At 39.2% G+C, this 144,179-nt stretch overlaps 1 protein-coding gene and 2 long non-coding RNA genes across 4 annotated transcripts; 2 read left to right on the top strand and 1 right to left on the bottom strand.

Moving 5' to 3' along the window:
* The first annotated feature begins 62,111 nt into the window (after nt 1–62,111).
* On the top strand, nt 62,112–81,339 carry LOC140250096 (uncharacterized). Of its 2 annotated transcripts, XR_011903106.1 has the most exons (4): nt 62,112–62,588; nt 63,784–63,884; nt 78,709–78,794; nt 80,099–81,339. It is a non-coding gene; the product is annotated as an uncharacterized lncRNA (long non-coding RNA). The 2 variants fall into 2 exon arrangements; XR_011903107.1 differs by lacking the exons at nt 62,112–62,588; nt 63,784–63,884 and adding an exon at nt 72,771–72,923.
* Nucleotides 81,340–92,593: 11,254 nt separating this feature from the next.
* LOC140249407 (uncharacterized) lies at nt 92,594–102,097 on the top strand. The gene is made up of 3 exons (XR_011903005.1): nt 92,594–92,635; nt 99,222–99,321; nt 102,021–102,097. It is a non-coding gene; the product is annotated as an uncharacterized lncRNA (long non-coding RNA).
* A 19,573-nt stretch (nt 102,098–121,670) lies between these two features.
* LOC140250664 (uncharacterized) lies at nt 121,671–123,633 on the bottom strand. Its single transcript, XM_072333532.1, has one exon. It carries the CDS (start codon nt 123,441–123,443, stop codon nt 121,959–121,961), a length of 1,485 nt encoding a protein of 494 aa, XP_072189633.1. The 5' UTR covers nt 123,444–123,633; the 3' UTR covers nt 121,671–121,958.
* Between the last annotated feature and the right edge of the window lie 20,546 nt (nt 123,634–144,179).

Genomic DNA, 144,179 nt, shown 5'->3' on the forward strand with positions numbered 1-144,179 from the left:
GCAGTATGACACATCAAAAAACCCCAACAAAACTCTCCAACAAATATTTGTTCACAGTAGGTGCATGATTCATGAAGCGTTGTTCTGCCAACATATGGACATGCTGTTTTACCCTGTTTATTATTAACTACTTGGAATCTTACAAACTTCTCTAATATTGCTCTACTTCAGTGTTTATTTTGGAAACTACATATTTTCCTTTGTTTGTGATGCTATAAACAATATAATTTCGTGAATCACCATGCCATAGGGACTGTTATATTTAATATTCTTAATAGAAGGCACTGGCATTGATAAGTTGTTTCTTACTTGTGGGTGGAGACTTAGTGGGGGTTTTCTCACCATGGCCTAGGAAAGTCCATGGTGTAGTATAAGGTAGCCTGATCCAAAGTGGATGCCTGTCAGTAAAGGTAAAATTCGTTTTACCATGTCTTAATGGTCTAAATTTGGCTTTAGATGTACATGAGTCATTTACTTCTTTTTTAAAACCGTTAATAGAAAACAGCCTGTGTCCAGAGTGATTCATCTGAGCTATGTAAGAGACCTAAACTTGGGATGAGATGATTGCTCTCTGATAGTCCCTAATTTTCCCTCTTGAATAATGTGGATAAGTCCTTGATAAGGTTTTGGGGGAAATGGAGGATAAACAACTTTTATGTGGGTAAAAGTAGATAAGGTGAGTCTTTCCTACAAAGACACCCATATCATTCAAAGAAATTTAAATTCCACTATTCTTTCTCACACTCTTAAATGGAGTAATATTCAAAGAGGAGGGAACTGATAGACACCAGTGAAATTATTTTTGGCACAAATTTCTGAGGAATGCAGAAGGACTTCAGTATTGTCCTGAATGAGAAAGGGGACTTCTCTAATTAATGTGCATACAAATACAACAGTACATTAGAATTTATTGAATAGCTACATGAAATTAAACTGATTATCTTGCAGTATAAATTGTGTCAGAGTTTGTAATAATTCTCTATTGCACCTTTCTCAGTTTGCAAAAGCTTCAGTTTAGAAGAAGGCATGATAGTGAAATTCTTCTTTTTCAGAAAGTAGGACTGAAACTTTATCAGGGATGACACTTAGTCTATGTTCTGTTGTGATGAAAATTCTTGTAGTGAGCCTTAACATGTTAGTGGCTCTGTTAGTGGTTAGTGAAATACTGGGTGGAACAAACTTGTGATAAAAACTTGTGATAAAAAGCTATTTTCACTATTGACACCAAGGTTTCTTAAATTATTTGTGTACTAGGTTGCTCTGAAAGTAGTGCCTTCTATTTATTTCCATGAAAATCACAATAGCTATGAAAAGCATAATGCCATTTGATACAGCACATTCTCAGCTACAAAACGCTACTCTTTTTCAACAGTCACCACCGTTAGCTATGGAGTTTTGCCATCAATAAACAAGAGCCTGCATGCTGTGCTAGTAAATATCTGCTCAGGTGGAGATGACCCACTGTTTCACAGCTGCTATGATGGCATTGTTGCTAGGAAAATATTGCCCATGTGGTCCATCTTTCATCAGACCAAACTGGATTATAGAGTCATAACTACCTTTCTTACTCATGTCAGCATCTAGTTTTGTTAATTTCTGTTTTCTACGACGGTATTTCATTTTTTTCTTCTCACTCCAGTTTGACAATGAAGTCACCTGTGTTTGGTAGTACTGTCAATATCACTAGGCTGTTACTATGTACCTATTTAAATTCAGGATAATTCAAGAGAACCAGGCAAGTTTTCAAGTCTTAGCTAACATTGTATTGGAATTCTTTCAGTTAATCAAGAATTTGTTCAAAATATATTCCAGAATTAGCACTTAGTACTGGCAGAATATGCTAGTGCTTTCCAGCACATGAATTAGCACTGTTTGTATGTTTTTCTGTCTTCCAAAACCAACAAAATCTTCAGCAAATTGCTCTTTTACATAGATTCATACACAATTGGCATTATTTAGCAACACATGTGCAACATGAATGGCACATTAATATTTTGAAGTTTAATATGCTGGAGGGAGAAAAGAAATCCAATTACACAAACCCTTGTAGAAATAAATATTTTATTTTGCTTATGTTGTGAAGTTCATTGACTGTAAGCCACAAAGATCAGAATTTCTATTCTTTGCTTATCCAGCTGCTGCTTTTACTTGTTTCATTCAAAGCGCTTTTGCATGGAGCAGCAAGCTGACACTTGCCATGTTTTCTATTCATTTTTCTCGGAGCACTAGATTGGGATGACATAGTTTATGAACCATGTTTAAATCTATGAACTATGTTTGATTTTTGTAGGCAGAGATCCAGAAGCAGTACATCTTTGTAACTGTTCTGATCTGAAAAATTGTAGGCATTTTAAAAAGAGATTAGTATGGTTAGCCTTATTTCATAGTTACAGAAATTGAAGCAGATCTTGCTTAGCCCTGTGTCCCTAGGTCACTTAAGCAGCGTTTTCACCCATAACTCACAGAAATAAGCCTGGAAAATTTTAATTGCTTGTATGATCTGAGGCCTGAGTGACTGTGGGCACTTTTGGTTGTTGTGGTTTTCTTCATTTCTAAGGTATTTCTTGAAGCTAGGAACTTGAACCTGGAGCACTTCAGTTCTGACACTGATTCTCACTTTAACTGGAAAGATAATCAATCTTTCTGTGCTTCAGACAGGCATAAATTCATCAGTTAGTTTCATTGCAAGAATAACTCACATTTGGAGTTGTTCAAGTTAAGTGAAAAGAAACTTAACTAAAGTCTATCCTCCCATGTTCAATAGTAGTTTTATATATTCCCTTCACTGAAATAGGTGTTTTTCCTCCATGTATATGGCTTGAGGCTTTTCAGACCAGAAGATAATGGAACGACAGTTCTTGCGATCTAGGACTAATGAGAGTTGAAGACTGTATTTGAGATAAACAGGGTCTGATGACTTTCCATACACTTCTTTCTAAGGCTCACTTTTAACTCTAAAGGAAACTAAATAGTAGGAACAAATAAAACCCCTGGAATTTAAGGTAGTATAGTTGAATAAAAATGATTTTAAAACAATTAAGCTCTTTAAAAATCACCTGTGTGAAAGAATAACAAAACTGCCCGTTGTTTTAGAAGTAACTTTCATATTCTTCCCCTTTCATCTCCTTTATTTCAAAATACATGATGAAATCTGCAGAGATTTACATACAGATATTTTATCTGTAAATCTATCTAATTGTGCTTTGAAGATTTCTATCAGTACTCTTTTCCAGTACCTTGTAAATCATTACTTTAAACATATCTTTCCCAGATATCCTTGCTCCAAACATCTGCGTGGAAGTCTGTTGAAAGAAATGGGAATCCTTTGACTGGCTGTCATGGATCAGATCTCCCAAAGATACTTTGGCCTAAGTTTCATGTTTGCTTAGGCACAATGATATGAATCACATTTCACTCTTCTTTAAAGAATGAGCTTCTTGTTAAATATAGTCACAACTATGCTGGAGACAGAATAGTGAGGAAAGTATAGCTTAATAGTAGTTGAAGTTTAAACCTGAATTTTGATGAGAAAAGTAATACACACAGTTTATACTAATTCTGAGTCATAGCGCAATGTGATTCTTAGAAGTTTTTCAATTTTGTATACTTAAATTTCACCATGAAAGAAAACTGCTGTTATTTATGTGTATATTGAGTAATATTTCTTCATGTTCACACACTGGCATAAAAACATTGAATACACATTGAAAGAGAGCGCTGTCCTACCTGTTTTCCACTTTATGTTCTGTAATTAAGATACCTTAAATGATTACATGCTCTCATCTGTGCCTGATTGATTTTAATGATATCAGAGTGACTGCAAATGAAATTCTGTACTCTACAAGTCATCCAGTAATTATTTCTCTGAGAAATTTCCTGAAAAGTACCTCAAATGTTTCCATCAGAGGTGACTGTTTCTGGGAGACAGGTTGCTGTGAAGTCTAAGTTTTTGCTCTGAAAATTTGGTCAGAAAACCTACTCTGTCAGTACAATGGCAATGTGATGACTATATCTTTAATTGTAAATCTAGCATTTATTTTGCTCATAAAAAACATGAGAATTTTTTTAATGATAAGTGAGGAAAAACAGGCTGTTTTGGACGTACAGGGAAGGAAAAAGCTGCATGTCCTCCTTTATTTTTCTCTGGCAAAAGTCAGTGAAGGGATTTAAGGGAGCAAATGATGTTATTAAGAAATGAGCAGAGATCAGTGTGGGTGGAGAGAGAGGGGAGAGAAGTCTGGGGGAAAGCACAAAGTGCTGCTGTTGGAGTGGGCTGAGGCAGTGGAATCAGGGTGATACAGACTTTTCATTATCAGGAACAATTATTCCAGCAAGAACAGCATGAGACTTCATGAAATGTTTTTAAACTCAGTCTCCTGATAGGAGAGCATTACATAACTTGTGCTTTGTGAACACTGGCAACCTGCAACCTACAGAAAGACACATTCAGAAGCAATGCGCTCAGCTGCTTGGTTAAAAAAAATCAAATAAAATAAAATCTGAGTCAAGCGTTCAACAGGCAAGCTTATCTTTACCCTTCCCCCATTCTCTCCATCAACAGAAGCCTGGTTTTCATCACAGATTAATAAGTGAAACCTTTTATCATTTTACCATGCTTCTCACAGCCTTTGGGTAGAAATTAACTATGCTCCAAGTCAACACTGCCACAGTGCTTAAGATGTCTTTGCATGTTTATTCACTTGAAAGAGTAGTGATGATGGGGTTAGGGAAACTGCCTGCGAATATAACCTCAGTAACTTTGGGGTGTTCTTGATTGCACCTAGTTTGACAAATATCTGTCGGAGAGCTCTTGCTGTTGCTTTTGTCTTTCAGTTTTAGAATGACTAACTACGATTTTTTAAAAAAGAGTCCTTGTTATATTTTCTGTTGTCTCCTGAAGTGACTATTTGTATCAATAGCTGTTAAGGAAATATGTGTAAGTGCTCAGGAATTCTAATTAAGCAGACTCAGCTGGAGCAAATAGCTGGAGGATTTCACAAGACTGTTTTGAAATTATAGGCAGGCCAAAAAACCAGGAAATTCTCGAACTTTGGAGTTCTACCACGGTGGACTTAGCCACTAAATCTTATTTATTTGCTTTCAAATCAATGGGTTTGTACACCATATTATTTCATAATCCCTGCTGGTAGTTGTTCCTCTTTATTACTTGCTCTTCCATCTGCCCTAGAAAAGATGCAGTTTAGCCAAGCAAGCAGAACCAGTTTTATATTTCTCAGAGAAGAGTTTGTGGGACTAAATACTGTAGTCACCAAATTTATGAAACTTCAATAGTTAATGTTAAAGTCTGCTGTAATATGTTTTCTATGTAATATACTCATTTAAAAAAAAAAAAAAAAAGTTTAAAACTTTTCTGTGTTATGTAACTCTTTATATCTCTGTTTATATGGTAAACACTTCTCTGTTTTGTTTTCCAAGGGCCATCACTCCCTGTCTAATCTGCTCTTGCTAACAAAAATGACAGTAACAAGCCAGAGAGCAAGAGCATTCTCTGTCCCTTTGTTTTCACCCTGCTGGATGAACATATGTTTTTCCCTTTGCCTTTTTTCCTTTTCTTGTCAGGTAAGGGAAGCCACTTATATGTTGCACTAAGGAAAAGTGATTGAAAAATGGAAGACCATACTTTTCTCTTCAGCAAGCAGAGATCTGTTTTCAGTCTGATGTTTGGTGAAAGGAAGCTTCAGAGCTGTGGGCAAGCTGCCAGGAATGTCTGATTTCCTTTCCACCCACTCCTATGATCCTCCCTTTTGGCAGTGATTACCGATGACCACAGCTGTCATGCTAGGTCATGGTAAGCTGTCAAGCAAGGTAGTACATGAGTTGTACAAGGCCCAGACCTTGATCTCTGCTGAAGAACAGAATCTTAAACTGAATCTAGTATCAGGCGGTATTCTAGTATGCCACAGCAAGCAGTACTGGACTGATGTCAGCTTATTCTGATGTCTTGAGAAGGTAGACAAACAGAAGTTGCTTTTCTGGCAAACAGAGCTTCTTCCCAATGTTTTTATAGCTAGTGATATCACAATGCAAAAAAGCAGTGTCAGTAATGGCAAAATTGGTTAAGTCCTCCCAGCCAGCTGAAACTATAAATAGTACTTTGGCTTGCTCTTGCTCATAAAAATGTAATAACACAGGAGAACTCCATAATCATAAGTCAGTAATCAGAACAATAGTGTTCAGATGGCTGTGCTGCATGCAGCACTCTGAAGGGGTAACCAATGGGTGACCAGATGTCAGTGCGGTGGATGTGGCTGAAAATCACAACAGAATTGCAGGCTTTGGTTCAGAAAATGATGAATGCTGTTGTCAGAGACATAATTTCTATAAAGACGACTTTTGTTCTATGAAAGGTAGTATTTTGTTAAGCTTCACATGTTCAGTGCCAAGTGCAAAAATGTCTACTGAAGAGGTAGTGCTTTGCTATGTTTTATACTGTACTGGCTTGACTTCATAATGAGCTTTTTGCTGTAACATCTGTTCTTCTTCTAACAGTGCATTAAATAGCATGACTAAAATCCATTAGGTGTTTGTTCCATATATATCTCTCAAAAGGTAGTGGCATTTGTATCATAGAATCATAGAATTACCCAGGTTGGAAAAGACCTTGAAGATCATCAAGTATATGAGCATTTGGTTTAAAAACATACAAGAACAGGTTGCTTTCTGTTTTCCAGGGGAAGGAAGGGGAAGGTTAACCCTTGTGGGGCAGGAGGTCATAAGTGTTGAGGTTGTCCATTGTTAAACCTCCCCTAAAAATAGCCTTGGGGTATATGAGATGTAGTTGATGTTGTTTTCCTCCATTTCTCTTCTTAGAAGACAAGATTTGCTCCTCAGAGTCTTACTGCAGTTGCAGAGATGATCCACCTTAGCAAGTCCCATCTTAACCTCATCTGGGTTTGATTTACTTAGGTGACTCTGAAAGTAATGTTTTGTTTTTAGTTCTGTGGAAGCCACAACAGCTACAAAGAGCACAATAACACTATTTGATGGAGCAAATAGTTACCACCGCTAGCTGTGCAAGATCCTGCATGCTGTGCTTGTGGAAGTCTGTAACAGCAGAGGTGACCCAGTGTTTCACAGCTGCTATGATGGTGTTGTTACTAGAAAAACGTTTCCCCTGTAGTCCATCTTTCATTCAAACAAATGGGAGTTAGAAGGTGCTAAATGTGGTCTATATGGTAGATATGTCAGGGTGTTCCAACCAATACTGGAAGTGTGCTCCACAGTCTTCAAACTGGCACGGGGCCTGATGGTACAGTGTTGCAATAGAAAGATTGTCTTCTCTGATCTGACTCTGAAAGTCCAAGCCTTCAGTTTAGTCAGCATCATGACGTAGTGGTCAAAGTTGATTTGTCGGGGTTCCAGGAAATCCAGTAGGATCATCCCTTTTCTATCCCATAAGACAGTGTGCATCACTTTACCTGCTGGGGGCTGCGACTTGAACTTTTTTCTTTGATGGAGTTGCAGCTTGTAAACTCCCCATGGTCTGCTGTTTTGACTCTGGCTCATAGTGGTGACACTGCATCTCATCAATAATAATGATGTGATGCAGGAAGCTGTTGCCTTCAGCCTCATATTGGTTCAACAGGTCCTGACAGACTTGCATACAGTGTTCTTTTGGTTCTTGTGTGAGTTTCGTGGAACCTACCTGGTGCAAATTTTGTGATATTTCAGTATTTCCACCATCATTTACAATGTGTTGATGTCAGTATTTAGCTCCTTACACAGTTCCCTGGTGTTAATCCACCAATCTGCACAGGTGAGCGGATTGAGATGCTCTTCATTTCCTGGTGTGACAGCTGTATGGCCATCCACAACATGGTTTGTCCTTCATATTGCTGTCACTACTGCAGAAACATACCACACACTGCCCCACTGTGTGCACACCCAGTGTTGCTCTCCATAAATTTTCAGCGTCAATGAATATCAATAGGTACCAATTTTAATTTATTTTATTTTATTTTATTTTGCATGGACGAGTTCAGTGACAGACCTCTGCTTTATCCACATTTCCATGTCAGACACCATTCTGTCAGACTGCCCCTCTGCTGCCATCTGTTGTACAATGGCAAAGCATAACAGAATATTGGTGGGAAGGTTCAGCCTTTACTGCCATGCCACCAACACCCACCTCTAATGTCATGGGCCAACATAATAAACTGACATTCAGATCAGCCATTGTACTTTGGAACAATAAGCACCGTTTCACTGCTTCTGCCTTCTGTTTTAGAAAAATAAATACCTATGGCCTAGTAACAGATCATACATTAAATTAAATTACATTTGATTTTACTAAGCTCTTACACAAAGTTAGGAGAAAATTCCAGGAACTCTCTGGACAAGTGCCAGTTTCTTTATATTTCTCCTGGCCAAATAAGGCGACTAATGACTGCTTTCACAAGGCTGGGGAATCCACAGCTACAGTTAAGAGGGGTAAAATAATAATAATAATAATAAAAAGCTGTAATAAATAAACTAGTCTGTTCACAAACCCTTCCTCAGGAAGCCAGCATGGGAAGCACAGGCATTTAGAATGACAATCCAGCATGTTCTGCCAAAGTGCAACTTTCCAAAACAGCTGTAGAAATGGTTACAGTTTCCTTGAATGTTGATTTTAATAGCATTAATAAGCTCAACTGTTTATATGTTAATCTAATTGTTTTCATGCTATTAACTGTATATATAGGAATTCTATGAAGTTTTAAACTTGCAGAAGTAACCCTCAAGAGACAGCGACAAACGAGTAGATGCCACAGTCTGTGAACTCAGCTACCTTCCAGTCTCTGCTCATTCAGGTGCAGTTGGTTTTGAGACTGTGACAGGAGCTGTTGTTTGGTCTCCCTGTGGGATGCCACGTTTGCTTCATTTGTGCAGAAAGCTTTTCATAACTGTCCCATGTCTGGAGCACTCAGGAATGAATATGCTTCCTCTCTTTGAATAATGGCTGAACTCCCAGTGGAAGAGGATGTATTTAAATAACCACGTTGCCATGTGGAGTATCTCATGACTTCAATCCTCAGAGTCCCTGAGCTATCTGAATGTGTATTTATAATCAGCCTGGTGAGTACTCTCTCTGGCTATTTATCAGCTGTGAGGCTGTGTTTCCATTTCACAAGTGTAATTCTATAACATAAGAAGATTGTATGTTTTGTCATTAGCAAATTTATTTATGCATTTTTCTCCGAGAATGGAAAGTTCCCAATGTAGGACAAACAGCCTCCTTTGTGTAATATTATATTTTTTCCTCTTTCCTTTGCTGTCTTGAAGAATGGTGGAAGATAATATGCTAAGGCATTAAAGAATTTCTGTATCCAGAGCTTGCTTCCATGTTAGTGAATTAAGCTTTCTGCAAGTACTGGCAACTGGAATCATCTGTGCCCACACTGCAGAACTCTCCTACACTCAAATCAGATAAACCCATGACTTCTGGGAGCAGTCTCTGGCATATACTAACTCTTGGGCTGTGGTGAGGAATTAGCTGTAACCTAGCACTCTCCTGAATGCTAACTGGCACATACTAAAACTGTGTCAGTGACGTTCCGCCGTTTGAACGGGAAAGGCATTTGGTATTGTTTAATCTACCCGTACAGGTGCAGATCTTGGCTACAGTCAGACTTGTCTGTCTTGGTCAAAACAAATGGATCAAGTTTCTAAAGTGAGATTCAGATGCTAACACTTCAGTTTAGGTTAGGAGCCCCTAAGGCCATCTTTAACCTTGATGGTTTCTGAAAGCCCAGAGAGGCATACAGTTTTGGCAATAAGTTCCTTACATTGCAGTGTCTTTATTCGGAAGTGATACCATTTCAGCAAGACAGAGTGTCCTGGCACTAAAGCATCATTAGAAGTCACAAAATGGCTTTCTTAGTTGACATTTCCTGAAGGTAGGTCTGTCTGTTGGAGGTCTGGGTTTGGTAGGTCTGTTTGTGGGTGCACAGAAGCCAGCATCTACAGCTACTTTTCTTCAGAATCCTGGGTTGTGATGATAGTGAAACCGTTAGCTGTGTTGGAGTTCTGAAATGATCAGAGCCACATCTTTCACCTCAGATAAGAACTTCCAAAGCTGGTTGTTGCCTGTTTCCTGCAGAAGCTTTCTGTATTCTGGGCTGAAGATAAGGTGAATGGTAATATTAGTACTGGCGGTGTTTAAGAAGCTTTAAAGAACTTTAAAGAAAGGAGGGATTCCAGGTGTGTTTCTCTATTTGGCATTTTGTTCAGCAGATGTGTACTTTCTGAGGCCTCTGGCTTTTGGAGATCCTATTGCTAGGGATGTAGCTGCTTCTATATGACACAGGAGTTGCTACCTGGGCTGAGACTATATGGTTCCCTCTTAGAGCAGGTTCCCTGTAGCATAATGTTCACATACAATGGTTCCACTGAAGATGCAAGTATAATTGAGGAAATTGAAGGCAGGTATCCTCAGGTAATGGTTTACCATTTGATTGTCTTCTCCATAGTAAATTACATGGGTGTAAATAGAAGTGGATTTTTGAAGCTAGGATGTCCTTGTCTGTCTCAGCAGAAATTGTGCTAGGAGGAGAAGGAAAGATACATTCTCCACTGATCGGCTCTGCATGAGAACTGTCTACTGCTGCAGCAGTTGTCTGCATTTCACTTGTCTTGTCAACCAGTGTTGTTCTTACATTTGAGAAATATTTATACCTCATGCCTTCCACAGGGGTGCCTCAAAAGGTTCTTTAATTGTGTACTCAGTAGTACAGACATATGCTGTATCTCAGGCTTTCCTTTTTATCACAAATGGACAGTTAAATTTCTTGAACTTCAGGAATCCTAAGAGGCATGAGATTTCTGTGTCCTGAGTATCCTGGGTAGAGCTTTCAGGCTGAATACCTGCCACTACCCTACTATTTCTCTTTAATTTTTACTGAGGACAGCTGAAGCAACTAGTATCTCTCTGCCTGATAATGAGGGTGTACTTTGTCTTGCGGGGCATTTTTTTTTAAATCTAATCTGGGATGTGGAGTAAGTTATAAAATAGAAAAAAAATAAATCACAATGAACAAATAAAAGTCTTTTAAAAACAGCTCCAGGAAATGCAGAAATAAAAAGTTTCAGGGTGGATTTTGTACTCAGAATGTTCCATTGATCAAATCTTGTTTACTATTGATGCAATAACTCTATAGGATATCAGAGAACTGAATGCCCTCTTTTTGGAAGCTGTAAACTGGCTTGTATTGGATAATCAGAACCCAGAATCAACGCTCAGTTTTGAAAGCTTAGATTTACAATTGTAAAATAAATCTTCCCACTTCTAGTGCAGTATTTTATTTGTATGGTAAGGAGGGAATGCTAATTTTAAACTGTGTAAGATTGACATATTTTGATAACAGGAACTATTTTGAAAAGTGGGTCAACCCAAACTTGTTTAGAAAGATGATCAAGCAAAAAACATTAAAGCAAAAAAACTTATTAAATGAATGTAAAATTGTATTTTGATTGCGGTCTGGATTGACGTTCAACTAAGGTTAGGCTTATGAACATTTGTGTATAGTAACTTCAATAGTTTGACAGAAACTCGGGTTAAGATTTGAAGCAGATCTGCCAGAATAGTGCTTAATGCTCTGTGAAGAAGTGTATTCTGCTAGAGTTAAGAACTGGACTGGAAGTTACTGGACTTCTCTGGAAGGAGACAGCAGGCATGAAGCTGTATTCCCCAGGGTGCTGGGGAGCTGGGGCACTGAGGCTCATGAGGAGCGCTGCTGACTCAGGCTCTGCGGGAAGGCACTGAGGAAATCTCTGCCCTTCACATTGCTGCTGAGCATCACATGGGTTTTCCTGACTGGAAAGGAGATGGGGGGGCTGAGGTCATTAGGGAGGAAACAGAACCCAGGACCATTGACCTCAATCTAAACACAATGTAGAGAAAGACAATAAACTCCAGGAGGAAAAACACTGAAGTGATTTACCTAGGAGGAAGTGAGAATATTAAATTCTTTCAAGTAACTTCAGGAGGTGTAGTAGAGGAAATCTATTAAAAACACACAGGGAAAGCAGCTGTCTGTAGCCAGAGAGCCATGTGACATGCTGAAGTGGTGGTTGCCTGCTACATAACTCATACTTTACAAATGATTGAATCTGTGAACACTGTGGGATTATTGAAATGGTGCATTCACGCTGCTTTTCTGTGTCTAGAAAAGTAGAAAGGTTAGAAACTGTCATAAATTCATCCTCATTTATCTCTTCATCTCAATGTACATTCCACATAACGAAACTGTAAACCCATTTCTCCAGCACTGACAAAGATGTGGGTCAGTAGTGACACGTGATGATTATCATTTCCTCAAAGGTCTGCTTTGTCCATTTCAGCTGCTACTACCTTTCTTTCTCTTTTCCATATATCCAAAAATATGCTGTGTTTAAAATGCAGACTAGAACTGTAATGATGAGAGTTGCCAAAGAATTTGCTCTTTTCCTTTTCTGGACAGTTTCCATAAGTTTGTCACCATGGCTGGAGGCATTTGCATGACTTCTGTTCTTGCTGCTTTTCCTTACCAGGGTGTGAGAAGATTGTTGTGTGATAAATAAATGAGAAATTGGCTGGAAAGTCAGTTTGAACCTCTGAACAAGTTATAAATAGAAACTTACAGTATATCTCCCTCTAAATAGAAATTCCTTGATTTTATTCATTGCAGTATTATGTTACATCGACTCTGGTTTCCATATACCAGAAGTGTACATCATATCCTTAACACATCCTTAAGTTCTTGCGCACAGAGATCGATTAACATACATCAAGAGTAATTCTTATATTCTAACCGTGCCTGGCTGACTGACAGCACCTTTGCATACTGAGGAGATGGAACACCAGAATTTAGGTCTCTTAAAGGAAGAATGTCCCACCTGCTGCTGCTAATCAAATAATGAAAAGTACTCTCTCTCCAGTCTCTTAAATTTGGTAATTTTATAGGGTGTACCCCAGACTAAAACTTAACATGTTTTGAACTTGAAAAAAACACGTGACATTCTCTATTTTATATAATACGTTCACTAGAAAGGCGACTAGAAAACCATGGATTTACATCTTTGGAGTGTTTCCTTATGTAAGAAAGTGACAAAAAAGCAGCTAAACCCTTCCAATTCCCCTAGCTCAAGTCAAACTCTAACAACAAAGCAGGTGCAATTCTATAGTGAAGTGAAAATAATTTTTACTCCCTCCTCTGAGCCATACTGCCTGGTAATTGCAGTCTCTTTTGTACATGTACTTAGGACATTGTGCTCACATTCAATGTAATGAAAGAAAATCCAGTAAAAATTCATTTTGCAATATTGAAAGCAGTTGTTTTAAGGAAAATAACAACTTCTATCAAGTTGACAGTTATGACTAAGTATGCCCAAGCAGAAGACATATTGAGTAAGATGGCACAGTTGAAAGCATCTTTATTTTCTGCCTGTTACCCCAAGTACCAGAGAAAGTGTTCCTCAGAAGCTATCACTTAGCATATTGCTAAAGAAGGACCATTCCAGCTTCTTACTCTCAACATATTTCATCATTACATGTTTGGGTACAACTTTCTTTTTCTTTTCTTTTTTTTTTTTTTTTTTTTTTTTTTTTTTTTAATTCCCTGTACTAATATTGTAAGTGACTGAACATATGAAAAGATATCTGACCATACCAATATTTCCTTGACATTAATGATCTCAAGCAATCGTATCAGAAATATATATATATATATATATATATATATCAGAAAATAAGGAACTGAGAAAAGCTTTGAAAAAGAATCTTTCTTGCTTTAATGCTGTTGAACCAACCAGCAATGAGAGTGGTTACACATTTTGTTGAACACTTGTTCATCCTGCAGGTTCAGGGCACCTAGTTCTTATTGTTGTAACTAAAAGAATTCCTGAGTGTAGGAGTGATTCTGGGAAAGCAGCAATCACTAACAGTAAAAGAGATTGATTTATGTGGACAATTGTTTCTCTTATATTTTGTTTCCAATCCTTTTAATTTAGGAAGATCTAGATATCAAATGCATAGGAATTTTGTGACAAGGGGTTTGGATTCAGTCTTACTGTGGATTTAATTTCAGTAATCTGTTTACTGCCCTTCAAATGTCCTTGGAATTGAGATTGTCTGCTGGTGTGCAACAGGTTGGTGGAGTCCGGTAAGTGACTAAACCTGACTTTCATAAAGCCATTATGTGAAGTGTGAAGGTATTACTGATTTAAATGTCTTTTAAAAGTTCCTTAATTATTCTTCAGAGAATATAGTTGTTTTTCACCTCTCTAAGTGATGTTGACTCTGAACCCTCATCCAAATGAATGATAACTACTAGGAATACTGTTGTAATTGTAGGGTGACATAATAAATAGGGTTGAGAAATTTCTACAGCTGTTTGCATTCAGGTTCATAGACCTGTAGTTTCACATTTTTCTGGTGTGCTCTGGCAGCACTTGCTATCTAATGAGTCTGCATCAGCTAACAACAGAATTCTCTGAAGCAGACAGCAGGCCTGTGACTACATGCTGTAGCTAACGGACCATGGACCCAAACCCAATAGAAGACCCAGTGACTTACGGCATCTTGGTGAAGTGAGCTTGAGCAGGAGAAGGGTGTGATGAGGATAAATGAGGTTACCTTTGGGAAGCTTATGTTGCATCAGGCCAGGTGCCCTACAGTAGGATCCGGGTAGATACAGGGGGAACATTTGACCGGAAGACTGAAAAAGCAAATCAGTGTATGCAGGGCAACTTTGCATGCTATCAGTTGGTTAGCTTCTTTTATTAAGAAAGCAAGAGGAGCTATATGCCAAGTCTCCTACTCCCTTTACCATTCATGTATGCTGGCATTTCTAGTTGTATGTGTAGAAATATATAACCCTAATCTGTAACCCATGACTCTCAATTTGCTCTCTGTTTCAACTGGTGAAAGAAGAGCAATGTTGGAGGTAAACTGTGGAGAAGATAAAAGCAAAACAAACAAGTCTTAGACAAAAAGCAAGCTGAGAAATTTGTTTGGTGGGGATGATAAGCAGAGCCACAGTGGTGATCTAGGTAGTGTGCTTCCCAGTTTTGTTTCATCCTGGCACAGTTGAATAGACAGTGTGTAGAGCACATGCAGCTTTACTTTTGATTTGTGCAACTTTCTCCCTTTGGATAGTCTAAAATTAAGTAGTCTGGTCTCAACTGAAGATGTTCAAATTTTAAATCAATCCTAGCTACGCATGTATAATAAATGTCCTGCCGCCATGGAGCAGCATGGTGGCACTGGCACTTGCAGCAGGTTGTTTGGTCTGTTAGTAGACAGGAGAAGGGTGGGAAGTACATGGGGAATTATTAGAATGTATCAGAAGAGTAATGGCTTATAAAGACTTGCAATAAATAATAATTCCACAGGGTGATATTCATTTTAATGAATGCTTTACTGGTTTCTTTTCCCTGGTGGGAAGAAAGTCCCTCAGACTTCTTAATATAGGCACAGAATGAGCTCATTGTGCTGCGGCTGTCTCTCTGTCACTTTGTATTCTCAGCTATCCCTTGTTGCTGGCTACCAGTTCTTCACTCTGCCTCCAGCTATGAGGACAGTTTAGAGTGTCTTCAAAACCTGTTGTTTGTTTTCCTTGGTTGGGACAAGGCTTTGCAAGGCACAGAGTGAAGTGTGTCTGTCCCCTACCAACTGGATTGCTCCAGGCAGCAGGGAGAATGCTCCTGCAGCTTATCCCTGGTGCAAACAAAGACTGGGAGTAGAAGACTCAAAGTTGTGTCTGCAGCAAGGCAGTACTACAAGTTATCTTGGTAGTACAATGAAGATTAGCTGGATAACTTTTAAAACTCTCATCAAAGACAGGCTTCAGACAAGTTTGCAGGGAAGCAATGTATCTACAAGTTGTACGTTATCAGGCTCTCTCTGTGGCTTATCTTTGTCTATAGATTCTTTGCTAGATGCAAGTTTCCATTTCTTTCTTCCTATTTTTTTTTTTCCTTCTAAATTTTCTGATGGTACCTTTCCTGATGGAAAACAACTTCATGTTCTGCACTACACATCTAACAAATTCCACAATATCACAAAACCAAAATAGTGGTTCTCTATCAAAGCACTTTGTGTTCAAGTTCCATCTTACTGAGAGATTATGCCTAAGCACCTTAAAGTTGTTAAGAGCTGTATTTTTAACTGGAGTTAGAATATTTCCTAAAGAAACTTAGAATCTGGGATGGAGTCCAGATGTACATTTGAGATGACTAAAATGGAAAGTCCTGGCTGTTTTATTAGGCATGCCATTCAGAGTGCAAAACGAAGTGTGAGCAAAGAAAGGATGTTGGCATGGCAACGGCAAGTATAATTTAATGTAACAGGTTTTGATTCTGATCTGAGAAGGGAGCCATTTGTCCTAAGAGTCAGCTTGTAGCCCATAAAAGTTTTAAAACAGAGCAACTCATCTTCACTAAAGGCCAGCAACTGGAGAGATGGATAACTCCAAGCTCTTTGGCCAACAAAAGAATCTAATCATTCTAGTGGTTGTTGTTCTGGCATAGATGTGTAAAAAGTAATTGCTTCAATTGCAAGTAATCTCTTATGCACAGATGCTCTCTGTTATTTTCAATAAGATATGTGATATTTGTTTGGAAAAAAAAAAAAAAAAAAAAAAAAAAAAAAAAGAAGAAGAAGAAATGAAAAAAGAAAATGAAAGAAAAAAAAGACATAAGAACTTTGCGGAAAACGCTCTAGGTGTTAATGACTATGTAACTAAAATCCCAAATCTGCAATTAATCTACTGGATCTTATTGTAGCTCAGAAATGTGTCTGCATGTGCCCACTACTCGTTACAGCTACCCAACTGAAAAGACTAAGAGAAGAAATGAGCATGTGAAAGAACGCTGTTTTCTAGATTAGTTTACTGAAACTTGAACCGATGGCGGATAGTTTAAACTGCACATGTGACACCAGGTATTTGGATTTGAATGACGTGTTCATTTTCCTTTCAAGATTAGCTGCTCTGGATTTATGAGAGAGGAGCTGGCTGCACAAGCCTCAAAAACACTTGACTTTCATTCCATCTACCACCACCTCATCTCTCATCTGTCTCTGTCTCCATGGGAAGAAGTAAATTTATAGGAGTTAATGGAGTAATTAACCACTTTTTTTTTTTTTTTTTAATCTTGCTATAATGGCGATTCATGTTCGGGGCTAAAGCTACTTAAGAAGTTTGGCTAAGGGTAAGGTACAGTGATCCAGGAGGAATGAAAAGTGACTGAGGGACTTGGGGCGTTCCACTGGAAGGCAGGCAAAGCTTAGGCACCTGTGTGTGCTAATAGCCTGAGGAGCCTTATATTGTTCTTACCTCATTGTTTGCAGGTGTCTTCACAGAACAGCAGGCAAAGAGATTTGTGTTAATAATCCTTGTATTCACTGAAGGCCATAAAATCTTCCACTGTGTAGATACCTGTGAAGTAGAACTTTCCCCCTTTTCTGACACACCATGCCATGCTCTTATTCTAGACAGATTTTAACAGCTGAACGTATAGTAGCCTTTATCACTGCAGTGTGATTTGCTACTTAAAACCAGTATGACCCAGTTGCATTGCTCTTTCTACAGTGGAAAAAAAAAATCATTAAAAAACATGCAAGACTTGAGCTTCATGCAGTTTTACATTATATTTGGAATCTTTGTTCTGCCAAATACAGTCCTATAATAATAATAATCTACCTATTTAATATTTTCTTTCATTTAAAAAGAAAGGTATTTACAATGTTTTCACTGTGGTAAAAGCCATCTATAAATTTGTGCTTAAAATACATGTTATTTGGTTGGCATTCCACTGACATTAGAAAGCACTGGAAGAAGGTTATAGGCTCTGTATTTCCATGTCATTTGTTGAAACGTAGGTCCAGAACAAGTTGAGACCTGAAATGATTAGTAGGTTTTTTTTTTACATTGTTCTTCCTTTTCTACTGTTGGTAAACCTGTTGAAATGTTCATCAATAATGATGGAATTTTGCTGTTCAGTAATGTTGCCTGGAGCCTGTCTTACTGCACGCTGAAATCAATGGCAACCAATGCATCAATCTTACAGAAATTTCTTTGCAGTTCTGATAATTCTCACCGCTGTGTTCTTTCTTGTTAGGTGTATTTGGAATATAGCAGGAACTTGTGATATCTGTGCTGTGATAAATTCCTCTAAGCATGTGCACTGTTAAGTGCTGCCCACTTAGATACTACCTTGGGCTTCATCACAGTGGAATGGAGCACAGGAATGCAGTGGCATAACAGTGCATGATGAAAACACTTAAAACATAGCATTCTTTTATTTCTATTTAGAGTTTACCATATAGTTCCTCCTTTGGAGGAACAGTATAGTAATTATCATCTCGCCACTATTTCCTCAGAGTGACTAGATTAACAATAGCTTATGGGGTATCCTGACCTAGGGAATTTAAATGTTGTTACCATTTATAGTCTCCCTCTCTGTCCTATAACGTACCTTCCCATTAGGTAAAAGTGCCACTGCAGGAAATTGCCTGCAAGTTTATGTTTTGATGTGGGAAAGAAAGAAAGCTGTTGCTTTATTCCACTGTAACAGTATCAGATACTTACAAAGAAGTAGGTATGTCTTTCCTTTATCTGTCAATTCTTTTCCATTTATCATTCAGTGACATAACATCTTCAGAAAGTTCATGCAGGCCACTGCATCTCATCATTTTACAGGAAGTCCGTAATGAGGTAATAGGGAGAGGGAAGGGATGGCAATAAATTGCCTAGTGCTGCTATTTGCTAAATTTTATTAGACAGATGCTGGAATATTAGCCATATTAATTAATCATGGGTAAGTGGAAAGACATTTGCCTGCTATCCTCAGGGCTAGTATTTGTACTAAGATTTTTTTATTTTGTGCCATTTCTTTTCCTGACTGGATAACTCCTTCTGCTCTGGAAAAGAAGAGTTAACAGTCCTGAAGGCCGTGTCTACTGCAAACATCCCTAAAAGGCCTCAGTAGTTTTGATTCATGGTTTGAGAGCTTTACTTGCTTCTGTTCCATGTTTGCTGAATTTAGAAATTCATATATGTTTAGTAAAAAGTAGATGGGTTTGATCTCAGTCTCCAGTATATTTTCTCTTATTCTGTATTTTTCACCTTTTTCTTCTGTGAATTCAGGAAGAAAAATGTTGTATTTTTACATAAAGTACTTTTAGTCCAGAATGAATGAGATTCTTGGGGGGAAGAAATCTGGCAGTTGTAGCTCTGGGTAAATCTGGAAGAGGACGACACTACTGATGAACAGTTTCTTGCAGAGAGAGCATAAAATAGCACCAGAAGTGGAGTTATTTTAGAGTAGGAACAGAGGAGGTGAAAGGATGATCATCACCACTCCTGTGAAGAGAGGTTGAGAGAGCTGGGCTTGTTTAGCCTACAGAAGAGAAAGCTCCAGGGAGACCTTACAGTGACTTCCAGTATCTAAATGCAGCTCTTAAACAAGATGGAAACCCATGCATTATGTGGTCCAATAGTTAAAGGGCAAGGGGGAACATTTTTAAACTAAAAGAGGGGTGATGAGGAGAAAATTCTTCAGTGTGAGGGTGGTGAACCAGTGGAACATGATGCCCAGAGAAGCTGTGGATTCCTCATCCCTGCAAGTGTTCATGGCTGGGTTAGATGGGGCCCCGGAGAAGCTGACCTGGGGAGTAGCAATCCTGCCTGTAGAGAAGGAGTGGAACTTGATCATGGGTGTCCAATTTTTTGACTTGCTTGGGTCCCACTGCATGAACAGGATTTGTCTTGATTAATTCTTGTTATTCTTATTCTTTATTGATTCATATTAATTGAAAAACTGATCTACAAATTGATTTTTATTCTCATGTGGCTTATTATCAACAGTTCACTTTTTCTCTTTTTTCACCTATCAAAAGCAGAGAAATCCCACACTTGGGCACAGAGTTTCTCCAGTGATTGTTAGGATTAATGGGGTTTTGGAGAGTGGAAATCAGTTGTCCTGTTCTAAAGTGTCTTTGTTTTTCATTTTGCATAGTCTAACAATTCCACATCTTTATTTTAAAGGGTAATTCTGTTGGGTGCCTCCTAGTCTTCCACATGACTTTACTTCAGATAAAAAATAGATCACATATCTTAGTAAAAAATCTGGTCAGAGATGTTACGCTACTTCACTTTTAACTAGATTTTAATTTGATAGATGTATATTTAGATAGGCTGTATCATCTGACTGATGCACAAAACATATTCCTCTGTAGAGACCACATATCTGCTGTACCCTTTCTATCCCATTTATGCACTTCTACAGATTCTGCTGGCTATCCAAAAGATATCTATATGAAAATGATGACAACAGATTTTTTTTCTTTTTATTTTTTTTCTTTTTTTTTTTTTATAACCAGAACATGGCATGACTGGAGCAAATCAAGAATGCTTCAAAGCCTGTGTGCCAGATCTCCTTGACAAGAGCAGGTGGTTGAAGAGTCAACAATATGACATAAGTGCTTTGAGTGTGATCTGAATAAGCATAATTGATTCACTACCTCATGATATCCATACACTTTATGGGGGCCTTTATTTCAGTGAATGACACATTGAGACATAAATCAACAGCACAGGGAGATGTTTCTACTAGTGCTGATCAATGAGATACACCATTTATGCACGAGATATGCAGTTCCGTACTCACTCAAGACTTGTTACAAATGCTGCCTTCTTTAATGGTGATATTTAGGAATATGTTTTGATGCAAAAGGATTCAAAAGTACTTTTTTCTGTTTGCATAAAATTGAATTGTACCTCGAGAGTCCTGATTTTCAGTTGCATACTGTATGATAAAATCACCAAAATGCATCAGAAAAATGGTGACATGAATTCCCTGTATATTTATAGGCAGCAAGAACACAGCAGAGAGGGAATAGCAAATAATTTTACAGGAGGAAATTATGACAAAGTGAACTTCCTGCTATGACAAGGTAACAAGTTCAGAAATACAGGGGACGCACTGCTCCAATATTACTTATGACTTGGCACTCTCTTGAATGATATTCTCATAAGAAAGCTGAAGAAGCAATCTTTCTCAGTCTTCAGAGCAAATGCAAAGCTAAATGAAAAGTGCATCTCAGAATGTTTGCCTAATATTATTGTTTAATTGAAATGCATTGCAAATTTTCTGTGGTGAGCTGGTCTTGATTAAATGCTTTTAAATATTTTCATGAATTATCTGGATGAGAGAATAATATGATATGCAGTAAATTTGCATATGACAGAAGATGGGGAATTCTGAACATGTGGGAAGCAGAATTAAAATCCCAAATGGTCTTGACAAATTGAAGAGATCATCTGAAAAAAAAAAAAAACAGGATTACGTCCAATAGGGACAAATGCAAAGTGGTAGGCAGAAATAATTGATTGCACAAATACAGGATAGGGTAACACATGGATGTCCAGCCTTTTGGCTTGCTTGGGCCCCACTGCATGAACAGGATTTGTCTTGGTCTGCTTATATATAGGGCACTCCTAAAATAATGCCTCTTAACTATTTCCGTAGAAGCTACAACAGATACTGTGAGCACAGTGTCTCTGTGTGCCATAACAAATTCTAAGCTACCAAACATGTTTCAGCATAGTCACCACCACTAGCTATACATTTTTTCCTACTACAAACAAGAGCCCACGTGCCATCCATACTCGTCTAAACCTGCACCACTGAAGGTGACCCACACTCACTTTCATCACTGCTGAAATGTGCTGCCCATGGCCTCACTGTGCTAACATCCACCGTTTGGTGTCCATAGAAGTTCACCAAGCATCAGCAAATGTCAGGGGGTTCAATTTTTTTCTGCATGGAACAGTTCAATGTCACACCTTTTCTTCATACATGCTTCCATGTCAGATGCCATTTTGTCAGACTGCCCCTCTGCTGCCATTTGTCACATGGCAACAAAATATAATGTAATATTGTCAGGAAGGTTCAGCCTCTACTTCTGTATGACCAGCATCCACATCTGATATCATGGGCCAACATAATGAAATAGGAGACATTACTTTTGGAGCAGTCCTCATAAAATATATATTATAGCTGATGTATATAAGTAATGAAACTTATTTTAACTGGTAATATTTTAACAAAAACATTTCAACAAAAAGAGAGCAACAAAAACCATAAAGCTAATGGGATATTAGACCTTGTTTTTGTGAAGTTCATCAGTCAGGTCCAATGGCAGTGGCTGCAATTCTTAGTGAGCTCTCAAGGAGTTCATCAGAGATATTATGATGAAATTTTACTCTTTGCTTCATCCTTCAAAATAGTTGTTCACAAATGTACACACTGCAAGAAAGCAATCACAAGAATAAGGCATGACTGTGAAGCAAGGGATGCTTTTCTCTGGTAAGAGAAGTCTCATGAAAGTCTGGTAAAGAGACATGATCAAACTTGCTTAGGGTTGTTGATCGCAATGTAATACACTCCTTTTGAAAATCTGCAGGATAGTTATGTCAACTGAAAATAAAACCACAAATATTAAAAAAAAAAAAAAAAAAAAAGAAAAAAAAATTAAAAAAATGTCCAGCAATCCTGAAACCTAACCTCAAATTCCTTTATCTGAATGGAAATCCTGGCTGCATATTTTTTGTTATTCACTGGACTGTGTTTAGCCAGTGCATAAAATGCATACAATCGTTTGCGTAACTTGAGTTAGCACTGCACTGAGCTCTCCCTGTGTTTGTTTTTTTTTTCAGCCCAGACAGTGTTAATAGCACACTGATTTACTGAATGATGAGCTTATGCCCAGGGCCAGGCTAGGCTGCTTGGTGGGAAGGAGCCTCTCCCTTTACAATGCAGAGTAGGGGGTAGTTGCAATGTGGGCTCTGCCAGGCCACAGGTTGGACATGCCTGGGGTAACACTGTAGATGGAAGTTTTCTTTGGAAAAGATCAAGAAATGAAAGCGAAACAAATTAAACACAAGTTGATGAATTATTAAAACACTAAGTGACCAACTAGTATGAACACAAAAACCAGAATGCAGCCTGCAGAAGTAATCTTCTAGCGGTTTTGTTGAGTAAGGACTCAGCTTGGAGCATGTGGTCAAGCACTTTGGCTGGAGTAGTTGGTAAGGAGAACATGTCAAAATTTGAGTTATTATGCTCTCAAAAGAAGATGGAAGGGTCAAGGCAGTAGTTAAGATGTAAAAAACAAAACCCACTGTGTTGTAAAGAGGGAGTAATATATCCTCTGCTGTCATGGCAGACATGTTAAGAAACAACAAGCTGAATTTTGCTAGAGAGTCAGAATAGTTATTAGAAAACCTTTCTAAACATAAACACAGTGAAACCTGGGGATGCGGTGAAGTCACTGTCATTAAGAATGTACATCTGTCACAAGGGATACAAATATTGATTCTGTCTGAGTGCAAACCAGGTGACCTTTTCACATCTCTTGCCAGCCCTACTCTACATAGTTTTATTTCAAGACAGGAATATGTTTTGCAACCTTTGCTTATCTTGAATAGCACCTAATTCCATGAGGAGAGTTACTGTGTTACAGGAGAAATTCTTAGTCAGCAAGAACAATGCTTACCTGCATATAAGGACTACATTAGGGGAAATTGTTTGACATTCTTGCTGTGTGAATTCTTTTGCCAAAGTTAAATTGACTTGTACCTGGAAGTATTTTAACATCAGTATTTCAGGTTAGAACAAGTATAATAAAAGAAATAACAACTTCTGAAATGAGTTGAACGTTAATATTCAATAAAATCAGTACTTGCTCAGTGGCCCATGGAAAATTTTGGGAAAAAAAGATGACTGACACTTGTCACATTAATACATACTCTTGCTGTGTCTGGTCACATCAGCCTCAGAAGCTGGTGGCAATAAGAGATGCTTGCAGAGCACTGCATGCTTTGGCATTGTGCACTGTGCCCATGACCTGAAGCTCAGCATCCTTCCCAGCGGAATGGTAGAAGTTAGTTGCACAGAGCTGTGCACCTGCTTTTTACCATCCAGGCTATGTCATACATTATCATCTCAGGACATGTGCAATGTAAATGGAGAGACCAAGTGGCCAAGGAGCAGATTGTACAAATTTGAATCCTGTGCCTACCCAGAATTCTCTCTTTTGGTAGGAACTTGACATTCTGAAATGTTACGTGTGAACCGCTCTCATTTTCTCATCTGTTTACACCAGAAATTATATGCTTCAAGAAAGCAGTGGGACAGAAATATTTACCTTATACAGAAATAAAAATATTTCTGAATATGTAGCATTTAGGAGAATGCTTCAGACCTCTCTGCCTCTTGGTGTCTGTGGTAAATCTTTTGTATGCTGCTTCCTTCCAGCTTTATGTACCACATGGTACCAAATTACTGTAGCAGAGATTGGGAAACCTCTGTTTAGCAGGTCTGGTTTATGGTTATGCTAAAAATAGAGTTGAAATGTGTAACTCATTTCAAGAACAGTTTCTTCACTGAGATCACAGGATCATTTGAAGCTGTCCAAACACTTAAGGTGAGTGTCCAGATAGTCTGGATTTTTTTTCAAGAAGTTTGGAAGTGGGACAGCTTACTCACTGTAGATGATTCATATCTTTATGTCCTAGTTTGAAGTGGTTCACCACACAGCGATCATGACTCCAGAGGTGCCAGGTGATCATCAGACAGTACTTATAAGATGATTTGACCTTTTCCAGCTCTCTAGTATTTTTTTATAATTTACTGGCATCTCCCCCAAGCACAAACAATTTAGTTTCAAGAACAAGCATAAGGAAACTCTTTACAAAGCAATTAATATTTTGAGTTTCTCAATAGACAGAGCTCTTAAAGCCAAAGCTCTGAAGACTAAAGTGTAGAGATTCTACCCCTCTCATGGACTCTTTAAGCACTTTTCCATATTCTTTCGTAAAGGTTTTTATCTTTTGCAGTTTTAAATCTTATTGTCTAGACAGCAGTAAGTAGCTGGCATACCTTTTGGTCAAGAATGGTGTGGTTAAATCTTTCAGATAAATATAGCTGGATATTTAAATACAAAAATAAATGTCTAAAGCTCTACTTATTAGTAGCATCTGTCTCGTGCTTGATGTGTACTTCTCAGAAATATTCTAATACCTACAGAGGCTATATTTAAGCAACCTTGCTTCTGCTTTGGTGATCACATGTCATGCCATGCCTATATTGTTGATTTTGTTGCTAAGCCCCACTGTGAGTTCTGGTTTCCAGTGTTTCAGGTTACATGTTTAAATCTGGCCTTCCAACTGTTTCACACTATCCTGCATGTCCTTGTCTACCGAAGCTGATACTCTGGAGGCCCTCTCTTTCCACACTGGTCCACACTGGCATGAAAAATCGAGTGGAAGGAGGAGTTAGGATTACAGATTTTTTGTTTATGATGGTTATTGACTTTCCACTTCGGAAATGTCACTAAGGGGAAGCCTTAGGAATTACATATTGGGAGTATGTGGTCAGCAGATCGGCCTTTGCCGCTTTCCCCCATTCCTGGAGAATTTCATGTGCTCAGAAGGCAAAAAAAAGGAAAAAAGAAATATGGAAAATATGAACCTGACAGACATCAAAGCTGAGAAACTGAAGAAGACTTTATAGTTATTTTCTTTAAGCATTCTATTTGATATTTTTCTTTAGGACAGATAAAGAAAACATCGATCTTATTCACTCTTCTCTGGAGGATTACATTTAGGTCCATTTGCGTTGTTGGAAGAGAGCTCTGTACACCTGTGAGGTTTCAAGTAACTAACAATATAAAGCGGTCAGTGACATACATGGGACTTGGGCTATCCCAGTTAAATTTTGTGCATGATGACACATCAGTCAGCATGTGGGGGCTTAATTTCTGCAAGTAGAAACCCCTTGTGTGCTGTGTTATGGAAATTACAGTTCTGTGCCAAGAAATTTTATGTTACTCCATCAGGCACAACTCCATTTCTCTGACTCTCTCTGAATGTTTTCTGCATGTGCTATGTAGTAGTTGGTGTTTCATCACTAAAATAACTCTAGGCTCTGTGTAAGTGTCTTGATGCACTGTACGTTTTTTGGACAACATGTAATTACTCCTTTGATTAGAGCAGCCACTGTTGTTTGTTTGCTTTTATATTTAGAGCAAAGAAACGCAAACATCCTTACCATCAAGAAGGCAAGGCGGGGCAGTACTGAAGGTAGGTTGTTTCTAATCTCTGTACTGCCTGTATGCTTATGTTCACATGTGCCTATTTTACCCTCTGGTTCAGAAAAAGTTGCTGTTTTTCAGGATGGAATAGCTTTTGGGGATGAGAGAAAGAATCCAAGTTGAACAAATCCATATGCTAAGGTTTATTTCTCCTTAGAAAAGTGATTTTGATTTTCAACCATGGTTGGTTTTGATTTACAGATTCTACATTGTTTAGGAGATTATAGTCTAATTCTGCTGCTGCTGTGGCTAGTCAGGGCATGAACTGCAGTCATAATGATAGGCACTTTGTTCCTGGATTTTAGCATGCCAGGCAAGGAAGTCACTTCAAAGAAAAGCTGAAACACGTGGAAGATGGGATTGCAGGGGAGAGCTCTAGGAGGTGGAAATTAGATTGGCTTATTAAAGAGTATCACACTCTGATGAATCAATGAATTTAGGCAAAAAATAAATGGATAAGGTAGGGTAAAAGTGATCTAAATGGCTCTTGTTGCTAGAGTTGGTGTGAATAAACAAATATAAGAAAAAGATAACTGGAAAATTGATACATTTTTATGGGAAAATATTTTATTGCCAGTGGTTGCTTATTGTTTGTATTAGTACTGTGTTCACTGTCTGATGTGAGGTGAGAGGACAGGGTGGAGTCCCTCTGCAGTTCTCACTGTGCATGTGTCTAATAAAAGATTTCTGTTTTCAATGGATCACAGCTTCCACAGAAGTGGGATAAAGAGAGTTCCCACTTACAGAGAGAATTGACAGCAGGAGCTTGACTAGTAGACTTTGAAAATGCCATTGAAATGGCTTGATAAAATGTAGTTTATGAATGTGTAAAGCTGCTTGAGGCATTGTGGTTTCATTCAGATTTTTCTGGTTTTTTTTTTTTTTTTTTTTTTTTTTTTTTTTTTTTTTTTTTTTTTGTTGTTGTTGTTTTTTCCATTCTTTTTCTTCCCCACCCACCTCCCCCTTTCTTCCTCTAGGCTGGCCTGAGATCTTAAGTGTAGTTTTTCTTCCATTTTAAACCTTTCTATTTTATTAAATGTGTTTCTTTCTGATTTGTTACCTTCAGATCACGTCATGTACCATTGCAACACACATGAAGTACAAGAAGCAATCCCTTGGTTAGGACTCTGGTTATTTCTTTGAAACAAACAATTTATTTGCTACATTTTGCCTCTTTCCAGCCAAACACAGTCCTCTTCCCTTTGATATTTGAAATTATTTCCTCAGTCATTTCTGGGACTAATTTTTGGGTTGCTGCTTGCTCAAGAGTAGTCTATTGTGTGGTCTACTGACAAAATTTCAGCCGATTAGGCTTGCTAGTTCTTGTTTCTATCTAAAATAGAGAAGTGTCAGTGTGAAGGATCTGTTTCTGACATAATATTTACAATTCTGAACTTAAAGAGTTGTTTTCTATGCATTTTCTTCAATAGTCAATTAGGGTTCTTTGTTCTGGTTTCAGTCAGTAAATTTGCTCATTAGAGCATTTTTATGCAAGTGCCTTTTGATTGAGACATCTGTGGAAAAGAGACAGTGAAAAAGTGATAACTAAAGGAAAGGTTAACAAGTTAAACCAGACACTTAACTTTAAAAGATTTCAATTTGTGAAGCATTAAAACTGTCTTAAATGTAAAATAATTTAGATCTTGGCTCACTCATTCATCTTCCTCCTGCAAACAATTCAGGCTGGAGACTACACAGAGATTTTAATTTAGTTGTGTGTTTCTGCCCTGTTGGATCAGCCCAAGGTTATTTTGCTCACCTGGAGATCTACATCCTATAATAGACTGAGGCCAAGATTGTTTTACAACTGGAATATTAATGTGTATTGAGAAAGCCAGATTTCTTAGAGGAAGTGTGATTTAATCTGGAAGCCCAAACACTTCAAAATGGATATATTTACGCTGTGGCTGCACACATGTGCATTCTTTGCCTTCAGACAGTGAGGAACAAGCCATGAAGCAAAGGTTGCTATGACGTTGACATGGCAGTCCACCCTTTCTCCTCTCCTCTCCTCTCCTCTCCTCTCCTCTCCTCTCCTCTCCTCTCCTCTCCTCTCCTCTCCTCTCCTCTCCTCTCCTCTCCTCTCCTCTCCTCTCCTCTCCTCTCCTCTCCTCTCCTCTCCTCTCCTCTCCTCTCCTCTCCTCTCCTCTCCTCTCCTCTCCTCTCCTCTCCCCTACACTGCAGTTTTGGATTCAGGGGTCAGAGGGGTTCAGTGTGGGGACTGAATTACAACATTGTTACTATCTTGGAAAGGAAAATGCTTGAATGAAACCTTTCTTTCTCCCATTTTTGCACAGTAGATATCCCCACAAGTGAAGTATACACATACAACTGTGATACCTGTACCATTGTAGAAGCGTGTGAAAGACTTTAATCTTTTACCTGTTATATGTGATACAATGACATGTTGAGCAGCCATTTGGGATTTTATTTATCAGAGTCTCTGAGTATTTTGAAATTTAATCCTTGTGAAATATTTGACATCCTGAATGTGATAATTGACACAGGGATGCTAATTAGGGGGTTGTAATTCAGAAGGTTGTGATCATGTACTTTATACTGACATGTATATTGTCCTCTTGGTAACAGTGTTATTGGTGCCTAGAGATGTGCGTCATGAGAAGGCAGCATACCCCTAGGAGTTCTGGACATCAATCTCCTATGTAATACCATTCTTATAATGCTCTAGAAGGACAGGATTTACACATTTTTCCATTTACTAAGCTGATTGTGCATAAAATATCCTGGCTTTGGAATAGCTTGACTCAGTTCATGTGTGTGTGTTTTTTTTTTTTTTTAAAACTCTACAACAAATAATTTCTTTCCCTGAAACTGAGCTTTTCCCCTGAAATGCTTTGCAGTTCTCAGTGTTCCCTTAAAATCTTATATTCTATTATGTTCAGTGTAACAGAGTTTCATTTACCTTCTGCAGGGATTATTCTAGCAACTCCTGAAATGCAAAACCTTCAGTGGCAAGAGAGAAGAGGCAGTCTTATGACTACAGCTCTGACCTGAAGGACATGCTCTCTCCAAGTATGACTTCATTCAGGTAGTAAGACCAAGAACTGCATTGAAAAACAGGAAGACTGGCCGTAGGCATACAGGTGAGCTCATTTTCTGCTCTCTTTTCCTCCTGGCTTTGAGATCATACTACATGTGTAATCAAACTTTCTGCCTCCCTCAAACAGATCATTTCTTTAATGGAATTTCAAGAAATCCTACAGCTTGATTTTTTCATATTTATCTGGCTTTTCAAATTTTCTGCATGATAATAAAGCTCAAGTCAGGAAATAAAGCATTAATTTCTATATTGTAAATGAATACAGGGAATTTTTGGTTAATAGTGCTTAAGGTGCAGTACTATGGAAGTACTGCTTCCACTGTGGAAGACAGAAAAGTGAAGAATGGGCTAAAATCCAATTAAAATTGCTGGAGTCTAACAAAATGTAATTACCAAATTTAAAACCACCCCAGGGATATTGATCTCATTCCTGAAATACGCATAGAAGGATTCTTAATTTCTTTGGAACTGAACATTTCTTAGGTCTCCGTGTGTGCAGCTTATCCAGGAGCTGGCTCTTTTTGCAGTACAGTGTGTCCTGTGATACTTGTGTTTGAATATTGCTTTAGCAGTGATTCAGAGTTCCAGCCATTGTTTTACAAACACCAGTTCCTGCCGGGCTAGGGGTTTCCCCTGTCATCCCTTTCCCAAATTATCAGCCAGACCCAGCCCTCTTCAGTTCATAATATTGAACAGAAGGCTCCATATTGTGCTAGGATGGCTACAATATACTAATTATGCAATTCCAGAGTTGCAGCTACACTGCAGGATAAATAATGGTTATTCATCTTCATATCTGAACCCAAGTGAGGCATCAGTGAGAGGAACACTTATTGTGACACAGTGCAGATGGTGGCACTTTGTTAAAGGCTGTGCTTTGGTACAAGTACTTCCTTTCATAATTGCTGCATCATGCAGTTCTGTAGAGACCCTCCCCAGAAGAGTCGCACTGTCATTTCTATATTTTACTTGGGAAAATATGCAGATAGTCTTAAAACTGAAATGATGTACAAAGATCAGGTGAAGACTTTTTGTTGTTTAAACACAGATGGACGGTATAGATGGACAGAGACAATGTGTCGTAGGAACAAGACATCAAGTGGATTGCTCTATTGCAGCTATAAATTCAGGTAGTACAGAGGACCAGAAAGGGCTGAGGATGTCAGTGTTGGATGTCTGGAAGCACAAATGGGTAAAAAGTAAAAATGGGCGTGTGACATACAGTCTGTGCCGGTGCTTTCACATCTCACACCACAGCCACCTAATGGGGCTGAAACCTGCTGTCCGATCTAACATTAAGAAGCCTTTCTCCAAATTGAATTTCATCTTATGTCAGCTCTTATCTGTGCAACATATATGCCACTGTTACAGGAATGCTAACATGTTTCACTTCTGATAGACTTCATCTCATCAAGGCTAATGTCAGAAGTGTCCTTGACTTAATGGCAATGCCATCTCATATGGTTGCAATCTTCCTTGCATATGGATATATCCAAAAGACTTTTAAATTTTTATTTATTTATTTATTTATTTAACCTTTCATTTACATCTCTTATGGTAGACAGAAGAAGTTATTCATTTACACCATGTACATGCATTTCTCTGAATTAACATTTATACATATTCCTCTTCTCTCTATGTTTTTTCTCTTGTCTCCACGTACAGTTATTTAATCACTTGCAAATACGGATTATAACTTCTTTTGAGAAGAGGCTACATGCCCTTTGCCAGCCCTGAAAAGCACAGGGCACTCTGAAGTGTTGTAAAATAACAGTACTCATCTTAATATACCCATATAATTGCATCTGTTTCATATGCCCTTAACCTCACATCTTATCATTAGTGTAAATTCAATTAATTTACTATTTTAGTTCTATTCTCAGATGTGGGTTAAGAAGTAGAATGTTCAGTCTCTTAGTCTCTCTTGGTATTTTGCTTTATTTGTGATGCTTCAGCATAAGAAATACAGATTTCCAGTTCTGACAGTAAATCTTTATCTTTCCAAGGGCTTTTCTTTTTTTTTTTTTTCTTTTTTTTTTTTCCTGCTTACTGTGCATGGACCCTTAATATAACATAGAACAATGCTTTATTAGAACAAGCTGCTGTATTAAATGTGTGCTTACTCAGCTGGAAGCTCGTTGACCATTTCTGCTGCTGCTCTCAAGTTCCCAACTGCAGATGGAGTTGGGTTAATGTAACATAACTTTCCCAAGGGCCTATAGTAGAATTTGACATGTTCTCTGCTACATATCCTCATCTTCCAAATTAACTTGAGGACAAATGGGAATTGTTTATTTGATACTTCTCTGAGACACAATGTGTGTTTCTCACAGAAGTTTCTGCCTTATATTTTGAATAAACCTAATTCCCTAAGAAGCTGATTAACACAGACAAAAGAATAACCTATGTGCAAAAAGGTCAAGGACACACTTCAGTATGCAACAAAATAAGGAAAAATTTTATTTTATTTTATTTTATTTTTCAATTTTAGTATTTCAGCAAAAAAAAAAGAAGACTATGAGAGGCAGTATGTATGCTTGATCTTTGGTTCAATATCATCCCAGCCTTCTCTGGGCATTTGGCATTCAGTTATAGGTACAGAATCACAGAAAGCCTGAACAACGATAGCAGCAGTGTGGAAATCAACCCATGTACCTGTATTACTGAGTAGTTCCAGAAGACATAGGAAAGCCTGCTAATGGAAAAATTGATTCATACATTTCTCCCTACCCAAAAGTGTGTATGGGAAATTAGTAATCACAGCCTGAACCTTTGATTAATCAGCTGAGGCAAGTGTCATGTCACCTGTGGGAGCACAGGTGAGATTAATTTAGCTGTGCTCCCGGAAGGGGTGGAGCTTGACTCCACCTCCTCCAGACCTCATTTAAGGGTTGATCACCACTAAGGCAGCATCTCTTGGAGATTGCTCCCTGGTGGAGTTTGCCTCAGGATTTCCCAGTGAAGGCATCCATATTGGTGAGTTTTACTTCATAAATAACCTTTTGAATATCTGTCATCATCTTTGTTAGTATCTTAGTATCATTCCACCTTACAAAAAGACACAAGAAAGCATCTCCTGTACCCAAGCACACTTTGAATCTGATCACTCAGTGTGCTAGGTCCTAATGAACAATATTCTTGAGAATATTTTTATTGGGAAAACAAATGCAGCATTTGAGACTAAGGCTCACAAAAAATGCAAAGCTAATAACACTACGCAAGTAGATCAGTCTTTAACAGAGATGACTGACAATAGATAACCTTTCTCTCCATTTGTCCCTGCAGATAGACAAAGATGCAGCTGGGCACAGGGATAGTTAAGCGTAAGAAGTCATTTTGCACTGTGTATACCAATGTGATACAGTACTGACTCTTAGAAATAAATGGGTTGGCTTGATGAAGGTTGAAGTTTAACAGGGGCCTTTGGTTGACTCTGTCAGAAGCTGTGCTGGTTCTTGGGCTTCATGTTCTTCATAGGTGAAGGGAGAAGGTGGCAGTATCAGTAGTAGTATCTTTCCTAGCATAAAATTGGGTTAAAGCAAAATAATTTAAGGTAATTCAAAAACCAGAAACAGTAGAAAAAGACTACAGGTAGTGTTGTGTCCACAAGAGCAAGTTTTCTCTTCCGTGCGCTTGAACATTGATCAATAAGCTGCTTTCTTTAATCAGTGATGGTGATATTGATGAAGTGATGGTCACTTTTTTGACTTCCCTTCTTTAATGATAAACTCAAAGCACTATTACAAGCGGTGAAAGGTGTCAGTAACAGCAACATCAAGGGTGATAGAAACCAGCAACGCTGTATGATTTTAGTAATGTGGGGAGCAGATGTAACTTTCAAGTTCCTAGAAAAGATATTAGACATAGTAGCAATAATAATTATAAAGCAGTGGAACCCTTACTATTCACTGAGATAAAAACGCAGCTATGGGTGCCATGGTTTGGTCTGGATTACAGAAGGAAGTTGAAGAATGTGCCTTCAACTCCAGGATCTAACAGGCTGTGAAAGAACAAGATGTGAAAGATATGCACAAACAACACATGTGACAAATTCCTCTGAGAATGTTATTATTCCCTCTTTTCCATTTCATTTGGAATGAAAAGAGAGTCAAACAGCCTATTCCACTGCATTCACATTTGCTAACTGTTTACACTTTCTGGTTAATTGCTTTCTATAGTTTAATGGAAAGAAAACCTCAAATACCTTGTCTTAAAAGCTTACATTTGCTGCACCAAAGAACTCACAAAGTTCATGCTCAATTGTCCCTTTCAATGCAAATAAGATCTTTCAGAGATTTGAAGAAAGAAGAGCAAACACCTAAACAGACTCAAAAATGCTACTCATGCTGAGACAACGTAAGAGAGGAAATGAAAGTTTAACAGTTCAAATACAGAATATTTCTTCACTTTCTGGGGCAAGACAGACTTGCTCAGGAAGTGTGGCAGTTTGCCAGAGCAGGGAGCCTCCAGGAACTGAAACAGAACAGTACTGGTGACCCTTCACTGCTTTAGACCAGCTGTTGCAGAGAAGGCGAGTACTGGTGTATGCATTGCTACGTGAAAGGGAAGAAACCAGAGTACATGGAAATTGTCACATCAGCATTAGTCTGGGAATGTGTATCTTTGTTGGTGGGAACGTAATGTTTTCAGGGTTTTTTTCATAATATTTTTTTTATGAGGTACATCTGCAGTGATACATTTTTGTTCTGAAATGCTGCCTATATTTGTGCAGTTGGGGGAGTTGGTTTCACCGTATGTACTCTAAGAGAATATAGACTGAAGAATAATCACAGATAGCAGCTGCAAAATTCTGGAGACCAAAACAGTGTCCAGCCAGGCAAGGCAATTTCTCATTCCCAACTGGATCAGCTTGGGAGCATCTATGCTACAGCACACATTGGTGTGAGCTAAGTAGCAGGTACCAAGTGCACAGTGATTCAGCTGGCTATTGGATATCTGCTCTCTGTACTGGTTGAGGAGAGAAGGCATCTGGGCTGCCCCTGCCTGTATTATGCATGGTCAGGGGGCTGGAGGAAGTGATGTTGGCTTGTTGGACAGACCAGAGTTGTGCTGGGATGTTTGACACCAATGTATTTTTGCCTCTCTATTGATGGGCTGTCCAGGAAAAAAATAAATCAGATGTAGCTAAGAGGAACTTCGTGACATGCACATTATGGATAGATTCACAGGGCACATGAGGATGGGGATATTTCAGTCAGAGAAGAAAAGGAAGAGACAAATATTCAGTGGAGCACATGCATTTAAGTTGTGCAGTGCTGATACACAGAGGGCTCCATGGTACCCTGTTCAAAACTCACTTCAGTTTCCAGTATGAAAGGAAAGCAGTATTTGAGTACAGAAGAGGCACTCAGCAAGCCTAGAAGGAGCAGCAGCTGTTGAATCAGCTATGGAGAAGGAAAACCAGAAACACTGTAAGCTGAGCTCAAGCATATGAATGCAGAACAAAGAAACAGCAGAAGACAAAGCAAAAAGATGCAGCCCCATGGGCTGTCTTGACCTCAGTTCTCTCCTAATCCAGAGTGGCCTGAGGCTGGTTCTACAATGGAGTGGGAGGTTTTCCTAAAATTTTGTTAGCCTTGAATGAGTATCCGATTCCATCGGTAACTGTTTTAATTTTCACTGAAGTACTCCTATTTCTACCGAGGGATTCTGTTTTCAACACACTTTTATAACTAGAAAGTAATAAATATGCAGTCTTCTGTATCATTATATTGTTAGAGACGAAGAGGCAGATGTACTGCAAGTAATTTTTAAGCATTCCTATCCATGTTGTCTGGATGAGAATGACAAAACTTGGCCTTTCCTGAAACTCCTCTCTTCTTGTCTATATGGACATAATGCTGGTAGCTTGGACACTTTTCCTCCTGTTTTGAAATACATCACATGGGTAGATACTCCCAATGTTCTTGTCCAAATTGATAGAGCTCTATCCTACCCTGGCAGTCACAAGAGCTTGCTGTATTCTTCTCAGATATGTATTTGCAATTAGTCATCCATACAAGGGGACTGTTTAGGACAAGCCTTTCCCCCAAAGCAGTTAATTCTTCAAAATGAAAATAATCAGATAATGAGTTCATTTCCGATTTCACATTTAATGCCAAACATTTTTGGGTAAACAAGATATGCTGGCAGAGCTCTCTCCTCATTGTATGTTTTTTATTAACTGGGAAACAGACAGTTGATTCTTATCCTCTCTATCAGCTCAAATAAATTACACATATTTTAGAATGGGAGACTTGTGCAAACTGGCTGACTGGTTTCAGTGTGGGAGCCCAGCAGCCAGGCTGTGCACACTGCGCTGAGGTCAGCTGCAGCAGGCCCTGCTAGCAAGAACTGAGAGCCTCCAAAAGCCCAGCCTGGGAATCTCTCACTTCTGACGGAAATTTTAACCAGAGTAACTCATATTTTTGCAGTGTGAAAATAAGTGAGGCAGCAGACGGCCTGTCTTTGGCAACTTTATCATATAAGACAAGTCCAATATCTGAGCTGCTGTATTATTTCTGCTGACAGCCCCTTGGTAGTGAGAGGGTGCACCTGAGCAGCATGTGTGTTCCTTCATGGCTCCATGCTATTGAGCTGACGTGGCCTTCAGCTGCTAGTGATGCATAGGGTAACAGACACTGCTAAGTTTTTGGAGCAAGTTGTTTTAGAAAGTTTGTGCAGGGAGGCAAGAATATAACAGAACACGGGATGAATAAGTGTTAAATACCGTTTTTCCTCCCATGAGCTCCACTTTGACTTGCTGTAGCTTTGCAGACCTGCCAAGGAGAACAGAATCTGGGGCCCCTGAAGATTTTATAATTAATACCTCTTCTCAGGGAGGAGAAATTGAGAAGAGAGAAATAGGGAAGATGTATTTGGAAATGGTATTTATGTCATGTCATACTTTTAAAACATTTAAAGAAGCTTAAAAAAGATATCCCAAATTTCAGTTAAGAAGCTGAAGCTTTTGAAATCATTCTTAATTTTGAACACTGTAGATTAAAATTCAGACTGTTGTCTCATCTCTCTTGTACAGACAACATTCCTCCTATCTGAGTGTAACAAGAGCTAAAATCGTCACGAAGAGAGCAGTCATTCATAAACAAAGGAAAGCTGTCTTCCCTGTTCTTGCTCTATACTGGGGAAACACTGAAGCTTATCGTGCTAACTTCTGTCCAAAACGAGAACATAGAAGCAATCTCTGAGGTAAAGAGCTCACAGTCTAAACATAATGGGTGAGAAGATGGAGACAGAAAAGAAGGGAGTACAGATGGCAGTGATATCCATCAACAGAGCCTCAGTTCAGCGCTAATCATGCTGCCATTAATGTCTTAAATGGTTATTGCAGGAAAGGAGCATTTCAAGGTAGGATCTGAAAGGAAGTAATGTGGTTGTTTTTATTGAACTTTATTAAAAAAAAGTTAGTGAGAAGCACTGTCAGAAGAGTGTTTATGAACCCAGGTTGTTTTCAGGAAGTCATAATTTCACACCAGAAGTCTCAGATAAAGATGTTGAATAAAAACAATAAGAAGAGATTATTAAGATCATTTTTTTGATGTACAAAACCATACCCATGACAGTGGAGGCTGTAACAGAGGTACATGGGTGCAGCTAGAAAAATGCTTTGACTCTGCAAGTTCTGTACAAATCCTGGCTCTGGCAGTCCCACTGCTCAGCTTGTAGGGATCCACTGAATAAAAGTTGCCTGGATTTTTGCAGGGGTATAGAGGACAGGGAATCTGGTGCCCACAAAATAAAGCCAACAAACGCTGTGATTTCTGGGAAAAACAATATTTGCAGCTTGGGCTCTAGACAGGAGAAGCTGGGGTATTAGTAACGTGTGACTGGAGACAGTCTCAGCAATGTGGTGCTTGCTGTCAAAAGGATAAAGGAATGTCTTGAGAGAAATGCTCCCTTCCAGCCCTCTACTTAGAGGGGAAAAAAGTGCAAATATTTTTCTTTCTGCTGTCATTCTGATGATGAAGCCACCATTTGGATTTTCCTAACCCAGTGTTTAACTTTCAGATGACAGAAATACAACAGCACACAAGAGCCCAGTCTCAGCCCTCACACATATGCTAGTTAACACTTTGATGGCTGAGTTACATTCTAAGCAAATCTAAGCTGCTTAAATAAAAAGTATTTGGCAAATTATAGCTTCCCCACATCCCTAAAAGGGAAAAAGACCAAATATATGTGCCTACGCTTTTTCTTTTTTAAAGTCCTTCTCAGAATGTTTTCTTTCTTAGTAAAAGCCTGATTTGGAAAGTTATTGTCTGGAGAATGTATTTGCCTAACAGCAAATAGAGTCAACCTATGCTGTTCAGTGTTGAGGGAAAAATAACCTTCGGAGAAAAGGAAGGCAATTTGCCCTGTTATGAGTCATCAGGCTCTGCTGTGCTGAAGGAAGAAGACATTTTTGAGGAAAAGGTGGCTGGCATATGTCTACTGCAGGGGAGAAGAAACATATAGTGTGGGAATGGTCATACTAAGAGAGCTGTCAATGAATTGGGTATGTGCTCTACTTTTCTGGTTCTAACAAGTTGGTCCCTGGTAGATTGTTAGGGACAGTTGTCTGTTGCAATGCTTTAAGGTTATTTCAGCCATTTCAAACCATATGCCTAGTGTCTAGATTTCCTCAACTTTGAATTCAGTTAAATATCAACCAGTTTTCCATACAGGCAGTGATAGGGTCTGGGCCTAATATCTCCTTGATCAAAAGATGCCTTCTCAATCCTCTGAAATTTCAGGTTCACATTTGTTTTGGATCTTTTTTTTTATTTATTTTTCCTTCTATTTGTCTCACATTTACAACAGCTTTTGTGCTGTGTTTTTCAGGGAAAAATCCTGTGGTGAAGGGATATTCAGAAAATCATCATGATTCTCTGCAAGATCCTTTGAGGAACTCCACTACAAGAAAACAAAAATGATACACTATAACAGGGTGATATTTTTGTAATGGATTGGTGCTTCATCATTTGGTTTGCCAGCCCATTTCAGCCACAAGAGTATATTTATTATGAGCACCTCATTTCATCAGTTAGGAAGTAACCTGTTGTTGACTTCTACACCCTGGTTCCTCTGGAAAATATGAAATGAAGCTGTTGTTCCTGATATTTCTTGAGTATGGAATTTCCCTTAGGAATACTGAATTTAGACCAGCCTCCTGACCACTCTGAGGTTTGTCAGAGCAGACATCTCCCTTGCCCAAGCAAGATGGCTCCCATCTCCCGCAGAAATGGCTCATGAGGAACACTACAGTCTCTAACTAAAACGTAACTCAAGTTTGTCCTTCACGTGTGAAGCCAATAAGGATTCTCTACCACAGTTTTTAAACATATTTCCAAGTATGGCAGGGCTCAGTGGCAGGCACATAATAGGACTTTTGGCATGTATTAGACTGTGCTCAACAACTCTGCTCTCTGATCCAAACATGCCCACCAAAAATAACTTCAGTGAACAGCTTTTATTTTAATTATTCCAGCGTGGGACTCATGAAGTTTTGCCAACAGTCTGGTTTGTAAAGCTTTTTGTGTCTAAGCACAGAAACCCATAGTGTGTAGTTAACTCCCCACTGGGATTTTCCTGATCCAGGCATGGGTCTGTTCTGCAACCTCATCTTTCTTTACCTATCTCTTGCTTTTAATGCTGTTTACCTCATTGACTCCTTGAAATCTCACCTTCTTTGCTTTTGTGACTGTTCATTACCAACTTTCTCTTCTAACTTTCTGTTTTTTCATTCAGCTTCACTTTTAGTGGCTGTTGGTGGATGCTTGGCGGCTCCCTCATAGTTCTGATCTCTGCAGGGCTCTTGGTGAGCTCTGTGTGTGGTTCCCCTCTTCCCCTTCTCTGCTCTCTGCCCAGCCTACTGAGAGTATAACAACCAAACAACTACATTTTTGCCAGTGACTTGGAAATCTGCCTTTTCCTAACTGATCTGTTTCTTTTTGTCACTGAATCTTTCTGAGTTCTTCCCTATTTGTCTCCCTCTTCCTGTCTCCTTCCCTTCTCACTCATGTCATAAACCTTAAAAAAACATAAGAAAAAACATCCCTATGGTTTTGTGGTATAAACTTCTCTGTTCTGCAGAGCACTTCCATGGCCCTGAGTTGACTGTGAACATTATTCTGTCTTTGACTATTTGTTTAACCCTTTCTTTTATCCAACTCTAATTTGTTTTGCAAGGAAGCATATGCAGTTTGGGGCATAGCAATGGTGCAGTATTTAAGTGGTTTCTATTACCTTGTAAATAACTTCAGATAGGCAATAAATTGCCACTTTCAAAAAGAGTAGATGTGAAAGGAAAAAAAATATGGAGTCACTACGATGTTCAGTTTAGATTAGGTTTATTTCCTTTGGTTCATTTCTTAAACATGCCAAAAGAAACAGCCTTGGGAGGAAAGAGTGAGAACTTCACAGATCAGAATAACCTATAGCCTGGCAATTCTTAGCACAGATGTGGGTAATACAGATTCCTTCATACCTAGAGGGAATGGAGTCCAGAGCTCCTGCAGTGGGAGTACCCCAGCTGTAGTCCTATTGCGCAAAGCTGCCAGCAACAGCAGCACCTCCTTCTTTCTTTGTTTTTCTGGAGGAGGGTGGAGATCCTTGACTTGAGATAGGCAACAAAATTCCAAAGAGGCTTAAGATAATTCCAATTTCCTCAGCATTTCCTAATGGCTAATTTGGATAGCTGCTGTTTGGGATGTTTGCATTCTTCAGTGCCCAAGCTCTGGATCACACCAGGCAGGTACACACACCTAGGAGTCAGGAGCAGCAATTTTTTTGGCACTGTGGAGCCAAAATTCTGCTTGTGTCCAGGCCAGAATATTTATCTGTATGTCAGTGAATGCTTAGCACTACCATGCCTTCTTCTTTCTTGCCTTGATACGTACTATTAATATTAAGAATGTAGATGACATGATATTTATTTTTAGTATTTGCATAACTTTTTACATGCTGCATGTTACAACATCTATAACACAGTACTTAAATGCATGGAGCAAAACCAGAGGAATGACTTTAGAACAGCTAAATTCACACACTAGTGCCACTGAACAAGATTATCTCTTAAGATTCCTAACAACTGAACTATTCTATTCTGTTCTGTTATCAGATGATCACATTGATGCTAATAAACAAAATTCTACAAGTTTCAAAATGTCAGGGTATTGTCCTGCCACATATGCCGTCCATCCCTAATAAGATGTAATGTTTTGTGAGAATCTCTTCTCATTCAAGATATTTTCAAACTACTGGATATTCGTGTGCTGCTCTGTATTTGACTCAGTCTGAAATGCAATATCCACCTTTGGTCTGTACCCTGGTTCTGCTACCTTCCTTTCTGTGAATATGCAGTGGGGAGTATGTAGTGGGAGACTGTCAAAAGTCTGGAGGTCCTTCAGTCTCAAATTGCTTTTGAAATTCTACTTTAGCATTTCCATAAGGCCCATAGATATTCTTGGCAATTTCCAGTAGTCCTTACCCAAAAGCATTTAGAGTGTAATTCAGATGTAGAATAATAAAACTAAAAACAGAGAGAACAAAGGAGTGAAGTAACACTGGATATAGTTAGAAGATCAATGACTATTAGGTATAAAGGATGGGATAGAAGGACACAATTATTTTTCTTGATTCAATGTGACAGTGTAAGAAATATTTCTAGAAGTCAGGACTGAATTAGAGGAGGGTTTTATATGAAGTCTGAATGCTTGTTAGAGAAAGAGCTACAAACACTAGACTTTGTTATCTAGCATAAATGATGGGGGAAAATGGTTTGCAGATCTTGTTCTCATCAGTTTGTTTTCTTCCAAGGTACTGGTGCATTTTCCTATCTGTGATTAAAAAAGATAGATAACGAAGAAACTATTGCCTTACTTTAAGTACAAAGAAAACAGAACCAGAAGCTGTGCTTTATAGGAAGCAGGGGGATGCTGCAATATTTAAGTATTAGACAGCAGCTTAAAAAAAAATAATAATAATCAGATTGTCTGAATTAATGGAAAAGCTATTACTTTAAAAATTTTCAGCTTTTAAAAAACAACAACCTCAGATTTTGTCAGTTTGGTGCCTACTCCCTGGAAAGTCACCAAATCTCGCTTGTTTTGCTTGGGCCTCACTCAAACATAACTGGCCTCAAGCTAGTAAGCAAGCCAGCAAATGTCCTGGCTTGTAAAGAAATCTGATCCAACTCTGTAAACTGAACCCAGCCTAAGAGCGGTGGTGAGGGGAACATATGGAAAATTAATGACAGATAATAGAATGGTGGGACAGCCTTAAATGAAAAAAAGATTGTTATTAAGTTTATGCAACAATTCCAGCTAATGGTCTTTTGGCTGGAGGGTCTTTTGAGCTAAGAAATTTACAGAATAGCTAAGCACTCCTTTTCACTTCGCCAGCAACAAAGCTCCAGAAATGGCTGCTGCTGCACTGACCTTACCACTTCTGCCTGTTCTTAATTGATACCTGTAGGAGAATTACTTTATAAGCTGGTTCAGCTGCAGCAGCACTTTAGGAAGTACAGTAGTTCTGGTCCCACCTGTTTAAATAAATGGGAGCCTCAGGAAAAGGAGTGGACTGGAATTTGCTTGGGCTCAAACAGTGTATGACAGCAAAAGCTAGGCTGAGCACTACAAGCCTGGCCAAGCACTAGCATGAGGTGGTAAGGGCGGAATGGGTGTTTTCTTTTTTTTCCTCCACAAACCTCCAGGCATTTTACAAAGATAAGCTGCTCATGGTATGGTGTCATGAATGGGGAAACTGTCCCAGGGAGCTTATAGTCACACAGCCCATCTCTGGTGAGGGGAATGAGTTTCACAGTGAAAAGGGAAGGATAAGGGATCACTTTGAGGAAAGAGTGTGTATTTCTGGAATACTTGTATTCCCTGTTTATTTGGCTGTTGGCCTGGGGTGCTCATCTAACATAGACATGAAACAATGGTACCACATGGTAGGTTTTTTGTTTTGTTTTGTTTTCTAAAAATTGATTTTATTTTCTTTTATTTGTCCAGACTTGAATTACTGCAGACCAGCTAAAATGCCCTTCTTCCTTCCCTTTCTCCTCACAGTGGAGGACCATGAAGCTGCCTTTACTTGCTGAGTAACTCAGGTGTGTCCCCATTCCTTATCCCCATGTCCAGCTGATGATCTAGCTGATCCCTCACCTTGGAGAAGGTTTTATGTGTGTCTGAGGAAAAACTGCAAGAGCTGTGCTGTGGTAAAATGACAGTGGTGGTCTCCATCTCTTTGTTGCTGTTGACAGGCTGCTAGATTACTGGATTACTGGCTTTGTTTCTTGGTGAGTAATTTAGCAGGAGGACCAGAGTTTGTGCTCCTTCAGTTGTAGCCTCTCTACAGGAGAAAAATTGTTATTTAGTTTTAAGTTTGTCTCTGTTCCTTTCTTAAGGTGTTTTTCTTTTATAACCTGAAGACTGCATGCTGTGATCCTTGCAAAACCATTCCCCTTTCTCAGGAATATACCATAACATTAGCTCGGTGTTTATAGTATTTCCCATTCCTTGCTCAAGCTTGCAGTACGGAGTATGACACACCCTATTATCTAGTAAAAAGTAAAGTGTCAGCTGAAATGGAGTGGCAGCTGAAAGTGTTTTATACATGGCTGTGATAGAGGAGTAGATTCTCACCCAGCTCAACAACATCATTACCAAATGCATTTCTGGCTTAATTTGCCCTGCTGTGCACCAGTAAATGATGAGCTTGATGTTGATTTGCCCACTCAGAGACTCTTTAGGGCCAGAAGTGGAATAACTCACCTGGCTGTTAGGATTTAAAAATAAATAAACATTTTGTTATACCATTTACCATAACTTTCTTTTTCTTTCTGAAACTTTTCTTTTTTTGCCAAGAGAACATACCAACATTTAGTCCTAGAAGACTAAATCCACAGTGGTCCTTCCTACAAGAGCCTTGGGAAGGCTCTGGAGAGGTCTCTGACATCTCTGCCTTACTGCTCCACTGAGAGAACATGCATTTTTCAAGCAAAAGGTTTTTATTTGTTTTTCCTCTCTGCAACTTCAGTGCAGGTTAAAGATGCAATATGGGATCAAGATCCCAACAAAAAGGTGTATTTTGTGGCTTATATTATATAGACAACATGATTAGATCTTCACAAGGTTTCATATTATCCTTAAAAATGGATATCTATAAAATAAAAGATTTACATTTAAAAAACAACCCACAAACATATAAATATACCTTTATTTAATATTACATACGCACGGAGTGGCTGCACTAGTAACAACAGTAAAGCAGAAGTGTTCAAGAGGAAGGGGGAGTGACTTAGCAGCAGGCAGTTGGTTTTGTTTTTTGTTTTTTTTCCTGAGAAGTAACTTTTAAACTACTTCACATGGCTCAGCAATTGGGAATCAGTGTCAATGGGGAGGGAAAGAAATAAGAAATGTTTAGAAATACCGATGTATCCAAACATAAATATTGCCATTTCTGTTTTGATAAATCTGTTTAAATCCCTTCAGATTCCTGTGGAGGAGTAAAACAGCCTAAAGGTAAGACTTATGATGTAAAAGAGTGTTCTCTGTGACCTTGGCGAACCTATGAACCGACCAAGAAAGGTGATGGCTCCAGAGGGCACAGTGCATGTTTTGCTTTTCTAAAGTCCAGAAGATTCAATACATCTGAAATATAAGGAAAAAATTTCCTGCAGGGCAGTAGAGATATCCTACTGACAAGAGGGAGCTGTATTCTTTTCTCATCACCTCATAAACAGTGGGGTTCTGACTAAGGATGTTAGGTAATGTGTGCCATATACAGAACTCAAAGGGGGTATTACTTTCATTGTATAACCCTTTAAGATCTGAGGCAGTATTGTTTAACAAAGCATATTGTTTTTCTCTCTTGCTTTTACTGAGCTTTGATGCTGATTTTAGAACTTGACAGCTGTGTTTAGACTTGTCTTACATCTCCCATACAGAGGAGTGGGGGAAATATAGATGTTCAGGGCAGCAGGCAAAATAAACTGCATAAAAAGGCAGGATTTGCCACGGGGAATTGTGGGATATGTCCGCAAAGCTACACATCTAGCCAGCCTCCTTTGGGGAGGAGTTCTCAGACCTGTACTAGATGCTACTCCCTGATACACTAGTTGAGAGTGCCTTGTGTCTCAAAAGGGGACTTGTTGCCAGTTAATAACACCATAGAAAGGTGTGAAGTCTGGTTAGGCACCATTCTTTGTACAGGTATTTGTTTGGGATTGTGATCCAGAAGACCTTAAGAGACCCTTAGAGCGGTTTGACTTTCCTTGTTGCATTCTTCTTTGTGATGGTTCTTAGGTATGAGTATCTTGTGTGTCAAAATAATTATGGTGGAAAAAACATCCATTATTAATGGATTCCAGAATGGAGAAAGAGGCTGCAGGAGCTGTCAAATGAAATGAAAATGTGTCTTTTTTTTCATTACATTCAAATCCCTAACATTAAATTTAAAATAATACTAACCTGATAAACTGCTGAAGATCATCTTTTATAGCTTTTGAAGAGTTCAAGAGTATCAGAAACAAGAGTAACTTAATATTTGCCACCATTAACCATTTCACAACTGATCAGTTTACCAGAAATGTCAAATCAGTATACTTTTAAGCCAATAGAGTACTGTCTGCTTATGGTTGGTATCACTTCTGTCCCTCTATAAATGGAAATCAGCATTTTACAGGTCTTAGGCACTGAACACAGAATCTGTAATTATTCTCAGAGACCAAAATATACAACAGAATTCTCACTACCGATATGAGATGTTACACAAATATCCACTTTGCTCAGCCCCCAAATTTGGGCCAACTTATAGACAGACAATCTGAAAAGTTCTCTTAAGTTTTTGTGGTAATTTAGATCCAGACCCAAACTTCATTGCTTGCAGTGGTCTTCAGTTCCAAACCACTGTGTCTGGTAGAAATGTCTGGAATGTGGAGTACTGTATTTAAAAACAAAGCAAAAGAATCCTTAATAGCCGCTCCATCACTTAGCTGAACAAAATCCCTTATCCACATTATCCTGGAAGAAGGGAATGGTAATGATGGCAGAAATGATGGAAAAAAAATGATTGAAATAAACCTGTATATAGTGACCAGAATTAATCATTTGAGGCTTGGAACAAAGGTGAAAGAAATAATTAAATAAGTAAAATAAAACCCCTGCCTTTATCCCATAAAACTCCTAAAAAGCTAGTAACAAAATTCAGAGGGCCCAGTGTACAATTCCAAAGAAAACTCCATGAAAGGCCAGGAAGCCATTTCTGCTTGGTTACCCTTAAGTTAAGGATCAAAGCAGAAAGGTATCTCATTTCCATATATAACTTTGAAATATTTTAAGAAGAAAGTCAGAAAATGGATCTTAAGAATAGTTATTCTTAGGCTAACTTGCATCAGAGGAATGATTAAGGAAACTATAATATCTCATTTCTGAGAGATGTGCCTGTACCGTATTGTACAGCAAACTTCTTCATCTGTCTCTTGTAATTTTTGGTCTGTAAAAAAACAAGAAAGAGTGGGACAGGTTTTTTATTGCCCTCTCTCATAAGCTTTCCATATGCTTCTACGTCCATGTTTTGTTTTCAATTTTAGTGAAGGTTTTTATTTGGAGGCTCATAAAATTCTAATTTATTACAGCTTCTTTTTATAAAATGGAGGGGGTAGGAGGGAAATATTGAGATAGCATGTGCGAGGCAACCTCAAGGAATGAATTTGTGAATTTAAAGCATAATTCAGCTTATCAGCCCCTGCTTAAGTTATGGGCAAATACCCTTCCTCATTCTTTAACCTATGAGTATGTATTCACACTGTATATATAGAAAGTCTAAGTGACTTTACAGGCATATGTATACATTCTTTTTTGAGGGGCATGGAATTCAAGTGCTGGACCGCTAAAAATCTTAAATAGGTCATTCTGATGCATAATAGTTGTACTCAGAAATGGCGAAGAGAACTGCCTCCTGAAAAATATCTCTAAAAATTACATAATCTTGTTAAAATTTTACAACCTTGTGGGGCTACATTACTTGCTGTCCAAGGCCTAATGCAGCCTATGGACAACAGATTGGACAGGCCTAGGCTAGATGGGTTGAGCCCAGTGGGGAACAGAGTCCTGAGTGCTCTTGAATGTACACAGGCTTCGCTTCATCTGCATTGTCATACTTGTGATTTCTTTAGATAGCAAAACTAGTCAACGAAGTCACCCGCAGTACCTGATTCTGCTCTGTTTTGAGGACTGGATCATGGGCCAGACTGGGCCAGAGATCTTGTTCTGTAGTGGGATTTCTACAGAAGAAAACAAAGCATATTTTCTGTTTACTATCTGCCTAGTTATTTTTCTGTGCTTTTCTCCAGTATTAAATTGATTAGCATCAATCAAAGCCTTATACTTGAAATAGTGAAGAAACCAGGCTCTAATGCATTACTGTGGTTCAAAGTTATGGTGAAACTTTAGGTCACTTACTTTTTGTCCCTGACTTCAGTAGCATGAGCATATCTCTTTCAGCAAGGAAATATGTTACTTTTACACGATCACACCACGCACAGACTGGGATATTGCACCAGCACAGCTTATCTGTGCTGGTGCAATCAGGGAGGCAGTTAAAATTTCTGTGAAAACTGTGCAAAAGTATATTTGATACATTCTGTGTTTGATAGATATGTAAGTATGTATGCATACACACACACACGTGCTATTTGAGTATATTCTTGTTTCTGAAACACTTCCCACTCTGATCCTGGAGCTGAAATTATATATGTTAAGATATGCCAGCAATACAGCACTACTGTTGTTTTAAAGTTTGGAGGGAAGACCCTCCTGGGAAAAGTTCATTGGGGTGGGTCAACCTGAGCATTGAAAGAGAAACTCAAGTCCCACAGAATGTTTGAAATCTGCTTTTGTAGGGGCTGTAAGGAAATACGAGAGCTCTGCTGGAGAGAAAGTGTTAGGTAATGGATTTTTTTCCCCTCTAAATAAAACATAGAGTAGGCTTTTAACTGCCTTTTTCTCATCATAGATACTGAACCCTGTTAACTAATGTTAAAGGGAAAAAAAAAAAAGAAGATTCCTCGTTAAATTCCTACCAAGAGTAAACACAGAAATTGAAACAAAGTGTGCAATGCACACCCTTTTCTTTCCTTCCTGTTTTGTTTTGTATTTTCTAGCTCTACTTTTCGGACAGCTGAATGGGGGCTGGGAAAGTGTTTACAATATTTTCACATGATTGAGATGGCAGAGTTCTTGCAGTTTGTGAAAGGCCTTCTGTTTTCAGATGGCATTGAAAGTTTACCGTCTTTCCAGACAAAAGGAAGAGAGCCTGTTGCCAGCGGATGAGTAATGGGCATGGCCTCCAGACAATACCTCCTATCCAGCCCTAAATCTACATGGTGTTCTTAGGCTTCCCGGCTTCTCCAAAGCAACCTTTGTCTCTGCTCTGGGAGACCAAAACTGCTCGTTGGGTGAGTGGGGAAGCAGCCAAGAAGGGAAGGCTCGGTGACAACAGTTGCTCAGTGCTCACTGCCCAATATCTGCCTTCTTGCTATGCTACTATAATAGTTGGAAACCCATCAACAGTCGGGTATCTCCTATACAAATATGTTGCAGGCCATCTGTATAGTTCCAGTTCCAGAAAATTCCAGTAACTCACTAAGTTTTAATACTATTTTTTTTCCCCTCATTAATCTGATGGGCTCCCCTGAGATAAGTGATTAAAGCAAAAGCCTGCCATAATTACCTCAGAGCTAAAGCTTCACAGAATTTGCCAATTCCTGTATTTGTTTTCTTACAAGGAACTTGAAATAGGCATTTTCCACTGTTAATTTTTAGGTTCTGTTAATACTTTTCTTGTCAGAAAAGTATTTGGGTGAAAATGATTGCAAATATATTCCATCAAAAACTGAACCAGATAGTTCTAATTTTTTTTCCATAGTCTCCATGTACTTGTTGGTGTTATAGAGACCAGTAGATGAATGTTTAATTGTTTCTATTAAAGTTTCCTAGAGCTAGTCTGAATTGATGTATATATGTAATTACGTACTACATGTGTCCTGTGTGTGACAGTCTCCCTGCCTACCTGCATAAGAGAACTTTCTTTTCTCATGCACTTCAAGCACACGAATAAGAGCTTTCTAAGAATTAACTAAGCAGCCATTAGCTACACTAACTTTTGAATATTTTCTCAGCTAAGAATTGTCAGTTACCAGTTCTTATCCTTCTAGGTTGATCTGATGGTGAACAGATGCTGATTTGTTGTATTCAGGAAAACAGAGGCAAAAACATAATAGATGCTGGATTTCTTAGGGGGTGGTTGCAGCTGCTATCAGCAGTTTTCTGATTAACCTGTAGTAACCAGGTATACAAGCAGCATATTAAGGTTGTTAGCCAAACTGTTTTCTAAATTACCTGAATAGAGCTCTCAAGAAAACTGATTCTATTCTTTGGACTTTTAAAGAGTTAACTGTTTAAAACAGCACTGAAATAATCTGGCTTCATTTCCTCAGCTGAAAGAGCAAGTCAGCTGAAACTCCTTTTTGCTGAAAGGGGGGAAAAAAAAAGAGGTAGTTTTTCTTCTAAAGAGCATGACCATACACATTCCACTCTGGTGCTTTCAAAGGGGACTTCCCTGTTTCAGAAGCCCTGGAGCACAGAAATACCAACACCTCTTAATTGTTTAATATATTACAGCTTAAAACATTTACAGAAGTGTTCTCCAAGAATTTCACTGTTCCAGGTGCTTGGTCTTGCACCTCCTAAAATAATAGGCTATTTCCCCTCGGTTTTCATGTGCTTGGTGCCACAGCAAGACACACGCTGTGCAGCAGGGGAAAGGGAAGTGGAAAGGAAGGCACAAGTGGGGTTCTCCGACATCGCGACTCACACATGCGGCACACACAGGCATCTCTGTCTGGTATCATATGGCTGGAGGAAAGGGAAAATAGCATGACTTGGACTTAAAATCTTTGAGGAGAAAAATATCACAGCGTTAAGCATTTAAATGTCATGCTGCACAAAGACCCCTAACACTGTGCCCTCTGAGCAGCATCCCAAAATGAGCGGCAGTTCTAGTACCCAGCAGAGCCAAGTTTACAGCGTTGTATGATGCAGACATCTTACAGCCTTCCTGAGGCCATGCCGCAAACTGTGTGTGGTGTTGCATTGAGGTGGTGTGATGCTGAAGCGCTTTGCATGGGGAGAAAAAGAAAAAAAAAAAAGTAATTCTGAAGAAAAAACAAACCTTATTTTGATTCAGAGGAGGGAAAGTATGATAAAACAATTGGCCTGGCCTGTGCTTAACTAATTTAATTTTCAGTTTGTCTGGCCAAATTGAATGGGTCCTTTTTCTGTGTGTAAGAAATCAGACTCTTAACACTGAGCACTTGGGGCTCTGCCCTGTGCTTCAGTGGGGATCTTCCCTGGCACAGAGGGATCCAGGCTGGAACCAACCACAGCCGTGTTGTCTTCTGCTGTGGGTCCCAGCTGCCACTCGCATGCCATGTGTGTGGGTCACCTGAACACATAGTGGTGGAACTGGGCAAAGGGCCTCGGGACAGAGGACAAAGCTGTTTGAAGTGTCTCCCTTCTTCCTGAGTATCCTCTTCACTGTGCAAATACAAGCTTGCACAGATGGCTTTGGAAGAGTTGAGGTTTCAGGCCCTTCCCCAATGGCTCCCTGCAAGGCTTCCAGCTGGGAGCTGGTGGGAGGGTGACCATGGCTGCCCCAGGGAGCACTCAGTGCAGAGCTGAATGCTTCAGTGGCAGCAGTGTAGCGAGCTGCGCAGCAAGCAGCTCCAGCCCCATGCTTCCTAGCCAAGCTGCCTGCCATCCCTTTGAATCCAAGGTTCCATGTGACAGGGCAGTGATCTGGCTGCTGAGCCACTAGACTAATATTGTTCTTTTAATCTCGCAAAAATGTGTTATAAAAGAGTTTGATTCACATGAGAAATTAAGTATAAGATCTGTCCTCATAAAGACATTATACCATGAATGCTCTCTTTCTGCTGGCTGCAAGAATAGGTGGCTCAGGGGTGAAAGGCTAGCATTTACATTTAAATACACCTATTGGAATCACACAAACAGAAGGCTGAAACTACTGCACTCTCTCTGAATGCTTTTAGGGTTGCTGCTTTTTATACTGCATCTTTCTTTCTTTCTTTCTTTCTTTCTTTCTTTCTTTCTTTCTTTCTTTCTTTCTTTCTTTCTTTCTTTCTTTCTTTCTTTCTTTCTTTCTTTCTTTCTTTCTCTCTCTCTCTCTCTTTCTTTCTCTCTTTCTCTCTTTCTTTCTCTCTCTCTCTCTCTCTCTCTCTTTCTTTCTTTAATTATAAAAAAAATGGGAAGCAGAAACCTTAAAAGCCCCTAAAATAAAACAAATGTCTTTACATCAGCAGGATAAATGGATGAGCCTTTTCAAACTAATTATTTTACTTTCATCTGGAGGTGTCCCTAGAGAGGCGAAATGATATGAACGGCCTCCTTCTCTGCTGTTACACTAACTGGTGCTGCTGGCTGGGTGTGATGCTGTTTACATTTCCCAGAGAAAGTGAACAGCTCTTTTTATTTTTTGTGCCTGCCAAACCCAGATTTCCCCCCTGATAAAACAGAAAGCTCCTTACCACCTGGAGAAAACAGAAACTGAAACACTGCGGAAAGAGCACTTGGTGCCAGGGTGGCCTGGCAGCCAGGGTGAAAGCTCAGCAAAACCCTTGAAATGCACTCACTTAACCTGGGCCAGGGCTTTTTTTTTTTCTAGCAACTTCCTCCCTTCTGTGCAGTGACAGATGCTTATAGGCTGCAGTTACAACAATTCAGGTATTACCTTTGCTTTTTCATACACCTCTTTGGTGAATATATACATATAAGCTTTGTATTTTTCTTTGACATTTTTTAATGTTTTAGATGTCTCTTTTGTACTTTTCCAGCAAAACCAGGGGCAAAAACAAACAGTGTGAATTAATGCCTTAAAATTACAGAATAGCTAGGATTCAGAAATCAGGAGCTGCATTCTGACTGACTTTTGCACACAATCCCACATTAACACATAACATACAGCTAATAACACTAATCATTAAATATGTTCCAGATGCCTCTCAGCAGTGAATAACTTAAAATCCAGATCTGGATGTAGCAGTTTCTTAACCTCTAGTTAACATTCTTTCACTTTGGATATGTAAATCTGCTATCTTTCTATATAACCCCGTATTTGATGATGAATTCTAATGTACTTTTTTTTAAACGAAATTATTGAAATGATACCAAATGCAGGAACTCTTCCAAGTTGAAGGAATGATCTGATCTTCAGAATGCATGCAAAGAAAGAAAAAGGGAGGAACTTCTTATCTCTACGTTCAGTAGCCATTTATAGGTCTTTGAAAATAACTTACCTAATTGTATTTTGTATTTTTTAGAGTGTGACCTCTGTAATGCTGTGTAGCTGTATGAAAGGAAATCACATCCTAGTCTCCCTAGTCTAGCATGCCTCTGCCTTCCTGCTGTATCTTCCTACTCTTTATGAGACATGATACTAGTTTCCAGAATATTGTTTCCTTTTATTTTGCTCATAATTTCATACCAAATACCCATCACTCTTCCTTTTTCCAAACTGAAGTATCCTCTGTGACCTAAACTCTTCATGAAGAGGAGATCTGTACATATTGAATAACCCCCGTGGAGCTTTCCTCTTTCTGCTATGCCCTTTTGGGAGTGAGGGGATCAGAGATATCCTGCCTGCTGTCTGACTGCTACAGAGTTTAAGTTCCCTTGTACAGAGAGGTTATTCTTCTGACCCATGGATACATAGGGCTGCTTTACCTGACTTCATACTATTTTTATGCCTTCCATGGAGCACTTTAGATAGCACTTTACATACCTATGTGTTTTAATTCTACAGTGCAATGGTGGTGCCTGAGTGTTCCTGAGGGATAAGTTCCTTCCAGTCAGCCAATGCTGAATATTAAACACTCATCCCACTCAGAATTCAAGTAGCAATTATCTTCTGAAGAATAAAACACCAATTAAAGCCCATGTTTAAAACATGGATTGCATGGTAGATGTTCTGAGGTTCCGGTTTCTGGCCCCAGTTTCCTGTTTTCAGTGATAGTGGTCAGGTTATTCCTGAGAGCAAGGACCAGAATTCTACAGCTATCTCCTACCACTCTCTGATAGATGAGTTATTTCTCTTGTTTCCTTGGGGGATTCTTAAGTGTTTCTGGAGAAATGTCTTGGGAACTTCCAGGTCAAAGAAGGAAGCCTGTAGTTGCTTTTCAGTTCTCATATCGTTAGACTGTGTAGGCAGACAATGGTGTAAATTGCTGTTTGAGGTTAGAATCAGACACCTCCACTCCAATTTAGGCAGTGTTGTTGGAGATGGGTCAAGAAGTTTATGCTAAAAGTTTAGTATCATTAAGTTATATCAAGCATAGCTTTGCTGCAATCAAATACTCATTTCCTGGCTTGAGGCTCTCATTTCACACTCTGAATGAATAAAATACAGCCTGACCCAATAGAGGCTGTGAGAGGAGTGCAAGCTCTACTTAGAGGTTAACAACCTGATTTCTCTCTTACCAGTTTTACGGTCACTTAGCTCCATTGACTTTGGTGGAATGAGTCCTGATTTACGACGTTTCTTCAGAGCAGGTTTAAAGCTGTGCTACACAATAACAATGCTGGTGCCAGGTCTTTAGGAGCAAATCTTGTTTGCATTGTGCCTGCTACATTACCAGTGGATCTGAGACCATAATGGTCTCAGATTTAGGTCTCTTATTTGATACTTGTATGATTTAGTATCAGTTATGGTTTGGATTACTTTTTTTTTTTTTTTTTTTAAATTATTTTTTTATTTTTATTTATTTGTTTTTTCAGTTACTTTTCATGTATCAAGGTCCTCTTGGGGGGTTGAATTTAATGTGTAGGTTAGAGGCTCCCAGAGTTCATATTGGTGTGTATTTTTTATGGAACGCTCTTAACTTAAAATGCTGTCAGATGTAAAAACTAAACACCCAACAACAATAGACTACCATTACTTCAGTTCACAGTGTCTGATGTGATGTCCCATTGCAGGCATCTTACTACCTCACCTGTTTTCCTGCATGTAGAGGTGATGGTGGAAATGGTCCAAGTAAATACACCACATTAAGGAATGAGGATCTGTGTTCTTACCTTGACTCATGTTGACATAAAATATTTTTTTCTATAGGAAAGCTAAGCATGCCAAACATAGGATGGACTTGCAATCCACTTCACAACCATACCTACTGGAGCCCTTCTTTAGGAAATTATGCCCACGTGCATTGAGGATATGGAAAAACTGGTGTTGTGTGCACATGTGCTTTGTTGTCCCTTTGGTGTAACTTTCAAAATGCTACAGTTCATCTTTCACAATTCTTAGGATCTGGTCTGTCACTGGGCTGCTTATCTTCTTTGCAAGCCAGTGCTTTTGTCTTCTTACCCAGTACAATGGTAGTGAACTTTGGAGAAAAGATCAGCTACCCTGCTTCCTGCCTTTTCACCATAACATGACCTGAAGTGGGACAGAAGCATCAGAAGTACAGCACAGAGGTGAAAAGAGTAATTTGTTTCCTGGGAGATGTCATTGTTCTAAGTTCCCAGCTGTCCTTCTAGAACATGTAGGCCAGCTCATCCAAAACTCAAATTCATATTGTGATAATTTGATATTGTGTTAGGAATATTTCTAGTAGGGATAATGTGTTTTATGGCATCACATTAAGAGTAACAGTAAGCAAAAACATACACGCTCCCACTTAACTCTGCCAAAAGAAAGCTCCACTATGGTTATTCATCTGATGCATCTTGGAGGCTTCAAGGCATTCGTAGATGTCAGGGTTAATGCAAGACAGACTTTGCTGAAGGAACCAGGTGGCTGCAGTACCACCTCTCTACTGCTTTCTTTTCCTCCCCAAAATGCTGACTTCAAATTGTTTCTTATGTGCCTGGCTGCTGGAAGAGAGCCTCATAGTTGTGGTCTGCTAGTTCAACATTTACTGTGCTGCCCAAATGTGAAAGCAACCATGGAGGGTAGGTTCTCCCTGACTTCTGTGGGATCTGGAGCAAATCCATGAGGAATGCTACTGTTTTCAACACTTTTTTTTTTGCTATGCCTGAGAACAGGCACACAGATATGAATGTTGTTGCAGCTGCCACATTCTACATGTAAACCACATGTTGATCATTATTGGTTTAAATGAGAAGGTCTTTGTTTAAAATGATTGTTTTCTTCTATTCAGAACCTACCTATTTTTTTATATGATATTTGAAAGTTTGTGTTTTTAATGTCATTAATTTACACGTCAAAGTTTGTATTTAGAAAAAAGACTACCCAGATATGTATTTATTTATTTCATAAACAGCTTTGTAATTATGGGGACCTAGCCCCTAATTAGTTGAAACAATTTAGGCTATTCATTCTTCAATTGTTTGTATCGTTTTACATTGTGGTTTATTAATCGTAGCTCTGCTTCAACTCCCTTCCCAAATAACACTACTCTTCCTTAAAATGTAACGAACTGTCTTGCATTTGTGAGAACTGCATGGTCAAATGATGTTAATCCTGTCATCCTGCTGAATGCCATGTCACGGTGCCAATATTTGGACTGAGAATTGATTGCTGGCTTTGGTAATACTGGAAAGGAAAGAATAATCTGGACACACCAACTACATCTAAACTATGAAATAAAATCATTAGAGCTTTTTCCTGGAAACCAGCAGTAACACAGCTGAACTCTTACTACTCTCCAAATCACAGCATCCACATTCAGAATCTCTACTGGAGATGGTCCCTGATACAGGCTAATACCCAAACTGTGCTTTGGCATTGCCTGGAAGAACACAAGCTAGCTTGAACTAAAATTATGCCAGGGCCCAATTTAATAGTAGGCACAAAACCATTTGCATGCCTCAGTGATCCTGTTAAGTTTATTAGTGTCAGAATGAAACATCAGTCACACTGGTGAAAGTCAACAGAAAACCTTTATTGACCTCAGTGATCAGAAGATGCTGAGAGTTATAATTATTAGCTTGTTCACTTCCTTCATATTTATGTTCTTTTTATTCCCTCATTCTGGCTATTACCAAAATATCAGTGAAATGAAAATTTTTCAGTCTCATAGAGTAATGAAATTGGGTTGTTGCCCGACCCAAACTTGCTGTTAGTTTTGAGCGATCCTCTGAGTTAAGAAACAGGTAGAGGTTCTGGAAAGCTGCAAAGTGTTGGGACACAAACACACCAGGTGCATCAGTACACAAAAATGATGGGAGCATAAAACACCTTTTAATTTCTGTGGCTTTTTTTTTTTTTTACAAACCCAGGAAGGGAATTTGTTTTGAATTCTGTGAAATGGACATGAGTGCATTCACCCCCATGTCAGGATACATTCAGTGTAGCACAGAGGGAGGGTGTGTGTGAGCCTGAAGTATTCTACAGGGATGGCTGTGTTAATTTGAGGAGTGCCTGCTCTGTTTCTAGATCTAACTCTCTGCACCTGGTACCCCAATTAACCCATGTAAAACTATCCTTCACTATGCCATACTTCTGCCTGCAGCAATGTGAATAGGAATCAGGTAATTCATGCTATTATCTTTTTCTCTATTTTAAAGATAAATGGTAGTGGAGATCAAGTTGATTTTAAAAGCTCATCATATAAAATGATTACATTAAGCCATGCTGTATTACAGAAATGATCTGCATGTATTGAATTAAACCACAGTTTTTCTAGTGATCTCAGCAGTAGCAGAATGGAGATGTTTTAATCATTGTATTATCAGTATGTGAGGTAGGTAACCACTATACCAAATTTCTGCTCTAAATGAAAAACGGTATTGTTTTATCCAGAAGGTTTCTGGTTTCTAGCACTAGCCTTTACTTTTCTTGAGGCTCAGACAGATGATTGAATTACTGAAGCTGACAAGTACTGATTTCAATAAATTCTAAGCAAACGTGCTTTTTTGCCTTGGTTTTTCTACAGGCTATGAGTGTGTTGTCAATTAATTCAGTCATTTGATGTGCAGCACCTCGCTGAACCATGAGAACTTGATTGTGGGCTCTCACCCAACCAATGTTCCTTTTAGGTTAAAAAGCCTCTTTGTTTCTTAATTGATCTGTTCATGGATCAGTCTCATAGAAGAGGCTATGGAACTCAACATGTACATGTGTGAATCCTACTTAAGGAAAACATTATGGAGAAAGAATAAAACTAATTTACATATAAATTTGTATATATATATATATAATTCTGATCTGGACTTTGATAATAGTTTGCTGAAAGAAGTGGTGGATGCCCCATCCCTGGAGACACTCAAGGCCAGTTTGGATAGGGCTCTGAGCAACCTGATATGGAGGGGATTTGGACTAGATGACTTTTAAGCAACCCTCCCAACTCAAATGATTCAGTGATTCTATGAAGTGGAATGCACTTCAGCAAAGTAGAAGAGGAACGCTTGATTTTCTTCCTTTGGTTTCCTGTTTCTGCTTTGTTGCCCCCAAGTCTGAAGCACTCTCCTGTGGTTGCTTGCATACAACAGTGACTCTGCTCAGACCTACAGAGACTTTTGCATCAGCTGGAGCTTGCAAGGCCATTATGTGTTTATTTATGCAGCATGATCTTGAGAGGAAGTAAGAAGACTTGAATCTCCCTCACATTGATATCAGTGGTGCAGAAAGTGCTCAGTGCATTCGAGGGCAAAGTCTCAGAGGCTGTGGTGTAGAGAGTTGCTAACTCCTTTGGAACTACATGCAGATTCCTTTGGTGTTCACTGGGGGTGAGTCTGAGACTCCATTTTAAAACAACAAAACCAGCATTAGTTGTACTGGCCAAAACAACAAAAGAATTTCAACCAAGACACCTTCCAGCACGGGAGTGCTTAGGGATTAGGCAGAGACTTAGGGTGTGAACCAGGGTTGAGGTCTCCCTCCCTTTCTGTGGGCACAGGTGCAGGCACTGCCCAGTTCTATCAGAACCCTATGGATGTGCAGATGGGGCTGGTGCCCCTTATGCAGGGTCCAGCACAGGCTGGTGCTTGTTCACAATGCACAGGCACTGAGCAATCCTGTGCAGCCATAACCCCAGTCTCCATCTCAGGCTCCTTCTGACCCTCACTGTCTATTTTAAAGCTGGATCCTTTCGGTTTATATTCTCCTTCTAACAAATCTTTTTTTTTTTTTTTTTTTTTTTTTTCTTTTCTTTCCCCTCTCTACTTCCATTACTGAAACTGCTTTGCCAAACTCCCCATTCCACCATCTATCCACCCCATATGTTTATGTTTTCCTACTGTTGAGGCATGTTGTGCTGACCTGCCTGGACAGAGCTCCTTTATCACAGAGATAAACACGATGTCCCCCTCACATAGAGTTTCTATCATGTGTGACCTTTCATCTTAAACTGCCATGACCTTTTTTTTTTCCCCTTTCTTTCTTTTTATTAATGCTCTACTGTGCTGCTTGCAGAAGCCAGGAAAGAAAATCTTTTGTTTCTAGATAGAATACTGCTAAAGGACATGATACGGTCTTGTTTTTAATCCAGCTAATTAAAATCTGCATGTGCAGTGTAACTGAGAACACACAGCCTTCGCCCACCACTTTCCCACAGGCAGGGAATAAAGGCCTTTAGTGCAGCAGCAGCTAGCCACCCTTGGATAACAGAGAACAGAGCCCACAATTCATCCTAGCTTTCCTTATCATATCCGCGGAGGGCTTTCCCCTCCCTCCCCCTCTCTCCTCATGGAATCACTTACTGTAGCTATGTGCCTCTATACATCACTGCAGAGTGTAATCAAGTTAAAAATATGCTTGCTCTCATTTATCTATGCACCAGAGAGCTCTGAATATAATTTATTTTCAGTAAGAAAATAGAGTAAGAGGAGAAAAAAAGAACAAAACAAAAAAAAAAAAAAAAAGGAGGAAAAAAAACGTACTTTTAATCAGATGTCAAACCTGTTTATGTTAAAACTGTTTTGCCAAGAACTAACTGAATAACATGGTTTAGCATTTCACACTTTTCTATGGTCGTTACGTCGGGTTCTTAGGATTTGCTGGATGGCTGTGGTTTTTACTAAGGCATGGTTATCACTAAGGCTGGCTTTTGTGTGTGTGCTTTGGGGAGAGGGTGCCATGGAATGTTTTTTTGTGAGGCATTTTCCTGGTTAGTTTTTCACTTGTTGCTTTTTGTTGAGTAACTGAAGTAGGGGAGGGAAGGGGGAGAAGGAGGGCACCCGGGTGGGAAGAAACAGTACGGGCAGAATGGGAAACACTAAAACTGAGCCTCCACCTGTTTTCTCTTTCTCCAAGTCATGTTTTATATGAAGATGAGGTCAACAGGGAGCACAAAAATGAGCCAGGAGATTCAAAAGTTGGAAGGAGATTGTACAACATTAGGAGAAAATGCATTTGAATGACTGTAGAGAAGCCCTCCCTCCTCCCATAAAGCACAAACAGGCTTTCTGTGGGCATCCCCTGGTAACACTCACAAAGAGCTGCTCCAGCAGCTGTGTGTATAGCCAAATACCATCGTAGGCTGTTGCAGAGAGGGCTGATTTCTGTGTCAGCTTCCTGACTGAAAGGCAACATGGTATACTTAAAATTAAATATATATATATTAAATAATTAAATATAATTAAATATATAAATATAAATATATTAAAGGAAAGTAGTTTTGAAACAGTGAAAGTCTTGAACAAATATGCAACATGTCTGGAAATAAGTTATGGTCTTACTTTATTTGCTTGTAATGAATTATTCATACAAGGCTTGTACTCAGGGAGTGATTCAAGAGAGATGAAAATGCTGTGTTTTGAATTGTAATAATGCTTATTACTTGACACCTATCTAACTAAAGCACATAACACCCCTTCTTTTATTTTTAATACCCGAGTATCTTAAAAATAGCGAACAGAATGATTAAAACACATCAGAAGTACTGAGCTGCCTATATGTTAAATAAAATATATGTGTGTGTCTATATATCGATATACCCATCAAGTACAATAGTGCTTTTTGCCATAATTTGGTTGTCTTCTACTGACCTCTGCATAAATGAATAAGTGGGCCTGTACACATCACTTTATTTAGTGCCTATGGAAGGATAACAAAGTAAGGAACTATTGGTATATTTATACAACACCGATCTTTAGCATTTGTGTAACAAATCATGAAACTACAGTGCAGGAATCTGTATGTTCTCTGGAGTAAGTTTCTAATCAGTAGAGCAGGGATAGGCAAGAAAATACCTGTCTGCATTTTTCCAATCTCATATTTTCTTTCTTTGTGTATGTTGAGACAGATATTAAATAATTTGAAAAGTGCATTAAATAATTGAACATGTTCAATAACATCTGTATTGATGCAGTAAAAAGGTTGCTAATGGTAACTCACTTTTAAACATAAAACTAGTTTGTTTATTATATAAGCACTATAAAAAGTATGAAATGTGTTTAAGTATGCTAATCATTATAAATGAGGCTTTTTTTTTTACTGTTACTAAGTAACCTTCCTTAAGTATTAAAATTAATTTGTATTTTGGGGGAACACATAATTTTTATTGGTAGATGTGTTGTTCAGTAATTTCCTGTAATTCTGTATGACTAATAATATGAATTAGGCTGATGATTATTGTTTTTATCACTAATAACAGTTATTGTAAAGCCCTTCTTATGCAGAGGGCACATAACAAGATGTGAAAATCGACCACATTGCTATGTTAGTCACACATGACAAGCAGCATGGCATAAATTCCCACTCAAAAGTCAGTGAAGGGTGCTGAACATCAGGGCATGCTAAAGGTCAGGCTTAATAATGGGATATAAGCCTCAGATCCCTACAGTGAACATTTAATATGTTGGAAATCAGGATTCCTTTACTAAGTCCCTGAACCTCTTTGTGAACTCAAAACTGCATCCTAAAATGTTAGCTTATGATAGGGCTCCAAACTCAAGAGGCTTACAAGTCAAAGATGAAAGTTATTTTAAATGTTCAGCTATGACAGAAATAGGATCACTTCAGCATAATAATTCTTCTTTCCTTTACTAAATTCATATCAAATTAAGTTCTTAAATTTGTGCCAGAAGAAGTGAAGAGAATGATTGTGATTAACTTTCTTTTGACACTGCAAATTCCTCTTACAGTCTAATTCTTGGATTTCATTGCATCCCTTCCAAACAAAAGCTGTCTGGCTTATTTGTGCAAGAATGTTTTATAAGGCTATGAAATGAAGGCTTGATTAATTGTGCTCTTTCTTTCTAGCAGTGATGTAGACTATGGCAATAACACTTCATCCAAACTGCTGATTCAGGGAGACAGTAGGAGGCAGCTGCTGAACTGCAAATGGAAACACGAGTTACCCTTGGTTTGGTGCAGCCACGTAGCTCTGGAAATGGAAGGATAAATCTGAACAAAAATCACAGAGATTCATGTAATATCCTGAGTTGGAAGGGACCCACAAGGATCATCGAGTTCAGCCCCTGGCTCCACACAGGACCACCCAATACTCAAACGCTATGTCCGAGAGCGTTGTCCAAATGCTCCTTGAACTCCAGCAACTTGAGGCCATGCCCACCACCCTCTGGTGCAGAACCTTTCCCTAACCCCCACCTGACTCTCCCCTAATGCAGCTCCATGCTTTTCCCTCAGGCTTCTATCAGCAGACAGCAGAGCTCAGTGCTGCCCCTTCTCTCCCTGTGAGGAGCTACAGCTGCCACGAGGTCTCCTCTCAGCCTTTCTTTACTGAGCAAATGCAGGGATCTCAGCCACTCCTCATAAACCTTGCCCTCCAGACCTTTCACCATCTTTAAACCCCTTTTTTGGATGCTCTCTAATAGTTTTGTGTCCTTATATTGTGGCGTTGAGTGCTTTAGCTAGGTTTTGCCTGCTGATTATAATTCCGTGTGAATAAAAACTGCGCTGGGAATTCGGGATTTAGCCTATTGCTAGCTTAATAACAACAACAATAACTCTAACATGTAGTTATAAGTAATAGGAACAGAGCGACAGCAGTCATTAGTTATAGGTAATTAGTTATCAGCAATGGGAAGAGAGTGGTAGCAGCAGGCTGGGGCTGGCTACTCTGCAGACACTTTGGTGGGAACACCACCATGGCTCCCCTTGGCAGGTGTAAGCCATAGAAATGCAAAATGAGTAACTTCTTATTTTTGGCACTATAGAGGCTTTATTTTCTCATTCATCCTTGGTCTGTCAGCAAGGTTCAAATTTCTCCCTGGGATGGGGTTAAATCCAGAAGGAACCAGGAATGTCCACATGGTCTTTCCTGCCCTGGTACCACCTTGGGCCCTTTGGTGGGTGGGTGTTCACAAGGCACCAAAAGACCACCCAAAGTCAACAAAACAGCCCAGAGGTATGAGACAAGCAGAAAGACTAAAAGCTCTATTCCCACACGGAAAAGCCATTCTGTGCTACCAAAAGACAAGATGAAATAAAAGAGCCTGAATTTAACACAACATGCGTACGCACTTTATGAATGAATTCAACTTAAAGGTCACTGGGGTGATAAGCAGTGCAGTAAACATACAATAGAAGTCATTTTCAGCTGTGATTCCTAAAAGATTCTTGTTTGGAGAAAACACAGTTTCAACCCTATTTTTTGCACCTGTGAGCTAGTTACCTGATTAGCCCAGAACTTAACATGTGCTCAGTCTGTTCTCTTCTCTTTTAGTAGGTGGTGGTGCTTGTGTGTGCTTCTTGGGTCAAAGCTGTGTGATGGGCTTCAGCTTCTACTTGCCATAAATGCTAATGCAGCTTGATAGCATTCTTGTTACTGTTTCCTTTGCTCTGCTTCCAGAAATCATTCTACCTATGAACATCTTCATCAATTTTTACTAATCATTTGATATTTTTCTTCATCTGTGAAGTGATACGTGTTATGTTTTAATTCTCAGTAGATGTCCTTTATGTAAACTTGTAAAAGGTTCTGAGAGATAGATAACCTTGTTTCTTGGTCTTTTTCCCTCCCTCTTCATTGATTTTCATTTTACACAATAGTATTATCTATCACCTGTGCAATATAAATCAGGTTTTGTTTGTTTGTTTTTAGTTGTCTTTCAGTCCATTTAAAATTACTTCACTACAGAGAATCTGGCCCTGTCACTGAGTTCTGCTTGTCCCTTTCTCTAGCTCAAACAATTTCTGATTTCTAACCCTAATACTTCTTACATCTCCTATCTCAGCTGTTTTGCTTCAGGGAGGAGGATTATTAACTTTTTAGTTATTTCTTGTACTTCAGATCACTGGAAGCCTTCCTATTTCACATACTGCAATCCTTGTCTTAGAGATACTTTTTCAGGTTTGGATTGCCATGCCATGTGTTTTCTAAGGGTTTTTCTCCTAAGCAATTCCCATTGCACTGAGTGGAATTACTGCCTCCTCCATCTGAGCCTGGTGAGTAAGTTAACAAGTTAGGGGTCTTTTTTTTTTTTTTCTTTTTTGTCATGTGCTGTACTTGGATTTCATTCCTCTCACATTGTAATTGGTTTCCATGGTGAAAATGAAAAGTATGAGCAATTCAGGCTAAGCTGAGTTTCTGGAGGGACCATAGTCTTAAAAGTCATGAATCTAAGAGGAAAATGTAAACTTTCTTAGTGTGAAGAAACATAATATGTTCTTGCGTTTTAAGAAATGAAAAGTGCTAATTAATCATGCTTTGAATTGGGTATACCAGTCAAAAACTCAACTCTGACCTTGACTTAATAGCATTTAGCCAGCTGATTACAGTACCCTACCAAAACAAATGTCCATATACTCTACCTTGGTCAATATCATAAAATAAATGTGAGTAACTGTAAAAACCCCTCTTTCCATTTTTAATCATCTTCTCCTGGAACAAATCCTTCTGCAGTCGTTGGGAGCAAGGGAGCAAGCCACCTGGTCTTAGCAGCAGTTCTGCCAGTCCTCTCATTCTTACCACAGCTTTGCCCTGCCTGCTATCCTGCTTTTGCCTCTGTTACGTTCATTATGGAGATAAATTATTTGTTGTCACTGTATAGTTGGCAGATTTAAATAATTCTTAATAGACTAGTGAGACGCATTTTTTTTTTTTTTCCCCTTCAGAAATCCTCCTGATTAAACTCTGTGACATACTGAACATCCAGCTGTTTTATTATTGGGTTTTTAATGACCATTTGAAAGGGATGCTCTGAGTAACTTGCGGAGAGACTTTTCCAAATGAAGGTACAGGGCTTGCTGCCTCATCTTCTGATAAAGTGACTGCCCTCATGCACACTGAAATTTCTGCGAAAAAAAACAAAACCCAACTTCTCACAACTTGTAAGAGTTACAGATCTGCTGAATTTTTGTTTAATATGTTAGGAACTTACATTCTGGGATAGCTGCTTTTTACTTAGAAACAAAGCACATCAATGACAAAACACTGGAGGAAAAAAAAAAACACCTGAACATGTTTGAGATCAATCACCCCCTGAAAAAGGAGACTAATAGAGGAAAATAATCTAGCTTTCCAACAAAAGACACTCAACTTTTCTAATTGCTTTCTGTAGGCCCTTCTGATCTAACACAATCACTGTTGTGTGAGCCTTTTACTTCTGGTGCACTTACAGATCTTTTTATTTTCCACCAGCCCTCAGCTTCTGATAAACCCAGCAACTCATTGTCCAGCTTCCTGTTCCTGATATTCAGAACACATGTCAGAACAACTGGCCTAACGAGAGATGAAAAATGGTAAGGGAAACAAAAAGTGTAAAGAAAGGATGCATAGAGACACCAACGTAGTGCAAGCTTTAGGATGGCAAAGCTGGGATTATAGCGATTTGGTCATCATGTAAATGAGTGAATTTTTTTTCCTGCTTAATATGAAATTCTATGGGTTGTAAAGGATTTGATGAAGGCATGGCTGTTTCTCATTAGCAGTGGCTGTCACTAAAATGAATATGTTGCTGAGTGTTCAGTTTCTGGGAAACGTGGTTGAAACATGAGCGGCTCTTTCGATGCAGAGCTCCAAGTCAGATGTTTTCAGAGGGGATGTTCCCCATTAAGTAATGACAGAGAACCATACGGAACACATTACAAATTGAAATACTGATTGATGAAGTGCCTGTGGTCAGCTTTCTACAGAAATGAGAATTTTGAATGTATTATCACATCAGCATGGAGCTGATCTCACGTTCCATCGCATTCTGTTTTCATTTCTTTTCTGCTTCACAATCTCACATGTGCTGGTCCAGATCACATTTATAGCGAGCAGAACCTCAGACTGAAGGAAATAAAGCATCAGGTTTGAGTGCTGATGTTTCATTGATTTAGCTCAACTCACAGAAGCTCGCTAAGTAAATCTGAGTTTGTTCTCACAGCTGGGAAGATAAAGCTTCTCCCATAGCAAGCGTCTCCCCTCCTTTCTGACACTGGGTACTGTGAACACTACATTGCGCTAGGGAGAAGTGGGGTCACCTGGAAAGGCAGAGCAGTTCTGTGCAGCCTTGGGTTTATCAGATTGCAGGCTCTATTCAGGCTTCCTGAGCATTAATATTTTCCTCTTTCCACTTAGCTTGCTTGCAGGGGGGCAGTGAGGAATATCAGCTGCTTTGTGCTGACTTCACGGAGAGATCTCTTGGTCTGTTTGCATTCACGTTACTTATTACTCGGGCTTCAAGTTCAGGTTTGTTTCAGACACAGTGACCTCTTCTGTTTTAGAGAGAAAGTAAACAGGGCTGGTCACATGAAATGTGTGTAGCTATCCACTGTGTACGCAGATGGCAAGTGCATGCATGTCTGAGTCACAGCACATTTAAAGAAAAATGTACAGTCAAAAGGTAAATTTAGAAACTTAGGTCAAATTGTCCAGCTTTCTCTTTTTGTTTTTTTTCTTTTCCTTTCTCCAAACAGTTCTTAAATGGCACTCCAGTAAAAACCTGAGCAGGAATGCAATATATTTAGCAGAGTTTCAAACACTCAAATATTTCTGTTTGAGATCTCAGTGTGAGATGTTTACGGGGCACCACAGATCAGGTATGAAAGCCAGGTCTTGCTTACACCTTCGCTAAGGGGAGGTCACTCAAGAAGATGGAGTACCTTGGTTTACATTAGCACAGCTGAGGCCATAACTTGGCCCAGAACCTAAAAAAAATCTTATGCAAGGAATCTGAAATAAAATAAATACCTACCGATGCCTATAAATGTGCGCAGAAGGCCATATCTGAAATGAAAAACAGTGGGAAATATCAGGAGTTCATGGAAAGCTCGTTGGTGTATTTTAAGGTTTTTCATTATCCTTTAAACCAGACAAGCAAGGCCTGACTATTCAGAATAGTTAAGAGTGCACAATCCTTAGCTGAATTCTCTTAAAAGTACCTCTTTGTGACTTGGGGAGGAAATGATAACAATCTCCTAGCCTTCTTAAGCATATGAAAGGACTTTTTTTTGTTGTTCATAAAGAATTAGCTGTGGCAAACTGTTTTCCAGGGATCTGATTTCTGCCCTTCAGACTTCTACAGATGTTCTGGAAAGTGCAGAACAAGGGTACCTTGCCGGTAGGCAATTTGTTAGTTCTCACTTTGTGTTTATTCATGGCAGAAATCTATGTTAGAGTGTGTGCCAGCAGTTATGTTTAAGTACTTTGTTAATTCAAAGGATGAATAAGTCCGTAGAATAAAATGATGAAATGCACACAAATAGCCGTTTGAAGGTACCAAACATGAAGGCATCTGTAAACCTCATAATTATTTCATTGTTATTACTCTATAAAAACAAATTTATGCAGATATTAAAATTACATTAATGATTAGCTGAGACTCAGCTGTCCTTCAGATCTGTACATAGTGAAATCACGGGAGTCTGACTGTGTTGGCGAGTCACTAGCAATAGATATAGATTTTTCTGGATCTGCAGGGCCTCTTGGCAGAAGTAATGCTGAGATATCTGCAGTCATCATTCTGATCATCTTCCTTAGGTACAGTCTTCTTACTCTACAGTAGTCATGGGCTCTATTGTGATTGTATGCTCAGTACAGTCCAGAAGTGCTTAGATGGGGCGTAGATCAGAAAGGGCTCATAGAACCAGTGCCTGATATGAGTTTTGGTTCCTATGTTATTCTGCCAGTTCTGGAGCACCGAATACTCCAGGGTTCTTGTTTACAATTCTCCCCAAATATAAAGTGAGCAATAGGAGAGATTTTGTCTGGATGTGAAATAGTCTTAGGTAAGGAGAGGAAAATGTTAATGGCGTGTTCTCAAATCTTCTGTGGATGTCCAGAGGAAAAATCCATATGCAACAATGCCAGAGGGCACTGTTAAACGTGTGATACATGATCAAGGCTTCAATGCTATGAGGATTAGTCTTGTGCTCTATCAGCATGGGCACACCAGTGTGTTTCTTACATGGCAGTCAGAACTACCCTAAAAGTGACAGTTATTTTTTATTATCAGTTATCAATTAACCTGAAGTTTTTCCAAAAGTCGGATAAAGTAAGGAATTCCTTCCTTCTCCCTTCACTTGGAGTTTCCAAGCTTCTAGTGGGGGGATCTAAACTAGGACATTCAGAATCTAGAAACTATTTATCTGTTCATATCTGGGAATAACAGCATATCTATTGACTCAGATCAAACGCTCAGATAGCATTATACATATTGCTAATAGCTGTCATTACCATTTTCCATAAATGTGGGTTATATAAAAAGAAGTCTTGCCAATATAACCAGCATTATTTCAGATTTCTAACTACTTTTGTTTTTTTTATCTTCAGAATGGCTTTGTTCAGTTTTCTTCTTTTGAAGATGACGGCCTTATTTTTTTTAACTTGCCAATTCGTATATGTTTCATCTGTTTTAAAAATAATATTTTCACATTGCACAGGTAACCTAAGATCTTGCTTTCTCAGATGTGATCTGGTGCTTACACATGGGTTTGGAAATGTTATTACCTGCCAAAATTCTAGTGAAACTGGTGTGTTACAGACATCTAAGACATCTGAGGCTTTTGGTCTCCTATAGAAGATCTGGCATCAGTACAGCCATTTAGGTTACTGGATGTGTTTTTGTTGGAAAATTGTCCTAGCACAACCACATTTATAAATATAAAGACATACTATGTTGCTGCTTCTCTGTATTGCTATTTCCTTTCTAGATTGGCATAGGTGATACTGCTAAGAGTACAATTCCAGCTGCATCAGTATTAATGTTGTATTAGCTGTATCTGACATCTTGCTGAAAGTTGTGACATAGGCTCTTAAGTATTAGTCTCTTCTGAAACCAAGATTTAAGGTCTAATTCCACAAAATGTCTTCACCCTCTTTTTTTTTTGCACTTTTTGTCTGTTTGGTTTATTTGAAAGTTTCTACAGTTAGATTTCTGCTGTCAAATTACATCAGCGTTTAGGCATCAGGTTGGACCTTGAATATTATTATTTCTGTCTTATTAATGTTAAGACAAAGATTAGGAACAGTGTGAATAAAAAGTAAGGCACAAACCTTTTAGAGCTGAATTAACTCTCCCCAGATATGAGTTCACAGTAGTGCTGTGTTTCTGTTATGAAACTTAATTTGAACTTCCTCAGAACTTTAGAGGCAGTCATCTGAGAACTAAGCGCCGTGGCTGCACAAAGAGTAAACAAATGTTTTTAGATGTGGTGGGTAGATCAGACTGGATATGAGTTTCTAAGAACATACAAAATTAAATCAGCTTTATTTAGCAGTGCAGTGGTTACTGCACAGTGGTAGCACCACACGTGATGCATGCTGAATATTGCAGTATCACCAACCAGAGAGATCCATCACAGAGATGGCTGTTCTTGGCCTTGCTGGGAATGCCAGTAAGATGCCTAACCACTGTCAGTCATGCTGTTTCTCAGTTTGTGTGCTGAGTTGCACACAGGAACAAAAAAAGTTTATGTATTCAACATCTTCATCAACGACCTTGATGAGGGGATAGTGACCACCCTCAGCAAGTTTACTGATGACACGAAGTTGGGAGGATTGGCTGACATGCCTGAAGGCTGTGCTGCCATTCAGCAATACCTGGACAGGCTGGAGAGCTGGGCAGTAAGAAACCGGATGAGGTTTAACAAAAGGAAGTGTAGAGTCTTGCACCTAGAGAGGAATAATTGCATGCACCAGTACAGGCTGGGGGAAGACCTTCTGGAGAGGAGCTCTGCTGAGAGGGACCTGGGAGTCCTGGTGGACGACAGGTTGGACATGAGCCAGCAGTGTGCCCTTGTAGCCAAAAAGGCCAATGGCATACTGGGGTGCATTAAAAAGAACGTGTCCAGCAGGTCAAGGGAGGTGATCTTCCACCTCTACTCTGCCCTGGTGAGGCCTCATCTGGAATACTGTGTCCAGTTCTGGGCTTCCCAGTACAAAAAAGACAGGGATCTCTTACAAAGAGTCCAGTAGAGGGCCACAAAGATGGTGAAGGGCCTGGAGCATCTCCCCTACGAGGAGAGACTTAGGGAACTGGGTCTGTTTAGCCTTGAGAAAAGAAGGCTGAGAGGGGACTTGATCCAGGTTTATAAATACCTGAGGTGTGGGAGCCATAGTGGTGAGGCTGGTCTGTTTTCAGTAGTGCGTGGGGACAGGACTAGGGGAAATGGGCTGAAACTTCAGCATAGGAAGTTCCGCACGAATGTGCGCAAGAACTTCTTTACAGTGAGGGTGACGGAGCACTGGAACAGGCTGCCCAGGGAGGTGGTGGAGTCTCCTTCTCTGGAGATATTCAAGACCTACCTGGACGCCTACCTGTGCAGCGTGGTGTAGGGAGCCTGCTTTGGCAGGGGGGTTGGACTCGATGATCTCTAGAGGTCCCTTCCAACCCCTACAATTCTGTGATTCTGTAAAGGTGCAGTTGTTCCCTACTAAGTCAGACTGAATAGTACCTAGCTAAGCATAGCAGCCCCTGGATTTCAACATGTCATTGCAGGGCTCCTGTCATGAGAATATCATAGCTGGATGATCACAGCTGGCCATCAGGGAGTAACTGGAGTCACTGGTTCAGCAGGAACGGCGGCTTGGACTTGAGCTTCCCTATGGCTGTCACAGTTGCAGTGTCAAGCAATCCATTTCATGTATTGATCTGCAATTTCCTTTTGATTTCAGTACTGATTGAGGTACACTAACTTATGTGTACCACAAGGTTTCTACCACTTTTTTTACTTTTCTGGTATGATGTGTGACTTCTCAAAAGACACACCAAAAACAGCAACAAAAACCCTTTCTGTACCTGTTTTGTCTGTGTAGTACCAAAATGTCTTTGCACCAAATGCCAGCAGTTGCTCAAATACACATCATGCATTATATGATTTTTTTTTTTTCTCCCTCTGATTTTGACTGAATTGTGAGATAATTCTGAAGCATCAAATAAAAAAGAAGCATAAATCAAAGGTAGGACTCTGTCGTGAGGCCATTCACCTCCCAAGAGAGCTGAAACAGGAGGGTCCTTCTACATCCTGCAGTAACAGCATGGTTTGGGGGTTTGTTTTTTTTTTTTTTTTTTTTTTTTTCTTTCTGTAAATGTTCTCTCATTCCTTCTTGCTCTCACTCGCTTTAAAGTGTACATCTTACATAAATTAATCTGCAGGGTTTTTGGCTGTTTCCCATCCGCTGCTGGGGCAAATTAGACTTGCTGATGTTGTTTTGAGGGGGTCCTGCAGCAGCATGAAAGAAATGGCCCAACGAGAGCATGCTCTCTTTGGCTCTTCTTCCATGTACTCTCTGGCCCATTCAACAACAACAACAAAAAAGAGTTCAATTGGCCTGAAAGGCACTGGAAGATTGAAAACCCCTCTGTAGTACCTTAAAGAACCAAAATTACTTAATTAATGTGGAGGCCATTATGTGCGGTTACCATATGAATGAGTAAGTGGACTGCCTGAGTTACAGAGCAGGAAAGAGGAGAGGATATCTGAGGTCAGCCTTGTCAGGGTAAAGGAATCCTAAACAATGAGGGCATTGCTTGAAGATTTGAGGAGGAATTTGAAAAAGAGCCCTGAGAGTGAAATTAAATGAAGCATGGGAGAGTATTAGTGCAGATTAGCAGTGCTGTGAAGGAACCGGGCACTGGCTGCCAATCGCCCCTGAGCGTGGGCAGCCTCAGCTCTGCAGGCAGGAACTGGGCAATATGCTGCTGGGTTTTGACTGAAAAGTATTTTCTTGAGCAACGTTAAAAAGTTGCTTTTCCACTCTCTCTCATTGAATTCTGAGAGTGAACATGCCCCTTTCAGCTGCTTTTTATTTTTTTATTTTATTTTATTTTAATTCTTTTGCCAAGAGGACTTATGACAGAAGTAGGAAAAAGTCAAGATTCTGAAAGTACTCAGGCACTCAGTGTAAATGTGAGATTCATTTAGTAGCACTGAGTTGTCATCACTAACGTACTGCTTCAGAGGAGAGAACAAAACCCAGTGAAATTAATGAAATTTGAAGCTGTGGTAGTCAGTCATTGTACTCACTTGGAAGAGCAAACGATGCGATGTGTTTGCACACGTACAGAATGGAAGAGATGGATGTTGCTGTAGTGAAAACCAGACTCTTTTCCAAAATATGCAGGCTTGCAGTGATCTAATTTTTTTTTTTTCAGAGGGTTCTTTGAGGCCATTTCAAGATTTTTTCTTTGAGTTTATCTTATCAGCTCTAATAGTGGGCGTTTCCAGACAGCAGTGCCTTCAATAACTCAATTTTACCATATTCTTAAAACAAGAACCAGCTGAAGGTGGTATATTCTGGAAAATGTTGGCTACATATTTATTTTCTTGGGTTTGGTTTCATTTACTGTCTTTTTGAAGTGGTATTTTCTTATGTTTTCTGGAGTAAAACTTTTCGCTGCTGGATGTGAATTCCAAGAACTTACCTTCCCTACGAGCTGTGAATGGGATTATACCTAAAAGCATGCAGAGAGAAAGTGAATCATCTCTCTGAAAACACTTTATTTGTGCATAGGCTTTCCAGAAGGCTTATGGGTACTATTTGCAAAACTCTCCAAGGAATCTCAAGGTGAGCCCTGCCAGGGTTTGTATGAGGTTAGGGATCATGTTTATTTAGACTGTGTGCTTAGTTGTGACTAATGATCTTGACTAATGTCATAGATTGGTCACAGATTGGTATAGCACAACAAGTCTTAGAGAATAATAATTCATTACCCAGTGGTAATGCAGCTTAACTTTGTTGCTCACCAGCTGGCTGTATGAGCACAATCATAGGTAATTCTTTTTGGAAAGCTGTTTTTTATCTTTCTCAGCATCTTTATTCCTAAAAGCTTTATTTTACAACTGCACGTCTTGGTCATTGCCTTCCAAGGCATCTTTGGGATGCTGCTGAGATGCCAGGGAAACCCGTGTGCCTCAGCTGCCTCTGTGGAATGAGCCTAGATGCTGCAGTTGCTTTGGCAATAGGCACACTCAAAACTAAAAAAGTTTTCAAATAACACCAGAACTAGAGAAACAGGGTTTGGCTAGTGCTCTAAACTAGAGTAAATTTGTGGACTCCACACAAATGGTACTTCATTGCATAAACTGCATTTCAGAAGCAGATTAGATGACATTTTTCAATGTTCCTTCTGCTGCAATTGTTTCATTCTTCTGCAAAAGAACAATTTAAGTAATTGAATTTTCCCTCAGGGTAGGAAAAATTTACCCCCCCTCCGAGCCCTTTCTTTTTTATTTTCCCTTCTATTAATTTAATTGAAACCAAAATTGCTTGAAATATTGAATACCATTTGAGGCCTCACATTACTAAAACTAGAGCAGTGTGGGAAATGCTTTTCCAACCTGCAAAACTTTTGTATTTTCCTAAATGTTCCTATTCTGAGATTAAATGGGGTTTGTGTTTGTTTTTTTTAAGGCAGGAGTAGCATGCTCATGTTTGTTTAAGGATGTGAGACTGGCATGTAACCACCAGAAGTTTCACCTTCAAAATACCTCCTTTTTTTCTTGATTGAAGGAAGGAGAAAGCTGCCAAAAGAGTGAATGGTTCCATGATTCCCTTCACTCAGGGCTTGAGCAGGCTTGCTATCAGGGCACTGTTTCAGCTGTGTGCTTTGCAGGTTGGTGTGAAGGTCACCAGAAGTTTGAAACTAGTAGGAACTAACACAGAGTGGCCCCACAAGTACTTAGCATTCAGAATGTGTCCTTCAGCCTGGCTGAGCAAGAATTAAATTCCCTTTGGAAAGCAGTGTTGCTGTCGGAGATTTGTGATTCACCGGTCACTAGGTTTTATTACTGCAGTTGTCATGCAGGGCTTCACTGGTGTTTTCCAATCTAGGACTGACTAACGTGTTCCACCTGGCCTTGATGGGATGTGTACTGATGAATTGAGCCTGGTTTTGCAGCAAAGCAGAGGAGACATTCAGACAAGTTGACCACAGGTTTACCTGGGCGGCAGAACTACCTGTTATGCTATGAACAAGGGTAGATCCTGATGGCACATTGATTTGGACACAGTAGAAACAACTTGGGAAGCCCTCCAAACAAAGCTCCTGACCAACACTGTTGTGTATTATTTCTGCTTTTTCCCTTCCTTTCCCTTCTCTTCTTTTTCCTTCATAAAAATATCACACTACATAAATGAGAATCAAAGAAGAAATGAGGTTATTTTTCTTAACTCTTGGGTGAGAACAGCCTACAGAGGAATCACACATACCTTCTAAACAGTCTGCGTTGCTTCTGGTAACAATTACATATGTGATGTTCCTACTAATTCTGAATTGACCATGGAGTTACTCATCATATCCTCCTGCACTGCAGCACTGATTGCTCAACATATGGCCTAAACAGAGTCCACAGGTTAGTGTGACTTTATGTTAGTGTAATGTACGTTGACCAAATTTTGACAAGTATTAATCACTGGAGGACATGATTAATTAGAAATGCTTTTTCGTCTAAATGTGTTGTAGTTAATATACTCAAAGCATAACCAATCCCTTTTTCTCCCAACCCATCTGAATAAAACACAGTAACTCTTTTCAAAAATGTTTGTGCCACATTAAAAAGTCAAATTTTAACACTCACCCTAGTTTTTAATGAAATCCAATTACAGAAATGTGACTTAATTTTCAGAGCTTTTCTCTGTCCCTACTAGTTCATAGCAATTAGAAATCCTTAGCCTTAATACTCTTTCTTCTATAAGAACTCTACTACTTAAGCTTTCAGATCTCCTTTGTCCTGCATGAATCACAAATATATTAATTTTCGATGATTCGCAAATTAAGCTATTAAAAATTAAGGCAAGAGGCTGGTAGCATCATGCTCTAAGAGTCTCAGAGCAGTTTAATTTAATAAAAATGGTTCAAACCTCAAGAAAAATGATACATGGGATCAAAAACTATTTTTTTTTTCAAAGGATTGTGTATAACTAATCCATTATTAAGATTCCCCTTAATGGCTGCTGCTCCTTCTAATTGGTTGAACTACTCAAGGAAATATTTCAGTGCAGTCATTAGCATAGAAAGCCTGATTGTTTATGTCTTTTGATCATTGATGCTATCAAGGAAGAAGTTGGATTTTAATATTCTTGAGAAGGATGAGTAGAGTTCTGACTGCCATCCAGGTCTCTTATTTGAAACAGTATATGTCTAAGATCCTTAAGTTGTGTATAGATATCATCATCTTTCCTCTCATCAAATGTTTTCATTATAAATGCCTTTTTGTACTATTTATTATAAGCTATCCAGTGAGCGTTTTGGGAATCAAATAGATTAGAAGCAAGGAAGAGGGAACACATTCTCCTTTTTGTGGCCTGAATGAACTATATCATGCCCTGGAGATTAATGCTAGCTTTGGGATTCTTAATGAAGTATTTGACATCTATGATTCATTTGGAGTAGCTGAAGAGGCTAAATCATATACTATCTTAAACTTTCTGTTTAAATTGACCTAGGTCAACAGGGTCTGACAGGCTAAGGATAAAGAGGTATTCATCTGAAGAAATGCATCAGCCAGTTTTGGTTTGGCAACTTTACTAGCATGTTCCTTTGCTCTGAAAATTGAGAAGGAATCCTCCTGGGTGAGGCTTTCTTACATTTCTAGTGGTTCTGTCTTTGAGAACCCGTTGCCTTAATGGGGTATTTTTCTGGTTTTATTTGTGGTACTTTCAAATAAGTGATCAGCCCAAAGGACGGGTGTACACCATTCAGAATGTAAAATTAAAATGTGACTGGTCTGCAGACACATTGAAAATACCTACTTTCAGTAGTTCATGCCATGTGTGGCTAAATTCACTCAGACCATCAGTAGGTGCCTTAACAGAGTATGATCCTTACTGACATCTGGTAGTAGAAGTCAATGGTTTAGTGTCTTTACTCCGAATTGTTTTCAAACTGTTATTATACAGTCCAGTTATTTTGGCTGTATATCTTTGGACTGAAAACTCTGAGAAATTTATATGAAAGTAATCCATTATGGATGAAGAGATAAGTCTGAAATGTTGATAGATTCAAGGAGAAATAGTACCAGTTGTACAATCTCGCTGTCTTTTACAGTGGACAGCAGTAAAACTGATTTCAAAAGCTTGTCAAAGCTAATATCAAACTATTATTTCTGATGTTGTTAGAGGGGGACATTTTATGCTATCTCTTTCAGAGTGAGTCTAGAAAGCGATTTTTAAAAGCACTTGTTACTAAAATCAGAACTGTGCTTTGTGAATCATTAACTCTCATTATACTCATAGGTAGGCTCCAGTATTTGGGCTGACTTTCAAAATGCTGATGGGAGCACACCCACAGAAGTAGGGCTGAGTGAATAATGAAACAGTGAATAATGAAACAGTGAATAATTTATCTGATACACTTTGGTTAGGTTCATGTTTGCAAGAATAATTATTATTGGAGGGTAATATTTTACATTGACGTGTGAGCACCAAGTCCTGGAAACAAAAGCTGTGCTGCGTAGCTGCTCGCTGCTTACGTGTGTGCACACAGTGCTGGCATGCAGGCTTGTGCATGCAAATGAAACCTTCGGTTCTGGAAAGCCACGTGTGCCCTTTTCCACCATCCCCCAAACTCTGCTTTCTGCTGATATCTTTGCCAGTAAAAAAAACAACAAAAACCCAGTGAACTTTTGCAGACACCAGTCATAAAAAGAGGCCATGCACAGCAACAGTTAAATATTAGCAATGAAATGTAAAGAATCACAGAAATTATTATTTCTTTTCAAATTGCTTTATCCCCTCCTGCTCCCCCTAAAGCTGTGTCCTTAGGAGCTTTTCTCCAATAAGGAAAATAATTTAGTTATTTCATGACTACTGGTATAGGTTGCTGAATGTTTGCTTAAGGAAAAAGTTACAGATCAGATTCTTTATTTCTGCTTACACAGAGACTTTATAACATCTTTCGAATAACTCTTTTATAAAGGTCTCTGACTTGCTATAACTTAATTGTATTGAAAAGTTCATGAGTTTCCAGTTGTGGCCATTGCCATTTAGACTGTGAAGGAAGAGAAACCTGATCATGGTGGCTGTTTTGGAATGAGAGGCAGAGTGGTTGCTTGGTCTCATTTCTCCTGAGCTCATCTGATGCTTTTCTACCTTATGGGTACCCCACCACTCACAGTCTGCTGACCCCAATGCATGTGGGCAGCTTCTGTCAGCAATCAAGGAGAGAAGGGACAGTTCTACTCACATGGGTGGGAGGTTATCTTTAATTGCATACATATTACACTAGCATTATACTTTGTTCACATGCATGAATCAATCAACATGCTACATGATTGTTTATCTGAGTTGTGAGTTAAGGTGGCTGGGAGGAAATTCCTAGCTAGGGGAAGGGTCTATGGCTCCCAATATCAGGTAGTATAAAGTTAACGTTCGTAAGATTGAAAGATACTGCTTTACTTGCTGGCTGCTCAGGCCCTAGGTTCTGTAATTTGTGGAAGCACTGTTCCACACATTGTGCACTTACCCGATAGGGAATAAAGTAGGATATCTACAGCATTTGTGCAATTCTCTCTGGACTCTGATCCTTATGTCACCCTTAGTAGAGGAAAAATAATGAGTTTTTTAATATAGGTGAGAAAATGCTAGAAATCCCTACATCCCGAAAAAGCATTTGCAGGCCTGATTGTTTTTTCTGACTGTAACAGATGACTTTAAAAGTCAACCTCAAAACAACACAGGGTGTCACTGGCTTCAAACACCTCAGAAGCATCACAGGGTGTCACTGGCTTCTAAATTCTCCTTTTAGAGCAGAGCTTGTTTCCATATGATTTAGCAATGAAAAACCTCGGTTTTGAGCAGGATTCATGCTTAATACTATGACTACTAAATCTCTCTCTGCCCAGCAGTATCCAAACACTGTCTTTAGTGCCTAAATCAAGAGCTAACATTGATTTAGATCCAGACTGAATACTGGTATGCTGCCCTCATCAATAAATTTCCAACAGTAATGATTCTCTGTAGCTTTCCTGGGTAATTTCATATATAACTGTCCTGTTAATTTATCTTTCCTCCTAAAAGTATAAAAGGAAAAAGTTAAATCTTTTTTAGAAGAAGCTCAGGACTTCTATACAATCTGAAGCATTATTGCTTGAACTGATAAAATGATTTGCTCTTTTATCTGAGCTTAAAGAGTGATACCTGTCTATTGATTCATAAAAGCAAGCAGTCAGGTTACAGATGTCACCTGGAAGAAACATAATGTTCCAATTATATGCAAAGTGCATCCTGTTCATGATGTGCTTGTCCTAAATTAACAAATCTCATGTCTGACTATGTGAATTTCAGGAATTCAGTAAGTTTCTTTGTTCAATGAAAGGGAAATCTTTATCTAAGTCACAGTTTCTCTGGCCGATAGTTTTGCAGCTATCACACAAGAATGTCTGTCTCAAGGCCATTTCAATTGAGTGTTGGGTACTTATTTTAGTGGAAGAAATTTGTATTGTTAAAGAGTAGTTAGACAGTGCTTACATTCTATATCACTATATTTATCACCATTTTAAAATTTTCACTTAAACAAATTTTTAGTCTCTCGGGATTTACAATGCCATGTATTCTGTAACCAGTAGTGTCTCCATCACCCTATTGCTCTCTGACCATTCAATATGAAATGTATGTTAGCTTTGTTTTGTCCTATTATGAGCAAATATTTTCACAGTTATCTATAACTGGGTTTAATAACGATCACTGTCGCACCTGACACTGTCCTGACTTGCAAGGATCACTTGGAAATCTCAAATCTCTTTGCTCTCTCTCAACTCAGAAGCCATTTTTGCAATACAGGCCTTGAAACCAGTCTGGAACCATCAGTGTCATTTCAGACACTTCAGGGTGATCCTAGCAATGATTTTTAGGAGAAATCATACCATGTATGGAAGGTGTGTTTGACAAACTGGTATTTAAAAACAGTTCTCCCTTTTCACCATCTAGATGCCTTTGCTTAGGTGTGTCACAATAATCTAATGAAAACTATAGATTGAAATATTGCAACGAATAACTTGTACCATTCTGAATTCCCCAACTCTTTGCTTTCTCCACAGATTTCCAAGTGTTTTGTAGGTAGACAGTTAGCTGATAGTACCATTTATCAATCTGGGTACACCAATCCTGAGCTGATTGTAGATGTTGAAAGTACACTATTAATCTTTCAAGTGAGCATTAAGGATGAAGAAATTAAATTTTGGCATATATTTTGAGTTAAGATTGAGTCTTAAAAATTGACAGAGAAAGATGGGATGTCATAGTTTTAAAACTCCCAGTATCAGGATTATTTCAAACAAGAAATTCACTGAGAGAATTATAATAATAATTGTGACCACTACCCTTAGGTTATAGCTTTTCTATGTCTTTAGTTTAGATTGACGGCTGCATTTCATTTTGCTTGGCATTTTTATTTCTCATAACATCTGCCATTGTTTGCTTCCCCTAAAACATATGCAGAACAATCCCATGTCTTCTTTTTGATCTGTTTACATACATACTTATGCTTTAACACCCCCAAACTCTTTTTTCTTTAAGAATTCAAGGAATACAACACAATGCACAAATTGCTACCTATAGAATAAATTCAGGCATGCATATTGCGTAATTAATTCCAAGAGTTCCAATTTACATATTATACTAATTACATATGAAGTAGCTAATTACACAACTAGAGTAACTTGTTACTGCTTGTGCAATTTCGCGAAACACAGAGTTTCCTTTATCTGTACCTTGATTCTGCAGCTATGAAGCTAGTGAGGTTTGATGATTCAGAAGCAACTGAGGTCAAAACAGGTCATTGAGTATCCTCTGAGATCTGACTTGTGGATTTCTTATATCCTGACTCAGCTAGGCTTCTGATTCTGGGTTATGCTTCGTGACAGTTTATTTTCCTGATTAGACCATGGAAGTTGTAAAATATCGGTGAAAAGTACACATGGGAGAACCTTGTTCTTCACGCAGTTTTACTGCTGTCAGTGAGATTGTCTTACATTTCACTGTAAGTTTGAATCGTTTCTTGTGGTAAAATGATGAAATGGTACTAGGCAATAAAGGTGGAAGACAGTGCTGTCAACATGATGTCTTGATGAAAATGGGAAAAAAAAAGAAAAATTTACAAAACATTTCAAGTGAGAATTGTACTTTTTATTTTTAAACCAGGACATGGCCAGGTCTGGTTCTGGAAACTGCAACACTTACTGAGGCAACAAATAACATCTACGGGAATGTCCAGCTGAAGAGCAAAAGTAAGTATGTAATTTTGTGTATTTTCTCTTGATCTTAACACTACAGAATCTAAATATCTTACTGTTACCAACAGTACCATGCCTTTCCATAATGCATACTTAAACATTACAAAGAATGAAATGCTGCATATTTTTGCCACTTGTTCTGTCACAGCAATCCTGTGCCTCACAAACTTTGAACATTTCTATACCTTGCTTCATGGTGAAAAATATTCTGCTATGATACTCATCTGTGAAGTATAGATGGCAGATCTAAAAGAGGATCAACTGCAGTGAGTAGTATACATTTTCCTCAAAAGAACACTAATAGTTTTGGAGAAAGAAGGACACCGTGAAAGAGATTGGAGGGACACAAATAAAGCAGTAGATATTTTGTATTTGTTCAAATTCTGTCCATGCTATTTTCTCTAAGCAATTAGGTCGAAGTATGTAAATATTTGTGTGAATGCAGGCTGACTGTATAGCATGTCCAGTATCCTTTGTGGCCCCTCTGTGTTTTAGCAACTGGTTATCAGAGACTACCTTAAAAACTGAGGATCTGGGCCCATGAACCTATGAACCCAGAGAAAACAGAATTACCTAAAAGATATTCACATAAAAAACACTTGTGTAGGGTTAGGGCCCGTCAAAGATCCAGCTTGTTTCTCCTAAAAAAAAAAAAAGGCCAGCATCATTGTGTTAGCATTAGAACATCTTTCTGTAATTGAAAACACTTGTAAGGCGGTGCCAGCATGTTGCTGTTTGCATCTAAACAATAATCAAGATCTCACACAGTGATGATTTGTTGTCAGCTCTTTTTCCTGCACTAAACAAGTCTGACACTAGCAGCCCACAAGCTAATTAACTCAAGTATCTGGCATGGGAATCTACAGTATAGCTATCAGCAGAATATCCACAGAGCTGAAACAACCAGCCAATTGGACAGATGCTCCAAGGAGACAGAGTGTCTCCTTGAGGTAGGATAGAAGAAATGTGAATGTTAATTAACAGGATTTCCGTTCCTTACCATCCAAGAAACTTTTGTCTCAGGTGTTTGCTTGTTTGCTTTCTTCATTTAACAAAACCTTGAAAGAAAACTTTCCTTATTCACTGAGCTGGAAGCTTCAGATTAATTATTAGTCACTTATCCTTAATTTCTTAGTACTTCCTATCTCTCTTCAACATTTTTGGTTTACCTTTAGCCTGTTCTTAACACACAGAACAAGATTCTGGCATCAGTCTATTTTTAATATCTACCTAGGTTCCTTGATGAGTCAAGACTGCGGGATGCCTCACTGTTCAAATGCCTTTTGTTGCTCCCTCAGGGTACCACTGGCATTACATACTCCCAGGGCAACCAGTATTTGGAAACAGCAAAAGTTTTCTGAATTCAGCACTGTTGCTTAAGAGTTGCTGTGGGCTGAACAAGGTGAGCTGTCTAAGAGGAAAAGGCAAGAACAGACTGAATGAAGAGGACATTAATATTTTGACACCTTGTTATGGGGTTCAGTTTTCAGTTTTACTATTGTCTGCATGTCTTGAAGAATGGGAGGAACAGTTGTCTGCTTTTCTATTACACCCCCTGAAGTCAAGTGGAGATATGAATTCTCAGCATCTCTTAAAATGGGGCTAAGTAATCATCTAAGAAGGAAAAAGATGCTACAGAGTATCATTTATTCAGTGCAACACAAACCTTTTTTTTAAAAGACATGATCATGCCTCATAATAAGCAAACAATATATAGAGAGGCACCTCTATAGAAATCCCAGTTCAGTAACTGTAGGCAGGTCCCAGGAGATCTAATGGAGACACGTTTTAACTAAAGCAAATTAAATCCTTTCTGAGCAAACAAGCAAGTGCGGTTGGGTTCATATCCATTAAATAATTGAAGCATTTGGCTCACAGGGTCATATTTACACACCAAAATTAAACACTTATGAGCACTATTCGGTAGAGAGTTTCTTTACTCAGAAAGGAGCTCTTGGGAATCACAGGTCAGACAGAGAATATGCCACAAGGCAGCTATTTCTCCAAACTTGCCACTTTGCTAAATGTGTCTATACAAAGTCAGGAGTTTCCCACCTAAACTGTGGTGCAGCAATCTGTTCCCATCTGTCTTTTTTTTCTTTGGCAGATATTGGGATGGGCACTTGCCTGAGGAATAGGGTGGCCTTACTGAATTACTTCCACAGTGTAAGAGTTGAAAAATGCATCTATTACTTTTCTAGCTAGAAGAGCTAGATGTGAATCATTCTTTTACAACTGAATTTTTTGTATAAAAATATATGTAAGACTCATTAATTCCAAAGGGACTGTAAGCAGAGGGATCATGACTTCCCAGCTGTGTGAGGAATGTAATCCCTTGGAGCTGTTATATCAAGAACAAGAATATTCACAATTATAGCACCTTTGGCTAGGATAAGCATTATGTATTGGGACTTGGATCACTCTTCAGTTATGAAAGAGGGAGTGTATACTGTGGTCCAAAAGCACCATTACAGCAAACATAATGCTGACTTGCTGTCTACTGAACTAAGTCCAGTATCATAGTTTGACTGTAGAAGCATTTAAGCTCATCCCAAGATTTGAGCATGTTTTGCTGAAATCAGTGCTGCTGTGAGCTAGGAGGCAGAGTTATTTCTCATTTTGCCTGCTCTTGAGCTCTTAAAAATTTTTGAATATTCCAGTATTGATAGCACCTAGGTATGTGGTGCTCAACTTTGTCCATTTTGTGTCTGACCTACTCTGTTCATAGAGTTTTCCTCTGAGGGAAGTTGGCCATGAATGGTTACGTTGAGTTACACCTTCTGCAAATCAGAAGTAAACAAGAGGCTGGATTTATGCATTTGCCCTGTCCAATTTTGAATCTAACTATATCAGCTTCATGGCCAATTTGAAACAATGACTAAACAAAGAAAAAACAAAACAAGCCACCATAAACTTGAACTCTTGTTGTCTTGCCACTGTTTAATTGAGGGTTGACAAGAAAATTTAGTGCTACATCTGTGGCAGTGTTAAACTGCATTTATTAAGAAAGAAATTTTGCCGCAATGTGTATGCTTTCTCTTGTTCACTTTCACGCTGAGCTATAAAGTTTCACTGCAGCATTCTTTTCCAGGTTGCTGCTGTAGTCTCATCATTAATCACTGAGTGAAATTTTGCTTCTGCTGTGTCTTCCATACTGTTTTCAAATTCTTGTTTTTATTTCCCAAGCACTGCTTTCATCCTGCCTTGAATCATTTGCTATTTTTTCAGTTAATCCACTCTAGTGGAGTGGCAAACAAGACTGTCCCCAAAGACGTGCCTGCTGCTGATTGCAAGCATTTTTTTTTATATTGTAATTGCACCAGATGACATTGTGAAATGAATCTCATCTTGTAATACAGACTGTGAGCAATATGAAAAGCGATCATAAGAAAGTCTCTGTTGTATACAGGTCAAAACTATATTAAATTAATTGAAATTGGTTTCTGTGGGGTCAAACCTGAAATTATCACCTTCAACAAAACCTGGCATGCTATTTGTATAGTTACTGTTCATTAGAATATAACTTGTGAATCAACACAAAAAAAGAAATGTGTCATGCACCTCTTATTTTAGAAGATCCCCTGGTTCTCATTTGCCCTTGCTCTTGTTCTGTCCCTTGTTGTCACATTTAAAAGATTCTAGAAGTCCAGCTACAGGAGAAGCAAAGGCCTCTACTATTGGTACAAGTGTCCTAGAAGTCAGTCGCACAAACTTTTCTGGAAGAGATACCACCCAGTTTCAGACTAGCCATACTTGGTAACTAGTTGGGATAGGTCTATTAAAATCTCAGGAGAAATGTCTTTATGAATTGCACACCCTGATTGCAGTGTGGACACATTCTGAGTCAGTTGTGAGACATTGTGTGTGTATTATGCAACTGCTCAAGGATCCAGATCAGTATACACATTGGGGTAGTGAGTGCAATCATGCCTTAATGCATGTCTGGCCTGGAGACATGTTGTGAAGTGTCTTCAGCAAGAAGATCCCACCAGTGTTTTTATAGCTCCAATTGGTTGCTGAGTGATTTAATTAAGTTTTTTTAGGATGACATAACCATTCTGCAAACAAAGTGCCACATTCTTGGTAGTTTAACAGTAAGAAAGGGAAGATGAGGGCATGTCAGTAAAGAAGAACTCCCCACTTTGTTTTGATTTAGAGTTCCTTCTTGTAAAAAAACATATTCTGGAGCATGATTTTGTCAGGTTCTCCTCAATTACCAGTGAAACCTCATTTATCAGGAGAAGATACTTCTTAATAGCTGATAAAGGGTGTGTTGTTAACTTCTTCCAGAAAGAAAGAAATACAAATAGGTAGAACAAGGATGAAGCAATGCAACTCCCATCTTAATGTATGATTGTCATCATATCTAATGAGTATCACTATACATGCATGCGTACTCCATTATAGCAACACCAAGAGATAAGAGAGCAGGATTCTATGTGTGTTGACATCTTTTGTATCTGGTTTCTGAAAATATAGGACTCCAGATGGATGATCTCAATTAAATAGTTCACTTGTGAAAAACAAAGCAAATGCTAATATAGGAATTCCTAAATTCTATAGTTACAATACATGGACAAATGGAAACACCCTATCTGGCTAACCTCATTGTATCTGATGCTTATAAATGTTATAAACATGGTTCCTCAAAACGAACAGAATGCACAGTCCTCTGTGTTAACTGCTTCTCAGGGAAAAAGTAGTATTGGTACAGCCTGAGGAGGGAGTCATGTTGCAATCTCAGCACACCAGTTTTGCATACAGGGAATTTGGTGGGAGTGCAGGCAGTTTAAATATAGGAAAGATCTAATTGCCACTAATCATGTGATTACTTACAATTACTTAATATAGCTCTGAAATTAAAAATATACCATATTTAGGCACTGATATATAACCTTGGCATAAGGATGTGCTTTTGGCAGAAGTACACTGTAAACACATAGTAAATGGAAAGGCACTGACTGCCTTGAGGAGCTATCAGTCTTGTATTTATTATAAGGTGCAATCAGAGGAAACACATGTATAGGAGCTGAAATAAGGACGTAGGATGAATAGTGCAAGCATGCTTTTTCACAGGCTTGCTGTGTGTATGATATCATGGTGAGCAGGGGGGCCCTGGGACCCCCCTGCTTTGAGCTGTGGCTTATTTAGGCACAACTCCCATAGACATCAGAAAGAGTTTTGACTTGAACCAAGTAAGAGAAATTAGGGCTTGTTGCAAAATGATGATCAGGTATGCACAAAGGGATGAATGTGTTTCCCACTATGCTGGCTTAGCATTGCAAAGAAAAAGATTGGGAGGAACGTAAAGCAGCTTTTTGTAATTATGATTCTTTTTGAGTTGGCCTGAGCCTTCCTCTTTCCTCCCTTTACCTTTCCTTTCTCCTCCCAAAATAATAAGTTTTGCCAATAATTTTAGGGAAGACTCAGAGGGTCAGATGGAATTCAGAGAGAGGGATCTAACACAGTTTCATTTCATTATTCTTTCTGCTTATTCCCCCCCTCCCCAAGTTTTCTTGCAATTTATTTCTGTGGCTTATTGCGCAAAATGGAGGTGGTGAGGCAAAAATAGAAGTTAATGGTACTACCACTGTTTGTTTCCATTAGCGTTTACATGTGAAATGAAGGCATTTTGGAAGAGAACCAGACTGGCCAGTAAAACCTTTCACCCTCGTAAACTGTACATTTGGTTTGGCTTTGGCTTAGATCCCAGAACTTGTCACAAGCTTTATTATAAAGCTGTAGTTCAGCTACAGTTTTGTTAGCTTTATTACAATGGCTCCCCTCCTTTAAAAAAAAAAAAAAAAAGAAAAAAAAAAAAAAAAAGAAAAAGAAGAATCAGTGAGCAAGCAAGAAAAGCTGTTGTTCATTCTGAATGCACTTCAGATGCTGGAGGAAATACACAAGAAAGTACAATTTGCTGGATAACTGGTCAGCATCAATCATCAGAATATAAATGAAGTTTATCTAAAATTTACAAAAATGATACATCACCTCCTTAAAATAGTCCAAGAGTGACTAGTCACATAAACAATAAGGCAGCCACCAACACTCAGGCATGTAACAACTTCTGAGAAAGCACAGGCCTAGCACTGCCAAAGAAGAGTCTACAGATTGACTGGAGATATGGACATCTGGAGGGAAGATGCATGCTACACTTCAAGATGAGATTTTTTTTCTATAAGCTTTCCCAGAGCGGTAATATAGTTCTGGAAGAATTCACTAGAGGATGTATAATGAAAACAAGAAGAGGAGGAAAAGAAATGTGTTAGGCAGTATGTGATTACAAAACTGTTGGTCTCGTCCTACTGTCGTGCATCCTGTGTCTCCCCTGCACAGAGCTCCCACTTCAAGCATGTGAGAATAGTGTAGGTTACACACTAGTAATGGGATTTAACAGGACTGCTTTGCTCAATAACTATTTGTGAATTATTAAATCTTGTTACTGCAGATTGAACAGATATTGAGAGGATACATAGAACTGCATTGGAAGATTAGTTTGTTCATTGCACTACGTTGAGATTTAAAATATGGTCTTGTACTAAAGGGACTAATTTGAGACACAGAAAGTCTGTTTGAGTCTAGTTCCTGTCATTCAATTGTTTTTTGATCCCTGAGTAAGTAAAGTACACTACCTATAGTTCAATTCCTGCTGAGAGAACGGTGCCCAGATTAGTCCAGTCTAAAATGTTTAGGCTAGTTTTCCAGTCTAAAAATTGTTTTAATTTATTTAGGTTTTCCATGCTGAAAGCATAGTTGGTACTGGTTGTAAACTGCCACGGTGCTGCCTGAATCCTCCTTGGAGCTGGGCTGAAAACTTTACTTTGCTGGTACCAGTGCTAAAATATGCATCTGGAAGAATCATTGCTGTCACTGATGAGTAAATCACATTGTGTTGCTATGCTTTGGGGTCCTTTCTGAATACAGTACAGTGACATCTAACATGATGGAAGCCTCTCTGCTGTGCTAGAACACTGGTGATGTAACTCAGCAACTTGTTGAAGAGAGAATTTGTGTAGTAGATGAGATTTGTGTGCAAATAACCATTAAATTCATTTCCACAGGAAATTCAGTTGTGTAAAAGTACACTGCTAATGAATTTTGCTTCACAATAAAGATGTGCAACTCAAGAAGTGTTTAGGGAACATACTGATTTGTAAATTTTAATCTGATTATCAGGTATTTCAAACTATCCTTGAAAGCTCAATCAAATTATATTTTTAAAAGCCAAAATAAAATTATGAAGGATTTTCATCTGTCAATAAGAGGCAATCAACATGCTGCTTGAAAGAAAGGGCCCAGCTTTGTATGGCACTGCCTATATTCAGTGAAGTGTTGAGGATAAGATTGTTTTAACAGTCAGCAGGAGTCAGAGCCTCTATACCTCTACAAACTTCTCTCTCTGCTTTACATTCTTATTGCTTTCTTTGAGGGGGAGGGAAGTTTGAAGGTCACAGAATCAAGCTATTTGCTTAAACAGAACCAGATGATTAATTACTTTTTTGGGGGGGCAGTTGTTCCTCTGAAAACTTTGTCCCAGAAAAGTAAGAGGACACACAAGGTGGTTGGAAGAAAATTATATTAAGATTACAGAAATATTGTGCGTCACAGTTCTCTGGGATGTAGCTTTTCATTGCTTAGAACAAGAGTAAGAAATACTAACAACTCAGGCTGCACAGCTGGGATTTGTGCTGCGTAATAAGTTCCAAATAAAAGAGTTTTATAATAAACTTTTAAATTTTGCATTCGTGCTGAAAGTACAGATTCTGGAAAGAGTCAGACTGAAAAATAATCAGCGCAATTAACATTCAAACTGGATTAATTGTGATTTTAGCTTAAAAAAGCTCCCACTCTGTTCTTTCATGCCTTCCCCTCTAAAAAATTTGGAACTCATCACTGTAAATATCACCTCAAAAATCTTGCTCTGCATTTCTTGTTATTTAAAGCAGAGATGTATGTACTCATTTGAGCAAAATAAAATGAATCTAATTTCTTCTTAAATCAGAAACAGATCCAGATGAAGATTTCAGAATTATGGGAACACTTTTTATTTAGATTTCTGTGCATTTAAGTGGTATGTTCTAGGGAAAATGCTGACTATTGTCAAATGTTGAAGACTAGGTCACAAACCTATTGAAACCACTGGGAAGACTGCAAACACTTCTGATGTGCTTTGAATCAGGACCATTCTGGAATAGTCCCTGAACATAACACTTGGGATGGGCTGAGACATATCATCTTTTCCTTTTCCAAAAGTGCTGTTTATCACAGAAAATGGACAGGTTTGAGCACCAGCACAGTCTACTTCCTTCTTTGAGCTTTTTTTTGGCTCAGTTTTGGCATGGACTGATCACTTTCTTGCAATTGAAGGCCAAATACCTTTTGAATGATTGCTGTGGACCTAAGGCTCTTCTCAAGAGGTGATATGGGTGGGGTAACTCTGTGTAGGGGGCAAATAAGGGAGGGCTGGCAGTGTGGGCCCAAACCTTGTTATACAATTTATCTTTAGGGCCAGAGAATGATTTTGGAAAAGTTAGCACGTCAAAGGTTTAGTAGACGAGAGGCCTCTGTCAAGTCTTGTGCAAAAAAATTGCTTTTTGTTCAGTGACATTTTACTGTTTTTAAGTGTGTTTACTCCAGAGTACTATTACCATATGTAGTTTCTCATCCCTCTCTTCTTTTTTCTAATCTTGTTCAGCATGTGAGATGATCGTAGTAGTGAATGGTTTGGCCAAACATATGGCAATGGACAGAATTAAGGTCCTGGTTTGTAGAGAGATCTGCATGGCCTCTTCTTGGTCAGTAAAATCCCATATACACCAGTTCTGCTTTGTTGCCGGATGCCAGCCACACAGTCTGCATGAAGAAACAAAAAGTTGCTGGTGCCATACTAAGCACTGGCTTCTCCAGAGCTTGAGTTCACCATGCCTTGCATCCCACCAGCTGGACTGCAGGGAGAGGGGTCAAGCAGGAGGGCTGGTTCCTCCAGGTTGAGCCACTCGACAGCTCCTTTAGAAGAAAGCAAATTCTTTGGTACCTTTCTTCTGGTCTGCCTCCTGTTGGCTTCCTCTTCCTCAGCACCAGGAGCTGGTTGAGCCCACTAATATAACTGCATTTTTCATCAGTGCCACTAAATGGGCATTTTACAAGGCAAAGTTTGACTTAAAGCTCTTAGTAAAAGAAAGAAGTCCTTTATATAATTACAATTATTTTCTCCCACTGGGATGAGATCAGAATTGGGCTTTCTGCAATTTTTCTGTCCAATGTAGATTTGATTTACCACAATCCCCTAATGATTTTGGTGCTGATAAATAAATGTATTTATACATTGTGCTCTTACATTCCTAGTACTAACTGAGGAAGCAGAACAATAACACACTCTTGTCAATACAAGCACTGCCCTGGGAATTGACTAATTAACATAAAACCCAGCCCTGCAGGGACATTTCCAGGTTCATTTTTTGCTGCTTCAGCAAACTATGAGGTTTGAGCTGTTAACTACTTTCAGATGCTCTTTGTCTCTGAAGAAAGAAATAAAGAACATCCACTTTGCTTTAGGCAAGTTAATGATTCTACAGAACACTTACCTTTTTACCATATGCTTCACGGTGGATTAAAATCCTGAAGGAGCTGAGGATTATATAGCATGTATAGTCCTTTGGCAGAAAAAACACTTACTCTGAACTAAAAGCGAATGGCTGAATGTGACATTTATATTCATTGTTTTTCCAGAACTGCGTACTGAGGATGTTTGAATTTACTCAAAATAATTCTTCCAGTAATCCCAAAGCAGAGGCTTTGTAGGTTCTTTGATTTCGCGAGTTGTCTTAAGGTTATGTCAAATTGTTCACAGCGGCTACTGGGAAAACTGGAGAAGTTTGCGTATTCACTTATGCAAAGTTAGAAGGAAATCTGGTCAGACTTGGCAGAGGGATGTGCTTACAGTTTTGAGGAACACATAATACTTGGGTTTCTGTGTGTCCGTGTGTTTTACTTTTCACTCACATTCTTTCCCTTGGATGACAAAAACAAAGTTTCTTGTCTACAGGAAAAAAATAGGAAAGAAAAGGGAAGGAAATTTGAATGAAATAAAGTTTTAATCTCACAGATAAAGAAAAACCTTTATCTTCTTCTTGTAGAGTTTGCTGTTATTATAGTCTGTTTTTAATTTCCACATCTGCCCAGTGCTTTTGTTTATGAATGAACAAAATGACATTCTGCAGTTCACAGAAATCATCTGTAGAAAGAAACAAGGGAATAGTTTTCCATCACTGATGAAAACTTCAATAGATCTTCATGTGCTGATGCTAAAAGGACTTGAAAGTTACATATTGAATGAGCACATATACTTTTCAAAGTACTTTGTCAGAACAGAAAGATAAGTACACGTCCAAAATGCACATTTGAGAAAACTGAAGTCACAGCACTTGCAGATACATGCAGTATTCATAGTTTTGTTTTGTACATACATTTACTTGTTGGTGCATGAATCCACATATTTTGTGAGTGTGCTTCAGGCGTGAGTATCAGAAGCCACGTGTATATATATATGACTGTTTGTGCCTATTAACACAAATTATTACTGTTCATATCTATCTGTTCCTGGTGTATAGGCTTCATAAGCTTGAGCCATTTGGAATAAAATTTCACATGTATGTGAAATTCACATGTATGTCTGTGTGCACTTTTCAAACACAATAATTCAATATTTGCTAAAAAAAAACAAAACAAAACAAACAAAAACTTCTAAAACACATACTATTTTACTCTTTGTCGGGCATTGTGGAAAGGTTTCATTTGTGTTGCTGTGGCTCTCGGGCTTTGGAACAGGAAAGCACTCATCCAAAATGTAACTTCCAATTCCAAGTCCTTTTAGCTGCAGCACATAAAGATCTATTGAAAAGTTTTAAGCAGTGATATGAAATGAACTGGGAGAACTTAGAGAAATCAGGAGGATGAGAAAGTAGAAGTAGGAAGTAAAAACAAATATGGAGCCAGTAAGTAGCCAGTACTATCTGCCAGGACAAGGTGACTCCTGGGAAAAGGAAAGAGAGATGTGTGACTACAGTGTGAGGAATCAGAAGTAGGGAAAAGGAAATACTGCCACAGTAGAATTTTGAATAGGATGAGTGTATGGGAACTGTTGAATCACAGCCTGAACCACTGATCACCTGAGGCAAGCACTGAGTCAGCCACAGGAGCACAGGTGAAGGCAATTCACCTGTGTGACTGGAAGGGATGGAGCTTGGCCTCTGCTAATTGTTCATTTGTTGATTGTACAATACAATAGCAAGTGCCATTCTTTGGGCAGTCAGGCAAAAAACAGCCTCAGTGCCCCCTAGTACTTGGAACAGTACTGAATGTTTGTGGAAGTCACTTTGGAAGATTTTCTGTTCCTCTAATCTTCATCCACATTAGCAGCAGCAATTTATTTCTGCCACTATTTACTAGAACAACTGTCAGTTTGCAGAGGTTTGTGCAATGGACTTCAGTGTTTCCAGTATTGCTGATTCTGGGAGTCGACAAATGCAAAGATGCTAAAAATATTTCGATCAAGTGTTGCTATTCCTGTTTATTCATATGCTCACATGATCAGTAAGATAACTTTAATTAATTTATTCTGCCTTTACTCTCGTGAAAAACTTAAGGAAAACTAGGCATAAGCAGCTTGGTTTTATTCAGTTTTTCTATGGATGTCTCATCTTGCACACACCAATGGTGGCCATCTATCATTTATTTGCAGTATGTTGAAACGGAGGGGAACACTACATTTTTCCTTTATTGTCAGGAAGTTTCAAAAGTATTAATAGCATAAATTTTGCTAGTTAGCTAAAATTCTCACACTGCAATCTTGTGCATCAGCATTTATTTTTTTTTTTTAAACCACAGATGGTCATTTATGTAACACTGTTGGAAACTGTCGCCATGTTCCACAGCAACAGGAAAATGGGATACATCTGCACTTTGTGAGGAAAAATACAAATGAACTAGAAGCTATGCAAACATTTAAATTACAGGGAAACAGGACTGCGATAAGCCCTGGTCTGCATGAGCAGGAAGAGAGTGTCAGCCTCACCCATACCCTGAAAAAATGCTCACATTTATGGGCTGCTCTATTGTACTGAGTGGAAGTTTGTTTATGCGGGACCTTCCTTCCCTCAGGACTTCCTCTGAGAGGAAATGTCGTCACCATTTAGTAGGAGTCAATTGTTATGCATTCAAAACTCAGACATAAAATAGTATCCCCGAATGCAACAAAGTGCAAAGGAATAAATAAGATTTATGCATTTATATATTTGGAAACAGTTTCAAAAGTTGTTCTTACTCGCTAAGACTTTCAGAGAACTGGGTAAAAGCAAACAAATCTGGAGTAGCTCAAATAATTTTGTTTTATAGGTGCTCAAGATGCTACTCAGTATTTGATGAATCCCATGACTTTTGTCATCACTTCTAGTGCTCTATGGCCAGTATGGGAACATGTTTAAACAGAAGGCTGAAAATCAGTCTGCAACTGTAAAACCAGGGTCACACTCTTATGGGAATACTTGGCTAAGTCTGATCCATGTTTTGTATTGAACGGCTCTGGATCTGAAGTGTTCTGGATAAGCATTTTTCTCACACCATATTTCTGAGTTTAGCATTCACTGAGTTTTCTCTTTTTCTCATGGCAAGATACAAATACTGTTTCATACTGAAATACTGAAGAAGAGCTAATATTAGTATTGATTCTCCTTTGCCCTCGTCATCGTGTTGCCAGTCATATGTTGCCAGTCCCCAGCATGTGGGTGGGGAATTTGCTGAGCTATTGGAGTGCCACATTCAGAGAAGGCCTGAGGTTGGAAGAGCCTTCTGCAGATCTTCTATTCCACTCACCTGATAGGGCAGGGTCAGCTAGTGCAGACTGCTGAAGATGCTGACCAGCTGAGTTTTGACCTTTTCCAAAGGGTTGGTAATACATTTCTGGGCAACCTGCACCAGTGTTTGGTTATTCTCAAAGTAAAAAATATTTTTTTCTTATAATTACATGGATTCTTCTGTATTTTGGTTTGTGCCTGTTGTCCATACTCAACCTCACAATAGCTGTGCTTTTCTGACATACAGAAAAAGCACTGTTAGGAACCAACAGAAGAAAGACACCATTTTAAGGTTTTGGTTTCCCATGACAAGAGTAGGTTAGCAAACTCTAGTCCTCTCTCTCTCTCTTTTTTTTTTCCCCCCCAGGTAGTATCAGTCTCCAGATATGTATTAATACTCTTTATCAGATTTAATGTTAAAAATTCCTACCAAGAGGATCATGCTTTTAAAGACCCCTTGCAGTAAAAGGCTGTGGGACACCTAGAAATGAAGGAGCATGGTGAACTTACCAAAATCCACAGCATTCTGCAGGGAACATCTGTGTCCAAAAGATGCAGACTACCCCAATCAATGATGGCTCAGGATAGTCTGTCTCCTGAAGAATCAACATCCATGAAGTCTTCTTCCCTACTGTGTGATCAATACTAACAATAAGTTGCCTGTCTCTCAGAGGAAATTTCCTGAAGGTACAGGATGACAACTGATGGAGCAAGAAGATGCAATTTATCTTCCCTGTGTGTATGGGAAATTGGTAATCACAGCCTGAACCTCTGATTAATCAGCTGAGGCAAGTTTCGGGTCAGCAGTGGGAGAGCACAGGTGAGGGTAATTCAGCTGTCCTCCCGGAAGGGTTGGAGCCTGACTCCATCTCCTCTAGACCTCATTTAAGGGCTGACCACCACTGAAGGAGCATCTCTCTAAGATTGCTCTTTGGTGGAGATTGCTTTAGTGTTTTCCAGCAGACTGAAAGCCTCCGTTGGGTGAGTCTTTCCTTTAAATAACCTTTTGGTTGCTTATCACCATCTCTCTTGTAGCATCTTTGCATTATTGTCACTTTAAATCACTGTACACCTGTAGAACACAAATTTTACTCCAAGGACTATATATAAAGTATTGTGCAAGATTACACACTGGTTTCAACCTGGTTAAAGCTCTTTTAGATAAAGTGTTTTTGTTTTTTTTTTGTTTGTTTGTTTTTGTTTTTGTTTTTTTTTTTTGTTTTTTTCCCCTCCCCTTGGTTGGAGACCTGGTCCAATATGATTACACCAATTCTCCCCATCCCTCCCACATGTTTTCTCAGCCATGGGGCAAGCAAAAGCTTTCGTGCACGTGGACGTAATCGTGCAGCCAGGCCAACCCAGCTCCTGGTCCAGGCCACCAGCCTGTAGTATCACCTCTGAAAGAATGTTGCCTGTGAGACAGAAATTCCCACCATGGGAATCGGCTCCTCTGTGTCACACAACAAAGGCCACCGCATTGTTTCGGTGTTAAGCGGGTGTTAAAATGCGCATATGTTGCCGGGACTATTGCATAGGAGGGTCCATTTAGGAAGCAGTGGATTTTCACTACCGCTGCCTGCCCTGAATCCCCTCATATTAGCACATTAGCACACATGCGGGCCTTCTTATCAGATTAGCTACAGTTGTCACAGATTAGTTCACCCTGTGAAGGAACCGCAGAGGTACCTTTGACCATTCATTCAATAGAGGCAGAAAGATTTTTTTTCTTGCTGTAGCCACCAGAGTGCAAAGCAAACTAAAGGGAAATTCTTTCTTTATTTCTGACTCTCTCTCCTTATTAATTTGGTAACAGAATAACCAAAGAATAGATGTTAGGATAGGCTAAACAGAAAGACACTAATGAATACCTAATATTCACCTAGAAGATAATTATTTTAACTTGCTAAAAACATTTCTTCTCTCATCAGAGACAATACTCTGCTGTTGAGAGATGACCTTTCTGAAACCAGTAAGTTCTTTTATTTCTGTCTGTCTCTTGCACTCTCTCTCTTTTTTTCCTTCTGTCTCCTGTTTATTAATTTACACTGTGATTCAGTTCTGCAGATCGGGGGTTAGGGATAGGAAACTACTTACTAATTGCTCTTCACATCATTTAACCCATCTTACTCCTTAAAAGTTTGTGCTAGCTGGCAAAGTAAGCAATGATTCAGAATTGGGCACGGCTTGTAGCATACGCAGGCATCAAGACTGAGCTCTTACAGGATGTGACATCATGGAAGTGTGATCACAACCAAGATTTTTGTAATCATCTCCAAATAAAATTGGTGGTAGAAGACGACCATATAGTTATTAAAAACATACAGCTGAAATAGCAGGTTGGTATTCACACCTTTGACTTTAAAATGATGGAAGGAAGCTGTGGTGAGGAGGGAATGCAGCAATTCATTATACCTTGGTGCTCTCTAGTACAGGTGTTCTACATTGCTGTTGCCACTACAGCATTACTGTGCTTAGGATGAGTTTGTCTCTGAAACAGAGAAGATTTAGGCCATAGCACTGGCCTTTTCAGAATCTTTTGTGGATTAACTGTGCTGCCCGAGTATGGGAGGGAAAGACACCAAGACAAAAGTGGTACTCTAGGATTGATGTTCCCTTTGTTATATAGATGGTGTATGAAATTAGACTTGCAGACTCATTTACTAAGGAAATAAGGAAGAAACTGAGAATTGAACTGTGATTTTCTTTTTTTCCCTCTTCATTCTTTTTTTTTTTTTTTTTTTTTCCATTTCTCCTTCCTAATTGCAGAATACCTAACTATTATCATCAGTAGGACTTTGATACTTTGATAGTTTTTATTCAGCTTCTCCCACAAATACTGGAGCATAATCTGATCAACGTTGTTTACTAGTCCGTGTCTTCACACAGTCTTAAACCTTATTTGCTCAATCTGCTTTGTTGGTAAACAGTAAGAAGTACAATAGATCATTTGTAAAAACACCAATGCATTAACAGGGATTGGAGGTTTTGACACTTCTGAGCAAATAGCTTGTCTGTATGGTCTCAAGTTCATGTAATCATACTTTTCTAAAACAAGCTTAGGCTCAAAGTTTGGACTCCTGGAATCACTTCTGACAGTGAAACCTTAAAATTATTCCAACCTGGTTCTGACTTATTTTGAAGATCTTGAAATGTACAGAGAGGGCTGCAAAGGATGAGGCAAAGTGTCATGGGTTACCCTAAAATCTTCTTTCTTCTTAAACTAATCATGTAGGGATCTAGTTTAGAATACAAATCTTTTGTTTCCACTGATTATTTATCTTGAGTTGTCTTAAGAGTCACCTGTCTTGGCAGTGTAGCAGAGTCCCAATTCAAGAAACTCTGAGTTGGAATTAATTTGGGATCATGGTGGAAGCAACATCTTTGGGGATGAGATGAGGTGAGGATGGAGAGCTGCAGCTTGCTGTGATCCAAGCATGGTAGGGTAGCAGGACTAGGCAATGTGCTTCTGGCAGCGGCCAACTGTCACTGTACCTTGTACTTGGCCCTGTCATCTACTTTGTATTTGTCACATCAAGCAGTCTGGGAGAGAAGCAATTTGACATGTCTTCATGACACACATAGTTTTGACCACTCTTCAGTTCCATGATGCAGAGGAAACATCTTGGCTTTGGTCCCTCTTTTGGTTAGTTAAAAGCAACACACAGCATTTTCTTTGAAATATCTATGAACTTCTAAAAAAGCTATTTCCATCACAATATTAACATGTTTTTTAATATTTTGAGTTGCCTGCTTTTGTTTGGACAAGCATCTCTTCTCGTTAATTTAACTTATTGTATAAAAATCAAGCTTGATCAAGCATGAATAGTAAATTGTTTTAGATACAGAAGAGCTGCTTCACTTCAAACAAGCCTATCCCATGCTGACATGCTCCCATAGGCTCTATGGAAGATGAGCTGGTTCCTGGAGCCATGTTCTGATTTTTTTTAATGTAGCTTTATTGTGAGAATAGTGGCTATGCAGGTCCTGACGCTTGGTTTTGCAGATTTGCATTCCAATACTTGGAGAGCTCACTATGCAGGGCTGGTATGCTGGCTCCTGGAACACAGTGGGAATTATGGATATGTGTATCTGGGACAACAATTATTTCCATGTGCTTGCTAAATGAGTGCAGGAGAGGGAAGGCTTTCCACTTGTTTAGTCTCTATCACTGTCTTTGGTACAGTATTGAATTTTAATATGAACCTCCCCACCAATACTACCTAAACCCAGCCCTGTTAGATATTTGCCTGGCTTTCATTATAACTTCAGTGCATGAATAGCTGTATGTTCACAAGGCTGGAGGACATCTTTGAACTAAAATCTATTGTAAATAATTTGCAGCAGTTTTGGAAGTGTTCAACATAACTAAGCATCTAACGAGTGAGTATTTAAACAACAGAATTAGTCAAACTACTCCTATTATTCTATTTTGCTAGTAGAAGTAAGTAAATAGTGAATGTTTTTGTCAAACACTATTTATACTGTAGGTAACTCGCACTCCCTATCACATGTATGTGTGTAGGTTCACAAAACTAAAGAATATTGCACTAGTGTATAATGCCCTGAGAAGTTATCAAAAATAATAGTTCTGCAGGCATAGTTAGGCTGTTCATTCTGTCAGAGCATACTGGACCACAGAAATAACAGTATCAGAGCAACAGCTGGCTTAGTCACATAATGCTCTGCTATATAGTCTGGAGTTCTTGTTATCATTTCACTTTCCTTTGTTTTAGAGACAAAAAAGGAAGCCCTTAGGGGGAAAAGACTTCCAAGTTTATTGCTTGACCAAAGTTAGCTGAATCTGACATCAGTTGCCTTTATTAACTAGAGTTTCAATTTTTCCTTTCCCCCCGCCCCCTCCAACTGTGGATGTAACATTGACACTGGTACTTCTGTTCAGACACAGAAACAGTACCAAACAGGCCCTGCTTTTCCGTTGTCTTGTAGTGTCATCCACGGTGAAGGCAGGGTTAATAGATAAATCATTCAGTACAGTCACAAACATACTAGACTCTGCCCTTCAACTGCCCAGTTAGCTATCGCTCTGTGCTGTGTAGCTGCTATTGTAGGGAATAGCTTGAGATCATCAAACTAACCTTCGCATGGAAGCAACAAGGATTCGCCATTGCCAACTCTAGTAAAATTTGAACATTTGAGCCTGTATCAGGGACTGATGCAGTATGGACAGGAAAAGGGATAAGAGTGGTATGTCCTGCCACACTGAACTGTGCTAGCTGAGGGAAACTGATCCAGCTGTCCCATACAACAAACTTCAGTGAGCTGTTCTTGGAGAAGACGAGCAGTAGTCACTCAGAGCTGTAGTGAAGAAGATGCCCCTTGCACATATAGAATAACTTCCTAAAAAATATTGTTGAATGCTTTCTAGTTAATAGCACTGCCCACACATTAGCCTCTATTACACTTGCTAAAAGACCCAGTTCTGTTGCTTTTTTACTTTTCTGGAAGACCACATAAAATTGAAGAAGAATGAAGTAAGGATTAGCAACGGAAATTGTACCCAAGGTGCCTGTGGTGCTGTATGCTGGTGATAGATGACTGTCTTTGAGTTTTTATGTCCTTATGCAGCTTAGCAGAGTGTGATATACAGTTGTCTTTCTGTTGTGTTTTATGCTGAGCTATACTAACAGCAGTTTGTGTTCCTGAAGCAGCAAGTGAAATAGTTCATCCATAAGGTCACTTTTGTTATCACATGTAGCGTTGCAAGGAAATTTCCAACTTAGTTTCAAAATAGCCTTGGCAGAATGTAATATTAAAACTAAGAAAGCTGCCTCCTCCTACTTTTCCTAGTTTCTGTCAACCTCCATCAAGGGTAGGCAACCCAAACCCATATGAAGTTGGCTAACTTGTTTTTTTTTATTTCTCTGGGGACAAAAGTAGACTTCATCACTAAGATAATGGCTCTTCATTTCTACAATGAAACTCTTTTCTTAAGTGTGTCTCATAAGCTAGATTTTTGTTTTCAGTTCTTCGGTTAGGCATGCAGCATATATGTCAGTTTAAACAAACACTGCTCCCAACATGTCTAGCCTGTTCTTTTGACATGGATTTGAACAGGATTTTATTTGCCAGCAAGCTGCCTAGAAGTTGGGGAAAATGTAAAGCTTTATTTGTTCAAGATGCACTGTGGTAGGCAGGGCGGAGCTCACCTTTATAATAACTGGGTTTTGTTTTTCTCATACTACGTCTCGTGTTTTGCTACAGGTTTGTGTTTAGAGGTTTTTTTTGTGTGTGTCTGAGCCTGAGTCAAAAATAGAAATAGAGACATAAATTGTGTTCTGTCTTGTTTCTTGCTTTGAAGTATCACTACAGATCACACTTTCACCAATATTCAGGAGTAGATGCATTCAGGACAGGTATCCATCATTCCACCTATGGCACGGCCACTAACAATTAGCAAATAAGACCTCATGCAAGGTAGTGTGCTGCTTCTGGCCTATCAGACAGCCATGTTCAGATACAAATACTGGATCCATAAGCCTTACAGGAATACCTGTGGCTCTGACCAGACAAAGAAATGGTTTTCATAACTATTCAAAGACTTTTTGAAGACCTGCTTTTTTTTTTTTTTTTTTCCTTTCTAGACTTCAGCCATGTTGCTGTTAGAGGTACTCTTAGCTGGGGAGAGAGCTGTTCTCTGATTATTTATTATTATTTTTTTTATTTTATTTTTAACTCCTCTGAGAGACATAAGTAATGAGCTTTGATACAAACCAGCTGATTAATTTTGCTCTTATACCTTCAATAGCACTGCAGTTACACTAAGCATATGAGACTGAAAACATTTCATAGAGCATGTACTTTTCATTCAGAACAGTCCCACTGCTTCATGAGGGGTTACAAATACAAAGCCCAGTTTTCAGAGGAATTGGATCAGAGTGATCAAGAGAAGCTATTAATTTTCTGATTTAGGATTTTACTTATGCTGTAGGAGAGCTCCAGTTTCTTGTTCTTGCTCAGTTCTGGAGAAAACAAAACAGTAACAAACATTAATGAACAATCTGAAGTGCAGAAGTTGAACACTGTATAACTGAATGGAAACTGTCTGGGACAGTGGAGGAGGAGGTAAGGAAGAGAAAGGATAGAAGATGCTAGGGAAGATAATGGGTAGTGGAAAGCTAAGTTATAAAGCTACTTTTAAAAGGGGGGGGGGGGGAAGAGAAAAAGGATTGTATTGGAGAAGGTTGCTATAGTGAGAGTAATCTTACAACCTAATGTATGAGTGCTCTTAAAAGGCTGGATGTTCCAGTTCAGTGAAGCAAGATGGCCCCCTGCAGTATTGTTAGCCCCCTCACAAAGAAATTTTGCTTCTAATCTAGGAACATCACCGTACACTACACGAACAGATCTGTTATGGTTAACATCAGTTTTACTCAAAGCATAAGGTAAACATTTTTTCACTATAATACATCAGTCAAAAAGAAAAGTCCTCAGTAACTGACTTTGCTCCCTGTGCTTCTGAATGTTTCCTGAATGGGCTTGATGTGAGACTGAAACAAACCTGTTTAAACCTCCAAACCCTCAGGAAAAAAATGCTCTCTCAAACTAGGTTGGTAGAAGTTGCAGAAGGGTAACAGTAAGGCTGAAAAGTGAGTCCTGCCAGAGTTCTGAAGCCAGGAGAGAAGTAAAACTTCCTCATGAATGAGAAGGTAAACCTTGGGGAAAAAGCACTGTGCTCTACATGCATTTTGAATGAGAACTTTGAAGTGTATTGTGTGCCTGAAAAGCTTTTCATTTCTCCCATCCTATTAAGTTTCCTTTACAGTAGTGAGAGTAGGATAGCATATTTCCTTGGGGAAAGAAAGAAAAAAAGAATTGATAATATATCAGTGTTTTGACAATGTTTGGGACTTTCAGGATATCAAATTATTTTCAGTGCCACAACAAAATGTTACAATGTATGTGTTTTGTAAAAGCACAACAGCTGCATGCTTTTAGAACATTTAGATACATGTATGTAATGGAGTCATATATACGTAATCAATATACATCTGTAACCCATGACTGATATCATGCAGCAAAGTGCAGAATTTACTGATTATTTCACAGGTGTGCACTCAACCTTCCTCTGAAATACTCCAGGCTGCTGACTGGCAGTTTCAACTTCAGGCATACTTCTAGATCTCACTTTGCAAAAGCTAGGAAAAGGAGAGGAAGATCAGATAAAATTGGATTTGAATATCAACTTAGCAATTAAATGCAATGGTTCATAAATCTAATGAAGTCAAGTAAATTTCTTTCCTAGTCCTGCTTCCTCTCCTCCTTCCCCTCACTTTGAATGCCTCTATGATACCTGTTGCTGCTATTTGCAAGAACCATGTTTCTACGTAATTCAGTGCTTGATGGAGAGAGATTATAGCTGACCAGAAGAAAAACCATTAGAAAAGACGACCATCTCATAACATTTCATATTCACACTTTAGCTTGTTCCCATCATATTTCCTACATAACTAAAAAAATAAAAAGTGCACCTGGGAAATCTGAATGTTAACTTCAATAAAAATTAATTTCCCCTGTACCTCCCAATGTTGAACTTAACATATCACTCATAGAAACCCACCCAAGCTCTAAAGAATCAGCGTTGTGAGGTCTGTGTGGCCTTCTACAGACTGCTTTGGTGTGGGAGCTTGGATTGTTTTTGACCCTGTGACACTGAATGGCCAAGAGCTTCCATGCAAACACAATGGTGCTGTTAGTGCCCGTTACTAAAAGCCTTCTTGTTTCTTTCAACTGTTCGCAGACCTCCTAAACAATGAAAGAAATCCATACATCATTAATAAGGAGATTTAATTTGAATTCTGCTCTAAGAGAATTCTCATATATACTCGTCATTTTTTCTTTTTCTTTTTCTTTTCCTTTTTTTTTTTTTTTTAAGTGAAAATTGCTGAAGTCTGATGTAAGGCAGAATCTTAATGCAGAGAAGTGTTGGGCCTTATTTAGAAATGCCTGGAAACTAGTGGGAATTGTAATCATGGAGCGAACTGGAAAGCAGTACTGCCATACTAGCGAGCAGCTCTCATGAAAGTCTGCAGAGTTTGGGAAAAGTCAGCTAGGGGAAAAATTCTGAAAAAATCCCATGTAATGACCTCTTTTGGCTTGGTGAATTGTATGATGTACATTTCTAATGATGGTAACTGTATCCTTATTGAGCATGTATGCATGCAGGCTTTCTAACAGCCATTTGTCACTCATTTTCAGTAGAAAAGATAATTTCTAAATTCCAACAGGAAGTGTGTGTCAAAGAGAATGGAACAGGATAGCCTGTATTCACCTTTGTAGTGAAAGACTGTGAATCTACACATTGGTAATTCAATTCTAAATGTGAATGCTCGACACAGGCAAAAGAAGGTTATTTGTCACGTGAAAGGGACATGAATCAGCTTTCCCTCAGTTCATTCTCTACTGTCCTCAGTAGAATTAATTATACAAGGAATGAATGCGGTTTAGTAATTTCAAAAGGTTTATTCTGCTGTCATTTTGAATTTGAAACAATTTTCTTGGTTTTATATTCTTGAGGAAAACAAGTAACAGAATAGAGAAACCTCTAAGTTGAAATACATTGTGTGAGAGAGTGGTTTATATTGCTATGATCAGTGCATCTGCCAAAGTAAGGCAAGAAACAACTAATGCTGACTTCACTACAGACATCTGTAGCATCTTTATGTATTTAAAACAGAGTTTTATCGTATACATAATACAAAATGAGCCAGCATATCAATGATGAGGTGGGGAATAGCTATTGTATCACATTCATTCTTCACTGTATCCAATAACTATGCTCAATTACTTACTGTGTTTCAATAACATAGCAGATATCTATGTTTCTATGGATCTAGTCAGCTATGAATCTATATTTGCCTTCCCACACATGCACTCAGAGACACGTCCAAATGTACTCTGTGGGACAAAAAAGCAATCTTAGTAAAAAATTCTTCTTGTGCTATTAAATCTTTGACTTAGATAGAGTTATTGCACAGTTCAACTAGACTAACTCCAAGCAGAAATTTTGTTTTACATAGATAGAAATTTTGTTATCACTGTAATGTATTACTTGTACAGCTCATACATAAATCGTTTTAACTTAGATGATTCAAATAGACACATAAAAGAGTTGTTCTATATTTGAGAGTATATGCATACAATATATTTCTCCAAGTCTTCTATCTATCTGTTTTCACAATGGCTTCCAGTGGAGATAACTGCAAAAAAAAATCAACAACATGTGCCAGTGAACTGTCCAAAGCACGTTCAGTGGTTCTTTTACTCAGGTCCCCTCCTCTCTACAAACCTGAGCAGGGTCTTACCGAAGATGATGTATTCAGATTGGGGATCTTAAATTCTTTTTCAGATTCTCCCAATGTGATTTGAAGAAGACACAACATCAGGCCTGTGTAGAAACCTACCCATTTTAAGTGGACGTTGGAGCTTGTGTATGACAGGTTCTGAGCATATACATGATTGCATTATAGAGAAGTGAAATATCAGCATAAACCAGCAAACTAATAGGAAACAATAAAAGGTATATATGCTTCTGATCGTGAAGAGTTTCTTTGGGCTCCTGCAGAGAAGAACCTAGGTGTCCTGGTGGACATCAGGTTGTCCAAGAGCTAGCAGTGTGCTGCTGTGGCCAAGATGGCCAATGGTATCCTGGAGTGCATTCAAAAGAGTGTGGCCACACAAAGAGAGGTGATCCCTCCCTTTTACTCTGCCCTGGCGTGGCCACATTTGGAGTACTGTGTCTAGTTCTGGGTTCCTCAGTTTGAAGATTGACAGGAATCTTCTAGAGATTGTCCAGTGGAGGGCCACAAAGATGATGAGGGCTCTGGAACATCTCCCTTTTGAGGACAGGCTGAGAGATATGGGGCTATTCAACCTGGAGAAGATTGAAAGGGGATCTTATCAATACTTATAAATGTTTAAAGGATGGAAGTTAAGTGGATAGGCTAGGCTCCTTTTGGTGGTGCTCAATGGCCAGGCAAGGGGCAGTGGGCACAAAATGGAACAGAGGAAATTCCATATGAACATGAGGAAAAATTTTACTGTGAACTGACAGAGCACTGGAACAGGCTGCCCAGAGAGGCTGTGCTGTCCCATTCTCATATTCAAAAACTGGATATTCAAAACTGGACACTTTCCTATGTAACCTATTGCAGGGAACCTGCTTTAGCACTAGGGTTGGCCTAGATGATCTCCAGAGGTTCTTTCCAACCCCTATGAGTCTGTGATTCTTTGACTTTGTGTATGTTTACATTAGTATCTCAGTGTGGCTCAGGACTGTGATTTTTTAAGTGAATCTCCTGCTTGTCCCCAATTATCATGTTGGTTCATATCAGGCAAAGAATACAATGAATTCTTTCAGGAAGTCATTAAGCCGTAAGATGCAAACCTAGTAAACTCCAAACCACCAGCTAGCAAACCAATTCACACTAGAATATTCCTTTCAATGTGTAAATAGATTCATGTTGAGCATGTAGAAATCCTTGCTATGTTTGTTTTCACAAATATTTGAGCAACAGAGCCTCATTAACTAGAACACTACCAGAGCCTTGATCACAAAGTCCCTTGAATGAATATGCATGAAATTACCATTAGTTTTGCATTTAAAGTAATTATTCTGCATGCATATTTAGCCAGGAAATGGACTGCAAAGAAATCACTGCACTCATTCCCTTGATCTCAAGAGAGAAAAGTATTTCTCTACTGTTTTGCATTTTGTATACTTCCCCAAAGTAAGTGTGAAATGTTACCCACTGCGTTTTGAAAACATTTCACAATGATGAATAATGCTGTTTCAGTAAATAGTTATCAGTAAGTTGTCTGTATCTAATTCTTTCTTATTCCTAGAATGTAAACTTTTGAGGACAAGGATGTACCATACTGGCACTATACTGAGCAAGGTAGGATCTTGCTCAACATCTGGAACTCCTGTGCGCACTCACATTATTGCACAGAAGTTATGCAATATTCAAGATGCTGGAGATTCAGTTATCTCATATTTAGAATAACATAAAATGTAGAGGCTGTATGTCATCAAGCTATAAGTTAATATAAGATTTGATAGAATACTAATCACTAATTTGTACAAGAAACAACCAGAGAGATTACTTTTATTAGCAGAAAGAAAGGCAAAACTTACTAAGACAATAGTTAAGAACTATTACCTCTGCTCTGGTAAATACATATAAGGGACGACATTATGATCTTGTCATTCCATGACCAAAAATGGAGATTCTAGTATGGGAAACATTATTTTCTGTTCCCTCCCTTCCTTCTCTCCTCCCCCACCCCCACTCTTTTGTTCTTTGCCATTCAATGTTTTGGTTCAAGTTAATTAAAGATTCCTGTTGCAGCCTCCTGGAGTGAAATTCTGGCACTATGCCCAGTGCAGCCATAGTCATCTGTAAGCAGCCCCTCCAGTGAGCTCCATAATGTCTCTAAGAAACTATACAAAGAGGAAGAAAGAAACTGAATCCAGATGGAATGGGAAATCAGATATTTCTTCCATTTGTGCTGAAATCTGAAGGGTGCCCCATAGGTTGAAAGAGAAGGCAATTCACATACTCCGCAGTCCCAGGGAAAAGCATGCTTTCTCCCCCACCCCTCTGCCTTTCATTGAAGATGAATCTGTGAGAAAGCTTACAGTGAGTCCGCAGTCTCAGTAATGCAAAACATGTTTTCCCAACTCTGTGTTACTCTGCTAGCTATAGAAAGGTGTAGGATAGACCTGTCAGGGGAACACAAAAAAAGCAAAACAAAGGAATCAAAAGAGCAACCCAGGCAGACAAAGACTCTTCCTAATGACAGGGTTACAAGAGCTAGAATTTGATATCCAAACCTACATTTTGACACACAATTCATAATGAAAAGAGGACTTAAGGCATTTTAAATGCCCAAAGGGAGAGTAAACATGTCTAACGCACTAAGATATAACCACATCCTGAACTGCTTGTTGTTAAAAGGCACATAAAAAAAGATTACAAAAATGTACACTTTGCTGCCATTTCTTAGATCTCACATGCATAACGGTATTGAGGAATATCTTTGGAGAAGCACTGATGTGGTGTATTGTTTGTCAGCTTCAGTGTCCAGTTCTTAAAACACAGAACAACTCTCAGCTGGTAATTTCTGAAGAATTCTCTTCTGGGTTAATGACAGTATCATAGAAATCAAAACTGTGGTTATTTGCAGGTGTATTTTATATAAGAATTACTGTTTGTTTCACAGAAGGTGCTGTGCTCACTAGGGATGATCTGGAATTTGACAGAGTAAAAGAGAAAATTATGAAAGTATCTGCAGTATAGTTTGCTTTCTGTATGCATTTCATTTTACTGTTGGTACCATGTGAATTTGCTGCTCTCTGATGGCCTGCTCAGTTTTTCATGGGTTTGGCTTCTTGGGGTGGGAAGTGTTATGTGAATATTAAACTTTAGCCAGGACAGTTACAGAAGGGAAGTCTTAAACGGTTTTTTGCAATGGTAAAGGGTTCACATAGTTACTTTTAAAATATCAGGGCAGAGTGAGGTCTTGGCCCAGAGAGTAACTTGTAGTGCAGATGACCATCTGAGATATGAACTTTGGGCAGAGGTTAGGGGTCAAGGTGGCAGAGTGCTAACTAACTGTTGAGTTAAAGCAATTCTTCAGGTGAAAGGAACTTGATAATTGCAGTGCGGATTTCCCCAAACAGGTTGACTGGAATTGCTCTGTTTTCCCTGTGACTAATTGGATCTTTTGTTTCCACTTCTTTTGAAACAACAAAAATGATTCAAAAAGCTGTTCAGGTGAAAGGAGTAATAGATGTATGCTGATATAGGTTATGTATGTTTCTTGCGCTTTCAAACCTTCGAAGCCAAGCTGGGGTCAAATTACTGGAACTCTGTTGACAAACATGTGGTCTTCAGAAAACAATCCCAGTATGAGCGGTGATGCTAATTTAAAATAACAGAGGGGGAGGAAAAGACAAAAAGAAAAAAAAGAAAGAAAAAATGAGAGGGAAAACCAGCACCAGACTACATGAAACCCAACCCAACTGCCACCTTCCCTGCGAGCCTTCTTTTGTGAGTCTGCGTTCCCTGCAGTGCAAATCAGCCATGGTTGGGGTTAAATGGGTAGCTTTTGTCTCCTCACAAAGGCTGGGAGTGACAGGTTGAGCTAAATGATTTACTGGTGGAGATGATTTGAAGGACAGAGCTGAGCAGCCTTGGGAACACCCGCACAAGAAAAGACAGTAGCGCAGCAGCCTCTCCTCCCCCTCCCCTTGTCATGGTTTTGACTGAAAGATCACAGAGTGGGACTCTGGCAGACACAAGGACCATTGAGAAGCTACTTTTATTATTTATCCATGTCAGCTTTGCTTTTCTGAGAACAGACCTGAAGTTAATTAATCTTTACTTTTTTTGCTGTTGTTGTTTTAAAACTTTGTAGTTTTTCTTAGTGGGGATGCAAGCCTGTAAATTGGCAGGGTCGCATGCCATGGGCAAAGGGAAAGTCTCTATGTGAGACTTCAGTACACGAAAGCTCAACAAACCTATCCCTAGCCAAAACAAGCTTTCCACAGAGAAAGGCAATGCAGCAGGGGCTGTGGCAAAGGCAGCTGCTTGGAACGGAGCTGTCCCAGATGTTGTCAATTGGAATGTGCTAGAAACAGCACTGCCCCCCGCCCTGTTACACTGCCCCAGCGGCAGTACCAAGTGGGAATATGGCTCCCAGATTGTTTCCTGACTGCTGTTTGATCTGGCTGTGTGGGCGGGAAGGAATCAGCTTTGTCGGGCCGGGCTGATGTAGGGTGTGCTGGACTGCTGGAGTACTGAATGTTACCCTTTTCCTCCTGAGCAGACCAGGCACATGGGAACAAAATGGCAGATAGGCCACAGGTCCTTGGACTTGGAGAAAAGAAGCTCTTTGTCTGGAAAGCAGGGAGCAGGGCGGTTGGAAAAACCAGCCCCAACACCCCTAAAATGGATGAGTATGTCAAGAAAGGGGCATGGCACACAGCAGCTGGGAAGCACCTGTGGAACATCATGCCTGCCCTTGGCTATGGGTGAGGTATGGCCTGGAGTATGAAGGGGAGCTGTCAGTAAAATGAATCACGATGCTTTCTTTGGAAGGTGCATCTCCACACATCAGTAAGGAAAAGAGATGGGCCTCTTTGGGCAGTTGCTGTGAATTAGTCTGGGATGAAAAAAAAAAAACAAACAACAAACAAACAAAAAAACAAAGAGCATAAAAGACATTAAAGTTGGGTTTATGGATAAATCAGAACTCTTAATAAAATCTGTACTGCTCAGAGGAGGCAAGGGTCTCTTTCTAAACCATACTTTACTTGCTGTATGATTTGCACACTATTGCTCAAGCATAGCAGAATAGTATGTACTGTCGTAGGTTATAACGTGCCATTGTCATTATTCAGTTCTGAGACACAGACTGCAGCCCTACTGTAAAAACAGCAATTTTTCTAGTGCCTTTGCCTAATGATTCACCTAAAACACTATGAATCACACTGCAAAATGCTCAGCGAAGCTTTATTCCAATATAGTTAGCTAACTTAAAAAAATGTCTCTTGATGGATATCTCAGGCATCTTAACTCACTGGGGAAGAAGCCTGAACAGTAAAAGTACTGTGTGCAACAGCACATGTCTTCTTGCTGGATAGATTTCAACCTTACTCTCATTTTTATAGAAGCTTTAATGAGATTTTATAGTTATTCAAAAGAAACAAAATGAACATGTGAATATGACGGTAAAGCAACATTTCATATTAGCAAATTTGAAAGACATAATTCATTGAAAATAAGGATCTATAAAACAGCAGTTTTACTTGGAAAACAGAAGTGTTTACTGTTCGTTAATCTGTAGAGCTGCATGCAGTATGGCATCACATGATTCTAATGGCTTCTTGAATGTTCAGTTGCAAATAAACACTTCTGTATTCAAATACAAAGAGCAAAACAAACTAAATCTAAAAATATAAGAAGGAACTACAGTTGTTTTTTTTTTTTTCTCTGAAAGACTACAGTGTTTGTAAAAGAAGAAGCAACTCTTCAAAAAGCCTATCCAATATGGCTCTAAATATGGATTTGCCTCTGTAAGATTTATAGCAGGTGAAAAGAAAAAACAAACATTTTGTATATTCTTCCAGTTGTAATCATTGTCACTGTCCCAGTCTGTATGGGGAGTATTGGGGTTGCTTCCTTCTTAAACTCCCAGAGGAATAAGTGAAATTCCATACATACTAAGTAGTGCAAGGAGTGAATTTCCTAAATCATATTCTTGACTAACTCAGTATTAAAATCCTAGATGGAGAGATCCTGCAAATATTCTTTGCATCCTCTTGTGTCCTGGCTGTCTTTCTGGTCTCTCTCCAAGCACTTCTCTCTCTCAAGCTCTGACTCCAAACCTCAAGTCCTACTTCTGCTGCTATAGACATAACCATTTCCAGAGTACTGTGTTGCTAGTTCTACCTATTTGACCTAACATGCAGTTCTGTGGGAATGAAATACAATCCTTTGCTCCATTTTAAAAAGTTATGAAGTTATTTCAAGAAGAACGAAAAATATCTTACATGTTGCACAGGATGAAAGATTTGATGCTTAGAAGTTACCCTTATAAACACAGGACTGCACAGTAATAGTTATGCTTGCTCCAAGTTATCAGTGCTATTTACGTTTGTTTCCTTCCCAGTCCCCCTACTTTGTATGAAGTTAGTGTAAAACACTTACAACTTTTTATGCATTTAATACAGATAATGTGCACTGTCCCTTCCTTTTTTGTGATCTTTCTCCTAACCTTAACTCTAACTTTCAACTCTTTTTCCACCCCTAGTTACATCTCTTAACTTTCAGCTGCCTTTTATCTGACTCCTTCACATTTTCACGTCTCACAACTCTCTTTATCCGGTGTATCTGTAACAGTGTTTTTAACAGAGAAGGTCTGTCACAGTCTTATTGGCATTTACTTATTTGCATATGGGTGTCTGACTTGAGCAGAGTGACTGGATGTAATAGGTTGGTGTAAGTGAAACAGCTGATCACAGCCTGAACCTCTGATTAACCATCTGAGGCAAGTGACGAGTCAGCTGTGTGAGCACAGGTGAAGGTGAAGGAGAGGGTAGAGCTTGACTCTACCTCTCCCAGATCCCATTTAAGGGCTGACCACAAATAAGGTTGTATCTCTTTCTGGAAATTGCTCCTTTGTGGAGTTCTTGTGATGAGCCTTGGCATTGGTGAGTACCTATCTTGAAGACCTCTGAGTTGGTGAATCCTTTTCCTTAGTTATCCTCTGGCTATTTATTTCCATCTATATGTGTACTATTCCAACTGTACATTATACTTGTATTATTTCAACTTTACAATTGGCAAACAAAAACTATGGAAGAGGGTTATGTTGAGTCACACAAAAGAGGAGCATGTCAGAGTTAGGGGATTGTATGGGCTCCATGGGCTCTGTACCCCAGGTCCTCCCACATAGCTGGGAAACAGGGTGCCCTCAAGCAGTAGTATTGGGTGGCTTCTGGTGATATGACAGATATGGATTGGTCTATGGCACAACCTCCAAACCTGCTTGGAGCCAGCACTGAATGATTGGGTAACTCTAGCCACTTATGTTTCTTCCCATTCTCAACAATTATTTCCTTCTAGCTGATCTTTCAAAACCCTTTCTTTACATTACAACTCTTTCATTGCTTTGCAAGAGGTTATGTCACATCATGAGACCAAAAAGCACAGTGCAGTGTTCTGTAACTTGACTCAGATCTGACATTTCTTTATGATGTGTCATATCAGAAATGTAAAGCAAACATTGTCCTTTTCCTGTTTGGGCAGCAGTGACTGCTGTGGGTTGCCCTACCTTCTGCCTGAAGGAATTTATGAGACTAATGAGGATTTTGTTCTGGGCATAGGACAAAACACAGTTATGAAGCTGCCCATGCCTTTTGGAGAGATGCATGACAGAGAGTGGGCTCTGAGTCAGTGCTTCTGAGGTTGCAGAGAAGCTGGCAAGAAAATAGCCTTTACAGTTGCTGCTACTTGAGAATGAAGAGTGTTGAGGGAAAACATGTTAACATACTTCTTTGTAGTTTCTGCTGATTTTCTTTTTTGGCCTACTGAAATTCAACTCCTTTTAAATATGCATCTACCAAAAGGGAGTAACCAGAGAAGACTGAAATACCCTTAAAAAAACTGAAGATTAAGAGACCTTAGAGCATTCCATACCCAGTAAAAAAAGTACCCCCTTGGTCTGAACCTAAGTAAGACCTGACAAACATCATCTGCTATATCCCACAACATGTTTAAATGAACCTGTGTTAGTTCATATGTGTGCATATAGAAAATGATGGCCCCAACTCCCATTGCACAGTGTGCTGACCTGTGAGTTTACCCTTCACATCCTCATAACTACAGACTATATTTGCATTGACTATCATATGCTCAAGAGCCTGGATGATCCCTGTGCAAGGATCAAGTACTTCATGTTTTTAAAAGAAGACTTATCACTTTATCAACTTGGGGATTACAAGCATGAAGCCCTGATTTGAAAGACTTATGTGATAGTATGTCTCAAGGAGTGTTTGCAGATAAAACATGCTTGGTGGGCCCCAAATGCTCAGTTTAGAGTCTTGCTGCTATCCCTTTGAATGACCTTGAGCAGCTCCTTTCTTATTGCTGCAGCTCTGATTTCTGTTGAATTTGTTTGTTTGCAACTGGCAATATTCTGGAAGCTTCTGCATAGCACTCTGTAAAATGAGTCCTGATTTCATTTTGGCTGTTAGGCCCTGGAATGTTCAACAGATTAAAAACACTTTCAAGCATATTCTTAACTCTTTCTCAGACCTGCCTATTTTAACAGGCCATCATGCCTTTCTGAAATGTGGTTATTTTTCCTGAAATATTCTGTATGTACATTAGTCATTCTGGGTTTCTGCGGACTGGTAAAACCTCAGGGTAGTCACAGCCATCACAAAACTATCATATAGTTGTACACATTTTATAGCTTGAATGTAGAGGTAGTTGCATCAGCACAACCAAGATAGTAGCAATGCAGCAGCAAAAAGAAGTAGCTGGCACAAAGGAATTAACAATTTCTGAAGCTGGCATTACTGCTGGAGATATTTATTGCAACGCAGCAGGACATGAGCTCTCAACATAATCTAGCCTTAGTAAGTCTATTCCTATATTACCAATAGCACAGTAACTTTTGAAACTTAAGTAGGGCATAGTGAGCAGTGTAGCTGAAGATAAACAGACCTCGGTGTCCTGTGGAGGCTTTTGAGCACCAGTCCTACTCTCTGGGAGCACTCTGTGAAGGAGCACATGGGGAAAATAGCCAAGAATGAATGTTACATAGACATTCTGCATTGATCTTTGGAGACGATGAGGGTTGGAATGGGATAAGTTGGGGGAAATGGAAACACAGTCAATTAAAGATGAACAAGACTGTAATTTGTTTTTCTCTATGGAAAATGTGATCTTTGTGACTACTACATATTAATTACAAAAATATTGGAATGAATAGGGACTTTGTGGTATCTATCTATCTATCTCAGTGGTATTAACTTGCCAGAAGAGAACACTAAATGCAAAACAAAAACTTGCATAATAACAACTACAAAAAATTCACAAGATAGCTTGTGAGCCAGTTTTCATTTCAAGTTTACTTCATTAATATTAGAATCCTTCTTTTACCCAGAATTTCGGCAAATGGACATACCACACCATGTGACAATTTTCTCATGTCTTTTACAGTATTTTCTGTGTAGCTTTTTCCCCTGAAGAGAATAGGCAATGTGAGGATATACTTATTTAACTGGATGTTTATTGGCCTTATTACAGACCTTCTTTAACAGGAGATGAAAAATGTGCCTCAAGTGCTGTTTCTTTCCATGTCACTGCAAAGGCATGACAGACAGTTAATCTAGATGTAAATGGTGACATCGCAGATGATGGTGTTTGATCACATGAACTGACCAAACTGCTTGTACAGGAGCTCCAGACAATAAACACACAAGAAATGTGTGGTAAGCCAAGTGGGGGCTTAACTGAAAAGTCCGTTACATTGAAGAGTCATTCTTTACTGAAAATGTCTCTGAAAATGCTTATTCTCAAGTCAGATTGGAAATGGAGATTTGTCAGTCTTTGTACATCTGTGTACAGGCAGTACCAGTTCAATGCCTCCTCAGGACTGTGGACAGAACTGATTTTTTTGAACATGGATGGCACAACAAGAAGTGTTAGAGGTCAGGATGTCTAAATATGGGCTGGCTCTCATGGCCAGCAGTGTTCCTCTCCAAGCTGGCTGTCACACAACCACCCCTTGCCAACCCATGGGGGCTGCCTGTCTGCAGGAACAGAGCAGCCGGGGCAAGCAGTGCCCAGGGCTGAGCTGGCCCCGTGACATCTGGTGTGCATCTCCAGACCACCTAGTGGAGTCTACTGAAAAGTAGCACACATGGCCATGATTCTGGCTTTCAGTTTTTCAAGTTGTAATGAAATCCTTTTTTGTTTGGATGTGCTATAAAGCCCTATGATCTATTTTAGCTGGATTACCAGAGGCAAGTTTTTAAAAGCTGCACTGCCAAATGTGCTAATCCATCTCAAGTTACGTCAAGGATATCCACAGCATATGAAAGTGCAAGTTGGCCTGGCATCATTAGAACTTGTAAGTAAACAAATGGTAAACTTTATGACCCATAGTGGGCTTAGAATATCTTCCATGTATTTAGTACATACGTACCTATACATTACATAAAAGCATTCAGCAATGATTTTCAGGAAGCCTGCCTGGCAGTTAGAAGTAAAATACTTTTTCTGTATTTCATAATGTCAAAAAATGTGGACAAGACTGAACCAGCTGAAGAACTGCAGGCAATGCCCTCTCTGCAAAGCTTGAACTCTCCCTATATTTATCTGAAGCAGATGTTCCAGGCAGGATGCACACTGCAGCCAGAGGTGAGGATGGAGGTGTACAGGACTTGAATCCATTTCAGTACAGCTCCCACATCCTGTTTACACATAGCTGCTGGCCTGAGAACAACACTGAGGGGGGAAAAAAAGGAAGGGGTGGGGGTTGTGATAGGAAGGAACGGTTGATTGGAGTCATGATAGTGACACCACTACTAGGCATGTGCATTGGGAGTGCTACAGACTATGGTTCCCTCCGCATCTCCCATTACCAGCAACATTTTCTCTGCTACTTTGGCATGCTGTCTCCTGTCATAAGGAAGGGGAAAGGAAGAGTGGAAGGGCACTTCCTTTATTTAAAAAAAAAAAAAAAAGAGAGAGAGAGAGAGTGCTGAGACACTATGCTTTCCCTGCTATTCAGCAATGCTCCACAGATTGAAGGAAAGACACATCTGGAATTCACTGAGCTAACTTTTCAGTCACATTAAAATCATAGGTGTATTTGTAATAGTAGAAAAGGTCTTGCTGAATCACCAATGGGCAATGAGAACTATTCATAATGCTAAGCTCCATTTGAACGGTCATTTTGTAAGAGGATGGATTTTGCAGGCTAGGTACTTAATTGCAATTTGATTTCTACATACATGCAGCAGTGAAAGGCCTGCACGTGCCCTTGCATTTCGAGCCTCATTCCCTACAGCAATTCCTCATCATCCACACATACTCCTGATTAATGTTATGGAGATAGAAAGTATGTATGTTCCTCTTCCTATGTTTTTTTTTTTTTTTTTTTGTTTTTTTTTTTTTACATTTAAATGGGATCAATGGGGGCCCAGCTTTTCCTTGTCAAAGCTTCAGAAAACTGCTCATGGCAAATTTCCCAGGAGGCAGAAATGGAAGAAGCAGTTTTTCCAGGTTGTTTTTCACAAAGTTCACAACGCGAGCTGGGAACACTATGTATCAGTTAGGCATCCCTGTAATATTATATTCTGCAGAGATTGGCTACTGGCTTCACACCTCTATGGTCATGCACAGATACAACATGGGGTAGCTTGAAGAACATACATATATCTTCCTCTGCTAAAATGATATGAACTTATCAACACTACAGGTGTATTTTCAGCTCATATTTTAAAATACTTGAGAAGCAGAATGTATGTGTGACACATTCAGTGCCAGAAGTGATAAACTGATTTATTTCACTAGGACAGTATAAAAGAAGTTGAAAACTTATTAAAAAGTCTGAAAAATTACATTATTGTAGGGACTTATTTTAAAACTTTTTTTTTTTTTTTTTTTTTTTTTTTTTTTTTTTTTTTTTTTAAGCTTCAATCTATGCTGTGCTTGGAAGTCAATCTTCAGATAAGGAACAGTAGTCAATCTCTTTGTTGGTTCTCCTTTGTATAAAACTCCCTATTGAGTTCCTTTTCCTCTGAAAGTCTATAAAAAGGACTAATTGAGACCTTACTGTATTATTACTAGCCATCCCTTCTCACATTTATGTAGCTTTTTATTTACAATGTTCTTTTAAAGAAAAATAAGCAAACACTGCATAAGTACTAAAAAGCATCTGTCTCAGCATCAGGTGCAGGCTGACTGAAAAGTGTTCAATTTTGTGTCACAAAAAGCTTTAGAACAGGATGAAGCACTCTAATCTGAAATGCAGACACTAACTGGAGAAGGAGACTATTTTATATTTCCTAATATTTTCTAGTTCCATATTTTTTTCCAGTATTTCACAGAAGAATCAGGTCTTTTGCACTATTTTTTGGTGGTGTCATCAAATGTCTGGCAAATAATTCAGTTTAAAAGTTAATGAAAACTGAAATGTTTTGAGGAAAAACAGTTGCTGGTAGGCAAACAATAATATCCCATTTCCTGACTTTTAAGCCTTTGGCCTTCAAAGAGAGTGTATGCTTTGCTACTGCCACATGAAAATACCCCCAAGATGGTGCCTAAAGCAAAGGTCTTATGAATAACAGCATAGTATCAAAGATGCATTGGAACTGGTGGTATATCGCTTAGCTGGGCTGAGGTGAATGGGATGAAGTTCAACAAGGCCAAGTGCCAGGTCCTGCACTTTTGCCACAATAACCCCATGCAACACTACAGGCTTGTGCAGACTGACTAGATGGCTGTGAAGAGGAAACAGACCTGGGGGTGTTGACCAGAGCTCAGCTGAACATGAGCTGACAGTGTGCCCAGGTGGTCAAGAGGGCCAACGGCATCCTGGCCTGCATTAGAAATATCAGGAGCAGGGAGGTAATCATCCCCCTGTACTCAGCACTGGTGAGGCTGCAGCTTGAGTACTGTGTCCAGTTTTGGGTCCGTCACTACAAGAAAGACATGGAAGCCCTGGAATGTGTCCAGAGATGGGCAATGAATCTGGTGAGAGTGAGCACAGGTCTTGTAAGGAGTGGCTAAAGGATCTGGGATTTTTTTAGTCTGGAGGAGGCTCAGGGGAGATCTCATTGCACTCTATAACTTCCTGAAGGTAGGTTGGGATGAGGAGGGGCTTGGCCTCTTCTCTCAGGCAACAAGCAGGACCCAAGGAAATGGCCACAAGTTGTATCAGTGGAGAACTTACTCTCTCAGAGAGTGGTCAGGGACTGGAATGGTCTGCCCGCGGTGGTAGTGGAGTCGCTGTCCCTGGCAGTGTTCAGGATGTGTCTGGATGAGGTGCTATGAGATATAGTTTAGTAGCTTAGTGGGTAGTAATGGTGATAGAAGGATGGTTGGACTGGATGATCTCATAGATCCTTTCCAAACCTGTGATTCTATGATTCTAGATGTGGTACTAAGGGACATGAGTTAGTGGGCAATATTGATAATAGCTGACAGTTGGACTAGATAATCTTGGAGGTTACTTTTCATGCCTCAGTGATCCTATATTAGTCTTACTTCATGTTTTACTGTGCTGCTTTCCCTTTTCTCTCTGCAGTGTGTTCCACAGTACCTGCCCCTTCAGAGGGGACCCAAGTGAGTTAGCCTTTGATGTGCAGATGAACTGGCCTTCAGGTGTTCATTCATATTATGCACATATCCATCTTAAGTCTATGTGTTCCATATCTCTATATATCTGTATCTAACTCCTCCATTTCATTTATCCGTTTTAACTTTCCTTTAGCAACCTTACTTCAGTTTTACTGATGAGTTTGCTCAGATCAGGATAATGTGCACTAGACAGACTGAAATTTGGCCAGACCTCAGAACTGAACCTATTATGAGCTGTAGGCTGGATTAGAAAACTCCTGAGGTCCCTTCCAATTGGATTCCAATTATTCTCTGCTCCTATTATTGGAAGGAACAGAAAGGCAGGGCATGGAAAGGAAAGGATAAGATCCATTTAGACCTAGAAGAAGTGCGTCCTCATTTCATGGTGCTGCTTTATAATCGCTGCCCTCTAAAAGAAAAAGTGTAGAAGTGTAGGTAAGCACACAGGACAATCTCCTTGCAAAATAAGTAACAACCCCGAACACTTCAGTACTGAGGAAGTCCCTGAAGCACAGGGAAATCCAACAACAATCCTCATACTGGAAAAGAGGAAATGGGTAGAAGTAAAATCCATCTATGTATGGCTTTGTATTCCTGGGAGGCTCAAATAATCATTACAAAAATATTTCTTCATCATACATTTACACATCAGGACATTGAAGATGTCAAATCTGCCTGTCCCATAAAAGAAATCGTAAAGGTTTCAAAATGTAATTTATTCATAAAATATTGCTTTATCTTGATCTTCCAGTTTTCTCTTAATTTCTCCCACTCTCAAACTGGTAAGAAGCCTGTTATGAATCAGGAGCTGTAATTCTACCAAATACAGTGTATCAGTGTGCCTGGGAGAGACAGATGTAGAGTCTTACTGTATCAGATTTTCTGGATATATAGCTTCAAGTTAATTTAGCCATTTAGAGTAAATGAGGGGATGAATGAATAACTAGAATCTCAAAGGTAAATGTTCCCTATTATTAGCAGATCTGCTGTCCCCTCAGTGATGTATCAGAGCACATGCTATATCCTGTTTGAAAAAAAAATATTTTCTACAGCCCAGTCTCAATTGCATAAGACAGGCTTCACCTTTTTCCACTCGTCAGCCATGTAATGCTAAGAACAACATAGTTGGTAAGTCACCTGGGTATTTATAGCTATTTTCTCAGAGAGAAGCACTGTTGCTAAACTCCACTAGTAAACAATAATCTATTACAATAAGAGAAATAGCATACTGATTTCATTTTAAATAGTGTCTTTGATCCTAAAGCTAGTTTACTATGTGACTTCCAACTGGGGGAAAAATAAATAAATAAATAAAGGCATTCATGTTTTATGGCCTTTTCCTTTAGAGAGCAGTTCCCTTTTAGACTGAAGTTTGCTTAGTAAATATATTATATTTTGTGTGAATAGATGTTTAAATTAAGCAGGGGTTTCTTACCTCTGGGTGACATGGCAGTAGAATTAAACTGGTCAGATGTCTCAGTTGCATGGTCCATGTAGCTTTTTAGTTTGGCCAGAAATCAATGGAGGAGATGCCCCCCCAACAACATTCGCTTGTCTGAACCAGAGCACCACAGCTACAGAAGGGCACTGTACTGAGCCAACCTCACAAAGTTTGGGTAATCTCAATGCAAAGAAAAGCTCCAAAATTCTCTCTTTAAATCAGCTTTATATCTCTTTCAGCCTGAAGAAAGGCAAGAGGTATATATTGTAGGCTAGCATCTGACTCTTACATATATTAAATGTCCTTTAGTTTGAATATTTATCCAGACCTTGTCCACAGCACTACAGATTCCTGGCTCCAGAAGTAATTCACGCTAACTTATGATTCCTCCTGCAATGTGGTGTTGGACTGGAAGGCAAATATAGAGAAGGAAGAAATTTAAATTGAATTGATATTCTAATCATTTTCAAATGAGTGAAATCCAATACTGGTTTTAAATATTAATATTAATCTTCCCAGCAGTGTGTGCAAGGGTGTTACACCCCTTATCTGCATTCAGAAAAAGATGTTTTTGCTTGCCAGTTCTTCTATTACTTTGGCATCTGTAATAACAAGTAATGCCCTCTCAAATTACACTTTCTGCTACTAGTAAACTATGACGTAACTGCTGCCACTGAAACCTGGTGGGATGGTTTTCACAAGTAGAGTGAGGCTATCATTATTTACAAAGCTGCTCAAGCTGCATGGGGCTATAAGCAATCTGATCAAGCTGTAGTTAGACTGAATGACCTTTAAGGGTCCCTTCAAACTCAAACAATTCTGTGATTCTATGACATATCCATAAGAAATGTATGGCCTTTTGTCTCGCTCCAATTTGCAGGAGAGAGGCAAGGTTCTTTGATATGTGTATATACCCGGCGTGAGATTAAGAAGCAACGGTTCAAATGTTGGTCCAACCAGTTTATTAAAGTCCTGGCCGTTTTAGGGAGATGGGGAAGGGAAGGTGGGCGATAGGAAAAGTAGGAAAAAATAAGCAAGGAGTCTGTAGAGAGCAAGAGAGATAGTCACCACCGTAGGTCCAGCGAGGTACACCGTAGGTCCGTAGATTTCAGGAACTCGTCTGATCACCGCGGGGGATGGGAGAAAGTCAGGGAGCACTGCAGCAAGCCGGCCTTCCGAAGAGGTTTCCCCTCAGGGAATTCTCCGTCAAAGCCATCTTTGGGAGTTCGTCTCCAGAGATCGTCTCCCAGATCGTCTCCAAAAATCGTCTCCCAAAGTTCGTCTCCCAAAGTTCGTCTCCCAAAGTTCGTCTCCCAAAGTTCGTCTCCCAAAGTTCGTCTCCCAAAGTTCGTCTCCCAAAATCCCCAGTTTAGCGAGGGCCTTTTATCCCCCATTTCGGTGGGGTTGTTTTTCTTCTTCTTTGAAGTTTGAGGATATCTCGAACAAACACTGAATGTCTAAACAAGCATCTTCTGAAGGCAAACACTCTTTGTAAAATGGTTTAAAACCAGCTTTTGTGACATTCCTGGCCCACAGATAAGCCAGCAGGGGTTGGTGGTGCCTCTGTTTGCCAGACACAAGCATTATCGCCTTCTGCAGTGGTCCGCTCCTTCAAGCAGCACCCCTGAAAAAGACTGCTTGTCCTGTCTCTGCTTATCTTTGCAATCATAAGCAGAGATGGCACAATAGCAACCACCATTCACCCTCCTAGATAGTTAGCAGTCGCCAGTCAGAGTCTTATCATCAGAAAAACCTCACGAAGCAAGCTTTGAGACAACAAAAGAAAACCAGATCTGTCCTTCACACCACCCCGTGGCTCAAAGGTTGCTTGAAACTGATGTGCAAATGACCATTCACGGTGGTGAGGAAAGGAAAAAAAAAAAAGTAAGCATAAGGGAAAAGAGGGATGGGGGATAATGGGGAATTAAATGTTAACATCATCATAATCATTCAATCAAAACCTTGATTGATAACACATTAAACATAAGGTTACTTGTAAGGTCATAATTATTTTCAGTCAATACAGTCATACAGGCATGTATTTTAGATCTCTTTAAAATAATAATTACAGAAAGTTATTTAGAGCTATAGTCACTTATTCCCATTGTTACTTGCTTTACCCTTAGCTCCCTTTTCTATTTAATTAGTAAGCTTTTTCTTGTTGATCTGCTCCTACTATTGTTACAAAGATCATCAATAGGCAGTCATTCTTGATGCAGTACAGAGTGAGATGCACCCGTATCTACCAGAAAACAAACATCTTTACACTGCTGTGTGCACAATGCGTTCAGTCCACTGGGGGCAAAACTCATCCTGGGATCTTCAGGTCCTGATCTAGTGCAGCTGCTATTGTTCTTCCCAATTCTTTCACTACAGTCCCTCTTTCAATATAATTTCCAAACTCCATCAATAAATTTGTCCGGGTCCCTTACTTAAGTTCCTTTAACGTGTATATTACTGGAAGAAAATGAAGACATTCTTGTTCAGACTAGCAAAAGACCTTCAGTGGTGCAAACAGTTCAGCAGACAAGGAGGGATAAAATCGAAAGATTGTAACTATTCCTGCCAGACAGACCCTCTTGGCATGATCACGGGATGTCTAGCTTGCACACCTGGCATGGGTGTGAGCAGATATTATAAAGACCATTGGCAAGCTCGCCAAACCTGAGGCGGCTTGGAGTGAGTGGCAAGAGACCATGGGTTCGTGTATGACCAAGGAGCAAGTGGCGAAGACAGAGGAGCAAACGGCAGATAGCCAAATCGTGGAAGAGGAGCAGACGGAGCAGACGACGGGTAGTCAAATCATGGATGAGGAGCAGGCGGAGGATTCTCAGATCATGGAGGAGGAGCAGCGGGAGCAGATCACAGATACTCAAATCATGGACGACCCCATAATCTACGCGTGGAATCCGCTCTACGAAGTCCCAGCCTGGAACAGATGGAGAAGACGACCTGCGCAGAAGGAGGTGAGCGCCAACATCAAGCTGCATCTCGCGCAGGATTGGTTCCATGGCAGGATGGGACCAGGGTGCAGTGGGCGGCTCATCGCTGAGCGGGTGCTGAGGGAGTACTGCACCATGAAGGGGGCTCCCGATGGCTCCTTCCTTGTCAGGGAGAGCGGGACATTCATTGGGGACTACGTCCTGTCCATCTGGCGTAATGGAGGGGTGCAGCACTGTCGCATCCATTGGTGGCAGGATGCCAACAGCCACAGGTACTTTCTTACCAACAACAGAATCTTCAACAGTCTCTATGACCTCATCTCCTATTACCAGAAGACACCGCTGAGGTACAACGAAATGGAGTTGAGACTGACAGTGCCTGTGCCTCGTTCCAAAGACTGGGTGCCGCGGGACGGCACCAGAGGATCGAGCACAGCTCCAGCGCCATCTTCCTCAGGGCAGGATGGAAGATCCAGCACCATCGTGCGTGAAAAGAGAGTCGTATTTAATAAGGCACTTGACCAAGTTCATATTATTTAAGTTCATTGTTCACAATAAAAGTTTTTGTTCTGCACTAACCACAGAGTCCGTGTCTAATTACCACAGGTAAACTTTGATCGTATTTGCCTTTCTTAACCTGTATGAGACACTGCATTCTTATCCCTACCTGGGGTTTCTACTACGCACACCAAATTGATCGCTTACTTTGTCTGTAATACTGGTCCTAGCAGGGGTAATAATTAGCACTAAACTAAGGGCGCGTGCACTTCCAATGTTGTGCTTTTGTCCCTATTCGGAAGTAATGATTTGTTTACTTTCTGATCACAAGCGGCAGAGGGTGGGGGGGCGGTGAGGGAGAGCAGCACAGGGATGCGTTCTCTTGTGGCACTTCCACTGCCGTTTACCATTAACAATTACATTTCCATATATCGTTTGCATTTATACTTACATATACCATAAACATTTAACAATCACAAAGACAGTGACCATAAACAATAGTATCAAATAAAATAAATAAATAGGGGTATTTGTGTCAGTTGCTTTCTCCATTCAGGAAGTCCCAGTGTAAGCCAAGATCCAGACAGGAATTCTTTTTGTTTTGTTTTGTTTTCACATCGTTCACCTCTTATCAGTCCTGATACCGCTGTTATACCTTGCCAGTCCTTGCCTTCTTCAGCCTGCCTGTCCCAAACTTTCTCACTTTCCAAACTCTCATCATTACATAAACTCACTTTATCTTTAGCCCTTTTTCCTTTATACACTATCCCACTATTTGTACCTTCAGTCACACTTCCACATACCCTCAATTATATAATTACACTTTCTTATACCATCAAAGCAGCTTGTCCCATTCCCTTCAGAACCCACAGATTAAACAATACAGTTGGCTCATAAAAACTCTGAACCAAATTGTGAAGTTTTAAGAGATCCAAGGACTGATATCAATCACAATCCACAACCACAACAAACAAAACATAAAACTATTGCAACCGAAATATGAAATCAAGAGGTATATTCAGCATTCCAGCAAGATCACATCTTCAATTTTCCTGTCACAAAACACAAATGGTTAAAGTCAGCTATCAGCCATTCTGTGTTCAGTAAAGGTCCCACGAGGATCTTCTGTAAAATAAAACAAGACAACTTGCCCTTTTGGGGCTAACGTTAATACAATTAAAAAATGAGGGAACAATCCAGCAAGAGTTGATTTTACATTTCTTTATCGGGGTGTCCTTAGCCTTCCAAGGATATTTGTTAAGGGATTTCATTAAGATTAGGGAAACTGTCCTCAGGTTAGCTGAGTCAGTTGACACAGGCTGGCCAGGGAGATAAGTGTTTCCCTAGCTTATCAGTAACTGTATTGTGACTCACAGGGGCAATTGGCAGGAGTGGTGAGGCCTTGGGACAGAAGGTGTTAAATCGAGGATCTCCTTTTGTTGTGAGCTTTCTAATACATCCACCCTTCACTGCCTTCCCCCCCCCCACCTCCCACTCATCTGGGGGAGGGGGCGAAAGCATCAGCTTTCCTTGAGCTTCCTGAGCTTTTGTTCTGGCCACCAGTTAACTAATTTCTCTAGTCTGACTGTGGGTAATCCATTCATCAAATCTCGTGGAACACCCTTTTGCCAGCCAAGTGCCCAGAGACGATTACGTTTATGCCCAATATTTCGCCTACCTGTTCTTACTGGCAATGAGACCCTTCCAGTTTCACTAAGCTTTGGACTAGGTGGCCCAGGGGCAAGGCTGACTGCTGCAAGCCTCACTTCCCTTGGGTCAAATTTACTAGTGTTAGAAATCACCGGCCCATATTTTCTTTCATAGTTAATTAATTCTTGGGCAACCTCCCCCCATGTCCATACTTTATATCCTGACTGCAGATGGTTAGAGGTTACAGTTCCTTCTAATGCTGCCTGGGTTCTTTCTCTCTGAGGCAAAGCTTGTATTTTTCCTTGTAGTTGTATACCTATAGGTTTCAGTGATTCTGGAAGCCCCCTAATTAAAGGAGTCATCCTTTCAGGATCAACAGGCATCATCATAGGTGATTCGTGATGTGGCTGCAACTTTCTATCATACATCATTTGCAAACAGGCAGCCTTTTGGACACTTTCCACTAATTGATCAGCTGTTCCAGTAATGGCAAGAGGGTCTCCCCTTTCTAAAGGGTTAAGACCACCTGCCCAATAGGCAGCCCTCTGCGTTAGGGACCAGGGAGCACGGTTGTTACCAGTAGTTAAAAATACTCCTGGCCCCCAATAACCCTCAGCCTCCTTTTCGGTTAGCATTATTTGGTCTCCACCAGTTAGACTGACTCTCCATACATACTCCGTTTCTGATTCTTTTGGAGAACGGCTAAAATCCTTTTTCAGTTTTGCTAATTCAGTGACAGAGAAGGGAATTTCTTTAACATTCATTTTAGGATCCAGGTCCTCACCATTATCAAATGCATATTCAGTTTTTATCAAAGGACGCAATTGGGTTGGCGAGTCCTCTAATTTGTCAAGCCCTTCCCTCATTCCTTGTAGTTCCTTCTGAGGAAAAGTTTTTTCTTGAGGCAAATTATGGACAACAGTATTGCTAGTATTCTTATACGCTAACAGTTCCTTAAAAGCCATTTGCAACAAAACTGAATTATGTTTCTCTCTTTGTAATTGTTCCTCAAGGTTCAATATTTGATTCTGCAGAGTTTTTACCAACTCTTGCATTACTTTAACTGATTCCTGTAATGCTTGTATGGTTTGGGTTTCTGCCGAATGCTTTTCATCTCGGAACTCCACGGCTGCTTTTAAAGCTGCACCGAGTACCGCACAAATAAACGATTTTCCTTTCCCGGCTCGGGTACGAGCCCCATGTTGTAAAACACAAATGCGGTCTGAAACACTCTGCAAGTTATGCCAGTTTTGTCGTGCCCAATCCACCCCTGATAAAGAGGGCCGAGCACCGTGCTTTTCTAAAAGGTCAAATAGCACATTTTCACTTTTCATAGTGGCAATACTTTCACTCATTTCTCAATACCCTAAAAGATCTACACTAAGGGAAGAAAAGGTACACTTAACTCCTTACCCCTCCCCAGGGAGGCACGCACCAATCAAACAAATGTAAATGCTACAATCATGCCTCCCTTTTGTTTAGAGGAGCACACAAAGACAGCAGGCTAAAACAACACCTTTTGGGTTAAATCGCCCCTTATTTTCCTGCGAGGCCACACAGAGGAAAAAAAACTGCAAATTCCGCACCTAGGTTACAAGACACCCTCAATCCTTGCAACTCGGAGAGGTGCGCACAGAACAAGTTTAAACAACGCAAATTCTCAAATCACTCCTCCCTTACACAAAAGACCAAGAAGCACAATCAACTCTTACAAAGAACGTGTAAACACCTAAATCGCTCCTGGCTATCCTGTCAGGCCAGAAAAACTTCAAGCTTCAAGCCACCAAAGTTACCAAATGCTTCAAACTTTCTTAAAGAGGAATAAACTTCTTGGAGAGCAACACACGCTTTACGTCAAAAAATTACTTCCTCACTTCCCCAAGAGGTGCACACACAAAACTTTTCAAATTCCAAAACACGTTACAAGTTACTTAAACCACAAAAAATGCAAAATTGTCTTCTCGAGGAGGCACTCACGTATAAAACAAAAGCAAACAGTCAAAATTAATTCATACGTCCCCAAGAGGTAAACACAAAAGCAAGTAAAGTTTCAGAATATGGAGCGGTCTTCCTGGAGAGGTGCTCACATCTAAGTTACCAAAACTGTCGCTCCTTGCAACTCCAGGAGGTGCACATAGAAAAGTTTCAGGCTATATCTGGGAGGACAACACTCTCACGGCGGGTATCCTGTCCGTGAAGCCAATAATAAATGTCTCGCTCCAATTTGCAGGAGAGAGGCAAGGTTCTTTGATATGTGTATATACCCGGCGTGAGATTAAGAAGCAACGGTTCAAATGTTGGTCCAACCAGTTTATTAAAGTCCTGGCCGTTTTAGGGAGATGGGGAAGGGAAGGTGGGCGATAGGAAAAGTAGGAAAAAATAAGCAAGGAGTCTGTAGAGAGCAAGAGAGATAGTCACCACCGTAGGTCCAGCGAGGTACACCGTAGGTCCGTAGATTTCAGGAACTCGTCTGATCACCGCGGGGGATGGGAGAAAGTCAGGGAGCACTGCAGCAAGCCGGCCTTCCGAAGAGGTTTCCCCTCAGGGAATTCTCCGTCAAAGCCATCTTTGGGAGTTCGTCTCCAGAGATCGTCTCCCAGATCGTCTCCAAAAATCGTCTCCCAAAGTTCGTCTCCCAAAGTTCGTCTCCCAAAATCCCCAGTTTAGCGAGGGCCTTTTATCCCCCATTTCGGTGGGGTTGTTTTTCTTCTTCTTTGAAGTTTGAGGATATCTCGAACAAACACTGAATGTCTAAACAAGCATCTTCTGAAGGCAAACACTCTTTGTAAAATGGTTTAAAACCAGCTTTTGTGACATTCCTGGCCCACAGATAAGCCAGCAGGGGTTGGTGGTGCCTCTGTTTGCCAGACACAAGCATTATCGCCTTCTGCAGTGGTCCGCTCCTTCAAGCAGCACCCCTGAAAAAGACTGCTTGTCCTGTCTCTGCTTATCTTTGCAATCATAAGCAGAGATGGCACAATAGCAACCACCATTCACCCTCCTAGATAGTTAGCAGTCGCCAGTCAGAGTCTTATCATCAGAAAAACCTCACGAAGCAAGCTTTGAGACAACAAAAGAAAACCAGATCTGTCCTTCACACCTTTTTATTCTTTTCCAGATCGGGCTGAATGCTACAACTGAATTAAAGCAATCTTCAGTTTTAAGAAGCTTTTGAATTCCTTGAAGTTGGATGGATTTATCAATCCAGAGCTGGAACAAAACTGATTGAGAACCTTCAAAGAGAGATTATGTTTCCAAAACATGAGGACAAGTATGACCTTACTGTAAAACTATGTGCTTTAGCCTCTGGGTAAAAGTGGTGTACGAGAGGTTTATTTATGTTTAGGTGTGTAAATAAACAGTAAGGGTTTGGACACTCTTCTAATATTTCAAATGGAGTCTGCCAGCAGTCTTTTATTTCTATTATGGCTTCAGGACATTAAGACCACAGAAACACAGCTAAATTAGATGTTACAAATGCAGATGTATTCGTGGCACCTCTTGCTTTCACATATAGGGGCCTCAATTCAGTTGAACATGTACTTTATTTGAAAGTAGGGATAGCAGCAGTCTGGCATGCTGCCCTCTAAATTGTTTCTCTATGTAAAGGTAGCAGAACCAGGTCCTTTGTTTTGATTGATCTGATGATTAAACAAGGATAACCCTATATTGACCATGACTAGCTTGAAAATTATACTGAATGCATTTATACAAACATAATATATGGAGTTTTTTTACGCTATAAAAATAAAACTACTTTGCTCATAGAGTGCTACACAGTAGATTTTACAACGGTAAAATACACCTGAAAGAATGCGAACCATAAAGACAATCAATTATCAGAAGATTGTATCTTTTCCACGTGTAATTTTTTCAATTCCTGAAGTATTTTTTTTCCTGAAGCATTACTGTACTACTTAGAAAACCTTAAAACAATAACAACAAAATTCCCCAGATTGTTGTGACACCAGAAATGGCAATAGCCAATCACTGAACATTGTTGTTTTCATGCCTTCTGTGATCAATTGGTTTCTAAACACAAGGACAAAATTAATAGTCTGATGTAGATACCATCTCTGCACTAAGCCTGGAAGCAACTTGTATGATTCAAAGAGCCTGTTCTGGAGAGGCAAACACTGTATTATACCCTTTATAGCACTCTGTTGTAGTCCAGGTTTAGGCAGAGAGCCATATAAATTCTATATTAATCTCCTCAGAAGTTAGATGTGATAACATACAAGCACTCAGATGTTTCAGTAACCACCCTTTTGTATAATACTCTACTAATTCATCACGGAATTGGGAGTTCTCTGCTTTCTTCAAGCTGAAAGTGCTTGAACCCATATCTTTCATATGTTATGGAAGTGCTTAGGCCATGAGGTATTCTGGTTAACTTGTTCTCCACCCTTTCTCTTGAAATACAGCCAGAAATGCTGCATCGTGGGCCAGGAGGAATACAGCCAAAGTGAAACCTGACTCTAGCTTAAGGTTCAGGCATTTCATTAGGAAAAAAAGAAAACAGGGATGCCAGCACTCTTCCCTAATACGTGTGCAGATTATATAACTATTAAAACAGTCCTAAGAGCAGGGTAAGGGCCATGAAGTTCTTTATTATTAAGGACTCACATGAAAAGATAACTGAATATGTACTGTCTTTTTCTGCTTGTAATAGCTCTGTGAAACGCAGCTTCAATAAAGCTCAAGTTCTTTCTCAAGTCTATAGGTAATATTGTTGTAGCATTTGTTTTGTCTTTTTTCTTTTAATTAACACTTGATTCCTATTAAGAACTTTTGAACATGTTACTAAGTGCTTGGTTGCCAATGAAATGATCACCTTCTAGCTGTTGCACATTTGGAAGACAGTTTACTTAAGCTGTTTATTAAGGAAATGCAAGTACACTCTTCCAACACCAAATATGATGCAACACTAAAGGTTAAATTGAGAAGTAGAGGAAATAGTCTGTGGAAAATTTTTAGAGTATAGTTAGCTGAGTACTCACAGATTTACACAGCGCTATGTGCTAATTTGTATCTCACACATACAATCCAAACAAATAACTAAACATAACTTATACTCTCATAACTCATAAGAGTTATAACTTATATACTCATAACTTATATTACTCATAATAATAAAAAAAACGTATATTACTCATAACTTATATAAGAGACATGCTAAGTAAACAAGGAAGATTAAAAATTGAATAGGAAATCATAGTAAAAAGGAGCAAGGTGACATATACATGTCCCCCCCTCCCCCAAAAAAAACCCCACGAAAAAACCAAACACCACCAAAAAACAGCAGAGACTGAATCAGCAAGACACCTTATGTTTACAGCACACCACTCAGTGCCCAATATGCTATATGTAGTTCCATCTCTGTATACATTTTGCCTCTTAACGTATATAAATTCCACAAAATCACTGTTTATATAAAGTGTTCCCTTTCATGCAATTAGACAAGCTATTGATGTTGTACTTTAAGAACAGTGCTTTATAGTGCTGCAGGCCTCACTGACTTGCCTTCGGAAGAGAAACATAAGCCTTATTTGATCAACCAGAATGGATATTTACATAGTCTATATTCTAAATGTTTATGTACATATACATAGAATCATAGAATTGCTCAGGTCAGAAAAAAACCTTAAAGATCATGAAGTCCAACCTCAACCTAACCATACTACCTTAACTCTAACAACCCACCACTAAATCATGTCCCTGAGCACCACGTCCAAATGGTTTTTAAATGTAAATATATAAATATATATGTATATATATATATAATCTGGGAAATTCTTTTATTCATAACTGAACAACATTCCCACTTAATAGTAAAGAATTCAACACTCTGAGAATATTGTTCTATAATGGGAGAAATTTAATCCTGCCTGAAGTACAAAATATCATCTTGGATCTCCTTCAGCTTTGCTGCATATGCAATTACTAATTTGAGATTCAGAAAACAGAAGCAGAGAAGAGGAAGCTCACCAAACAGTATTTTGCTTTAGAAACAGGAAAAAAAATAAAATCTCCCTAAGGTATAACATGAAAGACAGTGGAAAATCTTGACCTTTCTGTGGTCAGGATTATGTTTAGACCATACTGTATATGATATGATCTCTTAGTAGGACATCTTTTTAAGGGTCAGCTGCTCACAAAGAAGGTTAACGTTTACTGGCATGTACAAAATGGGCACCGTAAAACCTCAGTCAACTGGAAACACTTGTCAGTTGGATGCCTAATTAGATTACTTCAGCTTAATTACATATTGTATTTAATAACAATTTAACAGAGGCTAACTAATATACTTTAAATGTCTTGACCTCAAAATGAAGCTTAGCCCAAAACAGTCTAAGTCTTACATACCAGTTTAAATATTGCTCAGGTCCCAAAAATATGTTATTATTACTGTATTATTCCCAATCTCACTTGTGAAATATGATGCCAATTATTTATTTCAATGTTTGAACAAAAAGTGAATAGTTGTTAAACGTGCTATGATGTAACAATTGCTACAGCATAGCATATTACATCATAACAGCTCCGAATAATGATGGCTGATGTGATAACTATTTTGTTACCTGTTACCTGTGCAGTAAAAGCAGGGGAGAACATGCTTAAGAAAACTTGAAAACCACCACCTTCCTGCTGACATGTGGTTTGACATCGAGTTCAGTAACAGCAGACAAAAGACCTTCTAGACTGTTTTCAAACTGAGCTGAAGAGATCCAAATGCACTTAAAACACAAAGTTTCATAAGTTGCTCATTTAAACTGTGTGAAAATAGAGTTCTCCATTCATGCCTGAGCTCTTCCCAGAACACTGCTACATAACTCTGGAGCAGTCTGACGGAAAGAAAGCTTATAGCAGCCTACTGATTTGCTCTGTGTTTTGTCAACTTGTACACATGTAATTATTCACAATAGAAACTCTATTGCCTGTGCTGGGTAGAGCAATACTGGACACAGACCTACACCAAGCACTTTCAGGGATTTGGGCACAAACAGAAGCAACTGAGACAGACAGATCTCTAACTGTACTTCTGAGATGCTCCTCAGACCATCAGAAAACAGCAGGCAACTGCAGGGAAGAACAGGCCTTTGCAGCTTTCACACAAGGTAGTAAAGATGCCTCATACTGAGAAAAGTATGTGCAAATAGAAATACTTTTTTATATGTTATATTCAATTGACTAATGTTATGCATGCATGAAGAAAGATTTTTCTATTTTCCATTATTTCTATTTAAAATTAAATAAAAATTTACTTTGTGGAAGCATGAATGATAACAAATTCAGCATAACACGGTGCAAGAAAAGGAATCCATCTAATTCTCATGATTAGATGGAACTCTTTAATTTCTCCCCTTTCCAGTTCTTGCTTGGTCAATTCATTTTCCTTCCTTGGAAAATTCCTTATAACATGGCCATGAATCTGATCAACATATTTGAGTAACAGGAAATAACACAAAGAAAAAAACCTGAAAGTGATGGCTTGACTAAAAGGTATTTCTTTACTACCCCTGCCCAGATATCTTGCCTTCAGTCCATTCTAATTCAATTAGGAGCAGTAGTTGGAATGTTTTAGATTACTGCGATTGCTTCAGCAAAAGGAGAGAAAGATAATAGAACTGAACTATGCGAGACTTATCTGAAGTAACTCAGTTACATGTTCTAAAATAACTCTGTTACCTATTCCACAGTGTAGTGGTGATAGCTATGTTGGAAACAGCATTTATAAAGCACCTTTGACCACTTCACCTGAACCTCGATTACTAATCCATCTGGCCCAGGACAACTTCCAACACTCTCAATCTGTCAACAGTTCCAAGCAGCTGCCATCTCCAAAATAAAGACAAACTTTCAGACAAATGTCTTCTTTCCCTTAAGATGTGGAATTGTTATTTTCTTTGCTCCTCTCATAAATTTCACTGCTGTGATGTGGGATCAGTAACTGGTCCTTGACAAGGTGACTGAAGAAGTGGCAGATCCAGTAGCTGATAAACCATTTTAAACAGAGATAAAAGACTGACACTCATGATCTGGGACTCCTGATTCTAAGGAAATATGGGAATAATTTCTGCCCCAAAGAAGTGGTGAAACATTATACTCAAAATTGCAAAAAGAGTACCTAAATCCTACTTTTGACATTTTTCAGAGATTTTAAGATATTTCTGCTTATATGCTTATGGAAACTCCTATGTTTCATTTTCATTGTAATACTGCAGTCACTGGAATTAATATTTATATGTGAGAAAAAGTGAGGAAGGGAGTCTGTTTGAGTAAGAATAAGAAACTCCATTGGTCCTATCCAAGTTTCCATTCACAACATTTTCATTTTTAACAGAGCCAGAATTATACACGTGGGTTAAAAGCAAGAGCATCCACAGGTATTGGCTAAAGGGTGGTTGTGTGAACACAGACTTCCTACAGAACACAGAGGAATTTTCTCTTTGTGGAAGCCTCCAGCACACACCTCCTGAGCTAGGGGAAGGTTGCTGCAGCATTTATAAAGGGATGAAATATTTCTTCAGTATGTCCTGTTGTATCCCTAAGCTTTGAGAAGAAACTTATATGATGAAAATATCTTTTTGGGGATTCTTTCTTTCACTACTCCTATTGCCTCAGCCAGATTTTGTGAGGGTTGGCACTAAGCTGAAAGCCCTGAAGGGCTATGGCTACATCAGCAGCTCTCTCTTGGCTTAAGTACAGCTCCCTTTTGATACTTTCAAACCATTTCTAGGTGTAGAACTAGCAATTTATAATATTCCTGAATCAATATGTCTATGGTACACCATGGAGATGCCCCATTAACACAATGTCCAGAACAGCATCTACCTTGTGCTTTTAAATCTGCCCATAATACACTGTTTCAGAAGATAAATGTATCTACGTTTTGAAGAAGTAGTTAAACTTGTGCAGGGGTTCAACAGCAAAATTTTAAGATTTTTCAGTAAGCAGAAATCTGTTTTCTTCCAGTTGGCTGACATTTTCAACTTGAGGTAAACTGATTTTCCAGTTGCAGAAAGGCAAAACAGCAATACCAATAAAACCGATTAAAATATGCTAGAAACATTTTAAATCATTTCCCCTGTACTCCTCAGAAACATTGCAATAGCAGCTAAGTGGTGGTTGGAAATATAGTTTAATTTGCATTGATTTTTCTGTTACCCGGGTCACGAGCAATATCATTGATGTCCATGAATGCCAGCAGCCTTTACATGTAGCAGCAGAAATAGAGACATAAAAATAAATGCAGCTATTCCACACCAAAACCATGAACTTTATCATATAAAATATAAACTGTGGATTTTACTTCTGTGCATCAAATGGCATGTCGAGCTGTTGTTGGAGCCAGTTTGACCTAGTTCTCCTTTAATTCACATGGAGTTGAAAGTCCTGAATACTAATGAGGCCATCTAAAACAGGCCTAAGCACATAGCCTTTCAAGAAAAAAAGACATTTAGAAGAAGGAAATAATATATGGAACCAGACATTTACTGCATAAATCAATAACATTTTACACAATAGATAAAACAGCCTCTAAGAAAATACACTTTCTGGGTTTTTGAACCATCCTACAGAATTTAATAGACAAGAGTTCAGTTGCTGCATAAGATGCAGGAACTTTAAAAAAGCATCAGTACAAGACATATATGATATTTCAAGTCACCAAACATTTTATATTTGTTTGTATGAGGCCTTATTAAGTGTTAGTATGACAGTTTAATTAATTTCGTGTTCTATCAGGTTTTTTTCATCCCTGGGACACATTGCTCAGTAAGATCTTTTTTCCTTCCTGAACTTTCCACTAAAGCAAACACAAAAATACTTCAAAACTTTCCTGGAAACAATCACTGCTGTTAAAGAGGAATCGGTGATATCAGTTATTCCAGACCAAGTCCTTTTTTCACTTCTATTTTTTTTAATAGATCTGTTTAGAGAACACACTCCACACAATCTGGATGTTGGGAAGTTACGCAGTTTATCTTTTGTTGTGTTTATCTAACTAGCTATGGATTAAAAAACAAACAAACAAAAACACAACAAAACTTTCTTTTCTTCCTTCTTTTAAACACGTGAGTACTAGCAAAAGGTGGCTTTCCTATAACAAATCCCATTTCACGATATTAAAAAGAAGAGTTTATTATCCATTGGTTCAGTGAAATTGCTTCAGTCTTGAGATGTGCCAGCACCAGAAAGCTTTGGTTTATGCTTACAGCTTTGGTGACTGTATAGACAGTGTCAAAGAGTGGAAAGTTCATTAATTCTCAGGGGAGAATAGAACCAAAGCAGGTGAAAATTTGTCATTGCTATGACAAAATAACTCCTTAAAATAAACCAAACATCTTTCAGTGTTAAATTTAGTGCTGCATTAGCTGCAGTGGAAATTATAGCCCAATTACTGCTTGTTGAAGTATCCCAGAACTTTATTTTCGCATAAGCTAACAGAAAACACAAAAACTAATATCATTATTCACATGGTGTAGACAAGTTGGCAGGAGTTGTTTCTTTCAGAGTAGAACTGATTGTTCAGAATTTTGAAGGAGTTTAGTATTCAACAGCATCCCAATGTGTGACCAGCTGCTGAGAATTCAGCATCACTAGGAAACAGACCTTAAAAATAGTCCTACTTTTAATCACAAACCTGTGACTATAGGGGATCCTGAGTGTAATGCTATAAAATGATGGAAAGTACAGCAAGAAAAGCAGGATGGCAAAGTCTTTGGCTGCAGCAAATGAGAACAAGCCCAAATGCAGCAGCCAGGGCCACAAAAACAAAGGAAAAAAGGCTCACTTACCTTCTGAAGGCCTCAGGTATGCAAGCTCATCCAACAAGAGGCCATTACTTCCAGTACCAACCCTTAAATGAGGTCTGGGAAGGGTGGATCCTGGCTCCACCCCTTCCTGGCACTCAGGTGCAATGAATACACCTGAGCTCCCTTGGGTTGGCCCTGCCTTTCCACCAGGTGCTCAATCACTGCTTCAGGCTGTAACTTAGCATTTCAGCTTCAGTGTGAAACTGGCGACTGGAACATGTTTGTGTGATCACCATACATTCCTCAAAACAGGGAGTGGTGTGGAAAGATGCACGATGAAGGTAGCCCAAATGGTTTAAGAAAAGGATGAGAATCAAAATAGCTTTAGCTCAGAAGCTTCCTGGGTGACGGGAATAAAGACTGCAGAAAACTGTACTGTAGTCAAAGTTTTTACACCTCACTAAAAATATGAGTGTAGTCACAATGGATTCATGATGAATACTTCATAATACCACAAAAGCAAACAATATAAGACCACCTAGCATTAGCCTGTGGATAGAGCAAATGTACTGATAGGCATTCACTGTGAAAATATCTTACAGAGAGAGAAAATGTATCGTTTTCCGTGGGGACTATCATTTTCAGAAACTTGCTTCTGTAAAAAGCTCTGGTTCAAGCAAAGGTAGAGGATGCTCTGTAGCTATTTATCCCTTCTCTGTAGCTGGGGGAACGACTGCACTCCCATGCATGCTGCGTCAGAAAAATGAGTCCAGGCAGCCAGCAGGAGTCCTCATGTGAGGAAAGCCTTCCAAGGGAAAAGGGGGCTCACTGAGCTTTCCCATTCACTCTTCAGCTTCCGGAGGTGAGACTGCACCTTGGGACAGTAAAGACAGTTGGATTTCTGTTCCTGCTCCATGATGAACAAGTTAAGATGTTGTGAGCAGCTCACAAGGGAAGAAACCCACATCTTCAGGGTCGACACTGGCCTTATATGGAAGATTTTTGGCATGGGGCCCCTTTTACTTCAGGCACGGATGGGATTATGATGAGGACACGCTAATGTTTGCTAACCACAACAGAGCTGCCCTGTTTGACACCACACATACTGAAGAGACTGTAAAAATTCCTTGGGGGCTTTATGGAAAATAGATCTCTGTTTTAATTCTGCTCTGTGATTAGTTACTGCTTTTTATTTAGATATTATTTATTATAGCCACTGATTTATCTGTTTTTGTGCAGTTTATATACCAGTTTACTTTCTGTTAGCACAGTAATGCCTCAATGCCATGTGACAACACAGGGTTTTATGTACTAATGGTGCCAACAGAAAGCCTATTGAGAACTCACCATGGCTCACATTATCAGATTCTTTCCTTCCTAGCATTAGATCCACCGAAACATCTGTAAGCCTGCCCTGCTAAATAAAAGTGCCTGGCTTGTAGAAAAGAATGAAAGCAGCTCTTGTAGAGTCTGTGTTTATAGCATGTCATATGGTAGAGCTTGGTCAGAATATTTTTGAAGTTAAATAGTGTTTAGAGAAGTTCCAAAACAAAAATCAATCCAAGAAAAAATTCCAAATAAAAGATTTCTGGTTTGTAAAAGGTTGTCAGTCCTGCTTCCTTTGAATAAGGTTGCTCTCCTAAAAATGGCTTTGTCTGTGTAGCTTTAATTTAGGGGACTGATTTACGTTTCTTTTTTAACTGAAACAATTCCACTCACATTGTGATGCTGTATTATTTCAGAACACCCAGTCCTGCTTGGAAAGGATGTACGTTTGCCTTCAACTTGTGGATACATGAGAATATACACCTTCATCCACATAGGAAAACTCCTGTACTGAAATACATCTCCATCCAAGAAGACTACCTGAGTATAAACAAGTGTGCCACAGGTCAGCAGTGGCTGTAGAAGACCAAACATCTTCACAGAGACTACTTTGAGATCATGCTTCTCCTCAACCCCACCACTAAGCTGATCTACATCCCCATTTAGCAAGTTTTAGTAAACTGTCTGGGAAGTGAATGTTCCCTGAGAGCAGACGTTTTAGGTCTTTTGATCGTTCTTCCATAAATTAATTCCCTCTTTGTTAGGTTGCATGTTATGTTAAGCAGTTCTTTAAGCTAGCTTCCCAAGCAGGTTTCTAACTAACCACTAAGTATAGGTCACAGCAGTTGTGTCCAAGTTCCCCAGCAAGACCACAGCTCATGTGGACTACACTCCTCTAGTCTAATGGGGCTCTTGGGAGTTTCCATTGGTCTGAAGAAGAGTTCCTTGTCATTAATGTGACTGGTTCTACTTCACCTGAGTCTTGTGACAGTGTTTTCAATGGTAAAGACCTCAGTTTTACTTAAGATACTAAAAAAAAAAAATAAATTCTATCTTCTTTGATTGCAGGACAAAATTGAAAAAGTGGAGGTCCTCCAAACTGAAGAATCCAGAAGTCACATAAAATACTTTCCACCATGTTATTTTTTAAGTTCTTGTTTAGTATCATTTTCTGTGGGTTGTTGTTTTGTTCTCCCCAAGAGAAAATGAAGGTGCGGGAATTAACTCAGGCTTTTTACTTATTTTTTCTTCTTTGAGGCTGACAATGGCCATTTGCCAGGCTATTGACTATAACTAAAATCATTAGAAGTGAAATAAGTAACAACTAGTCTCAAAATGGAAGCAGTTACCAAATCCCTCCCAGAAGAAAGCCAGGTTAGCATGCCATGATATAGCTGAACCCAAGACAATGGGAAGGTGACTTCTTCCTCACTGCACTCAGGACAGTGCTAAGGGAAAGGCTGGGGAGAGACCCTCAGAGGAGGTATAGCCTGCCTGACAGTGTGAGCTGTGTTTGGTGGATTTGAGGAATTTGCAGTGCATGTGTCACATCAACTGTTTTCCTCTAAGTATTTCAAAAGGAGTACAAGAAGCTTTGCTTTTCCCTCTTATAAGTCCTAAAGTCTGAAGGTAACTGTCTGACGCTGGACAATACGGGATGTGCATTTCTTGTTTAACCGTTAGCTTCTTGCTTGCGTAATTTTAGATTATATGAGTAATTGCTTTTTTTTCCTGCTTTCTTTTCTGTCTTTCTTGCATCAGTGGAAATAAAATATCAGAAGTATGGGAATACTGGAGCAAGTGGAAAGAGTGAAAACAGTGGATTTCTTGGAATACATTTCTATGCTACAGGGGTTAGAAGCAAATGAAACTAAATAATGCTAAAAGAGAGTGCCTTTATACATACAGATCTGAAGTCACTAATTTTACTGCAAACGCAATTATTTTTACAGTCTCTGGGCAGATGGATGAAGGAACCTGCTTTGGCAGGGGGGTTAGACTCCAACCCCTATGATTCTGTGATTCTGTGATTAGGGTTCTATTGCATGATTGGTTCCTTTCTATTATTATTAGTAGTAGTTTTAGTGCTCTTGGTATATTCAGTGCCTTTTTAAGTTCAGCTTCTGTTCCTAAAGAAGTATTGCAACAGACTTATTTCTATTTTCTACACCCAAGGAAGTACTGCTTGTTATTAGCAGGAAAAGTTGTGAAGCTCTGAGAAGGGAACTCACTGGTCTGTATTTAACCATACTGTTTTGAAACACACATTTCAACAAGGAGTCATTCACACAGTTTACTAAGGGGAAAAAAAAAACAAAACGCAAATTAAATAAGGCTTCAAATAAAACAAATCATCCTCAGAGATGACATTGGGAATTGTTTCTTTGAGCTCACCCAAGAAAAATTACTTTCAAGTTATTTGAAATGTCAAATTCTTGGATTGCAAGTTAGAGATACCTCTTTAGCAAAAACTTCATCCTCTTCCTCTGCTTTTCTTTTCCTTTTTTTTTTTTTTTTTTAATTTATTTGGGGGGGGGGGGGGGAGGGAGAAGAACAATGTTTCAATTAAATTACAGATTTATTTTCTAAATAAAAGAATTTCTTACAAGTGCAGCTAAGAAATTAGTTCATTTTATGTAGGAAAATGGAGTTAATGAGTTTAAAACTCATGTTCAGTAAACAAGAGTATTTATTTTTACAAAGACATAGCTTTAAGAAGTGGGAGCTTTAAGAACTATCCCTGATAATCAATTGCAAATCCTAATGAAGACACTGCTTGTTCAGATATTTATGAACCTGGCATACAGGCTCTTGTTTGTTGCTGACAAAAATGCACAGCTAATGGTGGTGAGTGTGCTAAAGAATAGTATTTTGTAGCTAACAATTTGTTCTATCAAATACCATTAATGTTATGTCCTTTTTCTTTCTTTCTTTTCTTCTCTCATGTTTTTGGGGTCTTTTTTGGAAACAATTTTTCATTTGAAAATCATTCATTTCTAATTCTGTCAGTTAAAAAAAGCACTATTTGGAGACTTAACCTTTTTGGATTACAGGAACTTTTTATCTAGCTTTGCTAGACATGAAATGAAATTTTCCAGACTATTTGGTTTCTACAATTGTTAGGACAACCCAAAACAGTTTTTCTGCTTCAGCTTTTTATAAAGTAGTCAACAAATCTGTTCTCCCTTTTCCAGCATTCCTTTTTATCTGGAAAGTCCGTCCTTGTCATGATGATTTTTTGTAGTGTTAATAATTTAAACTTTCTGGATCTCTTTCAGCTACTCCAAATTTTGGGAAAACATTTACACGATTAGAAATAAACTCAGGTTGACTCACCTCCTCCAACTTTAGAATCTGCACTGAAATTAATGTTACACAGAAACATTACATTTTATTTACCCTATCTTCTAATACAATGATAGCAGCAATAGGTACGGCTATAAACGGCAGAGGAACAACTAAGTTCAGTGTTAACAACTTTTTCCTTTTGAAAACTAAGGCCATAAGCAACAGTAAAGAGTTTACATTATACTTCCTACAGATAACGTTCTTATTTCACAAGCTGTTTGCGCCTGGCAAGATGCCCCACTCACCAGGCCATGAAATTCACAGACACTCATTCCTGCTACCACTGAGTAACTTGAATGTTGTATTTTGGCTGAGAAGAGCGACTTTCCAGCTGGACAACAGTCTGTAGCACTTAACATTTACAGGAATATGCTACATAACAATGTTAAAAGAAGCAGCAGCAGCTACTGAAACTTTGGCTCAGTATCCACAATATACAGTAGCTTGCTTCATTTGAAATAACACTGTAGAAGAACAAGAACACACAAGGTAACTTGCCTAATATTTCTGAGCTCTGAGTAGGAAACTACCCAGGATGGAAATGGCTACTACAAAGGTATTACACTTTTGCATTCTCATACAGCAGTGTGTTTGCTGATCACCCCCAGCAGAGGTACAACCTGGCATCCTAAACTGATACCCAGCAATCTTCACTATGTTTGTTATTCAAATACTGCCCACCCTCCTTAGAAACCCCTTTGCAAACATATTTTCATCTTTGGCACTTGATGCAGGTCTTTGATTTGATGTAAACAATACAACTCACTGTAGCCTGCAGTACTGCTTATTCTCTTTCCCCTGTCCTATGATTTGTGACATGTCTTGGTCACTTTCCAGTTTTGTCACAGGCTTCCTTTGTGCCAAGTTACTTACTCCATATAAGTAAATTACTGATTTTATGTTCTTTCCATTTGCAAAGCAGCCAGATCTCAGCCCTTTCTCTCTATTTTGTATAATCCTGGGGCTGCTGCTGCTTTCCAGTTCCAGGAGGGCATCTCAAACTCAGAATTTCTTCTTTTAACCAAATAACAGTGGGGCACCAATTCTTACTGCGATCCCTATCCTCTGCAGCCAGAACATGCCTCAACTATACTGGAAAGAACTCTATGTACGTCTCCTTCCAGTCCTCCCTTGTCCTGGTGTGTTAAAGAATAGCTGGCAGTAGGACTGAACAATGGTTAGCAATGGTGACACAATCACTGTGACGTTAGAGGCCATATTAAAATTACTGATCCATTGTTTTCAGCTTGTTTCTTTAGCATCCAGAGAAAACAGTGTTCTGTGTCCTTCTTCTCAGGCCTCAATATTTTAATCACTGGAATGGACTGCCCAGGGAGGTGGTGGAGTCACCGACCCTGGGGGTGTTCAAGGAAAGACTGGATGTTATGTTGAGGGACAAGGTTTAGTGGGAGCTATTGGTAATAGGTGAACAGTTGGACTGGATGGTAATTTAGGTCATTTCCAACCTTGGTGATTCTATGAATCTGTGATTCTATGAATCCATTCTCATTTTCTGTGATATTTTCTTCAGCCCCTTCCTCAAAATACACTCAAAATACTCCCTTCAAACCACAGAAAGCAGTCAAGAAGGGCCACAGAGCAGGAACTTGCCCCACCACTGCAATCAAGTCCCAGCAAAATTCAGAGAAACCAAGGTGATGAATGGACAGATTGTTAAATCCAAACCCTCGGTGCACCTGCTTGTGCCTTGTTGCTTGAGTATATTTTTCCACCTGTACCACATGCAACCTAAGTCAAGCTATTTGGTGTGGGGGTCTCATATACAGATGTGATTTTCTGTGATTCTGCAAAGACACTGTTCAGCTGAGGGGGACCTATAAGAAGCCTGTGATCTTTTGTGGAGGCCTGGGCCTATCTCTTCTGGAAATCAGAGTCCTCCAAGAATCCATCTGTTCCAGAATCTCTGTCACTCTGGGAAGCTTCTGGGCAGGTTGTGGAGAAATTTTTAAAATGCAATTAAGGAAATTACTTCCAGGACTGTCCTGGATATAAACAATTCCACCAGCCATGTCCAAAGCCAGCTCTCTGCCTTATTCTGTAAGATCATTGTGAGAACTCTATCAGAAATCTCACCCTCAATTTCTTTAGTTTGTTTTGTTTCCAAATACTACAGAATCTCTGCAAAACAGGAGAGTCCTGAGGAGAACAAGTCAAAAAGTAGGCTACACAATCACAAGAGATGAAAAGGAATTCTGGAAATGACCCTATTCACAAATCTGATACCGATCATCTGCAATAACACATGAAGTTCTGAGAAGAAAACCAAGTGTTGGATGAATGTTTAACAACAAAGAGAACAAACTAATTAGTTTGAAAACAGTAAAAACCAAGAAGAAGAATAAAAAAAGGCAAAAAATAAAAAATAAAAAAAAGGAAGTAGAGCTAAAACAATCTCTATTCAAAATTTTATTCCATAACAAGTCTCAAAGGAGCCTTTGGGACTGTGGTCCCCATATTTTAGTCTGCCACGTGTTCCATGAAAAATTTAGATCTGAAGACTCATGGAGTTCTTGATTGTTCTTTGCACACTGGCTTTTGTTCTTGCTCCCATGCTTTACTCAACACCTCAGCAGTATGATCATTCCCTTAGAACTTGGGAAACCTGTTGAGTTTTTTTCCCCCCTCCCTTTGTCTAACAGAATTCTGGCTTAGAAATCTCCCTCCAAAAATTTCTGGAGGGTATCTTGGGAAATCTTGGGATTATAGGGGCCTCCAAATACTTCTCTGGAAACTGTTTCATTTTGAGTGCAGTAATTAAATACTTGTTAAGCCATTGGCCTTCAGGTTAGGGAACATGCCTGGAAGGGGACGGATGAATATTTCAGACTGTTCTGATTAACAGTTCACTATTTTAAGCTAAGCCAAGTAGGGAATAAATCCCTAGAATTCTCATTTCAAGTAAAGCTTACTTTAAAGTCTCATTCACACACTGCTTTGCTCAGTCTTCCTCCTTTACATGCCATTCCTAGTTAGTTGTGAGTTATGAAGACAGTTCTAAGGAAAGCAGGGATTTCATGGTCAACATTTCCTGCTGCCTGGCTTTGGTGGCTCTCCAGGCATTGTCAGCGTTTGCAAAGGAGATTCTAATGTGCCCAACATTAGTCTATTAGTCCAAGTCTAATGTACCACAGTTTCTATAAATAAGTTTCTTCTGTGGATGTCACCTCTAACTGATTAATTTTCTTATGATTTACCAAATTTCTATTAAGGTAAAAATGATAAAACTCTGCCAATTTCAACAAACTGCGGCAAGCATTTTGCTGTTAGCAATATACATATATGGGTTGAAGGCTGTGAGATACTTTGTGCAAGACCTCATCTTACCCAAAGCACAAAAGTTGAAGTTCAGCTTTTCCTCCTTTCAAGGCATGTCAATCACATTGCCTGAGGCAATTCAAACTCAGTATGAAGAAAATTCATTAACATTCTTTGTACATTCTTTCCTGAAGTTTCCCAATTACTGAAGAAGTGTCAAAGCTACCATCTTCTGGAAGATTTTTTCCAAAGGAAAAGAATACTGGTCAATATTTTTTTTTTCTACCAAAACTACAAATAGGCTTCTCCCTTTTTTATTATTTTCTTTTTCTTTCTTTTTTTTAAAGTCAAGGAACAAATTGAGAGAACAAGAAAAAGTAATTAAAGATTGTTTTCAGACTTCTCTGTTCCTACAGGTCTCCATGTTTTGAGATGGTGGATCCACCCTTCGTCCTTACTTTTTTGTATGATGTTATGTTGCAGTGGCTACCACTGCAACACTTCTTTTTCGGTGGTAGATGTTATAATACATAAAATCATCGAATGATACTTTTCCTAACTATACTTCAAAAGGTATGTTGGCTTCAAGAAACGTGAACAACTCTCTTCCTTTATAAATTGTGATTATGGATAAAGCAAAGGACCTATGTGTTTGCAAACTGTCAAAAGTTTTGCCCACCTGATCCTAAAATGTCCTTGCAGAGCTATTTTGAACTTCCTGGAAAAACAGAGAAGATATAAGATTGAATTGCATCCGTGATGCCAAAACCTGAGAAATAGAGAACTTTGACTGAGAATGAAAGTGATGACTCACAACAGATTCCGCCTTGTTGTCTATGTTACTCTGTTTAAAACAACAACAACAACAACAACAACAAAACACAAACATTTAAATTTGCTAAGAAAGCATAATAAATAATCTTTAATTGGTGCTCATACTGTGAAAAACCAAGAAGCCCAATTACTTCTTTATGTATCTTTAAAACAGAGAAACAAAGTTCCAAAAAAGCAGGTCTGAGGCCTCTATTCATAGACAAATCCTTTTCTTCTTTATGACTTCGGTGATTCTCCCAGCTCCTACGTTCTAATAGTGGGTAATCAGTGCTTTACAGAAATGAGGTCTTGTGAATTGCCAGCAGCTACAGGCTGACTGCCAGAGAAGAGGGCGCTCTTCATTTTACCTAGGCGAGCAGGCAACAACTCCTAGCTGGAATAACTGCTAGCATTTCAAAACCTTGTCTGGTTTATTAATAATAGTGTGACTGATACAAGCCACAAAAGCTGTGCAGGACTCACAACAAAAGGACATTTGTTCTTTTTAAATAGGAAAGTTTCACTGCAGATTTGAAACAAGAAAAACATACCAAAAGAAGTATTGCCTTTGTTAGCAAGGCTGTAACAATTCCTACTTGCCTCTTGTTACGCTTAAGTGTGTTTAGATCCTGACTGAAATGGTATAGCAAAGAACACTGAATGCATTGAGCTAAACGTTTCAAAGCAAGGCATCACACACACAAAACCAACAAAAAAAATGCTGAAGTACATGATATGCATATTTGGCCACATCACTTTGTCTCTCATAACATTAAAGTGAGCACTGAATCTTGGAACAAACCCAGTCAGCTGAGGGCAAAGGTTTTCATGGCAATATAATAGTAACCAATCTGTTCCTTTTTTTTATACATTGGTACATTTCTGTCTGCAAGCTGACCCATTCCTTAAGCATATAGACACATCACTTAAGGATTTAATAGTCAAAGACACTGAGAAACTGTCCAGATCTCTCTTTGACAGCTCAAGAGAACTCCAAGAGGCTGAAATACTACTGGGATTTGAAACAGCACATGCAAAGAGTCTCAATTTCTTCAGCTAGTTAAAGTGGTTTGTTTCTACAGTTTCGTATGCATTAAACATAAATGTACAGCAAGTAATATTTTAAAGTAACTTTCTGTTATACTGCTGGCATCGTCTCCAAAACAGTCGTATGTCTTAATGACATTCCATTTACTTAACTGCTTTTCTCATTAAAAACACAGCCCTGGTGGTACTGATTGCTCAACATTTGACTAGATGTCACAGAGCAGCCTGGTGTGAAGAGTCAGGCAGAAACCCAGGGCAGATCAACAACCACAGGGAAGGGAAGTTCCCAGCTAAGAGCTTATCAGGTTGAGGAACAATGTGCATTGCCTGATGCACTTAGTAGTCAGGATGTTACTCATCACTGTTAGTGATTCTTGCTGAAAATACTAAAATAATTTCCAGTACTTCATCCAAGTATCTTTCAGCTGACAGTGGATCCAGCACTATAAAAATGGCTACACATGATTCTACACATAGAGTTTCTACAAATGAAATTAAACACAGAAGTTGATGAGGTATCTTCCATTTCATTTTGTTTAGCTGGAGAGAACATTAAAGCAGTGCCTTGAAAAGGATTGTTACAACACAGTCCAAAATTGCAGTATGCACTTTTAAGACCCCAAGTCCTTGTTTTTTCCTCTCTTTGTAAATCAGATACAACTGAGGCTTTACACTCTGAGGAGAGGCCCCTTGGTAGGAAAAAATATGCAAAGTTCTCTTATACTCCCAATATGAAAGTTATTTTCATTCAAGCTCTCCCATTGCATCACTGCAGAGCTAAAATCTGTTTTTTGCCTTTGCAGTGAAAATCAGTACCCCCAGATTGTCAAGAGCTGTGCAGGGTGCCCTTCCTCACCTGCACAGAAGGATGGTGAGAATGCAATGGCCCTCTGAAGCTCTCTGAGGGCCCGGTGATGAGATTCCATATGCACCAGCCTCTGTAGGAGGGCCCTCAAGGAACACAGGGTAGACCCAGCCAAAATCTTCCAGGAATATCTGCCAGGAGGAAATGTTCCTCCAGCACATGCATGCAAGGTTTTATCTGTGAAAAGTGCCAGGTGCTTTTACTTTTCATTGATGACCTGTTTGCCCTGAGGCTTGGAGGCTGGAGATGCCATTAGCACCCAAGAGCCCCATGGCCATGTCAAAATGGCACCCTGACTCTGCATCCATGCTGCATTTCGCAAGATGTGTATTCCAAAGATGGGAAGTTCTGCAGAATGTTTCTAACCACAAAGCACAAGCTGTATGTCCCGTCTCTTGTGTTCCTTCTTCAGGAGGCTCAGCTGTGTTGCACAAGACCAGATGTTACGTGATGCAAAATCATGACTTCAAGTACTCTCTGTGAAATCTGTGCTGCTGACATAAGAAAATTCAAGAAGCTAATAAGGAAATAGATACCACTGCTTATTGCCTCATTTTGTACTTCATTTTGTTCATGGATCACTCTTTGTGCAAAGCTCAAAATTAAAACGTCTCAACAGGTTACTGTTTGGTCTCAGTGATCTGCAGATCAGGAAGGAA

The sequence above is a fragment of the Excalfactoria chinensis genome, chromosome 3 (assembly GCF_039878825.1).
Source record: "Excalfactoria chinensis isolate bCotChi1 chromosome 3, bCotChi1.hap2, whole genome shotgun sequence".
Classification (NCBI taxonomy): domain Eukaryota; kingdom Metazoa; phylum Chordata; class Aves; order Galliformes; family Phasianidae; genus Excalfactoria; species Excalfactoria chinensis.

Bases quoted from the DNA above. Each gene is read 5' to 3' on its own strand.
- LOC140250664 (XM_072333532.1), bottom strand. From the start codon at position 123,443: ATGAGTGAAAGTATTGCCACTATGAAAAGTGAAAATGTGCTATTTGAC.